At 40.9% G+C, this 110,863-nt stretch overlaps 1 protein-coding gene across 2 annotated transcripts; it reads right to left on the reverse strand.

The window, feature by feature from the left end:
• Positions 1 to 50,754: 50,754 nt before the first annotated feature.
• Positions 50,755 to 79,427, reverse strand: LOC117462860 (macrophage mannose receptor 1-like). Of its 2 annotated transcripts, none has more exons than XM_034105208.2 (33): positions 79,291 to 79,427; positions 78,619 to 78,975; positions 78,120 to 78,290; positions 77,496 to 77,651; positions 77,264 to 77,374; positions 75,640 to 75,777; positions 75,348 to 75,527; positions 75,025 to 75,179; positions 74,641 to 74,754; positions 72,139 to 72,254; positions 71,854 to 72,002; positions 71,568 to 71,767; positions 61,459 to 61,580; positions 61,182 to 61,260; positions 60,936 to 61,089; positions 60,708 to 60,746; positions 57,399 to 57,562; positions 57,221 to 57,282; positions 56,476 to 56,576; positions 56,186 to 56,328; positions 55,936 to 56,041; positions 55,469 to 55,596; positions 55,332 to 55,379; positions 55,202 to 55,219; positions 54,957 to 54,992; positions 54,719 to 54,821; positions 53,790 to 54,022; positions 53,409 to 53,574; positions 52,932 to 53,102; positions 52,711 to 52,824; positions 51,958 to 52,116; positions 51,740 to 51,766; positions 50,755 to 51,652 (listed from the first exon to the last, which is right to left on the reverse strand). In XM_034105208.2, exons 1-33 carry the CDS (start codon positions 79,352 to 79,354, stop codon positions 51,438 to 51,440), a joined length of 4,299 nt encoding a protein of 1,432 aa, XP_033961099.1. In that variant the 5' UTR covers positions 79,355 to 79,427; the 3' UTR covers positions 50,755 to 51,437. The 2 variants fall into 2 exon arrangements, with proteins under 2 accessions (XP_033961099.1, XP_033961098.1); XM_034105207.1 differs by having other exon boundaries at positions 51,740 to 51,763; positions 79,291 to 79,369.
• Between the last annotated feature and the right edge of the window lie 31,436 nt (positions 79,428 to 110,863).

Here is a 110,863-nt window from a genome sequence, read left to right on the forward strand (position 1 = left end):
GTTCAGCACGACCCAGAGACACGTTTTAAAGTGTAGCCCCTCTAGTGGTTGTGTAAGAAACAACATGCTCCTGTCGATTGCAAACGCTCCGGAGGGTCGTTTATTCACAAATAACCCTCTCTGGAAAATCCTAAATTGTGGAATAGTTTGGCCATTAATATGCTTTTTTATTAGATTTCTAGCGAGAAGTGTATATTGTACTTTTATAATCCACGTCCAGTGGATGTGTAGGATCTACAGTTTGATAGATATACGAAGATGATTTGAGGTCTCGCCAGGAGAACGTGTACTGTATATGGGGCAACTTCCATGTAAAGTTAGCGTGGGTGAAAACAGTATTTCCGGTCTCGAAGTTTTCATAATAAAACCGGAAGTATTCCCCACACTGTCAAATGATTACGCAGTGATATCTCCATTACTCATCCACTAAAAAACATCAGTTTATCCTTGTTAATTACACAATATTGATTGGTTTAAATTGTGTACAATGCTTTTGTGTTTTTAACCTTCGATTCGGAGAAACAAATTGTTTTTTCCGAGTTTAGACACCACAGAGTTTCCGAAGACACTACACTACCCAGAATCCCCAGCTATCGTTTGGGACTACAACATCCGCCTTGCTTTACAAACCCCGTGATTAGCCCTCAAGCTCTGTGATTGGATATTGGAGTGGCAGTGCGACAAGGTTACGCTGAGCGTCAAAGCTCTTTGAAATGGAATGGAACCACGCCAGACTATCCAAAACTGGACTTGGACGGGTCCAGCCCGGCCCTCCCCCCCAGAATTACCCTTGCTGGCTATTGTGTGTTTCGCAACATGTTCTATGGCACGTCTCTACTGGGAAATGTAGTTTTAAAAGACGTTTTCGTATTTCCCACAATTAGAAGTTGCCAGTATTAAACTGTATACATCCCTGGAGGTTTAGGGGACACGAAACACATTGGTGTTATCAAATTTAAAACATATAATTAATACATGGGTGAAAATTGCTTGTGTCCATAATGGGCAGCATTAATACCACATGACAGCTGGTCTTATGTCTGTGACCCCTCCTGTTGTTAATTGATAAGCCTGAAACATGCACTTGTCAAGATTCAGATGCACATTTAGCAAATATGGCAGTAGCCATCGATCATCTTAAGATAAGATACTTTATTGATCCCAAGTTGGGAAATGTTTTTGTTACAGCAGCATGTACTACTTTGTTCTACTCCACTACAATTCAGAGGTTAACCTGGTATTTTTACTCTACTACATTTATTTTTGTTACTTTGCAGATTCTGATTAATGATGTGAAATATAAACAACCCTTAAATCAGACTTTAGTTACACCTGAGTAAAATTCAGCCTTATCAGTTTGTCTGTTTTGCACATCCTCCTGTTAATATCTTTGGACGTCCTGCACTAAACTGTTTTATTGTAGAGATCACTACAGTATCTTCTAGATATTTTCCATTCTATATTTCTATCATTGACCCCTATTTTGTATGCTACTCTTAATATTTAAATGTTTTCATCAATAACTAAATAAATATAACTTATTCAACAACTACATTCAACAACGGGCTTTAACCACTAGGAGGTGCGGTTTAGACCAGTGGTCTAGTTAATAAAACATAATAATATCGTACATAATATGACTATCGCACTTTATTGTGAGTTTAAAACAGAACGGTAAAGGAAAATACAGTTTCAGTCTCTCGATGTGAAGCTTATGCATTGTACCATGAACCTGTATAGACCTGTAACAGTCAACTGCATGAGGAGTTGGAAAGGTAGTTCAGAAAATCAGTAATATCTTTAAAAACTACAAAAAAGTCCCTTTCTATCAGCTGTGCACCGTTATGGTGTAAATACAGACTATCTACTAATTGGATCAAATATAAAAGTCAGCCGAATTAGTGTTGATACTGTAGGGAAATATTTGTATGTATTCATGCAAACTGTGAAGAAGCTTGAAAATGATTTGAGTAAGAAAACTGTGAACTGTTTTCGGGGCCTGTGAACATTTGGTTTTGTGAGGACAAAAGGAAGAGGGGGAAGGTGTGGAGTTGACATACAGTCATCTCAGATCCCTGTGATAAGGAACCTGAGCCACTGGGATTGGGGACTTAAGACGTGAGCTGTTGATACTAATTTGGGCGGCCAATCACTGGTCTGGAAGGGAGGTGCAGATAACTCCTCCTCTGGTCAGCGAAGTATATAGACAGGAACCCCGCTGTGCTCACCCTCTCTCTTCACCAGTCGCTGGGACAGGAGGTCTGGCGGCCTGTGGGCAGGAGCCAGGAGTAGGCCAAACTCCTGACATTTACACATATGATACGATATGGTTGTGTATGGTAATGTATTTAATGTATTTGATTGTATTGCATTGTATATTACCATTAAAGTGGATTATTGTTAAACGGTTACTTGTATGATCTGGATTCCCTTCCTGTAAGATAATGGCTCGTGTAGGGACGCGAGGAGATTTGGAAATGCGGCCTAATTAACATTTATATCTCCTAACAAATGGTGACTCGACGCTGAATAAACATGAGCTGTGGAAGGATTCAGAGGACCACACTGGGTCGGGAACAAGCACTTTTAGACGCCTCGGACAATAGCAGGGCCCTGTGGGATTGTCTGTAGGCATTTCAGAGTGTTTTTGAAGTTTGAATGGAGTATACAATGCATCTTTTTTACCATGTTAGGAAAGTTATATATAACACGTGAACGTTGATCGCCAGGTATAGAGAGTCCTGCGTAACAAGAAATTAGAGCAGTTTAGCGTGGATCTTCAGGTAGTTTAGTCCTGAAGTGGCGTAGGAGCGGTGCAGTTCGTGGGATGTGCGGTGTGAGTCCCACACGACGAAACCTGGATGATCGATATTTCTGATCGGTCCGCCGTTTATAACTGGGGGTAAAATAAGAGTCCAAGACCAAATAAGCGAAAGTGTCAGCGGACTTTTATCTGTTAAATCCTTGGGAGAGAGCGCTAACGTCACCTACATTGTGACGAGACCGGCTCCCGTTTCCCTTGTCTGTAAAAATTAATTTGAAAGGCTGACGTAAACATAACGTTGATCGCAAGGTAGGCAGAGAGTCCTGCGTGACGACATATGTAGCACGTTATCAAGCCGGACAAAATGTATGGGGAATAAATCTGTGTGATTTTTACCTGAATAATCTGTGTGACCGATTGTCTGTGATAATCACACATTCGCTCAGAAGAGTGAAGCTCATTTGTGCTCTGCTGCTGCCATCTAGTGGCTGAAAGGGGGGGAAGCACGTTAATTAAGTCAGATAAATAAAAGCGAAGTCAATATATTGCGTATATTTAACTAAATGAGCTGTCTGTAGGTTGTCATTGTTGATTAGTACAGACCTTGTTTTATGTTGGTAAATGTAATGATACAAAAGCAAGCTATTCATCACAATTGTATTTTTAGGTTATGAATAGCATAAGGGATAAGCAGAAAGGTTTTTGAACGCTTGTCAGTTATGGCAGAGGTGCTTATGCCCGCTTCGGTTTTCAATGTTCGCCATCACGTTAAAACAGGATTGGTGGCATTTTCAGTTCATTGCTTGCTTCCACACGCCTTCCCCCTCCTTGTCTTTTTCACGACTATAGTTAATGTATTAGAACGATTGTCAATTTGCCGTGTTTCTAGGAATCGGACTCGCTGTTCCGGAACGGCCTTTCAAAATAAAAGCCGAAGGCCGCTGTTCGCCAGAGAGGCCTTCACAATAAAACAGCAATTTGCTTAACAATATATTTAACTTATATTACGTCCTTAAATATTGATTTTAATTCATTACAGATCTAACCTGCTTGTAACACCACTTTGATCAAAATAATAGGATAAGCAAGTGGTTAAAGGGGGTTTCCTGTCTGGCTCATTTGATTTAGAACTGAAGTAAGGGAGAATAGTGTTTTATGAGTCATTCCTCCTGGTTTCTGAAGATAAATCATCAGTTTGTCTGGACTTTGATATAGAGATAGGATCATGGTGGAGAAGGAAGACCTTTTTTGGTTTCAAATTAAAGAAGAGTTTAAGGATGAAGTAAGCAGGACTTCAACTGGCCAAAAGACATTTTAAAGTTTAATATTCTTGGTTAGCAAACAAGACATCTGATTATTATGTCACACATGATAATCTTGCTATAGAAACTAGCTTAAAATATTGGAGAAAATATGTAGATGTTCTTTCGTAGTGTGTGGAATATGTGATGCTGGAAACATGTACGTTTTTCAATGTATAGGAGAAAATGTTTTCCTGAAAGAGTTATGTTGGGTACATATGTAGCAATGGATGAAACAATTTTTAGAGTGGGTTTTTGTAATATCATTTGTAGACATCAATTAGGTTGTTTAGATGGCATTTAACAATTAAGACAGATAGTATGATTACAAAGAGTCAGAGTGGAAAGGGTTGGATTTATTTAACCTCAGTGTGCTAGATTTTTTATAGGTAATGCGTCCCGAGACCTGGACTCCCCCTCTGAGTTAGAAAAGGCTACGACCCGACCCTCCAAGCAGACAAAAGACCTAACCCAACGGGAGACTCCTCCTTCTCCATCGAACAGACAGAGAACCAGAGCTGAAACAACAACAACAAGACTGCAGCCAGAATTATCTCCACCTGTGGCATCCAGAACCAAACAGCATGCTGAAGGGCAGAAATCTACGCTCATCGGTCCCTCAGACGGGACCATGAAGTTCCAAGCTGAGCACAAGAGCAAAGTGTGGGAGATGAGCAGAATCCGCCCTCCATAAAAACAGCAGGGAGACTGTAAAGGAGGAGATGAAATGTAAAGCAGTGCAAGAACATTGGCATGAGGGCGCATGCAGATGTAACTGGGCCAATGGCTGACAGCGGATGAAGTTACAGCGAATGGACTGAAGAGAACACAGAATCAGAGGAGTTGGCATGGTCGATTAGAAGTGAGGAGGCCGGGGTCACGGCTTGAGAAAACCAGAGGAGGAGAAAAGGAAAACGGGAATGAGTGAGTTTGCACATAAACACACTTATTCACAAAACGCACATTTAAAGCATAAATACGTAAAGACAGAAAGATTTATTAAATTAAAAATAGCAGTAAACTATTAGAGTAAAATGAGAACACACTGAGGGTTCAGAATACAACCAAATTCTTCAATCTTTTCATCAGGTTAACAAAATATTCTTTGACATTTTTATTCACGTGTGAATAAAGTAGTGGGATAGTTTTAGGAACCACTCTATAAGACAAATCTTTATCTGTATGGATAATGTTAAAGGGAGAGCTGGTGCCAAGCCAGATATAGTATTCCAATCTAAATAATTGATTTCACCATTGTAGCATAGTTATTACCATGGGAAATATGAAATGACTTCTGTTTTTAAATCCTTGATAAAGGAGGGAGGAATGGTTGCATGTTCGGACATCCAGGGTTCCACACACTGCTAAAGAGTTTAACATTGGTTTTTGGGTGGACCAGAAGGGATGACATGTGGTTGTTATACCATTGTTATCGTGAACAAAACATAGATAAGGACATAGTATCTGCTTGAAGATGAATGGATTTCATATCCTAGAGGGGATTAGTTATTGTGAAGACTCCACAAGGTATCTACTAATGTATTGTAAAGAACTTGAATTGACTTGATAAATAAGTGAAGATAAATTGATAGAATGAGTTATGGAATAAATAGCAGAGCTTTACAGATCCTAGTAATGTTTTGACACAAGATAGTGATGTACACATGTTTCTGAAATAGATCTATTAGTCATTTTAATACTAATTAGGTGTAAATGAATTGCAGTAATAGTAATAGTACAATAAGGAAGTGAAATTTTTTTTGGCTAGACACTTTTCAGGGAATGTGGGAAACAGCAAGGAGGGGTTGGAGATATCTTGAACATTATAGTTGTAATTGTGAATTAATAAATGATGGCGCTCCATATATACAGATTTGTATAGACGGAGGATGCTGGCCTGTGCTGGAACATCAAAGTCTCTGCAGAGCACAACACATGGCCAAAGAGACTGAGACCAACTGACCGACAGGGTAACTTGGGAAGGCACTGTCAATGACTGACTCTGCGGTGAACCTGACCAAACCTGACTTTACAACCTGACAGTGTGAGTGTGAGTGTGTGTATGTCTGCATGTGATCAGTGCAACTGCATGATTTAAAACGATGACTAATCAAGCATGTTTTGGACTAACACATTATTTTTGTGTGATAATAATGTGTGAAATGAGGGGTTTCCTAACATTGCACAAAAGGGGAAACCGTATCTAATCTGCTTCATGATGTTTCACTCCCACAGGAGGTGGCGGTTTGAAGAATGTGAAACTCAAACTATGAAATTTGGAATTCTGTTTCTTTTAGGACTGAATGATGGAGAGAAACACTCTCAAGTGTTTACTGGGAAAAATGTTTGGTATTGTCTTATAATCCATTATGACCTGAAGGTTTTCTTCCCATACAGGTTTTTGTTTACACATGAGAGAATGTGTAAAAAAGGGGGAGTGTAAACTTTACAATGTACATTTTTCATTTAGGGACTGAAAGGAACCTGCTGCCCAACTCCATTGATCAATCTGACCATTGATTGACAGTTTTAGAATTGACCTGCTCCATATTTGGGGATAAGAGGCTGTTTGGTGAATGTTGACATGTCTGTAGTATTGATTGAGTTATAGCAGGTAACACAGGTAGAGAATCAGTGGCCAAGGGGCTACCAGAGAGATGTAAGTCCAGAATGAAATACTGGAGAGGCTGACCGGTGAGTAATGTGTCAACTAATGTTTCAACAGGTATTAAAGTAACTGAGGTTTGAAATGTAGAAAGAACATATTTACAGTTAAGCTAAAACATAGTAATGTAATGAGACACAATGTAATTTGGACAACATCATGTAACTAGTCTGGTAAAGAAGTAAAAGCCATAGACTTTATTGTTTAGGTCATTATGGGGATATACATTTCATCTACATTTAGAAAGACATTTGATGACAGTTGGTGGGAATTCTGTATTCATTTTTTCAGTGGGATAATATCTAAGCACTGACGGGTAGAAGCAGTATCACCAGGAAGCCATTCACTTTGTTAGTATTGTGATTTTGGTTGTTTTTGAATCCATAAGATTAGTGTGTTTCTTTACCAGAAACATTAACAGTTCAAATCATATTTTTAGATTTTTAATGGGATCTCAGGGATTTCATTTAAAAATAAATACAGATGCTTGTCAGAAATTCAGAGCTATTGAAATATGTTATTTTAATTTACCTAAAGATGTTGGGGTTCTTATTTAGTGGGCACAGTCCAAGATTCTGAAGCAGCACAATTAATTTAGAAAACCTGTGCACACACGTCTGTTGTTTTAAGATACCCCACCAACAGGCTCCAAGTTGCCACGCACTGGTGGGTTAAACAGCCGAGGGCCCCAGAGCCCGGAGCGTAGGCTTGAGGGATTTGTATCAGATTTCTCCACACAGGTGGCGGACGCCGAAAGAGGGACCCGAGACGCAGGAGGCTGACTGTCAACCCCAGGCTCTCCGGCCCCGACCGAGTGACCCAGAGGACATCCCGTGCCGTCCGCCTACAAGGAAAGGGGGACAACTGGTACCACTGTGCGGAGCCAGTGTGCGGCAGGGGAAAACACCTGCGAGGACCCTAGACGACATCAGGACGGATCGGGCTCTCATCATGGAGGTCGACTGGGAGGCATCATCATCGGACCGGAGAAGGAAGATCGGGAGGACATCTATTCAGCATCGACTCGGAAGCCGCCATCAGCAAGCCGGAGGAGAAGGAAGACATCTCGCCGCCGTCAGCGGATCAGAGGGGACAAAGACACGGCAAGCCAGGATGGCACAGGGGACTCCACTCTCCGCTGAAACAGGAGTGTGGGTTAAGTGCAACAAGACGGTGTATGGAGCCAGCCAGGCCTGCCAAGCTATGGGCAGCCTCTACCATGACAGCTGCTTCACCTGCAGCGCCTGTAGTCGAAGGCTGAGAGGGAAGGCGTTCTACTATGACACAGGAAGGGTTTTCTGTGAAGAGGACTTTCTGTACTCTGGGTTCCAGCAGTCTGCAGACAAGTGCAACGCAGGTGGACATCTAATCATGGACATGCAGGCCGGCAGGCCCTGGGGAAGTCTTACCGCCCCGGTTGCTTCCGCTGCGTCATCTGCAACGAGAGCCTGGACGGAGTGCCCTTCACTGTGGACACTGAGAATAAAAAGTATGGAGACTCAGCAGACAAGGATGCAGTTTTTTGCAAGTGCCTTGTGTAAATTGCACTCTCTTTTTTAAGAGTGCAAAAGAGGGAATTGTAGGGAAATATTTGTATGTATTCATGCAAACTGTGAAGAAGCTTGAAAATGATTTGAGTAAGAAAACTGTGAACTGTTTTCGGGGCCTGTGAACATTTGGTTTTGTGAGGACAAAAGGAAGAGGGGGAAGGTGTGGAGTTGACATACAGTCATCTCAGATCCCTGTGATAAGGAACCTGAGCCACTGGGATTGGGGACTTAAGACGTGAGCTGTTGATACTAATTTGGGCAGCCAATCACTGGTAGGGAGGCGCAGATAACTCCTCCTCTGGTCAGCGAAGTATATAGACAGGAACCCCGCTGTGCTCGCCCTCTCTCTTCACCAGTCGCTGGGACAGGAGGTCTGGCGGCCTGTGGGCAGGAGCCAGGAGTAGGCCAAACTCCTGACATTTACACATATGATACGATATGGTTGTGTATGGTAATGTATTTAATGTATTTGATTGTATTGCATTGTATATTACCATTAAAGTGGATTATTGTTAAACGGTTACTTGTATGATCTGGATTCCCTTCCTGTAAGATAATGGCTCGTGTAGGGACGCGAGGAGATTTGGAAATGCGGCCTAATTAACATTTATATCTCCTAACAATACTGCAAGGAGACGTATTGTGTGAAAAAAAATTGAAGATGTTGTTTAATTGTTGATATATTTATGGTTCACGTCACGTATTCAGTTTTGGCGGCATCTCTTCCAGTTTGTCAAAAGGTCTTCTGATCAGGGCTCTATAAATACATATCTAGGGCAGATATGTAATATTTAATGCAGCCGAACCGTGTATTACAATGCCGTTATGTGATGACTTTTAAAGAGAAAAGCAAGAACACTCGGAATAAAGTATTATTTTTTTTTTTTTAATGTTTTCCGATTTCATATCACATAAACACCATATCCCGACGTGCATTGCGGCGTGATTTTAGCCTATCAAAACCTCTGAAAAAATAAATGTGTCTCTCAGAATCGAAAGAGAAAAACCTATGGGAAAAACACAAAAGCATTGTACACAATTTGAACCAATTAATGTCGTATAATTAACTAGGATACACTGATGTTTTTTTAGTGGATGAGTAGTGCAGATATCACTGTTAAATCATTTGATCATTGGTTTTATTATGAAAACGGCGAGACCGGAAATACTGTTTTCAACCCGTAACTTTACATGGAAGCTTGCCGCATATACACGTTCTCCTGACGAAATCTCAAATCATCTTCGTAATATCTATCAAACTATAGATCCTACATATCGACTGGACGTGGATTCTAAAAGTACAATATATACTTCTCGCTAGAAATCTAATCATAAAGCGTTTTAATGGCCAAACTATCCTACAATTTAGGATTTTACAGAGAGGGTTATTTGTGAATAAACAACCCTCTGTAACGTTTGCATTCAACGGGAGCACTCGAGGCCGACAATTTTCAAACGTAATTATAGGTCGTATTAAGCGCTTGAACAAACGACATATTTGGTCGTAATAAGGGCTTAAACAATCGACCCATTTGGTCGTATGAGTTGGAGGACTTGTTGAAATGTACATGTAAATGCAATAAACTGGCGTAAATGATCTCTAGGAAGTCAGTCATACTTAGGCCTCGCACATTATAAAGTTAACAACTAAAGCAAACAGATATTGTTCTAAACTGTATTAAAGTAATTATCTTGAACTGTATTGAAGTGAACATGTATTATTTGGGACTGTTTTTAAGTAATCCTATATATATATAAACCTTCTTACATACACTTTCCCAGACACCCTGACACATACACACACACACACACACACACACACACACACACACACACACACACACACACACACACACACACACACACACACACACACACACACACACACACACACACACACACACACACACACACACACACACACACACACACACACACAATACACTCCCTGACCAAGATACCAACACACACACACACACACACACACACACACACACACACACACACGCACACACACACACACACACACACACACACACACACACACACACACACACACACACACACACACACACACACACACACACACACACACACACACTTTCCCAGATACCCTGACACATATACACTCCCTGACCAAGATATCAACACACACACACATACACTTCCTCTTTACCAAACGCACACACATGTCCTTTTCAAGGTTCTTTTTGGGGCCAATGTTTGATACTAATATATCTGTGTACAATGTTTGATTGTTTGAGAAAGAATAGTTTGTGGGAAACCTTCCCTGAGAAATTAATAATTTGTGTGAAACCTTCCCTGGGAAATTAAAGGAGTAGAATCCAGTGGAAGATAAGAAGTGACTCTCCGCCCCAAAAAGGTCCATATATAGGCTACTGTTGTTTATTCATGCACGGTGCCCCCTGTTGCTGACTGGCCAGTCCCGATACCTGTATCGCACGGCAGTGGAGCGGGGAGCCCGGAGTGCTCTGTTACAGGGCACTCTGTATTTTCGTATTGTGTCTTTTTACCATTAAAATCAGATTATTGTTATAACTTGTATGCCGGTGTTTTGAACTCCTTTTCTTATTAATCTGACCAGGCTCATCTAAACGGACGGCGCGGAGCAGAGCTGGGCTTTAAGCCACCACAACTGTGTCTGCTCCTACAATTTGGTGACCCCGACGTGATGAGTGCTGGTCTATAGGAGGACCACCGACAGCTAGCGGACAAATTCAGTCCAGGGGAGGACACCTGGACACCACTGACAACTACACCAGGGCGTCCTACATGATACAAAGGTAAAACAGATACCTGTTGATTACCAAAATCTGTGATTGGCTTTACTACAAAAATGTTAGAGTTGTCAGCGGCGTTTTCAGTGTTCTTAGTCACGGTAAAGAAATACAGTACTGATAAGTGTGTCTATAAGAGCCAGGTAGAGCAGTCCTGACCTATGGAGCACTAGGTGGCTATAAGAGTCGGGTAGAGCAGTCCGGACCTATAGTGCACTAAGTGTGTGTGTGAAAATACAGTATACTGTAGATAAGTGTGTCTATAAGAGCCAGGTAGAGCAGTCCTGACCTATGGAGCACTAGGTGGCTATAAGAGTCGGGTAGAGCAGTCCGGACCTATAGTGCACTAAGTGTGTGTGTGAAAATACAGTATACTGTAGATAAGTGTGTCTATAAGAGCCAGGTAGAGCAGTCCTGACCTATGGAGCACTAGGTGGCTATAAGAGTCGGGTAGAGCAGTCCGGACCTATAGTGCACTAAGTGTGTGTGTGAAAATACAGTATACTGTAGATAAGTGTGTCTATAAGAGCCAGGTAGAGCAGTCCTGACCTATGGAGCACTAGGTGGCTATAAGAGTCGGGTAGAGCAGTCCGGACCTATAGTGCACTAAGTGTGTGTGTGAAAATACAGTGTACTGTAGATAAGTGTGTCTTTAAGAGCCAGGTAGAGCAGTCCTGACCTATGGAGCACTAGGTGGCTATAAGAGTCGGGTAGAGCAGTCCGGACCTATAGTGCACTAAGTGTGTGTGTGAAAATACAGTACTGTAGATAGTGTGTGTAAGAGTCTGGTATTGCAGTCCAGTACCTTAGCTCACTAAAAAGAGAGTAAAATGAACCAGCGAGGTCTCCGTGAGGTAGTCTAGTCCTGCACGGCTGACTCGCTGGGAAAATTCTGTAATAAACTGTGTGATTTTTTACGTCGATTCTGTGTAATAATTGAGAAGAGAGAGCAGAAACATAGTGACAGGAGAAGGTTTGCAGAAGCTGGGAGCTTCATCAGACAGAGGAAGCTCATTTGTGGTCAGCTGCTGCCCTTTGTTCTTCAATATTCTGTGTTGCTCCACGTTGAAAACTTTGAATTCAGACTGTGTGCACGTCTGAATTAACGATTAATTAGGATATTCAAATAAATAAGAATAAGGACATTAAGAGTAACGACAAGATTTGTCCAGTGTATTAATAAATACAAGTGAACACATATTAACCTATAGATACGAAGTCATTCTTGTTTCAAGGAAGCCCCCCTCCTCCTGGAATGCCTGTTCCAGCCGGGGTGTCTGTGAGAGTACCCACACCCCCCCTCCTTCTTTTTTCTCTCTCCTGTTTGCTCTCTTCTTAAATGCATGAAGAAAGAGCGTTGAATTTAAAACAAGGAGTGAATAATCGAGTGGTCTGAAGTTGGAGTGAATAACATTGAAAATTAATAGATCAATGTGGGAGCTGAAGTAGTAGATATTGAAATAAATAAGAAACTATAATTTGCTGTTTTTAGCATTGAATTTTTGTAGGATAAGTTACGTCACTTTGTGGTTTTATGAGAGGTTTTGAGAACTGATTGGTACCATTGCATTACATTGTGAATTTCATGGTATTTGTCATTAACTAAGGATTGTACTTAATTATATTTCAAGGAAAAAATTATATTACATACAGTAACGTTAAGGGAAAGTAAAAAGTGGTTCACGTTAAAACAGAGGATTGGTGGCATTTTCAGTTCATTGCTTACTTCCACACGCCTTTTCCCCTCCTTGTCTCTTTCATGACTTTATTTAATGCATTAAAACGATTGTTATCGTAACTTTCCGTGTTTATAGAAGTCAAACTCACTGTTCACATTACGGAGTATATTTCCGGAACGGCCTTTAAAAATAAAAGCCACAGGCCGCTGTTCACCAGAGATGCCTTCACAATAAAACAGTAATTAGCTTAACAATATATTTAACTTATATTACGTCCTTAAATATTGATTTTAATTCATTACAGTTTTCAAATACGGCGTGGATTGAATAGGCCTACAGTTATTTGTGTATTCTGTTACAACCTCACCATGCTTGTAACACAACTTAGATAAACAATTTGAAAATGAATAGAATTAACCAAGTAGATACAAGATTAGTATAGTGGTTGGAGGGTGTCTTTGTTTTGCCTATTAACTGAAGTAATAAAGAATAGGCAGACTACTATCCAGGCTTGGAATTTCGTCATTTTAGGGGCAAGGCCATTTGGCCTTCCCGTTCAAAAAATGTTTAAGGGCACAAAGGCCACATGACAGGGCACAAAGGCTGTTTGGTTAAATTACGCTGGTCAATCAACATGACTGAAAAGTCTAGCACTAACGTCAACACCAGTCGTTTTACAAACGGCTGAATAGCAATAGTGTTTCTTAAACGTATACGTTAAGTTCAGCCATAAACCACATAAGTCAGTCAGGGGTAGACAGTAAGGGTAAAATTGTATTGTCACTGGCCCCACCATTGTAACCACTGGCCCGGAGCTTCCGTCCACCAAAATAAAATCGACTAATAATGAAGAAAAGTAACACATTTGTTGCAATAATTTATGCACTAACTACATTACTACTTGTACTACAACATTTTAATCATCAGTTCTTCCTCATTTTCCTCAATTGTTCATATTTGGTTTATTAAAATAATGATATTGTGGTCATTGTTAAAAAATGTCTGCTATTATTATGAGTATTATTATTTGTATAATGCACTTTCTGCCTTCCTGTCATTAGGAGTTAGACATGTAATGACTATATGTAATTGATTTGATTAGAACCTTCATTATCCTAAACTGGTGGGACATTTCGCCAATACCTTTATATTGTCTACTCTTCACTTACTTGTCAGCATAGGTCGGCATTGATGTACAGAGCCGACAGAAGACCTTTTTTATACTGGCATCATATTGAGAGGTGCAGTGACGCATCCTAAAACCAGGAAGTAAGCTGCTGGTTCCCTCCACAAAAAGCAATGGAATTTCTCCACAGGGTTTTGGAAAATAGCTGGAAATAAGGTCTGTGGAAAACAAACCTGTTTCATAAATGCACGTTTTGTTCAGCCGGATAATCTCCACATGTCTACCCTACTTTTATAATTTTCTAATCATAAATCTAATCGATAGATTATAAAAGGGTTTTAGGACGCGGCACTGCAGCCAACTCCCTGTCACTCCTTTAACTCCTCCGGTGACTTTCTTTTATTAGAAGGTTGTTTTTTGCCCCGCGCTTGGCCGGTTACCGCTGGTATTAAAAACATTTTGGCGAATGGTTTGGTGGCGCGATAGTCTGTAGTGAAGAAGGAGCGCCCTCCCGCTCACGAGAGTCTGCTCGCGCTGTGCAAACAGCTGTTTGCTGCGGAGCACATCGAGAGCAGCAAACAGCTGTTTGCTTTTCCCCCCAACAACGACAACCGACTCATGAAACGCTATGTTGTAGCGTTGATAAACGAAACAATTTAACTAAATTGCTAGTCAAAATACCAATACCACAGGACATTTTGTTTTACTTTTGACAGGAGCACAAAGGCCACTTTGGCCGTGAATTGCATTTTTTTTAACAGGGCATCACGGCCAAAGTGCGGGGCAACGACGGCCATGGCCGTCGTGGCCGTCGTGAAATTCCCACCCTGCTACTATCATTAGTTTGTTTTAACACTCACATGTTTCAGCATTCCTGACCTCAGCCGTTTTATTTTGTAACCAGTTGGGAGAGAGATTCAAATTGAGTTTTTCTCAGTAGCTGAATGTGATTACAGCAGCATTGGATAGTTCTGCACCACCTTTTGGGTTCTCTGAATCAGTGTGTTGGTGAAGAGTTGCTCACTGCAAATAGAAGAAGTGTGCAAAGAACGCATCTCTGAGGAGATATTGACATTTTGCTTGTGCCTCGTTGTTAAGGCAACAGTGGTGTGAAGTGGTACTGCGGTTTTGGGGGATTTCTGCAGTACAGAGGACAATGTGTGTCTGCCAAGTGATTCCTTCCCTCATCCCAATGCCAGGGAGAGTTTCCTTGGAGCCCACTGACCAGGGCCGGTCCTAGCTTTTTTGGGGACCCTGCCACTGACTACAGCTGCATCACTGACTGTGCTCATTATGACAAAATCTTGAGACATGCTTGTCTCAGATTGTTCTGGAGGAATGATGCAATGATTTTACAGCATAATTGTGCAAGAGAAACCTTAATGCTTAGTGTTTAGATAAGAGGCTGCTTGTTTAAATGATGGTCTGGAATACTGAAAAGATTAAAGTTTAATATTCTTGTTTAGCAAACAAGACATCTGATTATTATGTCACACATAATTATCTTGTTATAGAAACTAGCTATGGGTAAACTGTGTGGTTGTTATACCATTGTTATCATGAACAAAAGATAAATAAGGAAATAGTATCTGCTTAAAGATGAACGGATTTCATATCCTAGAGGGGATTAGGTATTGTGAATACTCCACAAGGTATCTACTAATGTATTGTAAAGAACTTGAATTGACTTGATAAATAAGTGAAGATAAGAAGATGTATTAACCATAAATTAATCAATTGGTAAATCAAAAATAGCGGTAAAGAGGAAAACTATTAAAGTGAAGTGAAAAATCATCCTAAAACACACTGATGAGGGAGGGGGAAGGCATGATGGAAGTATGCACTAGACTTTAAGTAGTGGGTGTTTGGGAGTTAGGAGTACAGAGTAGAAACATATTCTTCAATCTTTTCATCATGTTTACAAATGATTCTTTTAGAGTTTTTATTCAAGTGTGAATTTGGTAGTGTTTTAATTTGTTACAGTGTTGACCAGTTCAAAGGGAGAGTTTTAGTAACAGCTCTATAAGATCAGACAAATATTTCTTTATATAGGTCATGTTGAAGGGAAAGCTAGTTCTAAACTAAATATAGTATTTCAATTTGAGGTACTGGTTTCACCATTGTGGCATAGTTATTACCATAGGAGGGCTTTCGGATGGACATACGAAATGACTTCTGTTTTTAAATCCTTGATAAAGTAGGGAGTAATTGTTGCATGTTCGGACACCCAAGGTTCCACGCACTGTTAAAGAGGGTAACATTGTTCTTTAAGTGCACCAGAATTGAAGATAAATTAATATAATGAGTTATGGAATACATAGCAGAGCTTTACAGATCCTGATAATGTTTTGACTCAAGAAAATAATTATATGCACAAGTTTCTGAAATAGATCTATTAGACATTTTAATTTAGATTAGGTGTTAATGAACTGCAGTAGTAGTGTACAATAAGGAAGTGACATTTTTCAGGGAATGTGGGAAACAGCTGTCCCAATGAAAAGTTATAGATATCTTGAAAAGTATAGTTGTTATCGTGAATTAATTAATGATGGCGCTCCATATATGACAGATTTGTGTAGACAAAGGATACTGGCCTATGCTGACATGTCAAAGTCTCTGCAGAGCACGACACATGGCCAAATAGACTGAGACCAACTGACCTTTGACCCTGACCGACAGGGTAACTTGAGAAGGCACTGTCAATGACTGACTCTGGGGTGAACCTGACCAAACTTGACTTTACAACCTGACAGTGTGAGTGTGAGTGAGTGTATGTCTGCATCTGATCAGTGCAACTGCATGATTTAAAACAATGACTAATCAAGCATGCTTTTGGACTAACATATTATTTCTGGGGCTCTGTGGGAAATGAGAGGTTTCCTACAATTCCACAGAATTGGAAAACCGCACTTGTGACCCGTTTCTAATCTACTTGATGATATTTCACTCCCACAGGAGGTGGCTGTTTGCAGAATGTGAAACTCAAACTAAAACATGAAGATTCTGTTTCTTTTAGGACTGAAAGAGGGAGAGAAACACTTCATTTCACTGAAGTGTTTACTGTGGAAAATGATGGATGTACATTTGTGAATAATGTTTGGTATTTTCTTATAATGCATTATGACCTGAAGGTTTTCTTCCCATACAGGATTTTGTTACACATGAGTTCATGTGTAAAAACGGGGAGTGTAAACTTCACAATCTACATTTTTCAATCTGACCATTGATTGACAGTTTTAGAATGAACCTGCTCCATATCTGGGGATAAGATACTGTTTGATGGATGTTGACATGTCTCTAATATTGATTGAGTTATAGCAGGTAACACAGATGCAGAATCAGTGGCCAAGGGGCTACTGTGAGAGATGTAATTCCAGAATGGAATACTGAAGAAGTTGACCTGTGATAATGAAGCAATTTTGTAATATTTCAACAGGTATTAAAGTAACTGAGGTTTGAAATGTAGAAAGAACATATTACAGTTAAGCTAACACATAGTAATGTAATGAGACAGAATTTAATTTAGACAACATCATGTAACTAGCCTGGTAAAGAAGTAAAAGCCATAGACTTTATTGTTTAGGTCATTATGGGGATATACATTTCATCTAAATTCATAATAGAAAGACATTTGATGATAGTTTGTTGGAATTCTGTATTCATATGCAGTGGGGGATCAAAAAGCTGAGGGCCCAGGAGCCCTGAGCGTAGGCTTGAGGGATTTGTATCAGATTTCTCCACACAGGTTGCTGGCGCCAAAAGGGGGACCCAGGAGGCCGACACAGCGGAGTTCGTCTGGCTGAAGGTCATCAGGACAAAGTGGCTCTCCGGCCCCGAACGAGTGACCCAGCGGACCTCTCATGCCGTCCGCATAGGAGGAAAGGGGGACAGCTAGTGCCAGTGTGCGGCGGGGAAACCACCTGCTAGGATCAGGGACGACATCAGGACGGACGGGGCCCTCGCAGAGGAGGTCGACTCGGAAGGAGCCATCAGTGGACCGAAGGAGGAGGATCGTGAGGACATCTCTCCAGCAGTCGACTCGGGAGGCGCCATCGACGGGCCGGAGAAGGAGGATCGTGAAGACATCTCTCCAGCATCGGCCCGGAAGCCGTCATCAGCGGGCCGGAGGAGGAGGATCCGAAAGACATCTCTCTAGCAGGCAGCCCAGAAGCCGCCGTCAGCGGATCGGGGGGACAAAGACACGGTAAGCCAGGACGGCCCAGGGGACTCCAGTCTCCGCTGAAACAGGTGGATATAGCCGATGTGGAGTTTGTTCAATACCCCATTTTTTGAGGAACTTTGCTCCAATACCCCATTTTTTGAGGAACTTTGCTCCAATACCCCATATTTTTAGGGAGAAGCTGCCCCTTCCCCTTCGTACCAAATGCCCTTTTTGGCTTACCCGTCGGAGGAGGACGAGCACCATGACTCAGCCGACAAGGAATTTTTTTTAACATATTTTGGTCTCCCTCCATTGTCATAAGAAGTTGTTATGGTGGACTGTTCCTAAAGGTTTAAAGTTCCCTAAATCCCAGCGACTGATGGATTTATATAAATGTTGGGGAACAGACAGTAGAAAAGAATGACAGTGGTTATGTTCCAAATGCTGTGTATAAGTTGATCTCTGAAGGTGAGATCAAAAAAGGGATTAAAGCAAACAGATATTGTTCTAAACTGTATTAAAGTAATTATCTTGAACTGTATTGAAGTGAACATGTATTATTTGGGACTGTTTTTAAGTAATCCTATATATATATAAACCTTCTTACATACACTTTCCCAGACACCCTGACACACACACACACACACACACACACACACACACACCACACACACCAACACACACACACACACAACACACACACACACACACACACACACACACACACACCACACCACACACACACACACACACACACAACCACACACACACACACACACCACACACACACACACATCACACATCACACACACATCACACACACACACACACACACACACACACACACACAATACACTCCCTTACCAATATACCAACACACACACACACACACACACACACACACACACACACACACACACACACACACACACACACACACACACACACACACACACACACACACACACACCCACACACACACACACACACACACACACACACACACACACTTTCCCATATACCCACACACATATACACTCCCTGACCAAGATATCAACACACACACACATACACTTCCTCTTTACCAAACGCACACACATGTCCTTTTCAAGGTTCTTTTTGAGGCCAATGTTTGATACTAATATATCTGTGTACAATGTTTGATTGTTTGAGAAAGAATAGTTTGTGGGAAACCTTCCCTGAGAAATTAATAATTTGTGTGAAACCTTCCCTGGGAAATTAAAGGAGTAGAATCCAGTGGAAGATAAGAAGTGACTCTCCGCCCCAAAAAGGTCCATATATAGGCTACTGTTGTTTATTCATGCACGGTGCCCCCTGTTGCTGACTGGCCGGTCCCGATACCTGTATCGCACGGCAGTGGAGCGGGGAGCCCGGAGTGCTCTGTTACAGGGCACTCTGTATTTTCGTATTGTGTCTTTTTACCATTAAAATCAGATTATTGTTATAACTTGTATTCCGGTGTTTTGAACTCCTTTTCTTATTAATCTGACCAGGCTCATCTAAACGGACGGCGCGGAGCAGAGCTGGGCTTTAAGCCACCACAACTGTGTCTGCTCCTACACAACTAATTTCTCGCTAAACGAAATACCCTGGAGTTAACGTAACATTTGGCGATAGCTAGTTTGTTTTCCAGTGTTGCTAGGGTTAAGCTAGCAACACTGCTAGCTAACTCACTCGTTTACGTGTTTTGCCAGCTAGCAGCGATGAAAAAATAAGATGGGAGATTTCTGTCCGCAACTGATATTACCTCCACAAATACAAAATATATGACGGTCATACTTCATCTACATGACGGAAAGGACACTACTTCTTCAAATAACGTGAGTTATACTACTTCTGTCTGTTTGTCAGTCTGCCTGTCACTGTTATCTGAATGCCTCTTTTTTTCGTTCTCACGTCTCCCAGTGTCTGTATTCAAATCCCTATAGGCCTACCTGTATTTTTGTTAATGTTATCTGGTTTACACAGAGGTGGTAAGTACATGTACACAAGTACTCTACTATATTTTGCAGTATATATTTTCCATTTAATGCTACTTTATATTTCTACTCCACTAGTGGACTAACTCATTAAGTCACAAAAGACTGAAATTATTTAAATATTGTACACAAACTCCATCAGAACTTTGTGTACAACAGTAAGATGCTACTTGATGCAACAATATTATCTAGAAATGTCACGTAAATATAATTAATATATATTATATTATACATAATGATTACTTTTACTTATTTAACTTTAAAGGTCCCATGTCATGGCCATTTCTACTGATCATAATTCCATTGGTGTGGTATATTAACATACTGTGCAATTTTCCAAACTCACATTGGTTTCTCATACAGCATCTCTGTAGGGCAGGGGTTTCAAACTCAAATACACAGTGGGCCAAAATAAAAAAATGGGTACTCGTCGAGGGCCGGACTGGTTCAATGTTTATTGCAAAACTTATTGAAATGAACTTATTGCACATATTAAACCTGGAACTAACAAAGCTTAAACTATTGCCTTGCCTATAAAAACAACATTAAATATTAAATGATCAGTTGCATTCATTTCTTATGGCTCTATCCGCAGCTTTTCCGGAGTCATTTCTTATGATTACATTTTCCCACAGGCCAACAACAGCTTCAAAAAAACAAACATCAAATGGATGATGAGGTTTCACCAACGAGGCGTTTTGGGGAGGTATTTTCTGTGTTAGAGTTTTACTCGCTACAGGGTGTACTTTGAGGGTTTTGACTCTGCAGACCGTTTACATGCATAAAAACCATCATAACACACAAGGGGACGGGTAACCATGACATGGTTTAAGTTCATTTTGCTGAAAAAAACAGCATAGACCAGCTTAAGATGGTTGCTGGTTTTAGCTGGTCTTAGGCTGGTTTAGTTGGTTTACCAGGCTGGACAAGCTGGCCAGGCTGGTCTTGCTTGGTCTTGCTAGTGCTGGAGTACTTCGTGACCAAAGAGTGTGAATGTTGTGATCAGCTGTTTTTGCGCAGTTCTCCAGTGTGTGTGTCCAATCCAAATCCAATCCACTTTATTTATATAGCACATCAACAGAAACAGAGGGTGTGAAGTGCTTCACAGCCACATAACATTATTCTATAATTGTAGAAGGGGGGGGGGAGTCTCCCTCCGCAGCCGATTGGCGTAGTTTTGGCACAATTCCGTTGTACAAATCGACGTTAACAGCAGCTCCGTCTGTGCACACGGAGACCGACTCTGTCGCCCGGTGATCTAACCGCCTTCTGGAAAAGCTTCACAAGTATGTCGGCACGCAAATGCGCTTTGTGACACAAGTGACGGTACGCATTTCAGATTTTTTACGCGTACCTGCGTACTAGTTATGTGCACCCCTGGGTATTAAACATGGTTTTGACTGGCGCGAACGGCCCGTCCGCACGGTGGTGTGCGTTGAAGCTTCAACGCTTCTGCCCATTCACTTTGAATGGGGTGACGTCACGCTTTGCCGAACTGCATTGTGGTTCCAATGCTCACACTTCGTGAGCGTTGAAGCTTGCCGGTGGGTGTGTCTGAAACTCGACCAACAACCAATCACATGAATCTCCCGCCTCGGACACACAAGCACGCGGTTTGATTGGCTAGAGCTTGTACGGGCATATGATTTGATTGGCTGACGGTACGTCCACACAGCGGCTTTGGAAAAAGCTTGCCGGCGGGTGTGTCTGAAGCTCGACCAACAACCAATCACATAAATCTCCCGCCCCTGACACACAAGCAGCGGTTTGATTGGCTAGAGCTTGTACTGGCATATGATTTGATTGGCTGACGCTTCCACCGAAAGCTTCACGGCCCGTCCACACAGCGGCGTGCGTTGAAGCTTCCAACGCTTCTGCCCATTCACTTTGAATGGGGTGACGTCACTTTTAGCCGAACTGCATTTTGGGAAGCGACGTGGAGCGTTGCTGGCGTTGCTCTCTTCAAAAGTTGAGCAATGTTCAACTTTTGGCGCATCGGCAGACGCGTCAGCCAATGAAATCCCGTTTATGCAAATCTGCCAGTACAAGCGCTAGCCAATCAAACCGTGTGTATGCTGGGAGAGACTATGCAGGTCATTTCCTCATATTCCAAAAAATGGAGGGTAAATTCATTATAGCGGTAGTGAATCACCCGGTGCTGTATGATCAGTCTCTGTTCATCTACCGGGATACAAACCGGAGGAGCCAGGCATGGAGGGAGGTGGCAGAGACAGTGGGTGAAACTGGTAGGTTTTCGCCTGTTTGGGGATTTTATATCCAGTTTACTTCGTTTTAACATTGCTATTGCTTTGTATGTCGGGGGCGGGAGATTCATGTGATTGGTTGTTGGTCGCGTTGCTCGCAAAAATCCCCAAGCTTCAGATACGCCCACCTCCAAGCGTCAACGCACGCCGCTGTGTGGACGGGCCGTCAGAAGATTCAAAAGTTGAACATTGCTCAACTTTTGAAGCCTGAGATGCCTGGAAATCTCCACTTTGCTTCCCACAATGCAGTTTGGCGAAAAGTGAGGCAAAGTGACGTCACCCCATTCAAAGTGAATGGGCAGAAGCGATGTAAGATTTTTTTAACGCTGCTGTGTGGACGTACCGTGACGCTTCTGTCGAAGCTTCAAAAGTTGAACATTGCTCAACTTTTGAAGAGAGCAACGCGAGCGAAGCGACGGAACCACAATGCAGTTCAGCAAAGCGGGACATTACCCCATTCAAAGTGAATGGGCAGAAGCGTTGAAGCTTCAACGCACGCCTCCGTGTGGATGGGCCGGTCGGGGAGTAAAGATCAGTTCAGCGTTTCTGTGACTCCGCCCAGCAGCTGCTCTTCTGAGAGGTACCACTCTGACAGCTCTCTCTACTGGGAAACGCACTAAAAGTCCTTCTGGAGGTAAGCAACACTACACAATTTCACCCAGTCTGAGAGTAAAAGCTTTCTCGAAGGTTCGTTTTGCTTTCTTACAAAGTTACGTTAATGTTAACTTATATATATATATATATATATATATATATATAGACATTTTTATTCATTGGGATAAACCCCTTGAGGTGCACCATCTTGTTTTCAAGGGGGTTCCGACAATAGCAACAACTTACAGACATATAAATATAAATATAGATAAACAAAAAGACAAAATGCAAAACATGACACACAATACAAACCACATAAAATAGTTAAGTAAAATTCAAGCAATGCACACAATCATTACAATTTAAGACAGTCGAGCAAATCAGTTTAATCAATATCAGTTTCATTAATAACAAGTACAGACCAGTTGAAAGTGAGATAACAATGCATGTTTAAACATACCCAATGATGCAACTTAACCTTAAGTTTGCTAGGAGGCTATTGTTACTCTCCTTAACAAGTGTCTTAGTTAGCAACAGTTAGCAGCTAACGTTTTCTGCAGTTTGTGTTTCCCCTGAAAAACGTGATGTAGTTATTTAACCCTCCGGTATCATTTGATTGGACTACGCAAATTAGTCATTCGAGACAAAAATGTCCACAGCAAAAGACTTTGATCAAAACATTATATTAAAAGGTTTTTTTCACAACTTTTTTGGGTTCAATCTTTAAAGCAACTTCCGCCCTAATAGAAAATACCAAAAATGTAATCATTTTCAGGATTTTAACCCTTTAAATGCCATTTTGAATACATGAAACCGCTGTTTTTTTTCATGATGAAAACAGAGAAAATTAGTTATTTTTAGAGCCGGGACTCGATTAAAAAAATTAATCGAATTAATTAGAGGCTTTGTAATTAATTAATCGAAATTAATCGCATTTTTAATCAAATATACATATTTGACCTGAGAACAGTGAGAAGCAATTTTCACATGGATTTTACTCCAAGTGGTCTACAGTCGAGTGCAATACAGTGAGCCAGGGAGTTGGTTATTTTCTCAGACGTGGACTTACTTATCCTGGCCCTGAAACCAGTCATCTGGTTGAGTGTGGGTTGGGTCAGGGTGTGGTTCCTTGCACTCGGAGTCGGGCTAACGTCCACGCTAGCGGCTACATGCTTTGCATTTAGGTGATACTTTAGGCTTGATGTGCTGCGGTAATATGCAAATTCCTTTTTGCATAATTTGCACACAACCGTGCTCTTATCGACGCTTCCATCCGTCCGTTTTTTAAAACAAAATTTCCCATCCACAGGGCCGACCAAAGCGGTCTCATCAGCTTGTTCGTTCATGTTTGACTATTGTTCACCGTGGTTTGTTGTTGTTTGAAGTCCCATGCTGAAGTCATGAACGTTAGTTGGTGCTCCAGTATAATCGGTACGCCTGAAACTCATCCAGTGAGAAACGTTCCGCTGTGCAAAAATAAGTGCGATTAAAGTGCGATTAAAATGCGTTAATTTTTTTAACGCGTTAATTTTTGTGTAATTAATTAATCTTAATTAACGCGTTAAAGTCCCGGCCCTAGTTATTTTCCAAAAAATACATATCTGGGGACTGGCTCTTTATTTTTTATAACAGTCTTGGATATGTCAAAGATTAGCAACAAAATGGATTTGTTTGCATTATTAGTTTTTGCACAAAATCAGATTGAACAAAAAGTTACAAATTAGTCATTCGGGACAAAAATGTCCACTTCCAAAAACTGCTCTAAAATGACAACAGATTAATATTTTTCTAGGGTTAAATCTTTCAATCAACTTCAGTCCTGATCAAAAATACCAAATGTTAAATTATGTTCAGGATTTTAACCCTTGAACTGCCAGTTTGAAAACACGAATTTGCGTTTTCTATGAAAAACATGCACAAAAAGGCAGTTATTTTCCATATAATGAATGTTGGGGGGGTCGGCTTTTTTTTTTTTTAACACAGTCTTGGATATGTCAAAGATTAGCAACGACAATGATTTTGGTGGATAATTACTTTTTGCACAGAATCAGATTAAACAAAAAAGTCACACATTAGCCACTCGCGGACAAAAATGTCCCATCCACTCCCATTATAACCACATCTTTTGATCTCTCCGCCATACCGGTATAAAATCATGCATTTTGTAATGTCAGGGTTTTATATTGGAGGAAAATAGTTCAATTTGTCCTTTTTACTGTAAAAACCAGATGGGACATTTTACCATTGAATTACATGCTTGTCATTTCTTGGTTTCTTTGCCTGTTGTATAATGGGGCCCTGCCAGCCATTGGAATACATATATGCAACTAATATGATGTAGGTGTGTTGGTATGGATGTGGAAGAGTGGTATCAGCTGAGAAATGTGTGTGTGTGTGTGTGTGTGTGTGTGTGTGTGTGTGTGTGTGTGTGTGTGTGTGTGTGTGTGTGTGTGTGTGTGTGTGTGTGTGTGTGTGTGTGTGTGTGTGTGTGTGTGTGTGTGTGTGTGTGTGTGTGTGTGTGTGTGTGTGTGTGTGTGTGTGTGTGTGTGTGTGTGTGTGTGTGTCTGGATGTACCATGGATCCATGGAGTGAAGGCATGGATGTATAATAAGAACTGGATACAGCGTGGGAGGCGGGGCCTCATTCATTCCTATGAGAGTTGCTCATTAGCGCATGATGATAAAATGGCCCAACTTTTGAGGGAGTGAAACGTCACAGATTACCCAGCATACCTGAGAAGTACCCGTATGTGCGCTCATAGCGCATGCGCAACTTTAACCAAAATGCTCGTTCACATCAAGCATGTCAATTTGCGTACACGTAACAGCACCGCACGTTCATGACAGCATGGTAATGGTTTGTTATTATGATGGATTTGATATTAATGAGGCGGCAGTTAGCAGCTAGCGGCTAGCTAGTCATTATGCTAATGTACATCAATCGTTATGTACTTATATTACGCTGTAACAGGATCTAGTGATATCCAAGCAACAGAGCTTCATTTAGCAACTTTATTTAATACAACATTTACGGTACAAGATTTAATCATACAGCCCATGTAGTATGATAATGAATTACAGCAAACATGTGCAATCCATGTGCAATCCATTATTACAGCTCCGTGGGATGGCAGTAAGACAATATGGGTCCGTTCTTATTGTGCATCCATGGGTAAAGATAAACGCAACTCACTATTGGTTTCTCAAACAGCATCTCTGTAAACTACGTGTATTGTATTCACTGACTTTCACTCTCTGCCTCGTTGTAGCTCCAATAGCTCCAGCCCCCACCCTTCCTGTGAGCACAGTGTGCTCTGATTGGTCGGGACACGTAACATGAACTGACTTTCAGGGTGCATTCACACCTAATAGTCCGCTCTCTGGTGCGCACGAGACCACAGTTTGTTACATTGTTTCATTTTTCAGAAGGTTCGGTTTGAAGTGTTTTATCTTTGTGCTGACTCCTTTCAAGCACAGTTCAGATCCACACCAGATTCTCCTTCTCAGGGTGTTTCTGTTTCAGAGGATGAGTCCTGCAGCTGAAGTTATGGGCTGCATGAGACCTCTTGTCCCACAGAGAAGCTCCTCTTCATCTTACTGGTTGTTGCGTATCACAGGAATGAAATGACCATCCAGCCAAACTACACATATTTGAAGCTTTGGCTTTGCAGCCAGGTGTTTTTATTTACTTCAAGGAGTGTATGTATCGCTGTGTATGTCTGTTTGACATTATCAAAGGACTTTGAAGTTCAAACAATTCAAAACATCGAGGTCAAGCTGGGTCAAGATCATACATCTGTTTACCTCAAAGACACATGAAACAGCACAAATGAAAAACAAAACTTAATGAGAGCATACTTACTCCTGTCTCCTTCTCACACACAATTACTCACACACATACAAGGTATAAGGAGGTATAATATGTAAGAGTGTGTATGAGTTTGGGAATGAGGGAGAGAGAGAAAGAAAGAAAGATATGAGGCGAAAACTGCGACTTGCTGTAAACCAAATCTACTGTATATTGTTGTCTCTGTGCACACACACACACACACACACACACACACACACACACACACACACACACACACACACACACACACACACACACACACACACACACACACACACACACACAGGGCCGCCGTATCCAGGATTTCCTAAATACCGAGGTAACATGTTAGGGGGGTTCGGGGGATACCCCCCGAGATTTTTGGGATTTTCATGATCTAGTTAGGTGCTTTTTCAGTCCTGTGGGGGGGTCACACATTGGATAATATATTGATTTCAAACCATGTCAGTGGGCTGACAATGTCAGCATCAATTATTTTATAAAGTGTAATACATAAGGATCAGTTGATTGTTACTGTTAATGATCTGGACGTGCAGAAGTGGCTAAAATGATCACAACACATTGTCAACATTCACTTTCCATGTCTCTCTCCTTTCCATAACCTGCAGCCTCTCTTCCATCGTCTTTACTCTCTCTGTCCTCTACTCTTTCTCTTTGTTCAACCTCTCCCTGGTTTTTAACTTTTCGCTGCTCCTCACTTGTCTCCTCCTCACTTGTCGCTCCTGCCAGTGAATTAAAAGCAATTCAGCTTTAGTTCATTTCACTTGTTTGTTTGCATTATTTTTTATTTAAATCTGTTTTGTTTGATTCTCAAAAGAGAACAAAGATGTAAGCAAACAGTGTTTTATACAATTGTATGTTATTATGACCAGTGTGCGAACTATACCACGGTCTCCGGGGGAGCCGGGATTTTTTTGTGGGGGGGGGGTAAATGCTGATCCGTGCATTAATAGCAACAGCACAGACATAGGCCTATTATAAAGAGAAAATCTGTTGCACACGGGGTGGTGCCACAGGTCTACATTTACATGAAACGTCCCGATGGATCATGTTCATGTCAACAGATTTCCCGAGCATGTATGGGCTACGCAAACTTCGATCAACTTGATTATAAATAATCCACGGACCACCAATGTAACGTTTGACTGTTTAATGAAATCAACTTAAAATGACTCAAAAACAGGCTACATTGTTTCACATGGGCTATAGCCTATTATGGCTGTAGCCTACACAGAGCCGAACACATGCGATAAGAGCAGCCAGCGGCACCAACCATGAACAATATTAATATTAATAATACAGCTATAGCACAACACAACCCTCTCACTGCCTGGAGAGACGCGACGCCACACACACAACACAACGATGCACAAAGCTCTTCAGCCCCCAAGTTAACGTTAGCTGTCAAGTTAGCACTAGCACTGACCTTAGCTCCCTCCTCTCTCGGTTCTGTTGTAGCAGCAGTCACAACGTACGATGTGCTACCACCAGCTACATTCGGTTGGTCTTCTTGATCAGGTTGTTTGGCCGTCTTTTTAAAGAAATTGCCCAAAGTTGTTTTTTTCAGCAGCAGCAACAATGCCTGGTAAACATGCAGTGCCAACTAAACGAGCTTGTGAGTGAGTGGGTGGAGCTGCGGGCAGCGTGCAAGCAGGCAAAACTTTGTTCATGAATCATAAACTCTAAATATAATTTTATTTCACTTATTTTACACCTTTGAAAAAAAAAAACATGCCCAAAATGGAATTTATTTGGTCATCATATCAGTATTTTAGAGAGCTCCCCCCAAATTTCACAAACCATGTTCCCACGGGAGCTCATGTCACCACTAGGGGAGCTATAGCTCCCCCTGCTCCCCTCCAGTTCGCACCCTGAGTATGACGTCATAACTGCAATAGCTGTATGTTGTTTTAAAACCATGCCTAATGTTAAACAGATAGATGGGGTTATTAAGCCTACATTCTTTTGTGTGACTGTACCTGCAGTTTCTCTCTCTCTCTCTCTCTCTCTCTCTCTCTCTCTCTCTCTCTCTCTCTCAAAACAATACAATGTTATATCTTCAATGTTTTACTCAAATTGAAATGAAAGAAAAGCATTAAACATTTGTTAAAAGGTAATCCTTCTGACATTGGATGAACGTAATTAACGTTAGCTCTCTAGTTTATTCACGCAATTTAAACCAAAGTATAGCCTATAGCTGCAATATAAGTTAGTGTGCAAGTTGTCGGACGTCCACTGACTAACGTACAGCGTTCACACAGGATCTGCTGGTCATATGATGTCCTGATGAGCAGAAACACAAGCAGCCCGCTGGACTCAGATCTCTAGATACCTCATCACTCCTCCGCTGCTCCGGTACAAGTCCGGGCTGCAGAGGTTTCATGTCATCTTCTTCTGTTTGCTTTAACAGAGGCAACGTAGTTATGCAGCGCCCCCGTCGTCAGTAAATGGAAGTACTACAAAGAACCCCGTTTAGTGCAATTATTTCACAAGTTTTGTTATACGCAGCTCGGAAAATATTACCGAGGTCCGGACCTTGGTGACCTCAATGGTGGATACGGCCATGCACACACACACACACACACACACACACACACACACACACACACACACACACACACACACACACACACACACACACACACACACACCACACACACACACACACACACACACACACACACACACACACACACACACACACACACACACACACACACACACACACACACACACACACACACGCCCTCATTTATTGACAAAATATAGATAAATTCAGTTTACAAAAGGCAGAACTCGTTCGCAAATTGTCCGTGTCCGCCATTGTTCGTTTAGAAATGTTAGTTTCAGTTCTGCTTGTCGATTCAGGAAATGCATCTCGCCGCTTTCTGTACTGGGGGCGGAGCGGGAAGTGTAGCACAGTGGCAGGGTTCAAACTAGGTTCCGAGTAGGAACAAATAACAATTGTCCGGTACCGGGATTAATAAGAGTTGTGAGGACAGGAGGCGAGGCCGAGCCCCGCGGACCGCAGCTCTCTCTCTATGCTCCGTATCAGCTGATCGCTGATCTCTCTTTCTACACACAGCAGATCCGCTGCCCGTTTAACAGCCTCATCTTTGTCAAACTTTCTAATGTTCTTTCTCTAACACGTAATGAAGGTTATTAAGCGTTTTAGCTCCTATGTTGTTAATATTGACCGCCATTTCCTTTATGAAGTGAAGCAGCCTCCCTGTCTTTGTCCTCGCGCTGTCCTCACATCCCCGGACCCCCAGACTCGGAGGAGCACAGGGATGTCAGTATTGTTTATGAAGCAGGGTAAAGAAAGTACATTATTGAAATGAAAATACTATTTATTTACTTTTACAAACAGTGAGCAGCTGGGCAGCTGCAGCATGTGTATTGCAGGACATGTGTAAGCGTGCAAGCGTCTTTGAGTTGTAGAACAGTGCTAGGCCTTAGGCTATAAATATAATGTATTATTATTATTATTAGGCCTATGTGTTGGACATGTGTGGTTGGACTCTGTCTCACAGGCAGGTTGCAGTGTAACATCAGAGGAGACTGGGCCAATTGTACATTCTCAAACTGCACCACTTAGAACTAACTAAACAATGCAGAGATTATTTTTATATAATTGTATTCAATAACCGTAAGAAATTAAACAGTATGAAGTGATTTGTAAATAGGAATACAGATTTGACTTAATGTTTTCATAAATATATTTTTCTCCCAGTTTGTCATGGGACTTATTTTTACCCTCTCAAAGAACCGGAATCGAGAACTGAAAATAACCGGAATCGAAAAGCAGAACCGGAATCGTTAAAATCCAAACGATACCCAACCCTGTGATGCAGTAAAATCTTACCGCTCACTTACGTTGAGCGGTGTCGTAAAAACCGTGGGAAAATGTAAAATACGATGACGAAGAAGAAGATTCCAGTGGCCCCAATTTTTGTCCATTCTGGACAAGTGAAAAATGTATTCGGACAAGTAAATTGCCAAACTCACTTGTCCATGGACAAGTACTCTCTAAAAACTTTTTCTCACACTGGCCATACCAACACTACATCATATTAGTTGCCATATTCCAATGGCTGTCAGGGCCCCATTATACAACAGGCAAAGAAACCAATAAATGACAAGCATGTAATTCAATGGTAAAATGTCACATCTGGTTTTTACAGTAAAAAAGACAAATTGAACTATTTTCCTCCAATATAAAACCCTGACATTACAAAATGCATGATTTTATACCGGTATGGCGGAGAGATCAAAATATGTGGTTATAATGGGAGTGGATGGGACATTTTTGTCCGCGAGTAGCTAATGTGTGACTTTTTTGTTTAATCTGATTCTGTGCAAAAACTAATTATCCACCAAAATCAATGTTGTTGCTAATCTTTGACATATCCAAGACTGTGTTAAAAAAAAAGAGCCAGTCCCCAGATATGTATTTTTTGGAAAATAACTCATTTTCTCTGTTTTCATCATGAAAAAGAACAGCGGTTTCATGTATTCAAAATGACATTTAAAGGGTTAAAATCCTGAAAATGATTACATTTTTGGTATTTTCTATTAGGGCGGAAGTTGCTTTAAAGATTGAACCCAAAACAGTTGTGAAAAAAACCTTTTAATATAATGTTTTGATCAAAGTCTTTTGCAGTGGACATTTTTGTCTCGAATGACTAATTTGCGTAGTCGATTTGTTACACAGTGAATTAAAGACTGATTTGAAAAATTGGAATTCCAAAATAGATCGAGAAAATAGCCTTGTTACAAAAAATCAGGCCATTTGCACTAGTGCTGGGGGGAAACGATTATTTTGAAAACGATTAATCGGGCGATTATTTGATCGATTAGTCGACTAATCTAACGATTATTTTTCTGTTGTTCAATTCATAAAAAACGTAATGTAAAAAACCGTAATGTAAAAAAGACATCATACCGTCATCACAATATACGTACCTTTACAGAGCTTCTAGAGAGATCGTCTCACCACCGTAGCTATCAATCTGATCAAAAGACGTGTTCAATGGCATTAAAATGAGAAAAAACGCGGCTGAATCGGTTAATCCATAGGTTTTTAACGTCTATGTATAAAAAAATGATTGAATTTATAATCCATAATTCCATTTTAATGTAAAAATCGGAGAGCAAATGCTAGCTGCTAATAGAGAACCGCAGTGACGCGTCCTAATCCCCGGATGTAAACTTCTTCCGGTTCCTTCGTCAAAAACGCAATGCAATTTCTCCATAGGATTTTGGAAAATAGCTTGAAATAAGGTCTGTGGTTGACACACATTTAAGAGAAGGATCACGTTTTGTTCAGCCGGATAATCTCCACATGTCTCTCCTACTTTTATAATTTTTGAATCATAAATCTAGTCGCCAAAAGCGAAATGCTAACGTTATGCTATAAACGAACTACAAGCCAGTACAGCAGCAGGGTCGCACGACTTCAACGTCACGCCAACTTAAGATCGTTTCAACTGACTTGCACTGAAACTGCACTTTGAACACTTTAAATATATTAACATTTTAAACTGTATACCCCGTTTATCTAGGCCCTTTTTGTTTTATGTATAGGCTACATGTCACACTGTGGGAAACGATATTTCTGGATGTAGAATTTGTTTACAATAAAGCTGACTTTGACTTCCGCGTGCTTGCATATTTTAACAAAGCTTTTCATTTTAGCCACACTGAATTTAACTAGAAGTCATGGCTGTGTCAATTACCAGTCTGATATCGTTTTACAAAGATGACAAGAAGAATGGAGATAGAGGAGAGAACCACTACAAGTCAGGACACGTGCAGCCTAGATGAAGGTGTGCTTACCGGTGTTGTCAGGGCTAGCATGAGGGACAAGGTTTATAGAGTGTCGGTGAGTAGTTATAGCAAGAGTACCGTTAACCTAGAGTTAATTTATTCACATTAATTCCCATCAACAAATCCATTTTATGTGTCACATGAAATCTTTATTAGGCAAGGAAAGTTTATTTATATAGCACTTTTCAACGCAAGGCAATTCAAAGTGCTTTACAAAAAATGAAAGACATTAAGAAATGGCATTTAAAACCAGTCATTAAAAAGAAAAGCTAATAAAATAAACATTAAAAGAAAAAATACATGGATAAAAGTTACAGTGCAGTTTAAGATGTGAATAGTTCAATTAAAAGCAGCGGCAAAAAGAAAAGTCTTCTTGCTGGATTAAAAGTAGTCAGAGTTGCAGCGGACCTGCAGGTTTCTGGGAGTTTGTTCCAGATGTTTGGAGCATAATAACTGAACGCTGCTTCTCCATGTTTAGTTCTGACTCTGGGGACAGAAAGCTGACCAGTCCCTGAAGACCTGAGAGATCGGGATGGTTCATCATTTAGCAGGAGGTCAGAAATGTATTTTGGGTCTAAACCATTCAGTGCTTTATAAACCAGCAGCAGTATTTTGAAATCTATTCTTTGACACACAGGAAGCCAGTGTAAAGACTTCAGAACAGGACTGATGTGATCCACTTTCTTAGTGTTAGTGAGGACTCGAGCAGCGGCGTTCTGAATCAGCTGCAGCTTCCTAATAGATTTTTTAGTGAGACCTGTGAAGACACCATTGCAGTAGTCCAGTCTACTGAAGATAACGGGACAAGTTTTTCCAAATCCTGCTGTGACATTAGTCTTTTAATCCTTATGTTCTTTAGGTGATAGTAGGCTGATTTAGTAACTGTTTTAATGTGACTGTTGAAACTCAGGTCAGAGTCCATGACTACACCTAGATTTCTGGCTCTATCTTTTATTTTGAACATTGCAGACTGAAGCTCAGCGCTAACTTTTATACGTTCCACCTTGGCTCCAAAAACCATTACCTCAGTTTTATCTTTGTTTAATTGGATAAAGTTCTGACACATCCAGTCATTGATTTGTTCAATGCACTTACTCAGTGTTTGAATTGGAGCATAGTCTCCTGGTGAAATGGTTACGTAAATGTGTGTGTCATCTGCATAGCTATGGTAACTTATTTTGTTGTTCTTCATTATCTGAGCCAGTGGTAGCATGTAGACGTTAAAGAGTAGAGGCCCCAAGATTACAAATGTTACACACCAGAAAACACAGAAATATTCATGAAATAAACATACAGTAGGCTATAAACAATTAAAGGGATAATTGGGAAGGCATTACAAATGTAAATATATTTTAAATAATAAAACAATCCCACCACCACAGGTATCTACAGGAGAAGAGGGATTTCTCTCCACAGAATGTGAATGCCCATGTGGAGAATGGAAATGCAGTCATGCGGCTGCATTAGCCATCTTTGCCATCCACAATTTCAGCTGCACTGACGTGACACCCCATCAGTGGAAGAAGCCAAAGGCAGCTAAACGTACGCATTCAGTAGAGGAGCTATTTGCTCCAACCAATAACTCATTCAACCCGCTGACAAGAGAGCCCACCTCCGAAGATCGTGACTGGCTGAGGGACAGACTCGGGGCAGGTTCTCAGGAATGTCTTGGCTTCTCTCCCCCGAGCCAGAAGAGGAACACTACAGCTTGGAAACACTTACTGTTCCTGAAATTCTCAAATCTGTTGGGCATCAGGGACCTGAGGCAATTGTGGCAAGCATGGCATTGTCTGAGGAGCAACAGAGGGCAATTCAGGTGGCTACACTGGTCAGCGAACCAACCCAAACTGGCATTTGTTCAGGAAAGGAAGGTTGACTGCCAGCAACTTTGGAGCTGTCCTGAGGTCAAAGCGTGTGACTGCTTCCCTTATTGCCAGGGTGCTAGGGCAACAACAGACCCTTGATGGTGTTTTGTCTGTACAGTGGGGGACTATGAATGAATGTGAGGGCGTCAGGGCATTCACCACTGCAACCCAGATGCAGGTCCATGAGTCAGGTTTGTGGCTCTCCCAATCAGGAGTGTTGGGGGCATCTCCAGATGGTCTGGAAGGGTCTCCCGCTGTGCTGGAGGTAAAGTGTCCCTACGGAGCCAGGGAAATGACAATTAGTGAAGCATTGCAAATCAAGGGCTTCTGTGTCAGTAAGGAGGGAGTAACATTCAGCCTGCGTGAGGAGCATCCTTACTGGCACCAAGTGCAAGGTCAGCTTCACCTCACTGCAAGAAAGAAGAAGAAATTAAGAAATTGTTAATCGTTTTTAATTTACATTTACTCGCCTTTGCAATGTTGTGGTTGTTAGAGTGTTAGGCTTCCTGTCAGCTCGTCTGTTGGGAAGATATAAAATATTAGTTTCATGGAAGTCACATCGTCACAAATAAGAGCATTAAGACATACAGTACATAGGCTAAAAGAAAACATCTAAAAGATATAACCTTGCACTTTGTCTCGTGAACATTTTCACTATTTTGACATTTTTATAGATCAAAATTGAACTAAAGAAATAAAGGTAGATTAATCCATATTGAAAATAGGTGTCAGCTGCTACACTAATTATAATAGTTATATTTCTTAATTAATTAAGATATTACTGTATTGATCCCAATTGGGGAAATGTTTGTGTTGCAGCAGCATAACAAGAAAAACAAAATATAAGTTATTATATATACAAAAGTATGTTAGGGATGGAATATTAAATTGAATATAAATGTAAAATGTACATGTGATGTTACGTCCAAGAGAAGCTATGGAGCAGAGAGTTCTCTGCCAGGCAGAGGTGATTTGTTATTAGTTCAATATGTCAAACTGATTTCCCTGACTACAATCTTTAATTACATGGTGAAACGTTATGCTGCTTGTACTAATTAGAATTATCATATAAGCCACACAGGTTTTAATAGGATGTATTCATTATCTTTACTTATGTTGCGGTCTTTTCAGCAGTGCCATCTCTAAAACGGCGATACACTACCCATCATTTACATTTCACCGTGACATGGACAACAATGTAACGTCAGCTTACCTCATGGCACGAATCCAGACTCTCCTTTGGAAAACATTGGCCGGGAAACGATAGAACGAGCACGTTTCATGCGAAGACCTGTGGCTGCAACCCGGAGCAAAGCAACAAACCATTGCGTAGCTAACTAGTAGCGCTAGCTTTAGCTAACGTTAGCCAACGAAACGAACTGCCGAGTAAAATTGGAAAACACTGGTAATTAATTGTTCTATAATTTATAAAACTACGGTGTTAAAAATGACCATTTCAAAAATAGAGATTCTAATGGTAAGATATAGATATACAGATACTAAAGAGACTACAGATAGGCTACTAAAGATAGGCAGGTACTTGCTTTCAAGCAGAACACAGGGGAAAACAAACTTAGCGGGAGTGTTTACGTGTGTAGGCGTAATGACGTACAACGGACTCGACCATTTCTGTAGTCCTATTCAGCCACTCGGTAACAATCATCGTTTTTCAGACACGTAAACACTTCAAAAATCACCAGTGGGGTCACTGCTGATGTATCTACTGTCGTAGAACAAAACGTGATTTATCTCTTAAATGTGTGTCAACCACAGACCTTATTTCGAGCTATTTTCCAAAACCCTATGGAGAAAATACATTGCTTTTTTGACGAAGGAACCGGAAGTGCTAAAAATGCTAACTTACTTCCGGGTTTTAGGACGCGTCACTGCGGTTCTCTATGGTAGCCACCACAGCTAGAACTGCTTGTTGCTGTGTGACCCACGTGTGTGTAGCGACGCGTCGACGCGGAAATATGTCGTCGACGATATTTTGAAGTCGATGCGTCGACGTTGTCGACGCGTCGCTACAGCACTAATTTGCACCAACACAACCAGAGTTATTGCAACGATGAAAAGTGAAAAATGACCCATATGGACAAAAACGTCCACAGTGATACCGGAGGGTTAAGGATAAGTTAACTTAACGTTATCTTACCAGTTGAGAGAGTTACGTTTTGTTTAAAATCATCAATGTAATGCACGTTAGAGGTTTTGTGTTGAACATGAAGTTAGCTAACTTTAGCTCACTCTACCAAAAGTTATTATGTTAAGCTGTACTTTCTGTGGCAGCTCGCTTAATACAAAGAGGGTGCTTCATTGTAAACTGTTCTTACAAATGTGTGTTAATCTACCTGAAATTGTAGGGACAGTTTTTTTCTACTCAATGATACAGAACATTGTTGAGGAGATGCAAAACATACTGTAAATAAGTTGGGTCCGACATACTTTGAGTAATGTTACTTTGCTGCTAACAAATGAAACATTTTCAGATGAGGACATCACCAAGGTGTGTGAGTCTGTCAGGGGACTTGATCTGTTCTCTGCATGTCGTACAGCGCCTATGTACACACTGCTCTGGTATTAATAAAAAATATAATTGTAAAATGCAAGTCTCCCGCTCTTGTCATCATTCAGGCTTTGCATTTGAACTCCTATGACTGGTTGCGGACTTGGAGGGAACGACTTCCTGGCCTTCCTGACATCCAGGAAAAAGGTGAGATTCTAATACATTTCAATGCCAATTGGTACCCAGTTATTTATGGTATTGAGCTTGACATGATTTGGTTTTTTACTTAAGAGGATGTTTGTCCTCTTATTGTGATGTTTGTCCTCTTATTACCTTATCTTTCTTTCAGGTTTAACATCTACCAATGGTTGTACAGGGCTCAACATTATAAATGGCCCGCTGGCCCGGAAGCACTATTTAGACCAACCTGATCTCACCAGAATGCGTGACTCCACCACGTCTCCTTAACACCACAATGCGTGGTGGAGTCACGAACTTTGTTACATTTGCGTGTCGGCACCACGCAAACAACCCCAATGTAAAGTGAATGAGGCTCCTTTGTCGTGGTGCACACACGCATTTCTACAACGTCCCGCAGTGAGCTTTTATTCTATACAACGTTTTTAAAATCTACTATATAGCTTGTAGTAACTCACGGGAGACTTCTTTTATTTTATTTGTATTCATAATAATTTTTATTTTTCAGAATGTTACATTAGTTACGAATTTGTGTTCTCAAAAAACAGTGCATTGTGTGTAATGCAACTGTGATTTTTATTAAATTAGTTCGTTTTTAAGGAAGGCCAGAGCTTCAGCTGTGTCAAATAGATTGTTCCCTTCAGTTAACGTTATTTAAAAGATAATGATCATGTCCTCTGTATTGTATTACGAGCGTCCATTCCCATTGGATAACGGAGAATTTTACACCCGGAAGTAAGTAGCCTATTCTCCTTACTGTCGATTGATTTTACAGTGATATCTGCACTACTCATCGACTAAAAAACACCAAATTGTCCTTGTTAATTACACAACATTGATTGGTTTGAATTGTGTGCAATGCTTTTGTATTTTCCCCCTTCGATTCGGAGAAACAAATATTTTTTCGGCGTTTTAGGATAGCCGAAGACACTACACTACCCAGAATCCTCAGCTATCGTTTGGAACTACACCATGTGCTTAGCTTGACAAACCCCGTGATCAGTCCTCAACCTCTGTGATTGGATGCGCGACGTTTACACACAGAGCGTCCAAAAGGACTTTGAAATGGAATGAAACCCATCGACGGCACACTATTCAAAACAGGAATCGAACGTGTCCTACCCCCCTCCCCCCCTTAGGTCACAGGCTCCTCCAACAGTGCTACGCAATAAAACAGATACACAGAAAAAATTGTGAAATAGTGCAATAAGAGTCTATATACAAGTGATTGGAATATGATATATTAGATAAATAATTTCTAAGTAGCAGCCAGATGAATGTTATTTCTAAATTCAGGTGTTTAATAGTCTTCTGGCCTGTGGGATGAAGCTGTCTCTGTGTCTGGTGGTTTTAGTCCGAATGCTGTGGTACCGCCTGCCAGACTGCAGCAGACAGAACCGTTTGTGGCTGGGGTGATGGTGGTCTTTTATAATTGGTATTTTTACTCCACTACATTTATTTTAGTTACTTTACAGATTTGGATTAATGATGTGAAATATAAACAAGCCTTAAATCAGACTTTAGTTACACCTGAATGAAATTCAGTGAAGGTGATTGTCAAGTGCCAACAATCAGGCGAGATATTTGATAGTTGGTGCTTGAGAAGACTAAATATTTATCTGCAGATCCGTTTAAAGCATATTCATTACTCGTTATTCTCTAATAGTTCATTAAAGACTGTATATAATTGCTATTTTGCACATCCCTTTCAAGATTTCAAGATTTTCGAAGGTTTATTGACATATCATATACACAACAGTGTAGTTATGCAATGAATGAAAAACTTGGGTCACAGGTTCCTCAACAGTCCATTACAAGACATCTATCAATGTGTGTATACTTCCACCATTACACTGTCGTATTCTGCACATTTCTTTAAATAAAGCCTTATTAGTTAGCACATCCTCCTATCAGGCACTAAACTGTTTTACTCTAGATATCATTTGAGTATCTTCTTGATATTTTCTATTCTATATTTATATAATTGACCTTCTACTTTCCCACTATTTTGTATGTACTCTTAATATTTGAATGTTTTCATAAAATATAACACATTCAAAAGTGCGTTACAAAAATGAAAGACATTAAGAAAAAGGCATTTTAAACAGTCATTAAAAAGCAACACAATCTTCCTGCATTGCAATTACTCTAAACGTGTAATAACGTGCTTTAACCAGTAGGTGGTTTGGGTTAAAAGCATAGGTTAAAAGGCTGTCAAGTTTACAGTGTTAACAAAATAAAATATACTGCTGTTTCCGGTTTAGTTTACGACGAATATTATTTTGTTATTGTTTTGATATTTGTAACACAAAAGCGATGGAAAAAATCCATAGAAACCAAAAAAAGATGGTCTTAACATGACCCAGTCGTCTAGTAGTTAATAAAAAACAATAATATCAAAACAAAATATTACTACTAACTTTATTGTGAAATTAAAACAGAACGGTAAAAGAATAGTTTCCGGTCTATGCTGATGCCCGATCTCTGTAGATAAATAAAGAACTAAGACAGATGTGTAATATTTAATGCAGCCAAACCATTTATTACAATGCATTCATGTGATGACTATCAAAGAGTAAAGCAAGCACTGCTGAATAAAGTATGATTTTCTCTTTTACGAAACGTTTTTTTTATATGGAATGCAGTTGGAGGTCAACCAATCAAAGAGCTTGAGGGCTGATCACGGGGTTCATGGTGTAGTCCCAAACGATAGCTGAGGATTCTGGGTAGTGTAGTGTCTTCTGCCGTCCAAAAACTCAGAAAAAATATTTGTCTCTCCGAATCGAAGGGGGAAAATACAAAAGCATTGTACACAATTCAAACCAATCAATGTTGTGTAATTAACAAGGACAATTTGGTGTTTTTTATTGGATGAGTAGTGCAGATATCACTGTAAAATCAATCGACAGTAAGGAGAATAGGCTACTTACTTCCGGGTGTAAAATTCTCCGTTATCCAATGGGAATGGACGCTCGTAATACAAGACATGATAATTATCTTTTAAATAACGTTAACTAAAGGGAACAATCTATTTGACACAGCTGAAGCTCTGGCCTTCCTTAAAAACAAACTAATTTAATAAAAATCACAGTTGCATTACACACAATGCACTGTTTTTTGAGAACACAAATTCGTAACTAATGTAATTTTTACATTCTGACGAAAAATAAAAATAATTATGAATACAAATAAAATAAAAGAAGCCTCCCGTGAGTTACTACACGCTATAAAGTAGATTTAAAAAACGTTGTATAGAATAAAAGCTCACTGCGGGACGTTGTAGAAATGCGTGTGTGCACCACGACAAAGGAGCCTCATTCACTTTACATTGGGGTTGTTTGCGTGGTGCCGACACGCAAATGTCACAAAGTTCGTGACTCCACCACGCATTGTGGTGTTAAGGAGTCGTGGTGGAGTCACGCATTCTGGTGAGATCAGGTTGATTTAGACCCCCCGGGCCAGCATAACGTACTTTCCACTTGCCCACTCGCCCGAGTGGGCACTAAAAATATAGCTTTAAAAAAAGAAAATGGTCCTCTGGTCAGTGGCGACTGGTCATTAGGGGCAGGGCACAGCCCCACCTAGTGTCAGCAGAAAGTATTAAAATAATGATTACAACAAAATGCAAAAAATAAATTAAAAAATATATAAAATATATTTTAAGATCATGTTTAATCATCTGATTCGTCTGTACATTACTGTTTTAGTATGTGTTCTTCTAATTAGTGTCTACAGTGTGTGCCTATTGAGCTGTTTAGAGCCATGTGGGACAAAACCTGATCCTGCCCCTCCCTCTGACTGTCTAAGTGAACGGTGACTGCAAAAACTACACTGCACATGCTCAGAGTATTTTCCTATTTAATGTGTGTGGCAAAAAATAATGACCATAGGGGCAAAGTGCTGCCATCCCCACCATACGTCATCTCACATCATTCAGAGCTAATTGGCTGTAAGTGTGCCGCGAAAAGTGTGGTGTGTGAAGAGGAGGAGAGAGAGCTGCAGTGACGTGTCCTACAACCAGGAAGTAAGCAAAAAAGCAACGAGATTTCTCCATAGGATTTTAGAAAATAGCTCAAAATAAGATCTGTGGGAAACGTAGCTGTTAGATAAATGTACGTTTTGTTCAGCCGGATAATATCCACATGTCTACCCTACTTTTATCATTTTCGAAACAAAAATCTATTGATTAGATTAGATTTATGATAGACTTTTGAAACTACAAGAAGATAAGGAGGACTTTTACAAAAAAGTAATAGAGATGTTTGTCCAGAAGGATAGGCAAATGGACTTAATCTTCAAGTCAAGGTAAGACTGCAATTTTATTGAAAATGGGATCTTACTAAGAGAGAACAATTCAATATTTAAATGATAAAATTACATTGTTTTGGGTATCCTTCTGTTGAACTGTCTGTTTAAAATTAATTGAAGCATCAGACAAAAAAAGCTTTTGAAAATAATATTATATTTTGATTTAATATATTTGTAGACCTGAAGAGTCAGTGCCAGTACCTCACCAGCCATGAACCTCTCTGCAGAAGCTTATATATAGACATCTGAGTTTGTTGTGCCCCACCACTTTTGTACATATAGAAACGCCACTGCCTATGGTATTGGTATTTTGACAAGCAATTTTGTTGAATTGTTTCGTTTATTAACGCTACAACAGCGTTTTGTGAGGCAGTTGTCATTGTTGGGTGAAAAGCAAACAGCTGTTTGCTGTGAAGCGCAGCGCGAGCAGGCTCCGGTGAGCGGGAGCGCGCTCGTTCACTACAGACTTTCGTGCCACCTAACCATTTGCCAAAATGTTTTTAATACCAGCGGTAACCGGCCAAGCGCCGGGCAAAAAACAATCTTCAAATAAAAGAAAGTCACCGGAGGAGTTAAAGGAGAGTGACAGGGAGTATGAGAAGAAGAGGGAGAGGAAGTTTCAGCCACACTAGTTTGATCGATGGAGTTGGCTTCTATAGAGTGGTGCAGTCATGCGTCCTAAAACCCTTTTATAATTTTCAAATCATAAATCATTCAAAAATGTTAAAAGTAGGGTAGACATGTGGAGATTATCCGGCTGAACAAAAGGTGCATTTATCTAACAGGTTCGTTTTCCTGGTTTTAGGACACGTCACTGCACCTCTCAATATGATGCCAATATAAACAAGGTCTTTTGTCGGCTCTGTACATCAATGCCGACCTATGCTGACAAGTAAGTGAACAGTAGAAAATATAAAAGGTATCCGTTATAGGGAAATGTCCCAGCAGTTTAGGATAATGAAGGTTTTAATCTAGGCTATTACATAGCCATTACATTTCTAACTCCTGATGACAGGAAGGCAGAAAGCGCATTATACTAATAATAATACTCATAATAATAGCAGACATTTTTTAACAATGACCACAATATAATTATTTTAATAAACCAAATATTGAACAATTGAGGAAAATGAGGAAGAACTGATGATTCAAATGTTGTAGTACAAGTAGTAATGTAGTTTGTGCATAAATTACTATTGCAACACATCTGTTCATTTTCTTCATTATTAGTCAATCTTTTTAGACGAATGCTCTTGGGCCAGTGGTTACAATGGTGGTGCCAGTGATAATAACATTCCACCGGCCCGGAGGGCCAGTGAAATGTTACCCTTAATGTCTACCCCTGTTGTACATGACAGAGACCTCCTCCACCTCTTCGCTGTCCTACTAGTCAACCCTTCTGATCAGGTCCTTTCCTAAATAATGGTAAGTTGTTTTACAGTTCAGTGCGCATTAATTTAGCAACTTAAAGGTGGGGTAGGTAATTTTGGAGAAACCAGCTCGACTGCGCTAGAATTTAAAAATACACAACCGGAAGAAATCTGCCACTTCCTTACAGAGCCCCTCCTCCAACACACACAAACGTGCACATGACCAATGAGGGCACGAGATACGTTTGTGCACAGATGGAAGGCTGACAGGCAGGTAGGCCATCCAGTTATTTTAGCCGGGCCGGGCTAAAATTATTGGTCGTGCTTTTTACAGTACCACGGCTTCCACAGATGACATTTTTTAATGGATTTTTTGTCAAAGCACTTAAGATATTCATTGCTATCGGGATGTTAAGAGCATTCCATGGAATATAACAAAAAGTGTATCTCGAGCCGGTTTCTCAAACTTACCTATACCCCACCTTTAATGCTTTACTGCTGTTGAATAAATCCTATATTGCTCGTGATTTTTATTTTTAACTATGATTTGCAATCTTTTTGATTCCAATTACAATAATCTTTTTGTTATAATTGTAAAACACATCTTAACATCCATCAGCAATCAATAAAACAAATCATCCAACACAAAATAGAAAAAAGCTGTGTTAGGGAATAATTTACTTTCAACCTTCGACCCAGTTCATCGTTTTCTCTCTTTACTGTCTCTTTTCCCAAGGCATAGTTCTACGGCCTTGGGTATTGCTGCTATCTCTCTTTAGAAGGGGCAGCTTCGGCGCATTGTTGTTGCCAGCTTATGACCGAGCACAAGCTGACGTGAGATAGTTGAAGAAGCCCTTCTTTTTAGGAACGTAGGTTCCCTGACGCACATTCTTTTCTATGGACGACAACTCTAGTTAGATTCAGGGTCCATATTTGTTTAGTCTCGCTGATAAAGAATGTTGATTATTACACTCCGAACTAGTTAAAACCTCGAGCTACAGGAGGGTTCTTCAGAATTGATTGTGGCATCTCAACTGGGTGGTCAACTCGTGGCCCGTGACATGTCTTGTGAATTTTCCGGTCGAAGCTCCAAATAAACCAGTTTGCCATCAAAGCTCCAGCTCTCCATCGTGTCTCTCTTTGAGCCCTGACTCCAATTGCTTCAGAAGCCCCACAGGCTGGACCTATTCTATTTATTTTTATACAACAGCAACTATTGGGAGTGCTCATTGATGTCATCAAGAGCCATTGAGTCTACCTTTTGTAGTCGGCCTCTTAGAATGTTTATAATTTCTTTGTCTCTTAAAGGTGGGGTAGGTACGTTTCAGAAACCGGCTCGAGATACACTTTTTGTTATATTCCATGGAATGCTCTTAACATCCCGATAGCAATGAATATCTTAAGTGCTTTGACAAAAAATCCATAAAAAAATGTCATCTGTAGAAGCCGTAATACTGTAAAAAGTACAACCAAACCGATTGGATGGTCTACCTGCCTGTCAGCCTTCCATCGGGGCACAAACTTATCTCGTGCCCTCATTGGTCATGTGCACGTTCGTGTGTGTTGGAGGAGGGGCTCTATAAGGAAGTGGCAGATTTTCTCCGGTTGTGTATTTTCAAATTCTAGCGATTTTGAGCTGGTTTCTCAAACTTACCTACCCCACCTTTAACATTCCTATAATAAATTGTTTTATTGTTGATATTGTTTTGTTCTTTATTTTTGTTGTGAGAATCACTTTGCAATTGTGTAGGTGCTATATAAATAGTTATACTAATATTATTGTTGTTACCATCATTACTATTATTAATAATGTTTTCTTTGTTTTCTTTATTTATCGCTGCAGAAAGGATCATGCCAGCCCACATCAAACACCTGATCAAAAACTTGTAAATCTTCAGGTAGAAAATATGAAAACACCTGTTCAAAGTTCCAGTTTCCTGTACATGGAACCATGCCTGTATGGGACTCTGTTCCACATGTCTTCAGTCAGTTCTGGACCCTATGACTCGGACACTAGTTCTACCAAGGCTTATTTGAGGTAAGCTGTCACGATCTGTCTGTATTGTATTTTGTCTGGTCTTTTTCTGTCCTTTGTTTCATGTTTTATTTTGAAAGGTCTTCACCTCCTGTCTTGCCTGTTTCTGTCTGCGTTGTGTCTTGTTTAAATCTGTCTGTCGTTCCCTGTCGTCAGTTAGCCGACATTAACGTTACCATTACACTCGTTTAAGACTCACTCTTACGGAACCAACTCACTCCCCAATTGTGTATATACAGCTCTCAACATGCCCAGACTTGTAGTGATTTTCTCCTCGTTCAATACTTTTCACCTCATTCTGAAAAAAAGAGGTGAAATGTGCTAACGTGACGGCCGTCTTGGTGTTGGTGACGTTGTGTATTGTGCGGGACCAGAGATGTAGTACATTCATAGACTGTATATATAATTGGACGTAGGGTCCTTGACGTCACCCATAGGATTCTGCAGAGTTGCAGAGAAGCCCTTAGTAGGCGGAGTCGACCACTAACGGCTCGACAGTGATGTCAGAGTTCAACTCCCGCCTGCTCCAGCCTGATCCAAATAAGGGCAAAGAGGCGGAGCCGAGGCGGGACCTCCTGCCACCGAGCTGAAAGTTCCAGAGCTAGCTGAAGCTACCAAGCTAAGCTAACATGTTCCCCATCTGCCGTCGCATTTTACGTTTCTAAGGTAAGCGGACATTAAACTATTCAGCATAACTATCAATAATAATCTAAGTTATTGAATTTTTAGCATAATACATCAGAATCTTACAATCCCTTAACGTTTGTATGCAATTGTGCTAAATTCAACACTGGAATCAAGCAAATATTAATATGTTTGCATGACATTAGTTATTTATATTTTGATATCACTTAAAGGTGGGGTAGGTAAGTTTGAGAAACCGGCTCGAGATCGCTAGAATTTGAAAATACACAACTGGAGAAAATCTGCCACTTCCTTACAGAGCCCCTCCTCCAACACACACGAACGCGTACATGACCAATGAGGGCACGAGATAAGTTTGTGCCCCGATAGAAGGCTGACAGGCAGGTAGGCCATCCAATTTGGTTGTATTTTTTACAGTATTACGGCTTCGACAGATGACATTTTTTTCTGGATTTTTTGTCAAAGCACTTAAGATATTCATTGCTATCGGGATGTTAAGAGCATTCCATGGAATATAACAAAAAGTGTATCTCGAGCCGGTTTCTGAAACTTACCTACCCCACCTTTAACTATACGTTTAATACATTTAAGTCAAGCTACGGTACATGTGATGGTAGCTAGTTAGTACTCTTACCTGTGATGCCTCCTCCAAACAGCATAATAACCAGACTGTATCATTAAAACTAAGTACCAGTTCTAGATCCTTGACTTTAGACAAACAATTCAAAAGACAACATGTATTTAAAGACTAATCTTTATTTGAATGTGCCTCTTAACCTGATATATTAGTTATACAATAATAGTATTAACAATCTAAAAAACTGAGCAACTCAACAGTCAACTTTATATTTCTTATTGTCTAAAGCATTTATTATTTTAATTTTCCCCTCTCATATTCAGTGTGGACGGATTGAGACAGCGTGGTGTCCAGAGAGCTGCAGAGACTTCAGGGAGAAACCTCCGTGTGATGGACGTCTTGTCTGTTGGTTTGGAGAGGACTGAGGGTCTTTCCTCAGCGAGGAGGACCAGGCCTGATGGAGGAGCTGATACCATAGCTGATACCAACTGCACAGGCCTAGTCTGTCACTTTATTTGACTAAATATGCTTACTTATACATGTAATAGGTTTACACCTTCTGTCCATATGTGCTTTTTATTTAAAACATTTGATTAACTTTTGGTTCACATTTCAATAAATTGTATTTGTATTTGCACTCCTTTCGTCCATTATTCTTACTGAAAATGTTAGATTACACATTCACATCTGACTGAAGATTGGCCCCATTTATTTGTGACGTTGCAAACTCTGCGGTACAAGGCACAAGTGATGTGAAGCTCATAAAGTGAGGCAAATAGAAATAATCAGCTGATGGAGTGTAGATGTGGAAATAGGTGCATTCGATCAGCCGACTGTGTTTTCACAATAAAAGTAGTTTCTTAGTGAATGTCCTGTACTGGTCTTAAAATCTCATAACATCAGCTTTTAATGTTCCTCTTGGATGTTCTTCTTGACCCTCAGAGAAGGAGAACATGTCGTGTCTTTCAGGCATGTCCTTTCCTAACAAAAATGACAGGAAACATAAAACATGTTATTGCAGAACAAGTGTGTTATTTATGAAAGCGGTGTGTTTGTGTGTTTAGGGGCTGTAGATATAATTATTTTGTAATTGTAATGTTCTTTTTTTTATTTCAACAGAGATACAAAGACAATCAGATTATGAATGAACAGAATGAAGTTCATCAATATTGAAATATATTTTATTATCAAAATAATATTTAACTGTTATCAAAACGTAGTGCAACTGTAGAAGCTTGCTCTGTCTCTGTCTCACTGAAAGAATAACTTTTACCACGTTTTTTACAGACAATATAGAGAGATAAATATTAGCAGTTCTCACTATCTGTTAAATAGTCAATGGTGACTGTAAAAACTACACTGCGCATGCTCAGAGTATTTTCCTATTTAATGTGTGTGGCAAAAAAAGAATGGGCATTGAGCTGCCATCCCCACCATACAGTACGTCATCTCACATAATTCAGAGCTGATTGGCTGTAAGTACGTGTGCCGCGAAAAGTGTGGTGTGTGAAGAGGAGACGAGAGAGCTGCAGTGACGCGTCCTAAAACCCGGAAGTAAGCTGCGCGTGGGTTCTCTCGACAAAAAAGCAATGAGATTTCTCCATAGGATTTTAGAAAATAGCTCCAAATAAGATCTGTGGGAAACCTGTTCTAATCATAAATCTATCGATTAGATTAGATGTATGATAGACTTTTGAAACTACAAGAAGATAAGGAGGACTTTTACAAAAAAGTAATAGAGATTTTTGTCCAGAAGGATAGCATGGACTTCATCTTCAAGTCAAGGTAAGACCGCAATTTTATTGAAAATGGGATCTTACTAAGAGAGAACAATTCAATATTTAAATGATAAAATTACATTTTTTGGGTATCCTTCTGTTGAACTGTCTGTTTAAAATTAATCGAAGCATCAGACAAAAAAAGCTTTTGAAAATAATATTATATTTTGATTTAGGTCAAAATATATTATTTGTAAACCTGAAGAGTCAGTGCCAGTGCCTCACCAGCCATGAACCTCACTGCAGAAGCTTATATATAGACATCTAAGTTTTTTGTGCCCCACCACTTTTGTACATGGTAAAGAACCATGTGTACAAACAATATAACTGATTCTCTTCTGTTGAACATATTGAATTGTGTATTGTCCGAGTCAGGGTCCTTTTTATTTTACTGTAACTTTGGAAGTTGTGTTACCAATGCTTACTGTTTATTTGATACCAATTTGGTAATGCAATTAATAAAAACAACAAGGTTTGGGTTCGTTCTTCAGATGACTGTGACGTTAACGTGTAAGCTTAATAATGAACTCCAGCTCAACCAACCATATTGTAATATCTAAGTAATCATCTTGAAATATGACATTAATAATTGTATATACACACATCTTATTGTGAGGTTGATTTCACATACACTACTTCGACATTAGCTTGTCTACATACTTGAGCATAGCCAATTTAAATTAACCTTAGTTTCTACCTACATAATAAAATATCTCTAAGTTACAAGGATGACCTTATTTTATCAACCTCAAACAGAAGCCGTTTTTTCTACAGTATTATCCCACTTAACGCTTAACAATTGTCTATTTCGTTTTAACCTTTACATATACAGTCCATGGTTTTAACTTGGAGGCTACGATTAGCATCGTTAGCACCGATGTAGCTACCACTAGCTTACACGCTAACCCAAGCCTTAACATTCATTGAAGCTGATTAAAATCATTAACACATAAATAAGTACTCGATTTTCACTTACCGCAAAACTGCATGCAGCACCGTCTGTTTCAACCGCAGAGCGAGTCACAATAGTCCGATATATAAGCATGAAGAACGAACAAACACGGCCGGCTTCAAGTTGTGTTCCCTGGATGAACTGACCAGTGTCCCTGTAGCTAGCTTCATGGAGAAGCTAGCAGAGAGACAAGAAGCTAGCAGCTTGTTTTTCCCTTTTAAACTGTGGGTTTTTCTCTAGAAGTTTTTCCTTGTACGATGTGAGGGTCTAAGGATAGAGGGTGTCGTTTTTCTCATACTGATATTCTGAACAATCTGTGCTGTTGTATTTGCTGTAAAGTGTCTCTACTGTAGGCTATTTTTATTATATGTACAGCACTTTGGCTCGACCAAAAATCGTTTATAAATGTGCTATATAAATAAAACTTGATTTGATTTGATAACAGCAGCAGTCACTTTACAGAGCTGTCACTCAATGTGACCACGCCCTAATTTATGCAAAAAACTTTAAGACCTAATATAAATAAAAGGGTCGTGTTAGAAAACAATTCACTCACAGATCCATAATCATGAAGGTGGAATCTAACTATATTCATAGTTAGATTATATATATACAATTCCGTATTGGCGTTCCGGCTCTTCCCCAGAGTTTGCCGCTTGAGTACATTGAGCGGTTTCACGCAAAAAAAAGTGTTACTTCACAGTCTTACGACAATATTTTTTTTGTTTGACTTGCAAAATTATCTTTTAAATTGCCAAACATCTTATGTGTAATTCATGGCACAATTCAAACGGGATCGAAAGATAACTTTTCTCTCGCCATTGACTTTACGGGTGGCGCTGTGGTCAGTGGCGCAGTGGTCTGTGCATCTGATCATCAGATCAAGGGGGTGCTGGGGAACTCCAGTTCGAAACCCGCTACTGCCGCCACTGCGTCAGGCTGTTGTGTCCTTGGGCAAGACACTTCACCCGGATTTGCTCCTGTGGGTATTTTCCACAGTACATGTATAATATCAATGTGTACTTATAAAAGCGCCTCGATGACGTGAAGATGGACGGTGTGGCGCAGTGCGCTGTGCAATGATCATCAGATCAAGGGGTGAAACCCGCCGCTGCTGCGTCTGTAAAGCCGTTGTGTCCTTGGGCAAGACACTTCACCTGAACTTGCTCCTGTGGTTATTGTCCACATAGACCATTGCATGTATACAAAATATGGGTAATGTGTATTTGTAAAGCGCTTTGAGCACTGGAAAAGCGCTATAATAAATGTATTAAATAATGTATTATATAAACGGAATTATTATTATTAATACATATTTTTTCCGAAATAAGGTCCCATAGAGTTCCATCGGTGTGTAAGCCATGTATTTGATACATGCATTGATGCTTTTTGATGTCAACATGAGCTTCTGTGAATATATGTAGTCACAGAAGTATTTAAAGGGATACTTTACCTTCAAATATGCCATACGAATAATTTAGAATAAGTCTCCTGTTGGACATTGAATTCTTGAAGAAAACCTTTTATTATTGAATACATTGTAATGTGTAATGAAGATAGATAGAACTTATTGTCATTACACAGGACAGGTACCATGTAACGAAACGGTTTCTCTGCATTTGACCCATCCTAGTGTTAGGAGCAGTGGGCTGCCATTATGTACGGTGCCCGGGGAGCAGTGTAGGGAACGGTGCCTTGCTCAGGGACACCTCGGTGGCACTTGGTCTTTCCGAGACTTGAACTGGTGACCTTCCAATTGCCAAGCCAAGTCCCTATGGACTTCGCCACCACCGCCTCATAATGAAGAATAAAAAACTGAAGTAATGTTAAGACATTTAGGTAAATTGGGACTGCGTTTAACACCCGCAGAAATAATTCATAACATCTGTTTACAACCTTAAATTCTTGACTGCATATGTTTAACACAAGCAACACTGAATAACTTTGAAACTGCTTGTAGGATTTAAAAGCCTGTTTGCAGTATATTTATTTGTTGTCTTAAATGAAATATTATAAAATCAACAGATTAACAATGTTAGCATTTTTATGTCTTGCAGTATATGTGAAACCATGAAGAAACAGTCCATCAGCACAACCTGAATATAAAGGATATACAAGCACAATACTCTCTCTGAGAAGTGGTGGATTAAAATTAATGCTAATTAAAAACATTCATTGTTTAAGCCAAATGAAGCCAAGCACTTAAATAAACCTAATTTCACATTACTCCTTTGAATTTGGAGAAAAAGTCCATTCGATGTAGATGACAATGGGTTGTTATTTACATCTTTGTATACAACACATTTATATGATCTTCCTGAGTCCTGTGGATTTTTTGAAAATGAAAGTAGTATTTTACAATATACTAAATATATCAATTAATCAACACATTTTACATACACCCATTCAATTAAGATGCCCATCTACATTTTATTAATTGGTTGATTTTTATAAAATCAAACACAATTTTAATTTTAACAAACTGAGATTTATACATCATATAAAACATTCTAATTGTTTTTCATATTTAAAGCTAGTTATTGTAAACTGCATTGATTTGTCAAAAGCGAAAATGAACTGCTGCTTTTTTCATCACAGAGTTATAACAATCCCTGGGTTCTGCTATTCTGCAATTTCAACCACATCCGGCTTGGACCGCTCATTGTTGAAGAAGAGAGGGTTGTCGAAGGTTGATAACTTTTTGGGTATAAGCAAGCTGCGGCCAGACTTCTTGAATAGAAACAAGGTGATTAATGTTCCTATGACAATTGCAATAATGACCAGGGAAACTATCAAAAAAACGTGGCCACGGGTTTGAGGATCCATCCCAGGAGTTACTGTACAGAATCAACAAGTAGATGATGAGCAACAAGAACAAATGTAACATTTTTGACTTAATATACACATGTATAGATTTATCTTACCAGTTGTCTGTGTCACTTGAATTACTACTGTAGAAAGATAACAAACATGATAAAAACTTTTTAAAAATGCTTCTCATTTATTTGATTTAACATCTGAATCAATTTATGAATATATTTTTCTATTTCATTTCTTGCTTCTTTCAACACAATGTTAAATGAAAAACACAATCATGTTATATATTATACATACATAGTCCTATTTTCTACAATGATCTCACCTTTGGCAGTTTTGCAAATATATCCTCTGTCATACCACTGGTTCTCTGTTGTCCATCTACCATTCCCAACTCTAATCGCTCCATAAGTATGGTCGCCTGGTTGATCCATAAGCCAGTTACTGTAGTCCATAACGCTTCTGTCCAACCACTGCCACATGCCTGGGAACAAATAGAAATGTTGTGTTTTTTTCTTTACTTCAAGATTGTTTTTGGACCAGATTAAATATTTATTTAATTGAACACTCAATATCTTTCCTTTCAATACGAACTGCAACAACATAATATGTTCTGTCTCCTTTTAAGTCTTTTTTTGGCTGAGAGAAATACATAAATGTGTGTTCACTACCAGGTTAATCAGAGCATTTGCTGAAATCATCAGAAAATAAGTTTGACTTGAAGTGGTTTTGGGGCCAGAAAATCAAAACAAGCTGAAAGATGATTGTCTGTTGCAGACCTGATTATAGTCCTCTCAGTGTTTGCACTTGATCAATTCCTTTCACATTATACTTACAAATGTGATGCAAACATTTTAATGGATATAGCTGTATTTGTTTCATATTCTTTTTCTTAACTGAACATAGTTTATATGCCTGTTTTTAGTTCTGTATTCTGCAGGAATAAATATATTATTAATAGCAATCGTCTAACCTTTTTTGTTTCAGAGTTTATGTATCACAAGTACAATGTTCCTTCTTTAAGTCCCAGTGTAGCTTAATTTATATTTCCATGAAAGATCAGACAATGTGACTGTACCTCTGTGGGTTTTATACAAGCCGATCCAGAAAGCAGATTGGTCTTGAAAGCTTATAATATTGCTATGAATGAATTCTTGCTCAGAAGGATCTGTGATGCTGGCAAGAGTTCCACCTTAATTCACAAAGAAACACACAAGCAAACGAAGAAAACTTTAGTTGATGCTAAATACAGCTAATTGATAAGGAATATGTGTAAGATCATCCATAGAAGGTACTTACCATGTCTTACACAGCCAGCTGATGCATCAGGCCATTTAATCCTGTCTGTAAAAAAGAGGTAACAGAAACCCCTAAATTGTAGCCAGCTGTTTCTCTGGCGTGTGTACATCTGCGTTTCTGGGTCGTCAGGGCAAAATCCTGGAAAATCGCTTGACTCTTTTGGTGGCACATCTGTGAATGAGAGGGACATTAAGGACATTTGGATCCACTAATTACTGTAAAGTACATTCTTTCAAATCCAGTGCACTGAAGTACTGTAATCACCAATTTGATAATAAGGTAAATGGGGCAGATTTATGAGCTGCTTCAATATGCTACAGCAGCGCAAAGTGCGTGTTCTCTTTACACAGCGATGTTGTGTGTAAGGAGCGCTCTGCTTCCAGGTTTCCACAAGTACTGTGACAACACCATATGATGATGACATTAACATTAAAATTGACTTGTGTATTAAATTATTAAAATGTATATTAGCTCTACCTGTAGACTTCATGCAAATACTGTTTAAGTTCTGATTGCAGCCGGTAGTGATCCAGTTTCCATTTACATCCACGATCACACAAGGTTGGAATGAGCTTGGTTCCCCTCTACCCCATTTGGTAAAGGTGATGCGCCAGCCATCAATAAATCTGAAATATCCGGCAGTCTGAAAGCAAAGATTGATCAAACTGCATTCAGCTTTAGGAATTCCAAACTATTGGCCTGTTAAGTCATCTTTTAATGCAAATCTGTAATCTTTAATAATTATTACAATAAGGATTCACTTTTGTTTTCATTTTTCTTTACACTATTGAAAAATATGTAAAAGATTTTAAATATATAACTTTTGTGGATGTTATTAATCTGAATACATAACATTACCTGATTTTTGTTCAATCCAATCCACAGAGAAGCATTGAGTTTTAAAGCCATCAGCTCAACATACGCCTGTGACCATTCGTTCCGCAGGCTGGCCAATGTTGCACCATCACGTTCACAATGCTGTTTGGCTGCATCCCAGCTCATATTTTGGGTAACAACCTTAATGGAGTCATTTAATATTTTGACATAGTCGTCGGTAGGAATAGGTTCAGGTGAATCTGGGAGAGAAGGATCTGTTGTGGGTGAGAAATTATACACATTTAGTTGTTTCCATCCATCGTTAAAGGCAGGGCTTTTGTTGAGGACATCGATGCTCAAAACTGATTATTTTTCAAAGAACATTACAATTCCTTATTTGCATAACAGTGTCCAATTTGAATAAACTTGTGATTGAAATACAGTAAAAAGTGCAATTGTATTATCGAAAATATAATCTTGATGATTGCCGAATATTCATCATGATACATAAATCGTTAGATGCTTTGGTACAATTAGTGCTGTTGTAGGTAAAAAAGGTTGACCCCATCCACTGATGGTTTTATTGTGAGGCAAACAATTGCAAATTAGATACTGAATTTGACCTCATTAACTTTTGTATTTTCATCATTGCTGTAAATGAATGGTTCTAAAATATACCAGCAGTGTCTTAGTCATGTACACACCTGCTGTTCTAGTGTAAGCTCCGATAATTCGGGTCCACACTGTTCTAGCATGGCGTAGGGAAATACAGAGTATGTTGTAAAAGTAAAAGTTTGGCTTTGATATAGAAACATTGCTATATTGACACATCAGGATCATCAAAGTTGCATGTCAACCCCTGTATGTAACAAATACACAGACAATATTGTGAAAGTCCTTATCTTTTTAAATCAATCTCGGTGTATATTACAAAAAAAACACTCAATGGAAAGGGCCAAGGAAAGGCTCACCAACATTTCGAAGACAGACATATCCATTGGTGTCATTGCAGGACTTTTTAATCCATTTTCCAATACCAACGTCACGATTGGTAGACAAAGCACCACAATTTCGCTGTTGAAAACAGTGATGGTATAAAAGGGTTAAATGTATTTTTTTAATTTTTTTTTATTTAGATTAATTAATTGATATACAAAAATATATATTCCAAGATAAATGAAATTTTAAATTGCGTCAAGAAAATATTACCTTCTCATTCCTTCGATGTTGAGACCATTCAATATACTTCAATGTAAAATCAAGAATTTAGAAATGGGTGTGAATAAATAAACATATTAGGAACAAAACAGATGCATTTAATTTCTAAAAATTGAAATTGTGATTTAATGTACAAGTGAAATAACTCTCTTCTTATACAAGTGTGATGTATTTTGACAAGTTCAGAAAAAAATGAAGTTTAAATTATTTAAAATGAAGTATCAACAATGATTTACCTCATTAAGGGGATGCCTCTGAAATGGTAGAAATATTTTCCAAATTAAAAACCCAAAAATGTCATCTCTGTTATTGAAGCGCTATGTTGACAATATTTTTCTTTTTTTTAAGTTTAATTATTTTAATAACCATGTGAGAGTTTTGCAACCTGCTCCTTGAAGAAAAGGTGTGTTCCTGCTGTAAAAAGAAGAAAAAACGTTTGCAGTAGTGAAGCAGATGCCTCTTTAACCTAAAATTAGAATCTGAAACGTATTGTGTCCACTTACTTTAAGTCCCCAGTTGCTGTATCTCTGTGGTCGCCCATCAGTCCAGTAAAATCTGGAGAGATCTGCCGTATACAAACCGATCCACAGGTCTGTGGTAGGTGCTTCAGCCAATTGAGTAGTCAAAAAGACTGAAAATGTAAAACATATTCATCATATCAATAATGATTTTAAATGTTTCAGTGTATGCTCTATACAGTATATAGCTCAAATAGTCAAAATAGTTGGTTGGTAAATCAGTTGGCTTTAGCCGGTTTAGTCCAGTGTCTTGTTAGAGCTGAGATCTTTTACATAACTAACTTTATATACATTGTATGCCTGCAGAATCCAGACAAATATTTCAGATTAAAGGAAATATTTATGAACCCAGCCAAATGTCTCAATTTCTCAATCCTAATGTCTGTTTTATTTGTTGTCTTTATTTGGACACCAATGGAATATAATGTTATAAAAAAAAACATAAAACACACCTTGTGCTTTTCTTGAGAGAATTGAAGCCAACTTTCCTCCCATTGCTCTGCATTGTGTCTCTGCTCCATTGAACGTCTCTTTCTGTGTATTGATGATGCTGTAACACTAGGGGAACAATTAAAAACAGCTTTGAGTTTTTTTATACACAAGAGTTAAATACTTTGTTAGATTGAAGGCCCATTTCATGCTAAAAATGGGTTGTATCCCACCCTGCCAAAACAATAACAATAATAAAAAGTGCCTTCTGACCTTTAAGTCAAATTGTTTCCAGTTTTTTGGACAGCCACCTTTTGGAAGAACTGTTGGTTCTACAGTGGCGTTGGATGGTGGCGAGCCTGTTCGTTTGCAAATTGACTTGTGCTCATACCCACCATTATAAGCATGCCAGAACCCTGTAAGCCAATCAAAAATGATAAATAACAGTTTAGCAAAACAAAATTCAATTTTTACTTAAAAATGCAAATGTTTTGATTAATTCTTTATAAAATGCATATATACATAGATAAGAATGCTAGTTAAGATAATTTTAAGTTACTCACCCAGATCGTTACTCATGACAGCACAGCTCTCAAAATTATTTTGAGAGTTAGGTTGATTTATATCCCACCTTTCAAACGCCACTGGAGTACCATCCATCCATCTTTTTGATATTTAAAAGACGCATCCATTATTTTCATTATCATATTTAAATGTTATAATTGTTATATTGCAAAATAGTATGACAACATGTGCTATGCCCTTAAATCCAGGCATACAAAAACCTAGATTTTGTACAAAGAAGTAATTCAACTGCTTGAGAATTGATGCTAAACTAATCTACTATTTTTATTTTTGCACATTTTCAGAAAAAGTATGCAATGTGTAAGAGGTTGCTTGTAAGGACAACCCACATAACTACTGCCCAACCCAGCAGTCCCCCTCAGCTCTCCAAAGCCCTTTAGACTCCTTTTGATCAATATTTTCTTATCATCTGCCTTACCAGCCATGGCAGAAAGCAGTTTTTTGGATGAACCGACGGTATACCACCTGCCCGCCACTAAACGGCAGACACTTAAAGTTAGAAGCTTGTGAACAAAATGGAGCATATATCATGCTCAACAAACTGATGTGTCCATCCCAGAGTTTGTGAAGACTTAAACAAAATTAAAAGTAAAGGAATATTCAGTTTACTAACTTATCAACATTAGTAGTTACATCATCCACATGTCGCAGTTTTTATACTTTTTTTCAACTCTTATCTTCTTTTTTGTTTAGTCCTATATTCATTATTTGAGTAATGCTTACCCATATGTTTCATCAAGATCTACGTACAGGCCTATCCAGTACAAACCATGAGTTCTGGACACCTACACACAGAGAAAGGGTAAAAGTAAGACCAGCAGTACTTACTTTGCAGTATGTTGTTAGTTTAAATGCTATGGCCAATGAGTAAAGCCATTAATTTAGTAAAAATGTCACTCACCTGTTTCCATAAAAAGACACTTTCAGCTTCATTGTTGATCGTTACCAAGTCACTATGCCTTTTGTGGCAGAAGTGACGAGCTTCTTCCATAGCCATCGTATTCTCGTTAATATAATACTGATTCCCATTCCATTCTAGCCACCCGTCTGAGGTCCTATTGTAGTCTGAAAACATGTCACAAATATATTTGTATTACAGATAATGTGTACAGTTTGTCCAGATTTCCGTTGCTTTATGGCCATTCAAGTGGCTTGGCTTTATAAGTTGTAGAGACATTCATGATTCTCAGAGGGTTAATCCTTCTCACTTTGATAGTCCATTGTGGGTTTCCCAGCCCCACCAGCGTGTGAAAAGTTTTCTCTTGTCCAGTGAAATATATCTAAATCATTACCATTGATTTATTTATCCAGCATCACTTCTTTAAAAAATAATTTCCCAACTTGGGATAAATAAAGTACATACACTATATGGACAAAAGTATTAGGCCACCTACACATTACACCTACTGTACAGGAGCTTTTATGACATCCCTGTTAGGAATGGGTGAAGCAGGTAGGACTCAAATGCAGAATAACGAAAAGCGAGCTTTATTAAATAAATTAAAGCTGTGGCAAAACAAGGCAGAATCCAAAATATCCAACACCAACGAGCAGCACAAGGAACACAGACCGTGGAATGACATGGAGGGGAAACAATGAACCGACATGGAACACAGGGGAAGACTAGACTAAATACACAGAAGGGTAATCACAGAACAAGACACAGCTGGGCAGGGGAGGAGAAACACAAGGACAACAGGTGAACACAATCGGGTAATCAGGGAGGGAAACCGACAGAAAGCAGACAGGCAGGAAACGGGGGTTAACACTTTACACAATAAAACCCAAAGACAAGAAAAACACCAACACAGACAAAACTACAAACGTGACATAACATGAGAATCGTGACAATCCCATGCATTAATATGAAGTATAGTTGCAGCTATAACACAGCATCCACATGGCGGCGTGCGTTGAAGCTTGCCGGTGGGCGTGTCTGAAACTCGACCAAGCACATGAATCTCCTGCCCCGGACACACAAGCTCACGCGAAGCTTCAAAAGTTGAACATTGCTCAACTTTTGAAGCGAGCAACGCGAGCAAAGCGAAGCGGCGGAACCACAATGCAGTTCGTAAAGCGACCCAAGGCTTTCGGCAACATTTTGGAGTGTGTCTGTGGGAATTCGGCCTAGGCCAACCCCAGAACAACAACCCCATAGCCAGGGGTGCACATAACTTTCACAGTGAGGTAGTCAGTGTTTGGTACTCCAACTTCTGGCTCCACTGAGGGGGGGGGGGGGGGGGTGGCTAGTGGAGTACTCCGTGACCACAGCGCGTGACAGTTGTGATCAGCTGTTTTAGCGCAGTTCTCCAGTGAAGGGGGGGAGTCTCCCTCTGCAGCCGGTTGTCGTAGTTTTGGCACAATTCCGTTGTACAGACTGACGTTAACAGCAGCCCTGTCTGTGCCGATATGGAGACCAACTCTATCGTCCGGTGATCTAACCGCCTTCTGGAAAAGATTCACAAGTACGTCGGTACGCAAATGCGCTTTGTGACACAAGAGACAGTACGTATTTCGGATTGTTGCCGCACATGCATACCTGCGTACCAGTTATGTGCACCCCTGCCCATAGCATTATCCCTCCTCCACCAAACTTTACAGTTGGCACAATGCTGTCAGGCAGGTAACGTTCTCCTGGCATTCACGAAGATGAACTGTCCCAGTGATAGGTTAATGTCCAGGAGCCGCTGCTCGAAGTTTTCAGAGAATAAGAATAGGCAAATCAGCATAAAAAGTAAGCAGAGGCAGGAGCAAGCAGAAAAGCGTCTGCACTGTAAGAAAGATAAGCAAGAGCCAAGAAGGAGGCAAGAGTAAACCCTCTCCTAAAGAAACCCTCTCTCAACCCGTCTGATGTTATAAACTACAGGCCTGTCTCTCTACTCCCGTTCCTGTCTAAAACACTTGAACGCGCTGTCTTTAAACAACTCTCCTGTTATCTCCATTAGAACAACCTTCTGGATCAGCACCAGTCTGGTTTCAAGGCAGGTCACTCCACAGAAACTGCTCTCATTGCTGTCACTGAAGAACTGCACACTGCCAAAGCAGCATCCCTCTCCTCTGTCATCATCCTTTTGGACCTGTCTGCTGCATTCGACACAGTGAACCATCAGATCCTCCTTCGCACTCTCCAAGAACTTGGAGTTTCAGGCTCTGCACTTTCCCTCCTCACCTCATACCTCAAAGACCGTACCTACAGGGTAACTTGGAGAGGGTCCGAGTCCGACCCTTGTCAATTAACTACAGGAGTCCCTCAGGGCTCTGTTCTTGGTCCCCTCCTCTTCTCCTTGTACACAAACACAAACTCCCCGACCCAGACTGCAAGGAATCTGGGTGTGATCCTAGATAACAACCTGTCCTTCACTGCAAACATCGCTGCTACAACCCGTTGCTGCAGATAAATGCTTTACAACATCAGGAAGATACGTCCCCAGCTGACCCAGAAAGCGACGCAGCTTCTGGTCCAGGCTCTCGTCACCTCACGCCTAGACTACTGCAACTCCCTCCTGGCTGGTCTACCTGCATGTGCCATCCGACCTCTGCAGCTCATCAGAATGCAGCGGCTCGTCTGGTCTTCAACCTTCCTACATTTTCCCACACCACTCCGCTCCTCCGCTCCCTTCACTGGCTTCCGGTAACTGCTAGAATTCACTTCAAGACACTGGTACTTGCATACCATGCTGCGAATGGATCTGGCCCTTCCTACATCCAGGACATGGTTAAACTGTACGCTTCAGCGCGTCAGCCAAACGACTCGCTGCGAGGGGGACCCAAGTTCCCATCAGCAAAAACACGTGGGTTTGCTATCCTGGCTCCAAAATGGTGGAATGAACTCCCCATTGACATCAGGACAGCAGAAAGCTTACACACCTTCCGGCGCAGACTGAAAACTCATCTCTTTCGACTTGAAATGCTTGGCTCTATGAAACCTGATGTACTTATATGATTCTGTTTTCTTCAAGGTTGTGTCTTTCTGGTCGAATGTACTTATTGTAAGTTGCTTTGGATAAAAGCGTCAGCTAAATGCAATGTAATATAATGTAATGTTCAGTAAGCAAGCTAACTTTCCATACTAAGAAAGTAAACATGGTCAACTTAATACTATACTTTTAAATGAGGATCAACCCACAGTGATGTACCAGAAGTAATTTAAAGCATACAATACACAGTTCAGTTTGGTATTTTCTATATGGTTATGAAATGGCCCACTTACCAGGAGTGACCGGGCCTGGGGTTGGATTTGGAGTTACTCCTGTAAGAAGATAGACAGAAGAACATTTTACTCAGAACTCTAAACAGAGCACTGGAGGGATATTAGGCAGCTTTAGGTTGAGTTTACCAAAATACCCTAGGGAAATATGATTAACAGTAACAAAAGAGTGACAAGCTCTTCTTTGAAAAAATTGTAAACAAACTAAATGGTTTCAGTTCCTCATCTTACCTGCACGGATCTGGCATAGCCAATTACGGTACCTCTCACAGTGCACATCGTTCCATTTCCAAACACTATACCAGTGTGTTAAGAATATCTCAGTGCAAGATTCTACGTTGTTTCTGTTGTTAGGCTCTCCATCCTCCCAGTGTTGAAAATGCAGCTGTAAAAACAAGAGAAAAACACATAATAATTGTAATAAAGTTATTCTTAACTAAATGTTACAGCGATTAAACTAGAATACTGGTTACTCACGGGAGATCCATCGCTCCACACATAACCGGTTGTTGGGTCAGGGGCACTAAGTCCAATCCAGGCTCTTCCAGATTCACGTCTGAACAATATTTAAATTATGATTATATTATCATAATTATCAAAACGTTTAAAACACATTAAAAGAACAACATTTTGCCTAATTTAGAAGTAATCTGTAGATGGATGCCCCAGTGCTCTGTTGACTGACTAGGTGACCCCTATCTTTTGCATTAACCAGTATATTTGTATTGTTGTACTTTGACAGTTCATACTGTACCGTGTTTGTATTGATTTTAGCTCCTCAGAACTGTGGATACTGAGCAGGTCCCCCCCGAGGGCCATGCAGAAATCCCTGGCCTCATACCAGGTCTTCGCGTCAGAGCTTTCCCGTGCAAACAGCTACAACAACACAAGGAAAAACATGTTCAACATGGTTTGGCAGTGTTACTTCACTACAAGAAAGCAGTGTTGTTGTTTTTTGGACTTTATGTTGTAGTTGAGTAGTTACAATTCTTTTTTTATCAGTTATTGAAAAGACTTAAACAAGTATCTGAACCAGGGAATGGCATTAGCACCTGCTATTCAGGTCACCCGCTGCAATGCCAGTTTTCTTTATAATAACAAATATTATAGTAGAATGGTATTCTAAATCTAAGAAAACAATTAGGGATTAGGTTATATGATAATTAATATTTATACTGCTGACTGAAGATAATTTTAGATTTTGAAAGTTGCATTTCAGCAAAAATATTTTGCTAGTAAGTATTTAATTTATTAATTCTAGAGTCCATATTATTCTGTGTTATGTGTTACCAGCAGTGGTGGGCCGTCAGGGCCAGCAAGGCCTTCTCTGCTGGCCTAAACATCATCAGAATATAAATTTAATTTTGATATATTTTTTCCACAAATATGTATTAAATTATTCCCCATAGTCTATGCTTTTCATTTCAGAGCTTTCCTCTTGGTTGCGCTGCTTCCAGCCTCAGAACAAGATTTGGAGGGCTGGCCTTTATGTTAGAGCTTTTATCCAATCATATTTCAGCCATAATGTGTTGCCAGGGTCCAAGAAATCTGCCCTTAGGCCTTCAGAATCAACAGTGCGGGCGCCTGTAGCTTAAAGTGAACGGAAACAAAACTGTGGCGTTAGCCAATCAGATTTTGAGTTGGCGACAACGGGCCAGCTAGCAGGCGTACGATGACGTCAGCACGTGCACGTCTTTTGATTGGATACGCATTATTGAGAGGCAGAGCTATGTAGAGCTAGCAAACTGAACGTGAATTTGAACGAGCTAATTTGTGTAGATTTCTACAAGCTGTTTTTTTTAAACCCACAATGGCTGAAGGAGGAGAAGAGATCGATTTGGTCGCAGATATCATTACAACGCCATTTTCAAGACGAACTTTTCAAGAAAAGCTAGAGATTGTGAGAAGAGAACGGCCAACCCCGAAGCTAGCTAGCCTATCACAGCGGGGAAAAGGGTTTGTCCGCCACTTTCAAATGACTAACTACGAGCGGTACCCCTGGCTCACAGCCTCCGAGAGGCACTGCAAATTGTACTGCTGGGAATGCCTGCTATTTGCAAATGATCGATTTGGTGTTTGGAGCCACACTGGATTTGCAAACTTGAGTTGTCTAACCAAGGCAGCAACGAGACACCAAAGCACGGCTGGGCACTTACAAGCAATGGTGCTTTTGAAAACCTTTGGGGACACCCGAGTGGATCTACAGCTCAACGAACAAGTGCGCCGGGAAACGGAGCTCCACAACGAAAGGGTGAACAAAAATAGGGAAATATTGAAAAGACTGATTGATTGTGTCCTGTTTTTGGGTAAACAGGAACTTTCATTTAGGGGACATGATGAAAGCGCCGACTCCAGAAACAGAGGAAACTACGTGGAGCTTCTTTCTTTGCTTGCTGAGAACAACACAGACTTGCATTACCACCTGTCCACAAACAAAGTGTTTACTGGGACGTCAGGCAAAATACAAAACGACCTGATTTATGCTATTGCTCAAGTGATGGGAGAAGAGATCAAAATGGAGATTAAAAAAGCACCCTTTGTCACTGTTATGGTGGACGAGACGACAGACGTGGGTCATGTAGCACAGCTGGCACTTGTCCTGCGTTATGTGACGGACACAGGTGTCAAGGAGCGGTTTGTCAGATTTGAAGATGTTACAAGCGGCAAGCGAGCTGATGACATTGCCGCTCTCATTTTCCGTTTCATGGAGGAATATGAATGTAGTCTGGATAAAGTTGTGGCACAGTGTTATGATGGCGCAGCGGTCATGGCATCTGGACTAAATGGGGTGCAGGCTAAAGTTAAGGAGAGGGCACCTATGGCCTTATTCATTCACTGCTATGCACATCGACTAAATTTAGTACTGACTCAAGGGGCCTCAAAGCTTAAAGAATGCAAGGTCTTTTTTGCCAGCCTCAATGGCCTTGCAGCATTTTTCTCCAGATCCCCTAAGCGCACGCAACTGCTGGATGACATTTGCAAGCGTCGTCTTCCTAATGTTGCACCAACGCGGTGGCAATATACATCGAGATTGGTCAATGCAGTCTTTGAGAAGAGAGTTTCCCTAAAGGAGGTGTTTGACCACATACTGGAACATCATGAGGAGTATGATGGGGATACTATGCTTAGCGCTGATGGATTTAATGCACGTCTGGATGATTTTGAGTTTTGTTTTTTGCTTGAAACATTCAATGGGATTTTTAAGCATTCAGATGTGCTCTTTGGAATACTACAGAAACAAACATTGGATGTACAATTCTGTCTGACAAGGGTGAACGAGTTTTGTGACACAATTGAGCGAGAGAGGTGCCAGTTTCGTCAGATCTACGAGGACACAGCGCGCATCTCAAATGGTCCGAGCGCACGCAGAGGCCCACGTACAGCACAAGGAGACCTTCGCGCATACTACCAACAACTCCACAGCAATATTCTGGACAACATTCTTTGCCAGATACGGAGTAGGTTTCAAGACCACGAAAAATTAATGTTTCTCTCCCTCCTGGACCCCCAGCACTTTCAGACCTACCGGAAAAAAATCCCGCAAACAGCCTTAGCCAAATTAACACAGAGTCACGGAACACTGTTCGATCTGTCCCGGCTAAAAACAGAACTGACTGTAATGTATGCCATGACTGATTTTGAAGGGAAAAGTCCCACTGATCTCCTTGATTTCCTTAAGCGGAAAAATCTGAGTGAGAGCATGGGGCAGCTTTACACATTGGCATGTGTGGCAGTGACTATCCCTGTGTCCACCGCTTCTGTCGAGCGGTCATTCTCGGCCTTAAAGCGAATTAAAACTTATGCCAGAAATTCTACTGGACAGACTCGGCTTTCATCATTAGCCTTCATGTCTATAGAAAATGACTTATTGGTGGAACTGAAACGCACAGATAAACTGTACAACAGAGTCATTGAAGTCTTCTTGAGGAAAGAAAGGAGGATGGATTTTGTGTTCAAATAATCAGTTGTTTTGGTGAGTACAAAGCATTTTATTTTTTATTTTATTTTAAGTATATTTTTGTCATTTTATGTCGTTAATATTAAATCAATATTAACGAATTAATATATATGTAATTAAAATGACAAATATATAAAAAATAAATGTGTGATGCTTCTGCAAGAGATATAGAGATGTGTGTGACGCACTGGCTCAGCTGTGCAGTAAAACTCAAGGAGACTTGTTGAATTGTTTGGTTTAACCTTTATCAAAGTGGACATTCAGGGCTAGGAATACACTTTCACCACTGTCGCAAATATATCCTCATGAACAAATGCAAATTAATTGTTTGTTTTCTTTTATTTTCAGTGAATAGTTTGTGTCTTTATCGTCACGTTTCTTAAATGAAACTGCTTTGGGTGCGACAATGCGCTGTTTAGTGAACACACTTGTTAAAGCTCACATACTTTTGGTGGACTTAATAAAACTTTGTAGACTAATGCCTTAAAAGCCCCTTTTATTTTTAAGTTTTGACAGTATCCAAGCGATCTTAAAGCTGGTAGTTTAACACTCTTAATTGTAAATGCGGATATATTGATTATAAATGCTTCGGAAATATTAATATAACTCTGTTGTACTTGACTATGTTAAGGTGATGCAATGCCCGGTTATACTGCGTTTCTGTCTAAATGTATAGTTTCTAGAGCCATGGCGTCATAATGATGCTATTAAGAGGTGGAATAATTCAGGTAGGACTGTGTCGGACATCACTGAAGGCCTAGGTGTGAAATGCACGGCCCGCCACTGGTTACCAGACTCATCAAGCTAACACGGAGGAGAAAATCAATAATATAATTCAAATTGCAAGGGCAGGAATTACGTTTCCTTAATTAGTTTTGACCAAACAAAAAATGCATCCCATGTCCAACATTCATTATCGTAGATGCAATATAAAGAGTGTTTATAGAGTATTATAGTATCAGGGGTTTTTCTAGAAAAATATGGTATGAGGGCGAAGCAGAAAACAATAGTTCTCATTCATAACACTCCGTTCGATGTCTCACTATGGGATGCGCCTCATCGCGGAGCAAACAGAAGCATCAATCTCATTACGCCAATCCTGATTGGCTGGTGATCTTGACGTCAACGTCAGGGGAAATCACCCCCTATAAGTAGCCTGCGCCACGACGCATGCGTCATTCAAACACCTCTTCTCGCTTCAGAGCACATCTCTAATAGTAGCCGGGCTAGCTTAACAGTCCACAGACTGAACCAAAGCTAATTTTCGGTCGACGGGCGTTAGCCGGCTACCCTATTCTGCCTCGCAGAAGAGTATGGTACTAACACACCAGTTAGTATTATAGTCAACCTCGCCGTTCTTCCTCTGGAGTTAAGGTAAGGTTTTGACTTTCAAGTTAGCAACACACCCGTTGCTAGCTTGTGTTTTTTCCCTCACTGCCGACACCACGGTAGCGAGGACGCTTTTTTCTTTTCTCTTCTCACGGAGGAGAAAAGGATTACAGGAATATTACCACACCAGGTAATATCCTTTGAGAAAAAAGACCCACACTGTCCTTTTTTCCCCGGATTAAAGACAGATTGGTAACACTTTTTTCTCGACGTACCTGTTACGAGCGGGCCCTCTCCACACCTCACGGCGAACGAGATGGACGCCTCTCTCCCTCACACCAGAGGAGTCAGGAATTCGGAGGCTCGGCGCTGCAGGCTGCGGGTTGAAAGTGTCAGGCACAGACTCACACCAGATCTGTTCGTCCTGCCTCGGGCTGGAACACGCCCAGGAGGCCATTGACAACCCCGGCTCGTGCGGACATTGTGCCCGCCTCACTGTGAAGAGCCTCCACCGAAGGTTAGCACAACAAGCTAGCCTGTCGGGACGGGACCCCCTCATGTCCACTGATCTGCCGACCAGCAATCAAGACACGGGGGCGTCCGCCGCAGAGATGGAGCCCCTCACTGCGGTCTGGGGCTCATCGACAGCGGCACCCGCAGAACCGGAATCCCGCGCCATATCAGGCCGAGATCCGGTGGCGGCAAGAGACGCGGGAACGGGGCCCCACGCTATACCAAGCTGGGGCTCCCGGCTGGACCACACCATGGTTTCACCCGCGGAAGATGTCCTGGAGTTAGACTACATGGAGAACGAAGAGTATACCTCTGAGTTCCTCCTGTCTGACTCGGATGAGCAGGAAGACGACATCTTCATGTCATCGGCTCAGGCTGCAAAGCCGGGAGCGATGGCTGCTCTCCCGGGCGATAGCACACCAGCTTCGCCCTGTCTAAGCATGGACCTGCAGGCCGTGTGTCAGCGCGCCGCGTCCAGGCTAGACATCCCGTGGCCCGAAATGGCCAAGGAGACCTCCAGGTCCCGTTACGAGGGGAAACTTTTTTCCCAAACAACGAGGACAAAGAGGCAACTCCTTCCGGTCTTCCCGGAGATGTTGGATGAGGTGTCGGTCTCGTGGAGAGACCGGCCCTTTAGCAACAAGGCCCCAATCCAGGGTGCCTACTCCCTTGACTGTGACGGTATGGAGAGGCTCGGCCTGCTCCACATACCACCTATGGAACCGCTGGTAGCAGCCCACCTCCTACCGAGGATGGGCCAGCCACCAAGCAGGAACCCCACGCTGCCAGCAAAAACGGACCGATTCCAGTCGACCATGACTGAACGGGCCTACAGAGCCGCAGCATTGTCCGCCAGGGCTCTGAACGTTTCCTCGATGCTAACCGCGTACCAAGCGGAGCTCTGTGAGGATATGTCGAGCAATCCTGGACCGGCCACTCTGGACGAGATAGCCGCGGTCACAGACATTTGTCTCCGTGTCCAACGCTGCGCCGTCCAGGCCACGGGCAAGGTAATGGGGATCATGGTGGTGCAGGAAAGAGCTAGATGGCTCAACCTCACCAACCTCCCAGACCGGGAAAAGGAAGATGTGCTTGACATGCCCATCGTTCCCGAGGGGATTTTCGGCTCCGCTCTCGCTTCCATGCAGAGGAAGTGCGAGACGAAAAAGAAGGAAGACGAGGCCCTCCACCTCTGTCTCCCTCGAAGGGTCCAGCCGCGGCCTTTGCAACGGCGGCCCTTCGCCCAAGCTGCACCGAGCTCTGCTAGGTTCAAAGTACCAGGACAGCAGAGGTCGCAGCCCGCCCCGAGTCCCCAGCCCAGGCAGGAGATGAGGGCGAGTTGGCCTAGAAAATCTCCGGTTCCGGCTGCAGCCCAGGCGCAGCCAACCCAGAATTTCGGCCAGCAGTCGAGGAAGAAGAAGCGAGCGACCTGACAGCCCCTCCTTCTCCCCTCCGTGACAGAGCTGGAAGTTCTTCCCCCGGCTCTAAATGTGTCCCCGCCGCCTCGAGAGATGCCTCAACGTCATCCTCAAGTCCGCATAAAACACATGTCACATCTTTCTTGTTTGAATAAACCATTTTCCGCTGATGCATCCAGGCTTCGGCCAAGGGCGCAGCTCAAAAAAATGAAAAGAAAGACAATAAACAGTCCGTTAACTATAAATCCCCTTCTGAGAGGAGCTACGGCCTCTCTCAAAAGGCGGATAATAAACGGGTCTGTGAAGGCACCACCGCCACGCGCATGTGCAGTGCCAGTTGGGGCTTTAGGGGCACTACCGTCACGCGCATGCGCAGTGCCGGCTAGAGCTGTAATGGACAGCCCGCCAATTCTTCCCCTTTTGAGAGCAGCTACGGCACCTCTCAAAAGACGGATTATTGACGGGTCCGTGAAGCCACCGCCACACGCATGCGCAGTGCCGGCTGGGGCTTTAAGGGCACCACCGGCACGCGCATGCGCAGTGCCGGCTGGAGCTGTAAAGGCACCTCCGTCACGCGCATGCGCAGTGCCGGCCGGAGCCGTAAGCGTGACATCCCAGCTGGCTCTAAGGAGCATACAGCAGGAGATACTCACGACATCTGCCTGGGCTTCTCAAAACAGTTATAATTTATCTGTTTTCACAAACCCAGAGAGAGTCAACCCATATTCTGGAGAGAGAGGTTCTCTCTCTCCTAGAAAGAAGGGTTTTATCTATAATGCCCGCCGAGCGGAGTCAGATTACGGAGGAAAATGTCCTCGTAAAGCACCCGCTCAACATGGGCCTCATAATAAAACTAAACCCCGAACGCCATGGCGTACGGAGAGTTTTGGTTATTATGTAATGCGTAGTGGCACTACACCCGACTTTTCTAGTGCGGGACGCGCCTACGGGTGCCGTCCTTTCACGGAAGGTGGTCACCACGGACGCAGGTCAGACAGGCTGATAGGGTATTTACGAAGGTCGCCCGGTGAGAGGTTCCTAGAGCAGAGACTTCCAGCGGGCACACGTAAACTACCCGGAGCTTTTAGCGGTGTTCCCCACCCAAAAACGCTTCCTGCCTTCTCTCAGAGGACATCATGTCCTCGTGAGGACAGACAACACGATATCGTGTATGAACCGCCAGGGGAGGTTGCGTTGTCTCCAGTCAGACACACTGGCACACAAACTGATCCCTTGGAGCGGCAGACGTCTCCTCTCTCTGAGAACGACACAGGTATCGGGAGTTATGCACCTAGGGACAGAATTACTGTCCAGAGGTGCACCACTCTATGCAGACTGGACTCCACATCCAAGGATCGGGAGTCCGCTGTGGGTGCGTTATGGCGGAGCCGCGTTAAGTCTGTTCGCAAGAGGAGAAAATGCTCAATGACAGCTGTTCTCTTTAATGCACGATTTAAACGCACTGTTAGGCGGGGACGCACTCGTACACGATTGACCTCCGGGTCCTCTGTACGCGTTCCCACCCCTGGCTCTGTTACCCCCAACTCTGGCCAGAGTGAAGGAGCAACGCCACACACGTACTCTGATGTTTCCACCCTAGCCCGCAATATACGGGCTGGCGGGGATATATCAGCTGTTGTGCGGGCAGTCATGGCAGCCCCCACCACGCAGGGACAGATTGTCTCAGGCGGGGGGGGCGATCCTTTACCCACGCCCAGAGCACAGGGCACTATGGGCCTGACCCGTGAGTGGTACAATCTGAATACAGTGGGATTCCCTCAGAAGGTGATAAACACTATTCAGAGTGCGAGAGCTTCCTCCACCAGGTCTCTTTACGACTGTAAGTGGAGGGTGTTTGAGGAGTGGTGCCTTCAAGAAGGACACATCTCTTTTCAATGTCCTGTCGGGGTGATTTTATCATTTCTACAGGACTTGATCGAAAAACACAGAGCTTTCTCCACGATCAAGGTGTACCTGGCTGCTATTGCTGCATGCCATGTGGTCTTTGAGGGTAAGACGGCTAGCCAACATCCTTTGGTTTGCCGTTTTATGAAGGGAGCTCGCAGGCTCCTCCCTGTCTCCAGGTCGCTGGTGCCCTTATGGGACCTGGCAGTGGTTTTAAATGGGCTCAAAATGACCCCATTTGAACCCCTGGAAGGAGCTGACATGAAACATCTGTCACTCAAGACAGTGCTGTTACTGGCCCTGGCATCCGCCAAGCGGGTCAGCGATATCCATGCACTGTCTGTACATCCCTTATGCACTCAGTTCGCCCCAGGGCAAACGAGAGTGTTGTTGAAACCCAACCCTGCCTTTACACCAAAGGTGGTTGGTTCGTGTACCCCAATTGACATTGAGGCATTTCCTCCGCAGCTGGTTTCCTCCGGGGAGCAGCAGCAGGATCTGTTGTGTCCAGTCCGGGCTTTACACACATATATGGACAAATCAAAAGAGGTTCGTCTTAATGACCAACTCTTCGTGTCCTGGGCTAAACCTCACAAGGGTAAGCCTGTTACTAAGCAACGACTATCCCACTGGATCGTGGAGGCGATTGCTTTGGCCTATACGAGTCAGAATCTGCAAGCACCTTCGGGTCTGCGGGCTCACTCGACTCGGGGCCTGGCTACATCCTGGGATTTGTTCAAGGGTGTTTCCATCCAAGACATCTGTGCAGCGGCGAGCTGGTCCTCGCCGCTCACTTTTGTCCGCTTTTACAGGCTAGACGTCTCCGCTCCAAGCCTGGCCCGAGCAGTGCTGGGCACCTTGTTGAGTCGGGACTCCACCTGTTAAACTCTGGTTGATCGGTGATCTTCGAGATAAGCTCGTCTGGCAATACGGGAGCTACAATATCCCATAGTGAGACATCGAACGGAGTGTTATGAATGAGACCTATAGGTTACTTATGTAACCCCAGGACTCAGAGTAACATGAAGTGAGATGTCTCACCAGACGGCCCTCCTTGCTATGGTGAAGCGAGAAGAGGTGCTTATTTTGAATGACGCATGCGTTGTGGCGCAAGCTACTTATAGGGGGTGATTTCCCCTGACGCTGACGTCAAGATCACCAGCCAATCAGGATTGGCGTAATGAGATTGATGCTTCTGTTTGCTCCGCGATGAGGCGCATCCCATAATGAGACATCTCACTTCATGTTACTCTGAGACTGGGGTTACGTAAGTAACTTATAGTTTCTTCATGTCTTGAACCTGCTGAGTCATATATTGCCCCCTTAACAAAAAATAAATCCCCAGTAACGGTTTCTTTACTTCCTCTGCTGAAAAAAGGACAGTAAAATAAACGATATCATTCAGAAATCCCAGTTTAAGTGTAAGCTTGTGTAAGTCACTCATCTAGAGGCAGACCGATTGGACATCGATCCCCTATTTATTCAGAGCTCCGTCAAAACAAAGCTGTCTATGCCGCCTGACGGTCTATGATGATTTTCATATTTTTTTGTAATGATACAGTTTTGGACAAACAGAAATATTGTTTTCTGGCATCACTTTAACATTTTACGGAGAAAATCTGCATTTTGGTAAGAGGGCGCAGCGCCCCTGTTACCCGCTTTAGACAAAACCCTGAGTATTGTCATAAGTTATCCTCTAATCTTTTTATTATTATCTTTTTTTAATACATGTTATAATACCTTAAAGCAATAGTTTCTTGATCCCACTCGAGTCCAGCCTTCTGCACATTTTGTAGGGGTAACACTAGGTGGTGCAGGGGTTAAAACTGCCCCCTCTGCCAGATGTTTACAGATGTATTTCTCCTTATTGGTGCAGGGCAGCACATCCCAGAGGCCAGCAAAAAACCCTGTCGTCATGGCAACACACCCCTGTTGGTGACCTTGAATTGTTGAGGGAGAAATTATGAATTGTCAGTTTTCAGGCCCTTTTCTGAGTCATCTTATAGATTTTAGAATGTCGCCATACCTGGCATTTCAGCATTCCAGTGAGTAAACCTCACTGAGTTGGCATTGGTCCACACAAATTGATCGATGTCATTCTGGTTTGAGAGGCCCAGCCAGAAGTATTTCTCTGGTCTCAACCCAACCAAGCTGACAAGGAAGGCATTATCCACTCTGGAAATAGTTAAACCGTTAAGGTCGCAGGATTTCTGGTGTCAGTAAAATGTTTTACAGAGACAAACATTTTTTTATGATTTTACTTTTGTTTGCATTTCTTTGGAACCTCTCGAAAAATAATATGTGTTCTTACGCATTTGAAACATCAGCTAAGTAGGAATTTGATCTCCTGCAGTCATCTTGAGCTTCATCCAAGGTTTTGGTCTGGATCCCTATAAAGTAGCAGTAAGAGCCATGCTTTCTCCACCCCTGGATTGATGAAAAACAATTATGGAAAAAAGACAATTGTAAGATCACTTACTATTTTGATAGCAAAGTAAGGTTTCACATTAGTATTCATTTGAAACCGTGTGTCAGTCCAACTGTACAAGTGTAATATTCTATTGAGTTTTGCTGTTTATTTTGGCCTTTGTGAGGAAAATATCTGCCACATAATAGTGATGGACCTTTAAATTGCACCTAGTATTATGCTATTTTTAGGCATATATTATGGGTCTCAGATATATACAAATATATAAAAAACATGTATATGATGTGTTTGGCTCAAAATACCAAACAGATCATGCATTTTAGACATCCCTCATATCCCTCTGTTTCAGCCCTGTTAGAAAACTGCAGGTTCTCTAACAGGGCGGTGGAGCAAAAAGAGAAGGTGGAGCAAATGCCTGCTCAGAATGACACGGCAGATTCAGTTTAATGCTCCCGTGATCCCATCAAGGTGAGTTTCTTTTTTTATTTCCTGCTTTTTAAACACATGTGCTCTATGCAGTACTGCGTTACAGTAGCTCTGAGTGTTAGCATGCTTGCTAATGTAAACAAAGACCATATTACGTCCAAAACAGTCGGGCATTGTTTCTGATAGCAACTTTCTGATAGTGCCGTGGGTCCGCATTGCCGATATTACGTCATATCGGACGCAAATCTGGATCAGCTCTGTTGTACCCCCGTTATTAGAGATTTAAGTACGGAGAAAAAGAGAGAGTTTTATTTGCTGACGCTGCGTGAGTTCCCTGACATACCGGGGACTTGGATTTAATAACTGGTTGACCCTCCTTTGGCAGCAATAACCTCAACCAAACGTTTCCTATAGTTGCATATCATACCTGCACAACGGTCAGGAGGAATTTTGGACCATTCCTCTTTACAAAACTGTTTCAGTTCAGCAATATTCTTGGGATGTCTGGAATGAATCGCTCTCTTGAGGTCATGCCACAGCATCTCAATTGGGTTGAGGTCAGGACTCTGACTGGGTCTCTCCAGAAGGCGTATTTTCTTCTGTTGAAGCCATTCTTTTGTTGGTTTACTTCTGTGCTTTGGGTCGTTGTCTTGTTGCATCACCCATCTTCTGTTGAGCTTCAATTGGTGGACAGATGGCCTTAAGTTCTCCAGCAAAATGTCTTGATAAACTTGAGAATTCATTTTTCCGTCGATGATGGCAATCTGTCCAGGCCCTGAGGCAGTAAAGCAGCCCCAAACCATGATGCTCCCTCCACCATACTTCACCGTTGGGATGAGGTTTTGATCTTGGTGTGATGTGCCTTTTTTTCTCCACACATAGCGTTGTGTGTTCCTTCCAAACAACTCAACCTTGGTTTCATCTGTCCACAGAATATGTTGCCAGTAGTGCTGTGGAACATCCAGGTGCTCTTTTGCAAACTTCAAACGTGCAGCAATGTTTTTTCTGGACAGCAGTGGCTTCCTCCGTGGTGTCCTCCCATGAACTCCATTGTTGTTCAGTGTTTTACGTATCGTAGATTCCTCAACAGAGATGTTAGCATGTGCCAGCGATTTCTTTAAGTCTCTCGCTGACACTCTAGGATTCTTCTTCACCTCATTGAGCATTCTGCGCTGTGCTCTTGCAGTCATCTTTACAGGACGGCCACTCCTAGGGAGAGTAGCAACAGTGCTGAACTTTCTCCATTTATAGACAACTTGTCTTACCGTGGACTGATGAACATCAAGGCTTTTAGAGATACTTTTGTAACCCTGTCCAGCTTTATGCAAGTCAACCATTCTTAATCGTAGGTCTTCTGAGAGCTCTTTTGTGCGAGGCATGGTTCACATCTGACAATGCTTCTTAAGAATAGCAAATTCAAAACTGGTGTGTATTTTTTATAGGGCAGGGCAGCTTTAACCAACACCTCCAATCTCGTCTCATTGATTGGACTCCAGGTTGGCTGACTCCTGACTCCAATTAGCTCTTGAAGAAGTCTTTAGCCTAGGGGTTCACATACTTTTCCCATCCTGCACTGTGAATGTTTACATGATGTGTTCAATAAAAACATGAAAACATATCATTGTTTGTGTGGTATTAGTTTAAACAGACTGTGTTTGTCTGTTGTTGTGACTTAGATGAAGATCAGAACACATTTTATGACCAATTTATGCAGAAATCCAGGTAATTCCGAAGGGTTCACATACTGACTCTACCCGCAGTGTTTCAATCTGCTGCGCTGGATATAACCAAAATACTTACCTAAACAAAGGATAAAAAACACTTGTGCTTTGAAGGATGATAGTTTGGTGAATGCTTGGAAGTTTCACTTTTAGGATAATCTAATAATTTAATAATATTTACTAAAACGAGAGATTCACTTTTTCTTAATACAAAAAAACTCAGATAAACTTAACGCACCCTTTTACAGCCATTATCCTGCTCCACCTCGTTCCCAGAGGGAATTGAGGCACTCATCTTCATACAAATGGAGCCATGTTTCTCCTCACACACACGGTCAGCCCAGTTCCCATTCTGTAACAAAGTACCAATACATATTTATTTATGTAAAGACTAACTAAAGGGTACTACGACCAATGCAGTACTACATCTTAAAACTGTACACATACAGTATATCATACTTAAGATACAGACATAATGTACTCTATTTATTCATTTTAACACAAACTGTAATGTGTTTTTTTGTAGTGTAGTAATATTACTGCCTGATAAATCAGGTTAAAGAGCTATTGTTAATGCCAAAGACAGTATTTAAAGGTAACATGTGCACATAGTGCTCCTTACCTCTCCTCTGATGAGAATACAGTCCTTTATGTCAGTGGAAACAGCAGGTTTACCGAATTCCCAGCTAGTGAAACTGACAGTGGAGTGGTCAATCCAGTCAAACTGTCCCTCTGTCTTCCTGTCATTCAATCCAATCCAAAGCTCATCAGTGGATTCTGCAGATACAGACACAAACACAAAAGTATTACCAAAAAAGGAAGAACAATTCAATTACAAGCAGAAGTGATGAGAAGAATTATTCTTACATCATTTTTTTATTTTGGACATTTCTCCATATCATTTCTTTACAGATAACTTATGTTTGTTTTAATTTGTTCACGTACTGTATCCAAGCTGAGAGATTACAAAACTTTGGTCTTCCACATTTCTTATGGTGGCGAGGTCCCCTCCTTCAAAGCGACAGTCTCTCTGGGCATCAGGCCATGTTTTCTGAGTGCGGTTAAGGTTGAAGCAGTGGCCATTGTAGGGAATCCAAGGGGCTGAACAAAATCCTGTCTCTGCAGCTGATCATGAAAATAAACAATAAATATATTGATTGATTGACATGTTAACAATGTAGCTCTACATTTTAAAATGGGATTTGTGGAGTAGATTAGAATAGATCTTATTCTTCACCTTTTGTAGGCAGTGCCTCGGCTGCTTTACTGTAGCAGATGTATCCGAGTTTCTTGCTGCAAAGTGAACTTTGCCATGAGTACTGTACAGCAGGATCAGCAATTGCACAGTTGTGTCCAGGATCAGCAAGTGGATGTCCTAAAAGAAAGCGGCAATTACTTTTTTTTTTTTGATTTTGATATACTTTATTAATCCCCGTGGGGAAATTGTTTCTCTGCATTTGACCCATCCTAGTGTTAGGAGCAGTGGGCAGCCATTTTGAACAGCGCCCGAGGAGCAGTGTAGGGAACGGTGCCTTGCTCAGGGACACCTCGGTAGCACTTGGTCTTGCGGGGACTTGAACTGGTGACCTTCCAATTGCCAAGCCAAGTCCCTATCGACTTCGCCACCACCGCCCGACTTGACCTGTTGGTTTAGCAAAGCTTCATATTCTTCTATAGTTGATGGATGAGGGATCATGTTACCTTTTTATAAACCTTACAGATTAAGGCCCCGTCCACACGGAGACGATATCAGTTGTATCCGCTAATGTTCTCTATCGTATAAACGGTTCGTCCACACGAAGCCGCGGCTTCGGAGCCCGAATCCGATACACTTTGATAACGGCTCCCAAAGTGGGTAAGTCTGGAGACGAAACGTTTGCGGCTCCGTGTGTACGCCCTATACGATCATTTCCTTAAACGATGACGCCATAGCCCCGCCTCTCCCCACCTCTCCTGCTCACCCTCGCGTCATTGCTGGTGCGTTTCGGCAACAAAACAACAATGGCGGATCACAGGGTTGCGTTCGTGCTCCAGACGCTACTGACCATGATACAGATTTTAGTGGAAAATCTACAGCTCCTCTACCACAACCATCAGCAACAATAATAATATAATATAATATTAATAATCGTCATCGGTCTTATTCGCTGCTTTTGGTGTATTTTGTGGCGGAAGTACAGCTCCACTGGACAGACACGTGTCTTGAGCCGATTCCGTGTGGACGGAAGACTTTTTTGAAATCGACCTCGGTTCGAAATCGTTTTCGTCTCCATTTCGTCTCCGTGTCACTCTTTTATTCTAACTCTGAAAGCAAGTGTTTTCCCTACATTTGGACTACTTTAGTTGAAAGGAGAGCTGATTCGAGCAATGGAATGCATAACGGTCCCTGCTGAACCTACTGTACCTGGCTTGTGTATATATTTAGGCCTAGACCTTTGAGTGACTTACTGAATAGACAATAAATAACGCCTTTAAATTAGTTTTATATTTAAAATATTGTCAGTAATCTAGCAGCTGCTTTTTGAATGTTTCAGTTGCAACTGACCAATGGTTTTATTGGAGAGGCCAGTTAGTAGTGCATGAACACTTTCAAAATAATAATTGCCTGAATTGTCTTTTCTATATCTTGCTTGGACACAAAGTGTTATCTTTTTTAAGATGCAAGAGACTATTACAGCTTTAATGTGGCCATTTCGTAAAAAAAAAATGGAAATGTGGTTTGTTGAGTATACATTTGTTCTCAACACACTGGATTCTATTTTTTCTAAGATGGATTTTCTTTTCCTATACATTTTTAGGATATTGCAATTTTAATATATCAGAATAAAAACACAAAGAACTGAAGTGGAGGGATAACCTACCAGAGTCCCAATTCATATAACGGTAAGGTCTCCCATTAGACCATTTCCAGCCATGCTCTGGATCCAGGAACAGACCAGTCCAAAGCTTATTACCTCCTGTACCTAGTAGTGCTGGCATGGAAATCAAAAAGGACAAATAATTTAGTCTTCCCCAATGTCACTAATTAGTTGTGTGGCTAAAAGTTTCTGATCATTGTCTATATGTATATATTCAGAGTCAGTGTCATCTTACCTGTGACATAAGCCTGCTGGTGAAGATCGTAGATACTCAGCAGGGAGGCCCCCTGCTGTTTGCAGCTGGCTTCAGCCTGTGGCCAAGTCAGAGCTGATTGTGAGTTGAGCTGGTAATATTCTCCTGTGGTTGGGTGTGTATTCCAGTCTTCTTTGGCTATGAATGTAAATGTGAAACATAACATTTTTATGTTTGCTACTTTCTCCCTGTGAACTGAAGTCGTATATCTTGTCTTTATTAAAGGTAAGGGGTAAAGTAGCGATAGTCTCTACGAAAATCAAATGACACGTGTTCTGAATTATTTAACTTTAGTGGCTAATTTTTTTATATAAAAACATTTTTTGACACTAGACCATGTTTCAATTTGATCCAGACCAAGACAAACTCTTCTGTCCTGACAATGGTTTGGCGTTTGTTCTGGGATGTGGTCAGGGGAGGTTTCACATCTGTAATTTTGGTTCTATTCAAACTGAAAAGTCTGATTTTCATACTCGAAAATGTAGGTGTTAAAGGGCCTAAGATGCATTTTAATGAGTTAATAGCAGGTGTAATAATAATAATAATAATAATAATAATAATCCAATAATAGTATTAAGAGTCACATATTGTACTGGCAGTACTCACTTGTAACTGGGCAGAAGCCCCAGTGTTCGCTTTGATATTTTGTTTCAACTGCACACCAAAGATGCCTTTCCGGAGAGTCGAGCGTAATGCAATTTGAGTACCACTTGTCTTTGTACTTGAAGGGAAACATGCACGGCAGTCCAGCTGCATTTCCATTAATTGCAAAAAGTTCTGAGAGTTACAAGAAAAAAAGCAACAATTATTTGACAACTTCAACACAATGCTTGATTATATTTGAACAGTTAGGAATCCTGAAAATATGTTTTTGTGATTTTGAAATAAATAAGTAAATAGCAATGCATGAGTACGACTATGTTAATCTTCTGTTGAATAGAGCTAACATGTAAATATATATTTTAACATCATCTCTCTAAAAGGTTTTCTCTAAAAATGTTGGTAATCTATTTTAAGAACTTGAACTCCAATGAGAAACGGTTTTGGTGTAGGGTGCCCTGAGGAAAGTGCAGTTCCTTAACAACATTGCATTTGTATACTGTACCTCTGTATGTTCTTGCACAAGCACCACTGGACGTCCCTGAAATTGTAAGGTGGTTGTTTGGTCCGACTGTTTTAGAGAGAACTGCTGTGTTGTCTGCAGTGAGCTCAATGTAAAACTCTTGTCCTTTGAGGGCGAGCAATGTCCCGTTCTTGCATTCCCACTTTTGGAGGTCGCTGTTTTCGTCACATTCATGGAGGCTTATTTCACTTCCCACACTTTTACCTTGGACTCCAAGGCACTTATTTGACAATTGAACCAGAAGTCGGTCCCCATTTGTCCAGCGTACATCATTGCAGTTGTTATTTGTTTTAACCAAACAAAACCCAGTGTTCTTGTTAGTGAGTTGAAATGGTGAATCTGTTAAGAAAGAATGACACACTTTACCTACAAGAAACCAGAAAAATATTTGAACAACTGTTTGTCTATCATTGACTGAAAATAATTCAAAAATAAAGAGAACTTTAATAAGCAAAGTGACAATCATCTGTTGGCTTTTTAAAATATAAATACGAAAACTAAAATCTGTTTGCTATTGAACAGTAACAAATAAACAAGAATGCGTTTAACTCATCTGACACAAACTGACACATGAATGCACACTGCAGTCTCACATAAAGAGCAGTGCATATCTAAACAAACTAACAAAATCTCTTAAAAGTTGAAATACTGTACCATCTGAAGCCAAACATTGTAATGTTTGGATGAGGAGCAGTAAGGTTGTACAAGTTATCCTCATGGTTGCGATTGAGATGTCTCACATCTGAAGACTTTATCCATGCGTTTCTTGCTGCTTTGTGTGTGAATAATTGTTGAACGTCAATCTTATAGTACTGACACATCCTGTCCTGCCAAGTCGTCAGAACTTGTCTTAGACTTTTTTTCTCTGAGATTTCACTTCTGATTTTGTTTCCCTGCACGCTAATGCTGATGCTTGCACATTTGGCTTTTTCATCTTCATACACATTCCCAGAAAATATTTCATAATAATCAGACAGGGTGGGAAACAAGAATGCTCCAGTAAATGATAATTTAAGTGTTAGCCAGTTAATGCATATAACCTGTGAACCAGAGCAAAACAAAACAGGTTTTCTCTCCTATCTCAACATACATTACAAGCCAATACGGTAACCTACAGTAATTGCATTTATTACTTGGTATTGTTACATTTATGACTAATGAAAGTGCCTGCTATGATTTGTACACCCTTATGTGAGGACAGAGGAAGCAGATGTGATACAAATTGCTGTTGATGCAAAGCATGATTTACACGGATAATAGTACATTGCGGTTAGTCGTTTGGTTCTTCCCAGACATATTGTGTTATATTCCCAACAAGGAAGCTATCATAATGCTGACTTTCTTTTTTGTTGTGGTTGTATCCGAGCAAATATTGGGCCTTCTCAAGAATTGTTTGCCAGAAAGTCCCCAGTGCTTTTTCTGTTGTGGTAAAATGATTTTTCTACATATTTAGTGTGTTTCATAGAATGGTTGTTGAACACTAACCAGCAGACACACCTGACTACAACAGATACGGTGAGAACACAAACCAAAAAAAAAAAGTATGCATACAGTCAATAACAAAATGGCAGGTGGACTAGGGGGGTCGGCAACCCGCGGCTCTCGAGCCGCTTGCGGCTCTTTAAGCCCTCTGCTCTGGCTCCCTTGAGTTTTGACATAAATAAGAAGGAAATTAAATAAAAGTACGTGTAGGACTATTTAAATGTTGTTGCACGTTTGAAAATGTTTAATTTGTTGTATTTTGAGGTGATACTGTGACACATAAATAAAAAACAAAACGGTTTTAATTAGGTCAACTAAAATATGCGCCAGCGCCTTTTCTTACTGGTGAATAACCTGACCCCCGGCTCGATGACCGAACTATGGACAATAAAGACAAAGACAATAAAAGTATCGGAGGAACACAGGGTTTAATTCTGAGTGGTTAGAGTTATATGCTTTCACAGCAAGCGATGTTGGTTTACCGGTATGTTTGATATGTAGAGAAAAGTTGTCAAAGGTGCTGCAGCCTTTACGTATTGGAGGAAAAGTACGAAAGAGAAAGACAGCTGACGATCTTCAGTCATAATTCAATCACCTAACTATTTTTAGGGTGCAGCTATATGTTTTATTTATTTCAAAGTGGGTCACTTTTAATTGTATTTTCTTTCCTTCAAATGTGCAGAGGACTCCCCAAGTGCTGTGTTTAATTTATTTTAAAGTAGGCTTGTGTATTTTTTTTATTCTCCTTATAAGAGTTATTTGTTTCTTATTAGAGGTTAACAGTTTTATAAATAATAAATGCAAAAAAACTGTAGTTTTTGTGTATGATATAACAATAAATACAACTGTATAAGCTATCAAATATGTTTTGCGGCTCCAGACAAAACAAATTGCTGGAAAAGGGGGCAAAATAGCTCTTTTGGTCAAAAAGGTTCCAGACCCCTGGACTAGACAAACAAAATGCAAAATGTATATGCAGCTATAGATTAGCCATAAGGGAGTCAGCGTTGCAAGTCCTTCCTCATTGGCCCTCAACCTTAATCATGGACTTGCAGGAGCAGTACAAACATTAGGCTTGGTTACAATACCCGCAATGAGAAGAACGGCAAAACGTACTTACTTAGGCAATAACTACTCAATTATAACTAATTTAGTCAAGGAAAAGTTTATTTAAATACTTAAGTAAGTGTTAATTAAGTGTTAATTTTTGACAATAATGTTTTGGTTAAAGAGGAAGTGGCATCTGTGAAGAGGAAGTGGCATCTGTGAATTTGAGAAGTGAGCTGTGAGAACAGTAGTGTAAGAGGTCAAAAGAGTAAAATGTGAGATTTAGTACAAATTGCTCAATTAACAAAGCAAAGGGCCAACTCTTAAATGTAAAATAAAAATATCTGGTTGGCCACTGCAGATCGTTCATTATTAATAATAATACAATTCATTTATAAATCTCTTTCCATGGTACGCAAAGGCATTTACAGGTTAAAATGATCAACATTTTTTATTTATTTATATACAACACCCAACATTAATAACAAATTAAAAGCTATTCTTGAACATGGTCGGATTGGTGAAGTGACAAATGTTTTTGGGGAGAGAGTTCCAGAGGGAGGGGGATGTTACATCACCACTAGACCAACGGCATCACCACCTGCTGATTTCACCAAGGGGGCTAACCAGGGCCAGCCCCGACCAATTTGCTGCCCTAGCCAAGATGTTAGCTAGTATGCAGTATTTGCATTAATGACTAGCATTTTAACACTGATGTAAACTCTACACTATTGAACATACTTTAGACAGCATACACTGTAAGGTGGTCAAAAAGGTTGCAGACCCCTGGTCCAGACAGATAAAGTAGTACCTCTTACTCAACACTACTGTTCTCACAGCTCACTTCTCAAATTCACAGATGCCACTTCCTCTTTAACCAAAACATTATTGTCAAAAATTAACACATACTGTTACGTTCCCAATTGGCTGGGGGGAACAAAAGGGAAACGACACGACCAGAGTAGTATTGGTATAATTATAAGTGGTTTTATTATAAAGCAAGGTGTAACAAAATGGCAGGCAGGCAGCCTGAAACAAACAAAAGGGCCAAAAGGGCACAGGTTGACAGATAACCAAACTAAGGGAGGACTCAAAAGGAGTCTAAAGGCATACAGGGAAAATACATACTAATGTGCTAAATAAAGAACAAAACAAAACTTCACTTCAAGAGTGGTACAAATAACAAAAGGGAGTCTAGACAAAACACACAGCTAACCTAAAGGCACCAGTCACAAAATCCTAATCTACTCTAAACACTAACTAAACTACTCTACACTCTAACTAAGCTACTCTAGACACTACTACTCACAAGTTTAACCACAGTTAACAGAATTCTATAACAGCGAGAGGCGTCTGTTCACATGTCAGAGCCTCCAGAGTGAGGATTGTCCGCAGCCTTTGTACTCCTCCCCAGCAGGTGTGCGCCGGCTGTGCGCTGCGATTGGACGACGTCGATCCAATCACCATCTTCAGAGGCGGACCAGGAGATGGGCAGCCAAGGATGTTGGAGCAACCACACAGCTCATTTGCATGAACACACACACAGCTGAAAACAATCCCAGACAGATTAAGGAGCAGACAAACAGCATCCGTAACACATACTTAAGTATTTAAATAAACTTTTCCTTGACTAAATTAGTTATAATTGAGTAGTTATTGCCTAAGTAAGTATGTTTTGCCTTTCTTCTCATTACGGGTATTGTAACCAAGCCTAATGTTTGTACTGCTCCTGCAAGTCCATGATTAAGGTTGAGGGCCAATGAGGAAGGACTTGCAACGCTGACTCCCTTATGGCTAATCTATAGCTGCATATACATTTTGCATTTTGTTTGCCTAGTCCAGGGTCTGCAACCTTTTTGACCAAAAGAGCAATTTTTCCCCCTTTTCCAACAATTTGTTTTGTCTGGAGCCGCAAAACATATTTGATAGCTTATACAGTTGTATTTATTGTTATATCATAGACAAAATTACAGTTTTTTTGCATTTATTATTTATAAAACTGTTATAGTGTTATATAGCTAAACCCTAAAAATCGTTAGGTGATTGAATTATGACTGAAGATCGTCAGCTGTCTTTCTCTTCCATGCTTACTTTTAGACGATAGCAGGGTCGTTTGTTTGCTAATCAATAGTTATATTTAGAGTTAACGTCAATTATCGTTACTCCCATCTTAAATTTAGGGACATTTGGAAAGATTATTCAGATGTTACATCACCTTTTATATTTTCATCTACATCTGTTGAGGCGAGCCAATGTTTGCGATGCTTGTAGTCAGTACTCGAGATGGCATGCCCCCTGAAATAAAAACGGTCAAAATCATCCCCCTTCTAAAACTGCCATTCCCCCTTTCCATCCCTTATGTAATTTTATCAATGAACGTGGCACTGGTATTACTGCTATTTCAACATTAATGTTGCGCATTTTAAGTAAAATACTGTGGGCGAGGGAGCACGCCAGACCCGGCGGCAGACATACGTCTCTGGGCGGGCAATCCCGGGAAATCTCGAGATTTGTCAAGGGGAGGGGGGGGGGGGGGGTTTAGGTTGCCATAATGCTGTTGACAACACATCCTCACTCCCAGGTCGGCTTATGTTGACGTTATGTCAAGTCCCCTGCCGGCTTTTTCCAACGCAAGGGGGGGGGCCTTAGAGTCCTATTTCAACGCAAGGGGGGGGCCCTTAGCGTCCATTTTCAGCTTTCCGCGATGTCCATATGCTTCTATGGACGCTCATGGAAGCACGGCATTCGTTTGTGTCGACTGCCCTTAAAGGCAATGAGAGCGTCCATTCTCATTGGATAACGGAGAATTGTACACCCGGAAGTAAATATTCCCCTTACTGACGATTGATTTTACAGTGATATCTGCACTACTCATCGACTAAAAAACACCAGATTATCCTTGTTAATTACACAACATTGATTGGTTTAAATTGTGTGCAATGCTTTTGTATTTTTCCCCTTCGATTCGGAGAAACAAATCTTTTTTCGGAGTAAAGGATGGCAGAAGACACTACACTACCCAGAATCCCCAGCTATCGTTTGGACTACACCATAAACTCTGTTTGACGTCACGTGATCTTCAAATTTCTCCCTGCAGAAAAAAACATGGCCGAACTTCGTTTTATTCTCGGTGGAAAATGTCTATTTTAAAGTTAGTTTGGCCATTAAAATGCGTTTTGATGTCATTTGATGCGAGAAATATGAGTTGTTATTTCAGATGATGTGTGCAGTGGATGTACATGATCTTTAGTTTGCTAGTTATTACGAAGATTACTTCAGGAAATTGCGTCCAACGTTTTCATTGTTACCAAGGTGGTTGCTAGGGACGCTGCTATCGATATTATTTCTGTTATGTTGTGTAACTGTTTAATGGTGTTATCTTTATTGCTACCCCCTTCCCCGTCAATGTATAGTCTTGGTCCACAGCGCAAACATATTAGTTTAACACAATCCGCATTTAAAGATACGTTATTTTCCCCTGTGCAATTCCAGTCTCACATCTCAGAGCACATTGTCATTAACAAATACCGGAAACAGACCGAAAACATTTTTTAAAAATAAAATAATACCTTATTCCGAGTGTACTTGCTTTTCTCTTTGAAAGTCATCACATACCGGCATTGTAATACACGGTTCGGCTGCATTAAATATTACATATCTGCTGTAGTTCTGTATTTATAGAGCCCTGATGAGAAGACCTCTAGAAAAACATGAGGAACTGAAAACGTGACGTGGATCATAAATATATCAGCCATTAAACAACATCTTACATTTCTTTTCACACAATACGTCTCCACTTGGAGGGGCGTGATTGGGAGGAACGGCCCCCCTGATCTGAACCGGAGTGGTGGTTTGTTACTGAACTTCTGTGCTAGTCATGGATTGGCCATAACAAACACCATGTTCGAGCATAAGGATGCTCATAAGTGTACGTGGTACCAGAGCACCCTAGGCAGAAGGTCCATGATCGATTTTGTTATCGTATCATCGGACCTGAGGCCGTATGTTTTGGACACTCGGGTAAAGAGAGGGGCGGAGTTGTCAACTGATCACCATCTGGTGGTGAGTTGGGTCGAGTGGCGGGGGAAGCCTCTGGATAGACCTGGTAAGCCCACACGTGTAGTTCGGGTGAACTGGGAACGTCTGGAGGAGGCCCAAGTTCAGGAGGCCTTCAACTCACACCTCCGGCGGAGCTTTTCGGGCATTCCTGTGGAGGTTGGGGACATTGAACCAGAGTGGTCGGTGTTCAAAGCCTCTATTGCCGAAGCCGCGGCAGGGAGCTGTGGTCTCAAGGTCCTAGGTGCCTCAAGGGGCGGTAACCCTCGAACCTCCTGGTGGACACCGGTGGTCAGGGAAGCCGTCCGACTGAAGAAGGAGGCCTTCAGGGATTTGTTATCCCAGGGGACTCCCGAGGTAGTTGCAAGGTACCGACAGGCCCGAAGGGCAGCAGCCTCATCCGTGGCCGAGGCAAAGCAGCGGGTGTGGGAGAAGTTCGGAGAAGACATGGAGAAGGACTTTCGGGCGGCACCAAAGTTCTTCTGGAAAACTGTCCGACACCTCAGGAGGGGGAAGCAGGGGACCATCCAAGCTGTGTACAGTAAGGATGGGACGTTGTTGACCTCAACGAGTGTTGGGGCGTTGGAAGGAACACTTTGAGGAACTCCTGAACCCGACAACTCCGCCCTCTATGTTAGAGGCAGAGCTGGAGTATGACGGGGGATCAACATCAATCTCCCGGGGGGAGGTCACTGAGGTCGTCAAACAACTCCACAGTGGCAAAGCCCCGGGGGTGGATGAGATCCGCCCGGAAATGCTGAAGGCTCTGGGTGTTGAGGGACTGTCATGGTTGACACGTCTCATCAACGTTGCGTGGAAGTCGGAAACAGTACCGAAGGAGTGGCAGACCGGGGTGGTGGTTCCCCTTTTTAAAAAGGGGGATCAGAGGGTGTGTGCCAATTACAGAGGCATCACACTACTCAGCCTCCCCGGGAAAGTTTACTCCAAGGTACTCGAAAGGAGGGTCAGGCCGATTGTCGAACCTCAGATTGAGGAGGAACAATGCGGATTCCGTCCTGGTCGTGGAACGACGGATCAGCTTTTTACTCTCGCAAGGATCCTGGAGGGGGCCTAGGAGTACGCTTATCCGGTCTACATGTGTTTTGTAGACTTGGAGAAGGCGTATGACCGAGTTCCCAGGGAGTTACTGTCACAGTCTTAAGGAGAACCCAAATGCAGCACTCGAGAAACCAAGGAGAATTGGTAATATCCTTTATTGGAGATTCCACTGGATCGGAGGAATACCAACCGGGCAGTATAACGCACCGGAGGACAGCGGGCAGAAGGTGAGTCAGGGACAGGCAGAGAGTCAGGGACAGGCAGAGGGTCAGGGAGTAAGCGAGGCGGTCAGCGTGGATACAGGCAGGGTCGGATAACAGGCCAGGCAGGATAGTCGAGGGACAGGCAGGATCAGGAAACAGGCAGAGCAGGCAGGTCGGGGACAGGCAGGGTCGGAACCGGGTAGGCAATCTAGTGTTGAACGCGGGAGAGACAAGCATGAGGCAAAGTACAATCTGGCAAAGAGTGTGTGTCAGGTGCGAGTTTAAATACTGGCAGAAGCTAATGGGTGCAGAAGAGAAAGAGAGTGAGTTAACGAGTGGGTGTGGAAAACAGGTGAGACAGGTGAATGGAAAACTACTGGTAAATGATGGAGCAGACTATGACAGTTACTGTGGGAGGTGCTGCGGGAGTATGGGGTGAGGGGGTCTCTACTCAGGGCCATCCAATCTCTGTACTCCCAAAGCGAGAGCTGTGTCCGGGTCCTCTGCAGTAAGTCGGACCGATTTCCGGTGAGGGTTGGCCTCCGCCAGGGCTGCGCTTTGTCACCAATCCTGTTTGTAACATACATGGATCGGATTTCGAGGCGTAGTCGTGGGGGAGGGGGTCTGCAGTTCGGTGGACTAAGGATTGCACCACTGCTTTTTGCAGATGATGTGGTTCTAATGGCTTCATCGGTCTGCGACGTTCAGCACTCACTGGATCGGTTCGCAACCGAGTGTGAAGCGGCTGGGATGAGGATCAGCACCTCCAAATCTGAGGCCATGGTTCTCAGCAGGAAACCGATGGACTGTCCACTCCAAGTAGGGAATGAGTCCTTACCCCAAGTGAAGGAGTTCAAGTATCTCGGGGTCTTGTTCTCGAGTGAGGGAACAATGGAGCGTGAGATGGGCCGGAGAATCGGAGCAGCGGGAGCGGTACTGCAGTCGCTTTACCGCACCGTTGTGACGAAAAGGGAGCTGAGCCAGAAGGCAAAGCTCTCTGTCTACCGGGCCATTTTCGTTCCTACCCTCACCTATGGTCATGAAGGATGGGTCATGACCGAAAGAACGAGATCGCGGATACAAGCGGCCGAGATGGGTTTCCTCCGCCGGGTGGCTGGTGTCTCCCTTAGAGATAAGGTGAGAAGTTCGGTCATCAGGGAGGGACTCGGAGTTGAGCCGCTCCTCCTTCGCGTCGAAAGAAGCCAGTTGAGGTGGTTCGGGCACCTACAGATGTAGCGCTTCGTTTCAGATGCCTACCCGGGCGGGTCCGTGATCGGCACGGGGTGGGCCCCTGCTGAAAAGGAAACCCCCCCCGCTGGACTTGAAACGCCCCCTTGATAAATACATTTAATTATAATGAAACCAGCAGCAATGGATCATGGATCCACCAGGGGGAGCCGTGAAAAGCTGCCACACTGTAAACAGCTGATCTACAGGGATCTGATATAGCGGATATTTGTTAAGATCCATATATGTCACGGATAGGATCACATTCTGTGCTTAAGTAAGAGACATGTAATCATTTACTAAACATCACCATGTTTTTATTTAACAAAATAATGTTTAATTCACGTTGGCGTAAGTACAAAACCATCGCTATGTTTTTAGATCAGGAAATGCATCCAGGGTCAAACAAACGATGTTCGATCGTGATCCTCGCGATCATTTAATGTATCATATGTTCGCGAGTTGAAATGAATGCACTACATTTAATCCACGTGAGTTTACAACAACGACAATAATCGCTTTGTTTTTATATCACATCCGACGCAGCGGCTCTCTACCGATCATCCTAATCCCACGGGCAAACAATAATATGTACAGTGTTCATAGTTTACTGTATTATTAGTGTCTAATATTACTGCTATAATAATCACACATTGAGTTGTTGAAATCAGACCGTCGTTTTTTTTAAACGCTCTGAATGAAACGGCAGCTCTCAGGTGATCAGCTGTGTGTTTACACAATAACATATGCATAGTAATTTAATACCTTCCAACACACATTGTAAGAACAGTTCTGTTTCATATGAGTGTTGAGAGCTGTATCCACAAATCTACTAAGTTTGCCCTCAGTGCACCAGATTGATGCATTTAACTTCAATTTAAATAAAAACATCTTCTGTTGTAACAACAATAACATTATAAATAGTAACATAGCATGGTATTGCACATGTACTGTAGCTTTGAGTGTTACTGGCCTGAGATTTTTTTATTACATGAATGAAGGTGACTGAGGCTTTTTAATATAGACTTTTCAGTGTCCCACATTTTGCACAGAACTGTCCCACATTAGGAAAACAGATCGTCTGAGACAACTTGGCACTAAGAGTACTAATATGTCTACCATTTCTTGTATGAGTTTAATATCTGCATGTTCTCTTTTGGTTTGATTAGGACACATCCTGGGGATTTCAGAATGTTACTGGATTTTGATTTATTGTATCGGCTTCATGTCGCAATATATTCCCGAAGTCTGAAATGCAAAAATGTTCCACATTAGGGCAATTCACCCTGCATTTAATCATTTTGTTTATTTTTAACGAAATAAATGTGGTTTAATCCATCATGAAATTAATGTAGGCTATTTACTTAGTACATATCTGACATTAACGATTAACACACTGTTCATACTGCTCACAGGCTGATATCTAGTGTATTCATACCCCTCACTGTTTATTCATCATTCAATTCATTATATATTTTATTCTGTAGATTGTGAACATTACTTTTCACTTTACTGCTTGTTGCACCTGGTTAGAAGCTAAACTGCATTTCGTTGTCTCAGTACCTGTAATCTGTGCAATAACAATAAAGTTGAATCTATCTTGAGCAGGAACTAATGTAGGCTATTTACTTAGTAGGCCTACATATCTGACATGAACGATTAAACACGTTTGTGCATTCTTTATGAATGCAAACCGAGTCATTTCGTTTATTTTTAACGACATAAATGTGATTTAATCCACATAATTTACTGTGTTAATTGTTTACTTAGTATTGTTTAACTTGAATGTTCTTCACTTTTTAAATGCCTCTGTGATGTGCTGCTACCCATTTCCCCTCGGGGACTAATAAACGAATACTATGACATTAACGATTAAACACATTTGTGCATTCTTTATGAATGCAAACCGAGTCAAGCCGACTCTAATAAAGAATACTATATATTGAACGTCTATTGAATGGCCTTTGTATGTATACAGTACAGTATAGCCCAACCATTTACACCTTCCTTTTTTCCCGTCAAGAGTTTGAATTGGAGAAAGGTAATCGGTGGTGCTTTTATAGCCTATTGCATAATAACTGTGTGATTTATATTGCTTTTCAAATGCATATGGCCACCCATTTACACGGCTCTTCCCGTCAAGAATATGAATAGAACTTAGTTAGATCACTTTACATTTCTGCGAATGAATTTTTAATCACACACGTCTCCCCATCCCGAAAATAAAAAGAGCAAACAATTTTCAAGTTCAGTTTTCACCATTTTATTTAAAATAACTGACATACAGTAACAGACACATGCTGTAGGCCTATCTGCTGCGGAAACCAGGACGAGCGATTTCGGGATCTGTTTTTCTGGGGCTCCTCAGTCTCTCGTTTACCCGGCTCCTGATCTTATGCCACTGGTCAATGTTCAGATTTGGGAACCGATTGGAAACATAAGACTCAATCTGTTGCTTCACATTGAGGGGAAGAGGCATTTTCCCATTGGTCCCAGTCCAGTTGGTTATTTTCACCATTCTCCCATATGTTACAAATGGCGTTATGGCCATGAACATATTAGCAGCATAGATCTCAGGGCGATGCTGTCCCTTAAAAAAGCTGTCCTAGTAAAAACTTTCCTCTCGTTCTGAGGAAACAGCCCTGGTGGGTTCATCAGGAGTGACCGCCGATACTGAGACAACGAAATGCAGTTTAGCTTCTAACCAGGAGCAACAAGCAGTAAAGTGAAAAGTAATGTTCACAATCTACAGAATAAAATATATAATTAATTGAATGATGAATAAACAGTGAGGGGTATGAATACACTAGATATCAGCCTGTGAGCAGTATGAACAGTGTGTATGAATATGCTAAGATATATAAAGTATGAAAACGGTAGGACCATACCGTTCTCCAGCCCCAACCCCCCCATGTTTCATATGTATGTTGGGGACCCTTTGTTTAAAACTAATTGGCCATCGGAATGTGTGGAGTCACATTCCACAGCTCTCCCCCCTCCTGTGATCCCCCGCAGACAGAGAGAGAAATATCAAACATTTAATAAAAGAGAAAAACACAATGAACAAGACTTAACGTATTCATCATAATTAATTATATTTATTTCGTTTGGATGTAGGTGATCTTCTACTATATGAACATTTTGGAACCAAAATCACAACATATACGTAAAAACAGATTTTGAAAATGATTTTATTTTTCACAACACAAACATACACAACGAAACCATTTAAAAGCTGGAAATATATACATGGGATGTGACTATGATAATGTGAAAGTTTGATTGAGGTAGCATGGGATTTCATTCTGATAAGGCAAAAGTGTTATTATAAATATAATACAAATATATATAGGCCTATATATACACATTATGTACAAAAATCTGTTTTTTCTGTCTTTATCTGTGCCACGCTTCAAAGCAGTTTCTGTCAACTACGACACAAAGGGCAACATCACAGATTCCTCCTCCTCCATGTCAAAAAACAAGCTTAAAGCTTGACTCACGTTCAGAGTTCTCTTCATCATAGTTGAGTCTTCAAAACTCTAAATATATCTAACTATATCTACATTTTCAATGTTTGTTTGTCACTTTACTTCAATCGCAGTCTCCCGCAGCCTCTCTTCGTCTCCCGCATAGACTGTATATATAAATGGACGTAGGGTCCGTGACGTCACCCATAGGATTCTGCAGAGTTGCCGTGAAGCCCTTAGTAGGCGGAGTCGGCCACTAACGGCTCAACAGTGACGTCAGAGTTCAACTCCCGCCTTCTCCAGCCTGCTCCAAATAAGGGCAAAGAGGCGGAGCCGAGGCGGGACCTGCTGCCACCCAGCTGGAAGTTCCAGAGCTAGCTGAAGCTACCAAGCTAAGCTAACATGCTCCCCATCTGCACACTGCCGTCGCATTTTACGTTTCTAAGGTAAGCGGCCATGAAACTATTCAGCAAAACTATAAATAATAATCTAAGTTATTGAGTTTTTAGCATAATACTTCAGAATCTTAAAACCCCTTAACGTTTGTATGCAATTGTGCTAAATTCAACTCTGGAATCAAGCAAATATTAATATGTTTGCATGACATTAGTTATTTATATTTTGATATCACTTAACTATACGTTTAATACATTTAAGTCAAGCTAAGGTACATGTGATGGTAGCTAGTTAGTGCTCTTACCTGTGAGGCCAACAGCATAATAACCAGACTGTATCATTAACACTAAGTACCAGTTCTAGATCCTTGACTTTAGACAAAATGTATTTAAAGACCAATCTTTATTTGAATGTGCCTCTTAACCTGATATATTAGTTATACAGTAATAGTATTGACAATCTAAAAAAACTGAGCAACTCAACAGTCAACTTTATGTTTCTTATTGTCTAAAACATTTATTATTTTCATTTCCCCCCTCTCATATTCAGTGTGGACGGATTGAGACAGCATGGTGTCCAGAGGGCTGCAGAGACTTCAGGGAGAAACCTCCGTGTGATGGACGTCCTGTCTGTTGGTTTGGAGAGGACTGAGGGTCTTTCCTCAGCGAGGAGGACCAGGGCTGATGAAGGAGCCCATGCTGGGCAAAGCTGATACCAACTGCACAGGCCTAGTCTGTCACTTTATTTGACTAAATGTGTTTACTTATACATTTAATAGGTTTACACCTTCTGTCCATATGTGCTTTTTATTTAAAACATTTGATTAACTTTTGGTTCACTTTTCAATAAACTGTATTTGTATTTGCAGTCCTTTCGTCCATTATTCTTACTGAACATGTTAGATTACACATTCACATCTGACTGAAGATTGGCCCCATTTATTTGTGACGTTGCAAACTCTGCGGTACAAGGCACAAGTGATGTGAAGCTCATAAAGTGAGGCAAATAGAAATAATCAGCTGATGGAGTGTAGATGCAGGTCTCCCTTGAAAAAGAGATCTATGATCTCAATGGGACCAATCTGGTTAAATAAAGGTAAAAAAAAAAAAAAAAAAAAAGATGTGGAAATAGCTGCATTCGATCAGCTGACTGTTTTTACAATAAAAGTTGTTTATAGTGAATGTCCTGTACTGGTCTCAACATCTCAAAGCATCAGCTTTTAATGTTCCTCTTGGATGTTCTTCTTGACCCTCAGAGAAGGAGAACATGTCGTGACTTTCAGGCATGTCCTTTCCTAACAAAAATGACAGTAAACATAAAACATATTATTGCAGAACAAGTGTGTTATTTATGAAAGCGGTGTGTTTGTGTGTTTAGGGGCTGTAGATATCATTATTTTGTAATTGTAATGTTTTTTTTTTAATTTAAACAATGAGCTACAAAGACAATCAGATTATGAATGAACAGTATGATGTTCATCAACATTGAAATATATGTTATTATCAAAATAATATTTAACTGTTATCAAAACGTAGTGCAACTGTAGAAGCTTGCTCTGTTGTCTCACTGAAATAATCACTTTTACCACGTTTTTTACAGATAATATTGAGAGATAAATCTTTGCCTTCAATACATTACATTAGAAAGCTGACAAAGTCATATTGCTAAATATCTAAATGTAACTTTTTGCATGGAAAAACCCCTCAACTTAACTGATGTGTAGGTGATCTAGTATTTAGTATTGTTTATTGGAATGTATATCAGTGTATTCAAGTCAATACTTCATTCATTTAAACCAATATCTTTCTTGATTCTTTGTACAGTATGAAAAAAGAGTCTTTGTACCTGAGCTGAAGTTCACTGCTGTGAGGAGTCCAGTTCTGTCTCTCACTCTCTGGTCCAGCCTGTCTGCATCACCTGGACACTTTAAACAAACAGATATATATGTAAAGTACCATGTGTACAAACAATATAACTGATTATCTTCCGTTGGACAAGTTGGATTGTGTATTGTCCGAGTCAGGGTCCTTTTTATTTGACTGTAACTTTGGAAGTTGTGTTACCAATGCTTACTGTTTATTTGATACCCATTTGGTAATGCAATTAATAAAAACAACAAGGTTTGGGTTCGTTCTTCAGATGACTGTGACGTTAACGTGTAAGCTCGATAATGAACTCCAGCTCAACCAACCATATTGTAATATCAATATAAGTAATCATCTTGAAATATGACATTAATAATTGTAATATACACACATCTTATTGTGAGGTTGATTTCACATACACTACTTCGACATTAACTTGTCTACATACTTGAGCATAGCCAGTTTAAATTAACCTTAGCGATGCATACAGTTCCTCCTACATAATAAAATATCTCTAAGTTACAAGGATGTAACCTTATTTTATCAACCTCAAACAGAAGCCGTTTGTTCAACAGTATTATCCCACTTAACACTTGTCTATTTCGTTTTAACCTTTATATATACAGTCTATGATTTTAACTTGGAGGCTACGATTACAATCGTTAGCACCGATGTAGCTACCACTAGCTTACATGCTAACCCAAGCCTTAACATTCATTGCGTAGCTGATTAAAATCATTAACACATAAATAAAGCACTCGAATTTCACTTACCGCATTCATGCACCGTCTGTTTTAACCGCACAGTCACAATAGTCCGATATATAAGCATGAAGAACAAACAACCACGGCCGGCTACAAGTTGTGTTTCCTGGATCAGCTGAGCAGGCAGAGTCCCTGTAGCTTCACGGAGCAGCTAGCAGAGAGACAAGAAGCTAACAGCGGCAGGCACTTGACAGAGCCGTCACTCAACGTGACCACGCCCTAATTTGTGCACACACTTTAAGACCTAATATAAATAAAAGGGTCGCGTTAGAAAACAATTCACTCTCTGATCCATAATCATGAAGGTGGAATCTAACTATATCGATAATAAAAATGTATGGAGCCAGGGAGAGAAACATGTTTTTTTCTGCTGTAAAGTTGGGCATTTTAACATGGGGGTCTATGGAAATTGCTCCTTTCTGCAGCCATCGCCTATCGGCCAATATATACAGCCGTATTGGCTTCCCGGATCTTCCCCAGAGTTTGCCGCTTGGTCTCCCGCAGCCTGTCTTCGTATATCTTCGTCTCTCTCCATTTCCCGCCGTCCCTCTTCGTCTCTTTTCGTCTCGTTTCGTATCACTCCGTTTACCTGATTACCTCACCCCTTCCTGGTAAATACATCCTGTTGAGCAGAATCTACAGTTTCCAGTATTTTCCGTTTCGTAAAATGATAAAATATGGCGAAATTATTAAAATATGTGCTTCCATTATTCATACTTCTGAAATATATCTGTATTAACTTTATATTATCGTATGTCCGTGTTTATTGGGTATTTTTGCATGAAACAAAGACTGGCATATAGTTTCGAGCCAGTACTTTCGACAGAAATACACATATACATCCTGTTGAGCAGGATCTACAGTTTCCAGTATTTTCCGTTTCGTAAAATGATCAAATATGGCGAAGATATTCAAATATGTGCTTCCATATGTCATACTTTTGAAATGTATTAACTTTATATCACCGTATCTCCGTGTTTACTGGGTATTTTTGCATGAATCAAAGACTGGGATATACAGTAGTTTCAAGCCAGCACTTTCGACAGAAACACACGGCAATGTTATCCGGACTGTTGTTTTTATGCGGCACCGGCTTGAACAGGTCATGTGATCTGATCACGCCGGCGTGACGGTCGACTCCAAAGGGTTAATATTAAATACATATAAGTATTTTTACAACTTGTATTTAGAAATACTCTGTTGTAATTATTGATGCATACATGTGTTCATCCATTTAATGTGGCATCTGCTATAATGGGGTTAATGTATGATATTACTTAATAATACAATACATTATAATATATGATATGATAATTACATTTTAGTTTTATTCATTTCTTATTTCATAGTTTCTCATTATTATTATTATTTTTTATCGCTCATCTTATTTTTGATTTTATTAATCTGTGTGAATCTGTGCTGTCCTGTTTTTCACTCTCACCCTGTTGCTGTTTGAACTACTGAATTTCCCCACGGGATTAATAAAGGTCCATCTTATCTTATCTTAATGTATAAGTTGATTTACTTCAATCTACTGTACAATATTACAGGAAATATACTGCATAAAGCAAACTCTATACTTTATTTGATCTAAAATATTGATGTTTCTACAACACCCATTGTGTATTTTGTGAATGAAGCGCCATCTCATGGTTAAATCCTGTAATTGAACAAATGGGGAAATTGGGCAACGCCCTCTAGCAATTTGGCAACACCCCCAGCCACTGGCATCCGCTGGGCTTTTGACTGGGACACACCCTTTTGAGTCTGATCTGGAGTGCTACATCTGTAGTTAGGATGCCACCTGGGCGCCTCCCTAGGGAGGTGTTCCAGGCACGTCCAGCTGGGAAGAGACCAAGGGGTAGACCTAGGACCAGGTGGAGGGATTATATCTCTTCGCTGGCCTGGGAGCACCTTGGGATCCCCCAGTCAGAGCTGGTTGATGTCGCCAGGGAAAAGAAAGTTTGGGGCTCTCTGCTGGAACTGCTACCCCCGTGACCCGACCACGGATAAGCGGGAGAAGATGGATGGATGGACAATACGTCTCCTTGCAGTATCAACACTAATTCGGCTGACTTTTATATTTGATCCAATTGGTAGATAGGCTGTATTTACACCATAAAGGTGCACAGCTGATATAAAGGGACACCTGGTGGTTAAAGCATGTTATTGAATTTCATTATTTTTATTATTAGATATTAATAGGATCCTTATAAAGTATATTCATTACTCGTTATTCTCTACTAATAGTTAATTAAAGACTGTATATAATGACTATTTTGCACATCCCGTTCAAGATTTCAATATTTTCTAAGGTGTATTGACATATCATATAGGCCTACACAACTATGGTGTAGTTCTGCACTGAATGAAAAACTTGGGTCGCAGGTTCCTCAACAGTGCATTACAAGACATCTATCAATATGTGTGCATACCTCCAGCAATGTTAACTATGTTGAAGCACTTATTTTAACTGATATTATACATAATGTATTATACTCTTATAAGATGTATGCAGATATTTCATCTCCGGCCTTGTCAGGTATTGAACAATCAATAAATAAAGAACACAGAATTGTTAAATATAAAACACAGAATTTGTGTGATTATACTAAATGATTTACAAATACACACCACTGCATTACAACTGTTACACATGCTGATGTAACGCAAATGTTCCAACTTGGGATCAATAAAGTATATCATATCTTAAGCTGATCGATGGCTATGCCATATTTGCAAAATTTGCCTCTGAACCTTGACAAGTGCATGTTTCAGGCTTATCAATTAATGTAATGTTATCAATGAACAAGAGGAGGGGTCACAAACATAAGACCAGCTGTTAAATAAAGCTCTTCTGACCTTAGCTGGCATGTGGGTGTATATATATTAATACTGCCCATTATGGGCACAAGCAATTTTCACCCATTTATTAATTATATGTTTTAAACGTGAGTGTTTCCTATCCCCTAAACCTCCAGGGATGTACACAGTTTAATACTGGCAACTTCTTACTATGGGAAATACGAAAACGTCTTTTAAAACTACAACTCCCAGTAGAGACGTGCCATATAGAGAACATGTTGCGAAACAGAATAGCCAGCATGTGTAGTTCTGGGGACGGGGTGGGGGAGGGGGGGACGCGGTGGACCCGTTCAAATCCAGTTTTGGACAGTCTGCCGTGGTTCCATCCCATTTCAAGTGCTGTTCGAGGCTCGGTAACCCTCGGAGCACACTCTCCAATCACAGAGCTTGAGGACTATCACGGGGTTTGTCAAACAGAGCACATGGTGTAGTCCAAACGATAGCTGGGGATTCTGGGTAGTGTAGTGTCTTCTGCCATCCTTTACTCCGAAAAAAGATTTGTTTCTCCGAATCGAAGGGGAAAAATACAAAAGCATTGCACACAATTTAAACCAATCAATGTTGTGTAATTAACAAGGATAATCTGGTGTTTTTTAGTCGATGAGTAGTGCAGATATCACTGTAAAATCAATCGTCAGTAAGGGGAATATTTACTTCCGGGTGTACAATTCTCCGTTATCCAATGAGAATGGACGCTCTCATTGCCTTTAAGGGCAGTCGACACAAACGAATGCCGTGCTTCCATGAGCGTCCATAGAAGCATATGGACATCCCGGAAAGCTGAAAATGGACGCTAAGGGCCCCCCCCTTGCGTTGAAAATGGACTCACGGCCCCTACACACGGCGGCGTGCGTTGCCGCTTCAACGCTTCTGCCCATTCACTTTGAATGGGGTGACGTCACGATTTGCCGAACTGCATTGTGGGAGCAAAGCGTAGCTTCTCTCAAGGTGCTCGTTGCAAAAGTAGAGCAATGTTCTACTTTTGCCACCTCGACGGAGGCATCAGCCAATCAAATCCCTCGTATGTAAATCTGACAGTACAAGCAGTAGCCAATCAAACCGGGTGTATGTTGGGAGAGCCAGACCGCAGTTATTTCCCATATGTCAACAAAAGGAGGAGAAAATGATCGTGGCGGTAGGGAACATACAGGGATACAAACCGGAGGAGCCAGGCATGGGGGGAGGTGGCAAAGACAGTGGGGGAAACTGGTAGGTTTTCGCTTGTTTGGGGAGTTTATATCCAGTGTATTTCGTTTGAATGGACAGCTAGCAAGCATAGACAGTATATTTAGCCAGCATGGATGTAGCATGAATGCTTTGCTTTGTATGTCCGGGGTGGGACATTCATGTGGTTGGTTGTTGGTCGGGCTGCTCGCGTTGACTCCCCAAGCTCAAGACACGCCCACCACCAAGCGGCAACGCACGCCGCCGTGTGTAGGGGCCGTAAGGCCCCCCCCCTTGCGTTGGAAAAAGCCGGCAGGGGACTTGACATAACGTCAACATAGGCCGACCTGGGAGTGAGGATGTGTTGCTGTTGACGGTCTTATTATAGGCTACATCCATTGGTTGGTTTTGTGGCACATTTGTAACGCTGCGCCAACTTGGGCAAGCACGCAGGCAAACTTGAGCGCACACAGGGTGGAAAGGACGGAGTAAGGTTGAGCGATGGGGAGTAAAGTTGAGAGAGAGAGAGAGAGAAAGAGAGAGAGAGAGAGAGAGAGAGAGACAGAACAATCACAATGGAACTTTACTCAAATTAACAAACAAACAAACATACATGTATACAGGTGGAGCACTACAATTAATCCTATCACTATTTGAAGCAGTTCTTGACACTCAGCTGCACAACAAATGTTGTTACGGGTCCCAAAAGCTTGGGTACCACAGCAACAATAAATTATTTCTGTAGAAAACAGAAAAGTGCAGCAGCAATAATTATACACAGGATCCGGTTGATCGTCTGGAATGCTTCTTATTCAAAATTCAAAGTACACAGTTACATTCAAATAGCTGAACTTTACAAACATCACATTTCTCCATTTAAGTTATCTGTCTGTCACAGTCAATTACTGTATCTCAAGGAGAAATTCAACATACATTTACAATAAGTGCGTTCGACCAACAAAATACAAACTTGAAGAAAACAGAATCATATAAGTACATCAGGTTTCATAGAGAAAAAACATTTCAAGTGCTACTCAACTGGCTTTAGGTAAGCCAGTCCATAAGTGCTTTGTTAATAGTTATATTGCTCGAAGTGGAGTCGAAAGAGATGAGTTTTCAGTCTCCCCCGGAAGGTGTGTAAGCTATCTGCTGTCCTGATGTCAATGGGGAGCTCATAACACCATTTTGGAGCCAGGATAGCAAACCCACATGTTTTTGCTGATGGGAACTTGGGTCCCCTTCGCAGCGAGGGTGCAGCGAGCCGTTTGGTTGATGCAGAGCGGAGTGCACGTGCTGAGGTGTACGGTTTAACCATGTCCTGGATGTAGGAAGGGCCAGATCCATTCGCAGCATGGTACGCAAGTACCATTGTCTTGAAGTGGATTCTAGCAGTTACCGGAAGCCAGTGGTAGGAGCGGAGGAGCGGTGTGGTGTGGGAGAATTTAGGAAGGTTGAAGACCAGACGAGCCGCTGCATTCTGGATGAGCTGCAGAGGTCGGATGGCACATGCAGGCAGACCAGCCAGGAGGGAGTTGCAGTAGTTTAGGCGTGAGATGATGAGAGCCTGGACCAGAACCTGCGTCGCTTTCTGGGTCAGCTGGGGACGCATCCTCCTGATGTTGTAAAGCGTGTATCTGCAGCAGCGGGTTGTAGCAGCTATGTTTGCAGTGAAGGACAGGTTGTTATCTATAAACACATAACGCTATCAAATAATACTTTCTATCAATATATCTATCTTTACCAAATATAACATATTATGGAGATCACAAAAATACACTGTCAATGTTAATAAACAAAAAACAAGGCAATGTGCCTGCAAGACTTCACTCAGGTAAACAACACATATTACCCGTGCGCAGCAGCTAACCTGCCTGCGAGCCTTCGCTCAGGTCACATTTACCCAGGCGCGGCTGAAGCCATGGCATCTATTGTTGCCGACAGTTTAGTATTTTTAAAATACCGTTACTATGTCAAACATGCTCAAAACCTTCTGACACACTCTCCTAAACATCATATCTAATTCACACAAGTTAACATCGATCATTTTCATTATGTACTGACCTGTAGAAAACAGAAAAGTGGAGCAGCAATAATTATACACAGGATCCGGTTGATCGTCTGGATTGCTTCTGAGGAGGGGGCGGAAGTGTCCCCCCTAAGATAACCCAGATGTCACCGCTCACCTTCCAAAGGTTCCACCTTGGCGCTACTTACTCGTACTGCTTCTAAAACAGTACAGATAAACCATAAAATGATATGAATGTCACCAAAATAAATACAGATAATGTTCAGTTTCAAATTCACTATTGTTTTGTTTTAAGATTAAAAGTTTTAAAAAAGAAAGAAATGTTCAAATAGTAGATGAATATTCAAGAGGTCTTTAAAAACATCACACTGATCATCAAAAGTTCATAAAATGCTCATAAATATTCCAAAATATTCTGAACTTGCCACAATCATCCAAAATTCATGAAATGCTCATAGTCATGAAAAGTTCATGAAATACTCATGCAAACTTTTTGGGGTTTTAATTATAATGTTGTGATTGGCTGGATCATGAAAAGTTCATAAATTGCTCATAAAAGTCTGTCATGAGCAAATCAGGAACTTTATATGAATGAACAATGTTCATAAAAATGTCATGAACTGCTCTTTAAAATGGTTCATGAGCATTTTAAGAATTTTGGTTCATGAACATGACAAGTGAACATATAATGAGTTGTTCATGAATGAGTGCTCATGAACAGCTCATAAAGTCATGAACTCCATCTCGCAGGGGTTTGGAAGGAACACACAACGCTATGTGTGGAGAATCCAAAGGGTTCACATATTTTTTCTTTCAACTGTATATATATATATTAATCCCAACAGGCCACCTTGTTTATGGTTTGATTCAGTTTTAGTAGAATATAAAATACATGAATGAATGATGAAATGAGCACAAAATGCAGACATACTATAATTATATTGAGGTACTTGAGACTAATCCTGCAACTGTATAGTTCTGCTCCACAACAGTTCGAGAATGAAGAAACCATCACGTATGAAAGGCTACATGTGAATAGAGGGGCAGAAAAACGGCTTGCACATTTACATTTCAATCTTGAACAATGAACAGCAGTAGACAGTATCTCATTTAGTATCATCATCCTGCGCTTCGCCGGAGGCCTTCGAGTGCTGAGTGTGCTCGGCCTCTCTCCGAGCGGTGCCGGTGTGGTGCAGATGGTGGATTCTGCCAGGGGAGTGCAGGGCTCAGCATCAAAGTGGAAGGACTCCTCGGTGGTGCTGGTCGAGGTTTCACTGCTGGTGACACCGGGGGTTGATTCTGCAGCCACCGGACGTACAAACACTACAAAATATAATCAAGACATATTTTATCATGTATTATTATAGGTTAAGATACAAGCGTTATTGAACCCATGGTGAATTTCATAAGCTACCCAGCAGTATATAATGTAATTTCAATTAGCTCCTCCTTTACCAGCTGCAACATTAAGGTGATGAGCACATCAATAATTATAATACAATAATATATATATATTATTCTGTTATTGTTATATGTAACACTGTAACCACCAAATGAATGAAAATAATGTTTTTGTAAATGAAAGAAGCAAGAAACACTTATTTGTACTCAACAAATAAAATAGTTACCGTGACGGTGAGGTTCGAAGGACTCTCCTTCCTTCGTGTGTAGGGCTCTAAAAACTGAAGCCTGGTTATGATCCACTGCTGTCTGCCAGTCCTTTGTGCTCCACAACTACCCGAAGGGGCAAGTCTCCTGTACCGGGTGTACTGGGTTCGCAGAGAATCCCACTTCTTACGATGTAAGCATTGTGGCTAGTTAGCATGTCCAATTCATAGCTAGCAACAGCTAGCAACAAGATAACAACAGCTAGCAACAAGATAACAACAAAACACAAGGTTGAAATAACAAATTACATTTCACGTTAACGTCACTGTACGCTGGCAAACAATAAAAAGCCAACGGTATCTACTGAAGAGCTCAATTGATGAAAAAGATAAGCTGGTGTGCTGTCGCCCGGGAGAGCAGCCCTCGCTCCAGGCTTTGCAGCCTGGGCCGATGACATGAAGGTGTCCTCTTCTTGTTCATCTGACTCGGACAGGAGGAACGCCAGGGCGTCCTCCTCATCGTCCTCCTCATAATCCAACTCGAGGACATCCTCCGCGGGTGAGACCATGGTGAGGTCTAACCGGGAGCCCCAGCTTGGTAAAGCGCGGGAATCCGTTCCCGCGTGTCTTGTCGTCACCGGGTCCCGGCCTGCCAGGGCGCGGGATGTTGTTGCTTACGAATGTTGTTGCTTACGTAGTAGAAATCCAAAAAATAGGTACTGTTATCTGTGTGTGATTATTCTAGCGTCCAGGACAGAAGTTTAAAAGGGAGACTAAATGGAGTCTCTGAGAAGGTTCAAATTGGTACTTTAATTAATAAAAAGCGTGATAATGTCACAAACAGAATATAGTCCGAACAGAAATACAGCTGTTATTTCTGGCTCTTGGTCGTGAAGAAAAGAGGCCGTCCCCTCAGGCCGTGCTGAATATATATCCTCTGCTGGCTCCTCCCTGCAGGCCGACTCTCCACATTTCAATATCCGTTGTTACGCATATCAGAGGATAAAGACATTGTACATTCAATATATATCTAAACACGCCTTTTCTCTTCCTTAACTCTTTCATGACTTTTCATTTAACACATTCCAAACGCTGTAATCAATACTCCTAAAAATACAGGAAATACCAAATGCAGTTTGGTTTCCGGTCAGTCTGAATGTTGTCACATGCTAACCACATCTGTAAACAATAACGTAATCAAATAAACTGTACCTTATCCAACAATAATAATATCTCGACGTCTATAGTTGTAGTGTTGAAATCAGTAGGTTTCGATGTGCAACATCATATCATATTGGTGCTAAATTCACCTCTATAGTAAATGGTATATTAGCCTCATGCTAACCGGAGATGAAGGATTTTCAGAATAAAAGCTTAACACCTGGTTGTGTACAAGAACTTCTGGTTTTTCAGTATAAAACAGCAATTAAACTGACTGTGTTTAAGGTGCACTATGCTCTCAAAACATTGATTTTAATTTCTAACAGTCCCTCCTTACACACCTAAAAGGTGTGTATAATACTGAAATCAATGAGTTCTTCATCTGAACTCTGCATAGTACATAACTCATATCAAAAACATACAATACAATGGAATGGCTTTAATATCAACCTTAGAAAAATACAAAAATACTTTGACTGTTCAAACATAAAAGTTTTCCCTTCTGCATAACTTCTAGTGTTAACATTCAATATGGTTCTTCAAAATAGCAGCATTCTTCAAAATAGCAGCAATGGCTTGGTATCAGAACATTTCTTCCTCCCTCCTTTCACAGAAACCGTTCTCATACCACGCTCAGTGTTAAGGCACTTGTTTTTACAAAGTGAAAAGAAATGACCCATTTTAGAATATCAATGATCCATACAACATGTGATCCATCATTTTAGAACAGTATGGCTAATAAAGAATAAAATAAAATATCTTGTACCAGTTTAATGTAATAATAAAAAATAAAAATACACCATCTTGAAATAGTATAGGATAATAATGAAAAATAAACAATACACTATCATGGAATAGTATAGGTAAATTGAAATGGATTCACTCCATTTTAGCATTTTATTTTGCTCACTTCTTCACATGATTTCATCATTTAAAGAATCACATCGGCTGGACATTCATTGAATAATTTCATCTCTGAACATCCATATCATTTAAACTCATTCAAACTAACTCATCATTTTCCTCAACATCTGTATATGGGGGTGGATCATCCGGTTCTGCTAGCATTTGTAACTTTCTTCTCCTGAGAAATGTACCCTCCCTCCTTTCGTACCATTTAAGGTATGAAAGTAATATGTTCTCTAGAAGAGGCCGTCGTGATCAATCAATGCAGTGATAAGGTCCCTGAAATGGTGTGAAAACCGGTGGAATATCACTAACGCATTATACTAATTTATTTTCAATTCTGGTCTACTTAAATATCCATGCTAACAGTGTGTGGAACCTTGGGTGCCCGAGCATGTGATAATTACTCCCTCCTTTAACAAGGACTTTAAAAACAGAAGTGGTTTCTTTAATGGTTTGTAGTCCAATTCAGGTATGTTCACTCATGGCAGATATGTTTCTCCTTTTAAATAACATCTCTAAATGTCAGGTCATCACTGATTAATGGATGAGCATTAGGAGGTGGTGGCACTTGTCTTTTAAAACTCATACTCTGGTGCCGTGCATCCCTCTGAAGCTGCAAGTAAGATTTAAAACATCTGCAGGGTGGGTTGAGCGACCCCTTCTCCCTGAACGATATTTGTTGTCGAAAATATGCACCATTAAAATGAGTGATCCAAGGCCCCGCATGTATTACTCCCAATTATACTAGTTTTTCAAAATTAAAATGTTCAATTGCTCTTTGCCTAGTGTCTTTTTAAAAACTCTACATCTTGGACGACAAACAAATGTTGTTTCCACCTTAACAGTTGTCCTATGGTAATAACCATGCTACAATGGAGACATCAATACTCTAGATTGGAATACCTTCTTTGGCTTGGTTCTAGCTCGACCTTTAACATTTTCCATTCAAATAAAGATTTGTCTGCTTTCTATATTGTAACAAATTAAATCTTCCCCAAATTCTCACATGAATAAGAATTTGGGGAAGAATAATTTGTTTATATGATGAAAAGATTGAATAATATGTTTCTACCCTCAGTGTGTTTTTAGGATTATTTTCTAATAAGTGTGTTTATGTGTAAACTCACTCACTCCTGTGTTCCTTCTCTCCCCCTCTGGTCGTCAAGCCATGACCCCCTCAGGTTCTGCTGGCCCGTGCCAACTCCTCCGTCCTGTCCTCTCCTCCGTCCTGTCCTCTCCTCCGTCCTGTCTCCTCAGTCCATCTGCTCTTGAATCCTCCCGCTGTAACTCTTTCCAGTGGGCCAACTGCTTTGCATTTCATCTCCTCCTTTTCAGTCTCTACGCTGTTGCATGGAGGGCGTATTCTGCTCTCATGTCCCACACTCTGCTCTTGTGCCAAATCTCGTGGCTCAGTTTGCAACTTCGTGTCTTGATTTAGGGACCGATGAGTTTGCCTCTTTGTCAGCATGCTGGTTTGGTTCTGGATGCCTCAGGTGGAGCTGGTTCTGGATGCCTCAGGTGGAGCTGGTTCTGGATGCCTCAGGTCGTTGTTGGTTCAGCTCGGGTTCTCTGTCTGTTCGATGGAGGAGGGGGAGGAGGAGTCTCCTGTGGTGAGGTCATTTGTCTGAAGATGGGGTCGTAGCAGTCTGACAGGCAGAGAGAGAGAGAGAGATCTCGGGACGCATTACCTATAACTAATTCTAACAAACTGAGGTAAAATATATCCAATCCTTTCCACCATTTTTCCTAATCTTACTATCTGTCTTAGATGTTAAATGCCATCTAAACCCAATTAATGTCTATCCCTAATCATTGTTTCCACCCACTGTAACATGGCTACTCCAAATAACTCTTTCAGGAAACCATTTTCTTCTATAAATTAAAAATACCTACATGTTTCAAGCACCACATATTTCACACACAATAAAATGACGTCCCCATATTTTAAGTAACTTTTGTGACTGGACATATCTGCAATGTCGCCACAATCTGCTGGGGAATTTTGTTTATAGAGTTTGTACGTACAAAGCTGTACTTGTGGGTTAGTAGCCTGTTTCTACTGTAATCATTTTCAATAATTTGCTCAGGTCACCGGTCGGTTGTCCATAAACTTAACAGGGGTGTTTCTGGTACAGACTAAAACATGGATCCATTGTATTTGGCGATTCCCCTAATCTGTAAATCCCCATCACTTGCATATCCCAATCACTTAAACCCATCTCATCATTTGATACAAGAACTGCATATATGGGGGGTGAATCATCTTGATTGTAACCTCCTCACCTTTGGGACCGAGTATTTCTAACTCCTCCTCTTGTTGCTCAGCTGATCTTTTGGCTCTGGGGATAAGTGAAACTCTCTGAAACACAGCTGGAGTTTTGTTAGTGATGTGGGCATTCTCTATGAGTGAGCTAATGGATCCATGTCTTACTTGATATTGTACTCCCCATCCAACCAAAAAGGTGCCAAGTGTAATGAGCACAATCAACAATGCTATTCTGACTCTTATCCCTAGGGGACTCCACAATTGGTTTGGCTTTGTTTTTGTCATCTCTATTTTGTCCATGGTTGTGTCAGTTACAGAATTTAAATAATGAGTACTATAATAACGTATACGAAAATTGGACTCTTTTTCAGATGTAAAACAAAAAAATAGGTTTTCACTTTAGTATACAATCTATAAAAATCTATAGACAATTTGTCTTTTGAGCTGTTTCTATCTTTATCTTATTTCTATTTATTGTTTTGTTCCAGCTCTGCCAAATCAGTCCTAACTCCCAATAATGTTCTGGAAGTTGCCAGTGAAGGGTGACAATGTGTGAGGTGGTGTCAATTTTCTCCTTTGTCTTTACCTTTAAACCAGAGCTCGTGTGAAGTTCATTACGACTTCTCACTGTTCCGTCCACCGGGATCAGCTCACTGTCTTTTGTGAACTTTCACCCTCACCCAATCACCTGGCCGAACAGGAGTCTCTTCTGGAGTCTCGTCTGGTATCTCTGTAGCTTTCCAGCCTGTGTAGACAAAACTTGGATAATATTACTCAGAGTTCTGACATATTCATCACTTCTATTCATCTAATATCTTAAAACTGGACCACTCCCTCCTTGGAGGAGGACCAGACTTCGGCATACCTTTTGTCGTTATGAGACCTATTATTAAATACATGTTATTATTCATTAACTACAACGTCACTGAAATCAACATGTCTGCATAATCATGACACTCCCTCCTTTGAACATAACATGCTCAATCAATATTGAAATGATTACCCTATTCTGAACAGGACACGCAAAACCCATAACGTTGCACAAAATAAATATAACTTCTCCGTGTAGCCATAAGGTGTACAAAAAATATCGTATGATGTATGGATTTCTGATGGTATAAAAACATTCACTCATTTGCCATTAGCACAAAAAATTGTTTACTTGTTTCAGGAATGGCTTTTGTCCTGGGGGGTATACTGCGAAGCAGGATTTTCGCTTAGCCGGCTAAATTCAGGGCAAACTCCGGCTTTCCGGTCCTATGAAGCTGGTTCTCTTTTTAGCAGGCTAGATCTCCATGGTAATATATGCTGACCAGGTTAGGTTGCAGGCTAAGAGATCAACTCAGTGAAAGCACTGCCTGCTGACCAATCAGAGCTCAGTGTGCGGAGTTTAAAGCGATCAAGTCATATCACAGGAGAAAGGAAATACAGAAAAGCTGCCGTTGCAGGAAAGACGGCCGGCAAAAATCACCGACTGTGTGAACGTGAACATTAATAGAATATCACCTCCCATCTTCAGAGCAATCTGACTATTATAACATTAGCGTTAAGAAAGCTTATTTAAATATCTGCCACGACATAAGTAACCGGATCAGAGTACATTAAGTACAGTCCGCGGCATATCACTTCATAATGTATCACATATCTCCTTATCTGAGTCAGCTGAGCCGTATCTGGCCGTGCAACACTCACAGTGTCACATACTGTATGCAGAAGTATTATTTTAAGCAACACATAAGTTGACGAAACACTCGAGACAAATGTAATTGAAGTCAGATCGTGTTTAGACGGGCAGTGATATCATAAACCTGTTAATGTACGCATTCAAACACTTTTTCTTTTTCCAGCTGTATTCACCTTGCAGGTGCAGCTATGTGGCTTTGATCCTGGATCAAGTGTTTAAGTCATGGATGTTTAAAGTTTAACTTCTTCATTTTTGACTAGTATTAAAGTTCACTTTTCATTCAGGAAGTATGACGCTGCGCTGTCAGTATGCTTCTCCATGTTTGTGATTGGTTGAATGCTCCAGATACCACCCCTCTCATGTGAACGCGCACCTAACTAGATAGGACACGGCTGGCTTGAGCGATCCACTTGATAACCAGCGTCGTAGTACAGTTTAGCGAGAGCGCGTATGTTTTGGATTAGGCCAACCGGCTAACTAAAACATATCCAGGTTAGGTTGAACCAGGTTCGTAGTATATATATGTATTTTATTTTCATTTAAATAAAGTTAATTAAAAGATAAAAATTATGCAAATTTTTAAATCTGAAATGCTAAAAATAAAAATTGTACAGTGTATGGTTTTGACTATGACATATGAAAATTTTCCACTTTCCGAAGTGTTTGGAATTATGTAAATGTCATAATTTGTGTTAGCTTCAATACATTTGTTTGCTTATTTGAAAGAGTATTATATAAAGTGTTTTATCTTATAGAAACCACTTGCAATTCTATCTCGGCGATGAAGCATGTGTGTATTTATAACACTTAGAATTAGACTTCAAAATGCTATTGAGTGTTTCCTCTATGTAATAATTCTGTACTACCAGCAGAGTGCGCTATTGTAATTTCCAGCTTAATCCACTAGGGATTACTGTTGCAAAACTAACCTGTATTTAAAAAAGCTTATTTTCCTCCTAAAATGGAAAGGAGAATTACACTAGGGAAAGAAGTATTACACTATGGTAAAACAACACGGCACATAATCTCCAAAACTGGAATATTTAAAAAACCGTCAATTCAAGAAGAAAAGAAACTTCCAATATCAGATCCCTATGAATGCCAAACTTCCCACGGTAAAATAACCTGTCTATTTTATAATTCCAACTTTGCAAAGAAATATGATTTGTCCTTCTCAAGGAGGAGTAGGACTGGGTAAAAACAAACAGTCTCACTTCTTCAATTAGCATTTCACGAAATGGCGACTGCCGTGTGGTTCATTTTAAACATGCTGGCAAAACAAGATGGCAACTTTTCCAACCTTTGACCTGAAGAACAAAGGGATTTTACAACACCTCGTGGCTTTCACGGCAGAGTTTTTTTTTTTTTTTTTTTTTTAAAATTCAACACAAAACAACAATGCAGTTTAAAATAACATTTCTATTTAATGTACAATTTATAAATGGGCCTCATACCCTTACGTCACAGTTCTCTACCCATGCACGTAATTTTTTGACTTTAAGAGCCAGTATGGTTATCTCCTCTGTTTAAACACGCCATGTTGGGACAAATTTAAGACGCAAATCAAACACAATCAGCAGAATATCGTCTAACTAACGCACGAATGTCGCACTTCTCATCGTAATCCACACGCAATGTCTGTTTGAAAACAGGAAAACAACCACTGAAAGTTTCAAAACTTTCAGGCCTTTTCCTCGAAAAGGACTTTTTTATAAGAAAGCCTCACTGGAATCTAAACACTCACTCAACTGTGTTCTTGTTTAAATTAGTCTCCAAACCATTCACGTTAACTTAAAACGTAACAAGAACGCAATTTGAAATGATTGCCAAATTACACAAAGGACTTTAAAAATAACACAACACTCTCTTCTCCAATAATCTCAGTTTCCACTGGGATTTTGTTCTTTTTGTTAAATAGCCACACGCTATTCACGTTAACTTAAAACGTAACAAAGAACACTATATTGGAGCGATTAGCCTCTTGCCGACATGTAATAACAGACAAACGAATAGCATGCAGGGTTTGGTATAAGAAAGCCTCACGTGTAATCAAAACACTCACTCAACTGTGTTCTTGTTTAAATAGTCTCCAACCATTCACGTTAACTTAAAACGTAACAAGAAACGCAATTTGAAATGATTGCCAAATCACACAAAGGACTTTTAAAAATAAAACAAACACTCTCTCCAATAATCTCAGCTTCCACTGTGAAGTTTGTTAACTTAAAACGTAACAAAGAACACTATATTGGAGCGATTAGCCTCTTGCTGACATGTAATAACAGACAAACGAATAGCATGCAGGGTTAGATATAAGAAAAATAAGTAAATTTGACTCACCCTGCTTGTGACAAACGCCTCGTGTTATATGATTGTTGTCATTACATTTGGTTGTTTTAACATTAATTTCCCAGCTATTTTCAGGAACCGGAAGCAGCAGTCCAACACACAGTCCTAAGATTTTCCTGCATAAACTATTGAAGAATTTGATTTAACGGGTTTCTTCTTACCTATTATTTGAGATCTCTTGTGTGTCAGACGATTGCGTTTCGGGTCCAGGCCACAGCCGGCTTTATAGTCTCTCCCGGTCCACTAGAATCACGTCGGCTTTGTCCCAATTGTTATCTGTGTGTGATTATTCTAGCGTCCAGGACAGAAGTTTAAAAGGGAGACTAAATGGAGTCTCTGAGAAGGTTCAAATTGGTACTTTAATTAATAAAAAGCGTGATAATGTCACAAACAGAATATAGTCCGAACAGAAATACAGCTGTTATTTCTGGCTCTTGGTCATGAAGAAAAGAGGCCGTCCCCTCAGGCCGTGCTGAATATATATCCCCTGCAGGCCGACTCTCCACATTTCAATATCCGTTGTTACGCATATCAGAGGATAAAGACATTGTACATTCAATATATATCTAAACACGCCTTTTCTCTTCCTTAACTCTTTCATGACTTTTCATTTAACACATTCCAAAC

This window comes from Pseudochaenichthys georgianus, chromosome 17, assembly GCF_902827115.2.
Source record: "Pseudochaenichthys georgianus chromosome 17, fPseGeo1.2, whole genome shotgun sequence".
In the NCBI taxonomy this organism is placed as follows: Eukaryota; Metazoa; Chordata; class Actinopteri; order Perciformes; family Channichthyidae; genus Pseudochaenichthys; species Pseudochaenichthys georgianus.

Coding starts and splice junctions, on each gene's coding strand:
- LOC117462860 (XM_034105208.2), bottom strand. CDS start 79,354: ATGAGGATAACTTGTACAACCTTACTGCTCCTCATCCAAACATTACAA. Junction 78,976..79,290: donor ACAATGTTTGGCTTCAGATG/GTACAGTATTTC, acceptor CTTTCTTAACAG/ATTCACCATTTCAACTCACT. Junction 72,003..72,138: donor TTAGCTGATGTTTCAAATGC/GTAAGAACACAT, acceptor AACTATTTCCAG/AGTGGATAATGCCTTCCTTG.